At 34.9% G+C, this 144,179-nt stretch overlaps 1 protein-coding gene across 2 annotated transcripts; it reads left to right on the plus strand.

The window, feature by feature from the left end:
* The first annotated feature begins 17,567 nt into the window (after positions 1-17,567).
* On the plus strand, positions 17,568-102,078 carry LOC145680877 (uncharacterized). Of its 2 annotated transcripts, XM_081752018.1 has the most exons (6): positions 17,569-18,235; positions 57,126-57,252; positions 59,725-59,868; positions 77,319-78,521; positions 84,996-85,187; positions 96,424-102,078. In XM_081752018.1, the coding sequence occupies exons 1-6, from the start codon at positions 18,113-18,115 to the stop codon at positions 96,612-96,614; spliced, it is 1,980 nt and encodes a 659-aa protein (XP_081608144.1). In that variant the 5' UTR covers positions 17,569-18,112; the 3' UTR covers positions 96,615-102,078. The 2 variants fall into 2 exon arrangements, with proteins under 2 accessions (XP_081608146.1, XP_081608144.1); XM_081752020.1 differs by lacking the exon at positions 96,424-102,078 and having other exon boundaries at positions 17,568-18,235; positions 77,319-78,508; positions 84,996-85,133.
* The last annotated feature ends 42,101 nt before the right edge of the window (positions 102,079-144,179 follow it).

Here is a 144,179-nt window from a genome sequence, read left to right on the forward strand (position 1 = left end):
AAAGGACTTTCTGATTTCCCGTTGTCCATTTTCCACGTAAACGTAGTGATGAACTAACGATATCTCAGTGGTGTGTATGCAGTCTGTTGTAGTATCACAAAGGATGGAATAACACTTTGCTAGCCGAATTTCCTCTAACATGACTTTTTGTCGGACTAGATATCAATTGATGAGCTTATTTCGAATTTCATGACGCTAATATTTGTTCGTTTCTAGCTCACTAATGTCAGCTTGCAAAACGCTGACGTACTTTGCGAGAAGATTCAGTAAAGAGAAAATCCCCAAAGTTATTGCTTTTATCTCCTTCGTCATGACCCTCAGAGTTTTTGTTTCGCCAAATGTAATATGTCTGCTTGTCGTACGAAAATTGCTTTCGAACTTTTCTCCTTGATGCTGATTTGCTTTCCATCTTAACTTCTCGATATTGATTTGGTGTTGAAGATCTTTGCCTACCGTTTAGGATACCTTCCAAAGTTTCCACTATCACTGATGTCGTGTGAATACGTGACATGGCATGAAAGTGTATTCGATCCGACAAATGTTTCCAGTCGCAAATACCTTTCTCACAAAAGACTGATTGGTGGCCTGTACGTTTTCTCTCGCGAACGAACAGCATGGAGAGTAAAATATAATTCTTAAGTTTCTTGTGATAAAGTTCCGCCTACTTTCACGGATCGGAATACTAATTTAAATCTCGTTTAGTTGACATGGTCCGATTGAGATCTTGAAAAAAGACTTGTTTCTCTATTGCAGAGTTAGAATTAGATTTCTAGTGAAATAATGTTTTATTTCACTTGGCCACATGAAATGATGGGTCTGAATTTGTACTAATAGATTTCTTTTGCTCAAATTCATCTTCTGTTGTCATCATAGCAGCTTCCTATCATGTCCTGGTATTATCTCCGATATTTTCTGCTAAAACGTTAGCTTCATTGATATTTTCTCCAATCTCGGCGTGTTCAGTTGCAGATGTACGCCTGAAGTTTGTATCTCAAGTGTCTAAGTACGGACCTCAATTTTGTCCTATTTACCATTTCATTAAGTTGTAAAAATATTCTGCATTGATTCACGAATCTTCTCATTTTCTCGTGTTTTTCTCCGTTTCTTGCAATTTTCCTAACCAGACGTTTGATACCTTCTTCTCATTTTGAACAGACTCTGAACTGATAATTGTTACACTCAGCGTTTAACCAAACAAACCATATTACATCTTTTTCATAAACTTACTTTTGTTGAAAATAATTATACTACAAATATATATATCTATCAAAATAATCCCTACTTCAAGAAGGCGAATTGTTAGTGATAATTAGCTTAATTAAACTCTGCTCGCCATGAATTATCGCTACTAAATGGTGTCATGGTTTCTCAAACCAGAATTATTAAACATTAGCTACAGGAATAAAGAACAGTGAAACTAAAGAATTTATAACACTCATGGGAACTTAGCAAAGGAAGAATATGTTACTTTTTGAACAAGGGAGAAGAGTTAGGTCTAAATTAAAATTTAAATGTGCACGAATTTAAAAAAATAGATAAGATTAATCTTCTATTAGTGCATTACAACTTCAACTTAGAAGTGCAAAATAGGTAAATTAGTGAGATGTGTCAAGTGTGTGTATTCATAAAAAGAGTTCGTCTATTGTAGCTGGATTCTTCTCCTGGCCGCTTGGTGAGTACCTGATCTATGTAATAATGTCTCAGCATCATGATATCTGACTGACACTTTGAGTAATCTATAAACTGCTTTTGCTATATTTTCGTTTCATTCTGTTCACGTGTAAAATTACAAGTTCGTGATTTATTGTTTGAAATTAAAATTAGGGTATTAAAAGTGTTTCAGCTTTTAAAGGAGAAGCTTAAAACTTTCCTAAATGTTGAAGGAAATCCATCTCGGAAACAGATACAATTAGTAGAAAGAATAGTTTCTATAATCAATTCAATGGACTGCGAGAATAATTCGATTATAAAATGAATGTTCATATACACTGTGCTGATGCTTTCGATACTGATGTAATTTATGAAAACATGGAACCTTCAGAACAATCGCAGACTTCTGTAAATATTTTATACCTTTGGACTACGCACAACCTGCCGTACAGAAGAAGAAGGTCTTCCTGCAATTTTCGTTTTCTACCATCAGGGCATGGTTTCCGAAAATAAAAAGTCGCATTATTTACGTAGATGTCAAAGCTGTTGACCAACAGAGAACACAGCGTGAAAAATATTCGTTGGTGGCCAAATACTGTTAGCAACAGTTCATTTTAGCACAGTAGGTAGTTGGCATCTAGTACACTAACCTTGAATCTATTTTTGTGTACTTTTTTAGTAACTGGCAGAAGTGTCAAATACACCTTGTTGATCATTCAAAGATATATTTTATAATATGTTGTAGTTACATTCACGGGCAGTCGACAGTTTAAATAATTGATGCTTTCTTATTGAGCACATTAAGGATCCACTTACTATATGTAAATGACACAGAAGAAATATGATAATATATGTAGCTATGAATTGCGAAGAGTACTGACGTTTTATCGGGAAAAAGAATGATACGTTTAATAAATGTTTTCTGCTTTCTGTCTTTTGTGAAATACTAATGTGACAAGCAGGATACTAAATGCCTTTAGAAATGAAATATTCAGATCACACATGTATAAGAAGGTAATATATTTTTGTTTTATTTATATGCATGACATTGGGCATTGCAACGGTCGTTGGAAGGGGAAAGAATATTCTAGAATTTTGGTCGTTGGACTGGGGGAAAGAATATTCTGGAAATTAAGAGGTTGCTCTTAAGGTTATTAGAGTTATATAGATACCGATTAATTTGCTGGTAGGTACTAACTTTGTAGTATTTCTATTTTTGGTTTTATACTTGTTCAGCTTTTCTTTTTACATGGGAAGTAACATTCTAAACAAAATACTTGTAAAACACTCGTAATTGTCAGGAGTATAAGGGAAAGGAAGTCTTTGTTTTATCGGGAATTGATTGCAGATTTTCCGACATTGAAAAACATATTATTCGGTGTTCTTATGTGTAATTATAAATTAAGTAAGGTACAGTATAATGTAATAGGTAGGCTACAGGGAATCTAGATTGTTTATTAGACTGGAAATTGAACGAGGATTCTTCCATTCGGAAAACCGTACGCTAAACTTTTTGCTTGCAGTGTGAATTTGTTACTTATACGTAACTATAAATGGTATAAATGTTATTGTGTAAGAACAATCTTATATTGAACAGGAAGTCAGCAGACTCACCAGGAATCGAACGGGAGACTCTTGCGTGGAAATTTTGTGCATTAAACATTTTGCTCAGCAGACTTTAACTTATATGTAGCTGTAACTTGTGTAAGACATATAAAAAGTATTTATAAAGCATATGTTAAGAAGGAAGTTATATTGAACAGGAAGCCATGACTATACCGGAAATCGAAGCAGGGATGTTTCACGTGAAAAACTGTACGCTAACTTTTAATGCTCACACTGAACTTTTCAGTTATATTGAATTATAAATGGTATAAACTTTACTGTGTAAGAACAAACTTATATTGAACACGGAGTCAGCAGACTCACCGGAAATCGAACCAGGGTTCTACCACGTGGAGAACTGTACGCTAAACCTTTTGCTTCCACTACGGCGTTTTCACTTATAAATGGGATAAAATTTACTGCGTAAGAACAAACTTATATTGGACAGTAAGTTAGGAGACTCATCGGGACTCGAACCAGGATTTTCCCACGTGGAGAACCATACGCTAAACCTCTTGCTTGCACTGCGGATTTTTCACTTATAAATGTTAAAAAAATTACTGTGTAAGAAAAAACTTATATTCAACAGGGAGTTAACAAGTTTGCCGGGAATAGAAGCAGGGCTCTCCCACATTGAAAACCTTACGCTTAATATTTTACTTCTTGCAGTGCGATCTTTTTAAATGTAATGGTATACACTATTGTGTAAGGAGAAGTTTATATTGGACAGTAAGTTAGCTGTCTCACCGGGAATCGTACCAATGGTTTCTCATGTGAAGAACCGTGCGCTAATTTTTTATGCTTGCAATGTGGACTATTTGGTTATATGTAATTATAAATGGTATAAGTGTTTCTGTGTAAAAAATTGGAAAGTAAGTTAGAAGACTCACCGGAACTCGAAGCAGAATTCTACCACGTGGAGAACCATATGCTAAACTATTTGTTTGCACTGTGGAGTTTTCGCTTATAAATGCTATAAACGTTACTGTGTAAAAACAAATTTATTTTGAACAGGGAGTTAACAGGTTTACCGGGAAACGAAGCAGGGCTCTCCCACATGGACATACGTACGCTAAATCTTTATTGCTTGCAGTGCGAACTTTTTACTTATATGTAATGGTATAAATTTTATTAAGTAAGAAAAAGCTTATATTGGAAAGTAAGATAGCAGCCTTACCGGGAATCGAACCAATGGTTTCTCACTGGAGAACCGTAACCTAATTCTTTTTGTGCTTGCACTGTGGAATTTTCAGATATATGCAATTATAAATGGTATAAACTTTACTGGGTAAGAACAAACATATATTGAACAGGGAGTTAGCAGAATCCGCACCGGGAAGCGAATTTGTCTTTCACATGCAAAGCTAATGCGTTACATATATGGTTGAGAACGTTAGTGTTACTTTGAGTATTATTTACATATTTTTGTAATTTGGAAAGTAATAATACGGTAACTAACTATTTGCATTTTTGTTTTTTTTTCTTTTCTAGGTCATGAAGCCTATAGAAACTTGTAATTAATATAAACACTGGAGAATAAAACTTATTTTCGTAAATTGTTCGCTGTTGAAATTTAGTGGAGGACATTGTTTATTTTTATATTTATAATGTTTATGAACGAAGAAACAAACTTACAGTAGCAGTTAATGGAGACATATTCTCTTTGAAACTCTTCATACTGTACCGTAAGTCAAAAAATTAAATATTAAGGAAAATAAAAATCTAAGTATATTGTATCAAATCAATAACTAAAATGGAAACTATGAATACGTAAAACAAATTAAATTGTCAAATTAAAGAGTGACATTAAACGAAGGGTTGCAATCTGCTATTGTCATAAATGACAATATTTTATTGATGACTCAATTAGCTTACAATGGTAGTATAGTGTATAGTGGATATTTTTGTAACAATATAATTATTCATCTGTGAACATTCAAAGAGTATTAAGTTCATAACCAGACATAGTATGTTAGCTTAACTATATAACAAATAATTTTTAGATTCACTGAATGCTAAGCCAATTATAACAGAAATAAGTTGAGTACTTAAACATTTAGATATTTTCCTGTCACTTTCAGAGACCACCTAATATCATGTTACATGCAAAATGAACAGTTGAAGTTCTCTGTAGTCATACCTCACCTTAGTGTATATTTCGCTTGGTTTTGACCGAATAATGGTCTCTCTTGCGGCATTTGAAATTTTGTATTAATCTTTCCATTTCGATGCTGGATGCAGGATCCAGAATGCAGAATGCGGAATGAATTTTAGTTGCAAATTTGGTCTTTTTAGATGGACTATTGTCCTTGTTTGCCTTAATTATTTTTCATTTGTACTTTGCCAAAAGCCAATATACAAATTTACAAAATCTTAGGAAAATCCTAATTACATTTTCGAACAAAATATTGTTGCTATCTAATGATGTAAAAGTAAGAATTTTTGAACTTTAATTTACCTTGAGATTTGCCTTCATCTTTTTTGTGATTTTATCCAAATGTTAATTACTATTTTGAAAAACATTGGTATTTGACTGTAGGTGATTCTTGAATATTTTGCTTCTGCTTCCAACGATTTCTTGATTACGAATATTATCCTTGTGATTTTCAAAACTAATGTTATGCACGTATCCATTAGTTAAGATATTACAAAAGCTTTGTTCCATTTTCGCCTACCAAATTGCCATTTTTATGAATAAAAATGATTTTTTAAATTTTTAGTTCATGATTTCATTACATTACCCCACCAACTGGAAAAAATTCCCGAACAGTACCTTTAGTATATGTCATTATTTTTTAAAAATTCTTAGTTCGTATAAACACTGAATAAACTGACAAACACTAAACACTGTATGGTTCTCTTCTTGATATGTACTCGGGACCGTAGTGAAGGATGATGAACAGCTACGCATTTGATGTGGCATCTGGGCGTCATCTTTTGCTGGAAGCTGCAAATTAACGATGTCCTGGCCAAACCAAGGACCCTTGATGACAGATGAAAACAGCTTGGTTTCTAGATGTCCGTTGTGTGGAGTGGAGGCGAGCTAGAAAATGAAATGAAATCTTTGAGTTTTACGTCCCACGGTTATGCCGGTTAGGCTAAAGGAGACGGTGATAATGAGAGATGAGTGAAATGGTGGAATGAAGAAAGTTGGAGGAAACGGGAGAACCCCGAGAAAACCCACGAGCACGGTGTTTGTCCACCACAAAGTTCACTTGGCGGGGGCTGGGATCGAACCCGGTACCCCAAGCACCAGAGGTGAACGCTCTACCACTGAGCCACCGCGCCCCCTGGAGGCGAGCTAGAGCTGCAGTGATTGGTTTTCCAATTTCTGAATTGAACCCTGAACCTTTATGATGATGGGACAGCTGTAGCACTGGAACATTTCAGCAACAACTGGAGCCGAGGGCTGTCAGACTTTGGAGCAAACTGTGGTGCTCAATGATGAAAGTGGCGATGTATCCATGGTAAAATAGGAACGGGAGAAGATGCTGGCGGTTGTGGTGGTGATTCTGGAACAGCTGACGTAGAAGCTCGGCATAACTGCAAGGACTAGTTGACCATTAGGTGTTCAGGCTCTGTAGAAAGATGGCTGGTTCTGCATGTGAGAGGCGCTGGAGAAACAGAAGCGGGTAGGCTAATGCTGGTACAGGAACGTCTGGAAGATGACCCTTGTGGAAGCTGGACGTAGCATCTGGAACTGGACCATCTCGAAGAAGGATGTGTCCATGGTGGTGGACTACATTTTACTGGAGAAGGAACTGGCCTATTGAAGTGACATCTCGTTGCAGTTGCATAATGAGAAAAGAAATTGCATTAGTTTTTTAATATTTATTATTATTATTTAACTTTTCGTGTGTTTGTCGTACTGCAATGTAAGGTAAGGTCAAACAATATCGAAATTTTTGATGGAAATGTGTGTATAATATTTATATTAGTATTATTATTAAAAATTTCTTTCTGCAAATATTATATAATAGGAAAAAGGAAATTTTCTTAGCAACTGTGTTTGGTTACTTGTGGTTAATGACCCAGAAACGAGAGAATGACACTCCACCCGTTATCAGATGGAATGTTATGATAAGAATTGTAGCGAAAAAAAGTTTATTTTCTGAAAAGTGAAATGTGTCCTGTGATGTGTCCTCGTGAGAATTCGATAGCCTGTGCGTAAATGCTATTGTTAGTGATTTAACTTATGCTGATGTAGAGATTTCCTGTGTTGTTGTTTTGTGCCTGTAATATTATGATTGTGATGTCTTAGGTAAGTCCCATAAAAATGAAATTGACGTAGATATTGGCTTTATCATCTGAACATAGGATTTGAATATTAGTCTTCCGGTTTGGATACAAAACCTCGCGGTGACAACCTCGCGGACCAAAAACTCGCCGCCTAAAATCTCGCGGCCCAAAATCTCGCCAGGCCGAAACCTCGCGTTCTAAAACCTCGCGTGCGAAAACCTTGCGGTCCTGATCTCTGGACACAGAATCTCTCCTGGTCTAAACTACGCGGGACGTAATCTTGCCTGGGAAGAAATGTCGTCAGTATAAAACCTCGTCACGACGATTTCTTCGATGTAGAATGCTCTATATATTGCTATATGAATATATCTTGTAATAACACATAATTGTGTTAAAATAATGACAAGAAAATATTCTAACGCGTGCTTTGAAAATCTGTATAAATAAAAATGAAAATTACTATTGTTGTGACATCATACTTCTTGAGCCACCCGACCAATCTCGATCAAATTTTCAACATATATGAGGTTCGGGGCTGGGATGTCTTTTCTAATTTCACTTTGACGGCATAATGAAGTAGAGGGGGAGATATATAAAAATAAATAAAACTTAATAACTCTTGAACCAAGAGAATAATCTCGATCGAATTTGCCAGACAGATCAGGTTATCGCCTGGGATGGTCTTTATCATTTCATTTTGACGGGAAGGCGGAGGGAAAGGGGAAAAACATAGAAATACATAACAATTAAATTGGCTGCGTTTGTGACTTAATAACTCTTGAACCACCCGACCTGTCTCGATCAAATTTTCAATATAGATGAAGTTGGTTTTTGTTTCACTTTGACGGTGACCTTAGGAAATTCTAACAAAATCGAATAATATTTATGAAAGTATGATATAATATGTAAGTTTTTACGTCCCACGATAATGTCCTGTAGGTTACAGGAAACGTAGATGATGATCAGGATCAAGAAAATGATGGAATGAAGAAAGTGGGAAAAAACGGAAATACCCCAAGAAATCCCCCACACACGATGTTTTATATTTTATTATTATTATTATTATTATTATTATTATTATTATTATTATTATTTGTAATATGGAATTGCATATTAAGAAACTCATTGGGTAAATTTTAAGGAAAGGTTTCATTCCGCAAATTTTTGGCCAAGCGAGGTTTTGGGCGGCGAGGTTTTAGTCACGCGAGATTTTGGGAGGCGAGGTTTTGGGCGCCGATGTTTCGGCCGCGAGGTCTTGTCCGTATCCCATATTATAGAGGTATTATTCTGGTCTCATCCGCGGAGGGGCAGTCACAGAGCTCGGGAGAACTTCTCTGCCTCTTTAAAAACGTGTCTGGAAGACACACTATAAGCTTATGTTAGAGAAAAATGCCAACTGAGGAACAGAAAAAAAACGTGAACTGATTTGCCTTGGTTGCTCTTTATGTCCAAGAATATTATCCTAAACGTAATCAGTGCACGATTTACGAAGTTTGGGGCTTTCAGGCTGAATCCCACCCAAATTGCATGATTTCTTTTTAAAAAATCTATTGTGAATGATTTCTATGCGTACAAGGTTCAAGCCCGCCCAAAATTTAGTGATTTAAAAAATAAAGAATCCCCCTGTTAAATTATTTTTCTGGATCGGTTCGTAATTTATTTTCCAAGAAGAAAACCGTTCCAACACCTATCTAAATAGGAAATTTACTTAAGATTAGAAGGCATTAGATACCATCAGTAATAATTTCCTATCTAACGGGTTTTTGGACTGGTGCAAAGTAACCCTAATTAGGGCTGAAACCGCCTTCTCCCAGTTTTATTTATGACTAAAACGTTTCACACTTCAATTTCAACTATTGCTTCAAATGCCCATTATACACAGTAGTATTCTGCGAAACTGACTTAACGTTGATGGATATTCTTGTGAGTGATATCCTGCAGATTTTGTCGGCCTTTACAGTGAATGCTTGGCATACCTATACAACAACAAATTCTCCCGGTAATTAGAATTGATGTTAACCACCAAAATTATAGCGAAAAGGCAGTTGGATGTTCTATTTTACGGTGGCAGTTGAAACTTTCTTTTTACATTTTACGATTTTACCGACAGATGAGTATGCAACTCTTTTCATATTTTGTGCAAAGTTACCCCTGAAGTGCAAAGTAACCCTGCCTTACGGTATATTTTAAGTGAGTGTATTGAAGTTAGGAAATATTATGGTTACTTTATTGTTAAATCCTATTTGCAATAAATTGAGCTATGTTTCTTATTTTTATTTTAACAAATTTCTTTATACAGGTTGCGATGCCGATTTCCTTGGAATAGTAAAGAATCTATAACAATTCGAAAGAAAGTAGAAGAAAGCTATAAAATATATTTAAAAGTACTACCCTGGGATTCGCCGAGTGGCCCTGAAGAAAACCTGTCATAATGACTGGCTACTGGATTCGAAGCCGGGACCTCCCGATTACGAAACCAAAGCTAACGACTAGACTATGCATGCCCATTTTAGCACGATTCTGTGACTTATATAACTACCTTGTAAAGGTTTCTCTTTCGTTATTGTTGACTATATAACGAATATTCATATTTTCCACATACTATGAGTGTCAGCATGTAGAGAACTAGGAATCACCAAAGTGACTACCACTACCACTCCTCTTCTTAAGAAGTTACAATAATAAACCACTATTTATGGGGTACTTTTATAGCTAATGGTTTCTCTTTTATATAATATTTTTTCTGTATCATTAGTGTTGTGAACATAAAAAATATTATGCAAATCACTTAGAATTTATAGATTATATTTAATACATCCATTTTCTTTGTCAAAATGAATATTTCCCACCAGAATTCTGAAAAGAGCGTCATTGTATTTTCTGTGCTCAGAGAAACGATACGGCAAATGGCAGATTCAGCGTTTCTGTCATCTAGTGACCATAAAATAACTACTGACAGCAATAAATATTTCACTATTATAGATAATGATGATCGTTTACTGAAAAGATCTGATTTGTTCCTGCTATTATTATATTTGGGCTGTACTTGGGAAATATTGTATTGTTTCAAATACAGTTATTATCACTATAAGCTATATTGATCGTTAAAAGTGTAACGAGTCAGAGAAAATTAAATTTTGTTGAATAAATTTCCTATACCAACTTGATGATATTTTCATTCCAATTCCTGATTGGCTAAACTCAGTCCCCATAAGGAAAGTCTACTGCGTTTTCAAAACTCGCGGACTGCACAAACGGATAAAGCAGTCATATATGTAACTTAACCTTCCTGACTTTACTTAACCTCCACTAATTTAAGATAATCTACAAAAATCCAAGAAAGCAGTTATTAATTGAAATGCAAACATATAGAAATGTATTTTCAACGGAACAAGAAAAAAGTACCTGCCCAGATTTGAACACGGATTGATTCACTCAGCAAGCAGACGTCTTACCGACTTATCCACGGCAGAACTTGCGACTTTTGGTTTTGAAGCTTTATTTATACTGCGTGTGTTACGTAACAACGCTACGAGATGACATTACTGTTGTGACCACCTACTTCAACACCCGTTTCGTAAATTTACGAAATCACTCTTTTAATCGTCAATCAATCCGATATACATATATAAATAGATAAACAGATATGTTGGTGCACCAGTAAGCTCCCAAGAGTACAGATTAATTCATTCTTGATTTTAATCTACAGAACAAATGCTTTTTATGAAAGCAAGGGGCCTGTTAGCCATAGATGGCTAAAGGCCATACATAAAATTTAAACTTCAAATGGAAGTGGGGTAACACGCAGACAATGGCTGATTTAACAACACGTTTGATAATAGCGAGTGTAATGGCTGATTTAAGAACGCACATGTTATGGTCTGTGTAGCTAAGTGGGCAGCGTGTGTGACTGTCATTCTAAGGGTCCTGTCTTCGAATCCTAGCCTCGATTAAGAGTAATTTTTTTTAAATGAACTAAAAATTGTAAATGATTTTCGCGATTGATACTGAAATAGATTTATCCCATAAAGGGAGAAAACCCAAGACAGACACAAGGGGCAGGGGAAAAGACGCTGATTGTAAATCCTTAACCCTTACGATACCAAGGGGGGTTCGTCGAACCTATAGTCAATTATATTGTGAATTGTGCTTCTCTGCGTGGACAAAAGAATCCGATAAAAATTAACATTCTGTAATGTAATGTTAAGAAAAAATCTTGCTTGATTTTGCTCTAAACGGGTTCTCGTTTATTTTGTATAGGACAATAATGCGAACAAGCTCCTTCCTTGGTAGTGCGTGTTACTTTTCGTTCTGACTTAAGATATCGTTTATATATATATGTGTGGTGTTTTTGTTTTTTGCTACAAATAAACACTGGCATGTCTCGGACTGGCAATACAAACATTTTGCAACACTGATGGGCTTGGCAACACTGATAATCGTCACTTTGTTTGTTATTGTCAAACGTGGTCGGTGATTTTGCAGTACTGAAAAGAGAACTAATATTTTGAACATCCTGCGAGTTAGATGTTTTGTTTTATAGCATTGCAGTGTTTTCGTAGCTTCAGTGCTAATAATCTGAGGTCGAATATTGTTCATTTTGTGTGTCGTATCGCGTAATAATATCAGTGAATGTAACCTATTTGTAAAACCTACATGTATAATTTCATTTATAATGATGATGTGGTGTTCTACCCGAATGTCCCTGGGCGAGACGAACCCATGGTGGTTTGCCATTTCCTTCGATGGGATAAATACGACGTCCAAAGGACGGGACTTACAGTTTAACGTGAGATCCAAATCACTTATGTTCCCGCTTGTGGAATCGAACCCAGGACCCCTTGATCGCAAGGCTACGACCTTAATCACTCATCCACCCGGGACACTATTTCATTTATAACTGATTATTTAATAAAACATCTGAGAATTTAATTTGAAAATGAACTTTTCCCTATGGGTTCAACGAGCCCCGCCTTAGTATGCTACGTTATAGAAAGCACCTTGGTATCGTAAGGGTTAAGCGTTAAAATTTCGTTTATTCCCGTGTAGTTTGCTCTTTTCCTTCCCTATTTCCTTCTTTTCTCATTTTGTTTTGCTTTCCATACTTTTTCGGTCTCTTCTGCATGATGCATAGTATTATTTTTCTATTCTTTATATTAATTTCTATCTCTTAGAACTTAACGTGCATGGAGTTTCTGAATATTTATCTCGTGATTGTTTCTCTAAGTGATGCTTTTACCAGCAAATACTTTCTTACTCCAAGTGAAGTAATATCCTGGCATGTTATGTTTTCGGGCATGTATTTACTGTCATATTGGTTGTCCAACTATCAGGCATACAGTGAAACTTTTCTGCTACTGAAAAGGCTCTCATTTCTTATATATCCAACCTCCACTTTCTAAAGTTCGTGACTGTACATGCATTTCCACGTTGTTTTAGATAAAGACGCAACATAGTAATTTGGTATACATATGTTCTCTTGTAGTACCATCAACCTTTTTATGAACTTAACGAAGAATTTTTCTATATGTATAACCACTTATTCAGAAAAACAGAAAATAGAATGTTCGGTTTTTGTAGTATAATGAACCTTATATAAAGTTAACGAGGAAAACGTAAATCTTGCGATTCATGCATAGAGACTTTGCTCAGAGAAGGAAGTAACGTAATAGTGTGGTATGTCTATGTACTTTTTCTAGTAATATGAATCCTTTTATGAAATTAACGAAGAAACATGTAGTGTGGCATGTACTAGATAGACACTCAACACGAACTACACCTATATATACCAAGAATTTTATCAAATATGTTACAGCCATGTCATATGTATCCATGTATTACATACGTATAGATAGTACTTATTACCACTCGTACCTATTCGCTCTCGGAATTTGAATCCTGAGTTACTGCTTCAGGCTCAGACAGAAAGGGATCTAACAATAATTTTCTTAATCTGGTGAAAGAGGCTCTCTATGACTGCGATAGATAACAGTAGTTTGTGAGATTTAAGAAATTACGGGATCTGAAGAATATAACAATGTATACAACAGGTCCCGTAAACTTTGTTCACGGGACATTTTGCGTGTGTGAAATTCCCTATAGTTGAAATAGCCCCCGACGTTTCATCGCCATATTTGCCGCAAAAATTAATAAAAAATTAATAGGCAGATCCTTGCAGCTAGTTTTCTCACTAATAACTCTTTATAGTGTGTAAATCATAACAAAATAAAAATGTAGACACCATCTCCCTACATCAGTTACTAACCGTTTCTACACATTATGTAAGCTATACCGATAAGAGTAAAATAAAGTGAAATTCCTAATCAAGTCAGCAGTAACACTGAATTCATGATTGTTTCTCTGCTGAGAGTATAGATTTGTCTGCTCGGCAATATGTTCAAATACTTTATCGGTCATACACAAAGAAAATATTTCATAGGGTGAAAGATTTTCAGGTTCAGGTTCAGTACTAATAACCCAAATCATTTCAGATACATGTTTATCTTCCTTTCGCTTATTTGAATCAGAGCAGGTGTTGGCGAGCTGGGAAAGTACATAGCATTTCTCTCCATATTCCCGCTTTGATTTGCTGTTATCTCTTGCTCTCTAACGGGGACCAATTCCAACCTTTAATGTCCTTCAGTTTACAGGCACAAATAATAGATTATCGATAGCAGCAAACTGATTATCTTCAGAAGTGTGAGTAGAAGTGAGGTGTGTAACATTTTCTTTTTGAAGACTTTTACTTTTGTTCGTTTTTTCTAAACTCATTTTTGATTTCGTTGAAGTGAAATTGATCATAAAGTTAAAAATATATATTGCATTAAAAGTGAAATTACTTTTAGTTATATATGATTCTTTCATTGATGTTTTGTAGGGTAGATAGTACTACGGCTTGAATTGATCACATATCATATACATACATACACACACAAACATTTTATATATATATATATATATATACTCCTTTTCTCTTATATATATATATACTATATAAGAGAAGGAGGGTGAGAGATGAAATTCCAGGAATAATTCTTTAGAGACTTTTCAACCAAAATTAGAGTCATTTCTTCTCCTACTTAGCGACTTTTTGTATCAACTTGTTGGCAAAGCTGCCATATATCCTGCAGTAAGTGGCGTACTTAAAAGATAGGTTACATGAGTAATTCCTGTAGTTTTTGGACTTAACATACAGCAGATGTATAACTGAAAACTCATGTTTTATAATATTTTCCGTATAAGTGTTCCATCTATACATACTTTTCGTGTGAAACAATATAGGCGGTCAGGATCTCACATACAAATGGACATATATAACATACAGCTGAGGAATGTAACATAAGTATATGCATGTGATATACAGAAAACTGTTAGATGTCAGACATCCTGCAACGGTATGATGAAACATCTAAGGGCAGTGTGCCCATGTATCTTATGCATAACGTATGCTCCGTACTTAATTCTGTAGTAAGCAAGAGGATACCGTATATTTGTATAATATACCGCTATCCGGAGAACGAATTTTTCTCAGTGTGTGTAATCCATACATTTCCCTAGGGTGAATTATTCCACGTAACAAACGCATAAATACAATTCAAGTTATATTACTTTTAATGTTACTATTAGTAGCGTAACTAAGATTGCGTGCCCCCACCCCACGCAATATTCGCAAATGGGCCCCTATTAATATTCTTGCACTATTGTTAGGTATACCGAAACCCCATTTTGCTATCCGCTTCCTCTTTATCGACTCGAATTTTTTTTTTTAAAAAAAGAAAAAACTATGCATCAGCAATGGAGACCTCCTTCTATCCGAGTAAAAAAAAACGTAAGTTAAAAAATAAAGATTTGCAAGAAAGGAGTTGTGCGTTTCCATTGGGGTTCACTATTTCCCGTGTTCTTTATATATATGATAAAAAGAAATTGTCCCAATCTAATGCCGATAATGCCTTGTTAATTCCCACAGCTTCGTAATGTCTTTGTTACTATTAGATAAGAACATGGAGAATATTCCATGAAAATCCTCCAACAGTAAGGAAACCGTGCTAGATATGGATTTGGAAACGAGATTTGTGTCGTTGGAAAGAACCGGGTCCCTTGAGCACAGCAGTGATGTTAGAAATCGGTCCCGTGGTCTGAAACCCAAGAATTTGGGCCCCGCATGTTTGGACTCAGGTCCCTTCTATTCGATATCAAGTATATTGCGCTGTCCCTTACTCACATGCAATATCAAACTATTGTCTTGTAACGTTCGGTTGAGTACGAGTAACATTCAGGGAGGATAATACGGAAACTTAATTTTGTGAGCAAAATGCATGGAGAATATGGCATGAACAGATTTATGACATCATCTGTGTGATCAGGGAAAACAGACTCTTTCCAATCCAACCACCCACGTCCAAAAACACCATGCTTCATTGGTGAATAGAAGGGACCCGACCCCATACTTTCGGGGCCCGATGTCTAGGGACATCAGGCTCCGGGATCGATTTGTGACTGCCTTGCTCAGAGGACCACGACCTTTCCATTGCCACCTCCCCGTCCAAGAACAACTTATTTCATTGGTGAATGGAAGGGACGCAAGCTCGAAACTTTGGGGCCCGATTTCTGTGGCTTTGTGTCCGTTTTCTGACATTCCCGCTCTGCTCAGAGGACAATTCTTTATCGCCCCCACTCGCGTCCAACAACTCATGTCTAACTCGGTTTTCTTACTGTATGAGAATCAGCTCCATGCTCTTTTTGTATTATCGATTGCACATCACATTATTGAATACATAAATTATAGATGAGATTACATTTTCGAGTTAATAACTTACATGCGTTTTTTATATCTTTTTATTGTCTTATTGATATTTCAACAAACAAGGTTGGGCAGGGTCTCCCTTTTCCTAGTGTCTCCCCCACTTAGCTAGCACTGCAAACTCGTTAGTTATCCCACTGATTACTATGAACGAGAACGGAGTTTTGAATTAGTTATAACTAATCGAACAATAACTTAAGTGATTTCGCAGAGGGCAGGGCCCACCCGGAAATTTCCGGGTATCCGGGCGGCCCAGTCCGCTTCTGCATATCAACACCCTGTCCAGAAATGGCTCCTTCCTCAGAAAAGACAGCAAAGAAACACAAGTGTCTGCTCGCGTTGCCTTCTGGCCCGGAGTCAAATCATGGGGTACCCACCGACCCAACTCATAGTGCTTCCCAAGTTGATGGAGGTGCTGCCGAATGGTTTCTCCACTCACACTGAATTGTAGTCCCAGTTCTTCACATGTCTGGCCACTGTTCGCTTCAATTACTGCCTGAAGATCTTCATTTTGTACAGGTAGCATGTCGGATATACCCACATCAACAACTGACCTTAGCCGTATCTCCATTAGCATTCAACTCACGGTGTGAGGGCCATTGAACACAGACCTCCACAAAAAAGCGACAGAACTTTCTTCGTTACCTTTGTATATGCTGTGGTGTCACTCACCCAGTTTCCTATGAAAAAAAAAAAACTAATTCTATAATACTATTTGAGAAACTACATATTTCTCCCTGTCCAGTTTCTGCGTTTGTTTGACGTAAACCGATATGAAATGGAACTCTTTAATGTCGGATTAAGAAGAAAGCAATCCTCAAGTATTCTAGCTTCGTGGCCTCTTCTTTAGTCCTAGGCTTATCTCAACTTTTGCGGAGTTTTGCCAACAAAGTATCGATATAAGCATGCTGCGTAATTTAATCCTGATTACTTTTAATATTATCATTGGAATAAATATTAATACTAGCTGAACTTATTAAAATGATTTGAATGACAATAGTATATCTATGTGCAGATCGTGTTTAAAATGTGGAGTGACTGCTTTTTGTACTCTATCGCTCCCTCTACATCATTTTTTAAAAATGTTATTGTTTTCCTGTAGCTACTGACCTTGAAGTAAATTGTGTAAACTGGTAAACTAAGTTAGAATACAGGTTCATTTTAAATAATCAATTAAGTAGAATCGTTTCCCCGGAACATAGTACTACACAAACATGTACTGTACTGTTTATACAAACCTTAGATAAGATACCATTATCGAGTGCGATTAGTCTTTTCCCTGCCTTTCATGTGACAAACGGAGGTAGTCTGTGTTTTATGATACTTCTATCATCATGGGAGTTGAATAATGTATGTAAATTCGTGAATAATGGCCAGCGATATACATACATATATGCGAAAATGTATTGGATAAATTTATTGAACATGGAAACACCTAGGAATTGCATGAGGATATAACAAAAACCTACATAGAGTTTATAGTTTATTAGTGTGACGTATTGAGTGTTTATCAATCAAAATGGCGATTTCTATTTGTGGCCACAGCAATTTGTTTCCTGCAAGAAGAAGAAATGGATTTACTGAAAAAATATTTGGAATCACTCTATAAAACTTAAATTCACACACTCCCAGGAAGTATGTTATACGTTTAGAATGTTAGTGTATAATTTTATGCTAAGTACTTGACATTCTTGTTACACTACGGGAAAAATAACACTAATTGCTGTTAACTGATCATATATTAGTAATTCAGCCGGGAAGTGGCACTAAATTAGCTGATGTATCATTCATACTTACGGGAAAGAAATAAGGTTTAAAATGCCATTAAACAGCAACGGCAATGTATTGGAAAATGGAATATTGCCCTCAGCAACATCTTCTGCAAGTGGGAGTAAGGAAGGGAAGGCGTGGGTTGTATTGTTTGCTATCTTCCTTATGCAGGTAAGTTAGATTTATTACTTTACTGCTTTACAACTTATGCATATGTTTGACTTAATACAGTATTTTGTTATCTATGAACTTGAACTTGATTATACAGAGTTAGATGTTTCACCACTTGAAATCAACAAATAAGAATATAGTAATTGAAGAACTCAATTCCAAATGAGCCTAAGTAAAAAAAAAAAAAAAGTGAGTTTTTCAGGAGACGATTTCTTTTTTGTGTGTGTTTCCATCATTCTATTTCTGTGAAATGAAAGTAAGCTACATAAAAGAAAACTGTAATTACCTATTTTTCGTAAGATAACGGTGAAATTATCTGTTGCAAGAGTTTTATAAGTGTTTTTAGGCGCGACAGAAAATAACTTCAGAAAGTACTGTTGACTAAGGACATTTTGGAAAACAACGCTGTTTTCTTTTGTCTACAGTTAATTTGATTTATGGAGTTTTGGCATGGAACCCAGTTCAGTATACGGAGATACTAAAATGGAACTTAACAAAACCGCTATCTCAAAATTAACAAAAATTGACTTAGGCTCTTTTGGAATCCATCCGTTCAATTGTTTCTGTAAGTAAGAAACTCAACATCATATCCCTTTACATACAAGGTTGAGGTAACCATGTTACTTCTAAACTAAGAGTGAAAAAACACTGAAATTTTGTACGAAGCAGATATCAACAAGGCCAAATCGTTTGACATATTCTGCAATACCAACAGATAAACAATGTCACAAACCCAACATAAATATGTATTTTTTCAAATAGCACTACGTTGCGTAGGGGAGTCTGGAGGCAGAGCCCGTTATTTTATATCAATCCATGTAGTTTTATACATAGTAAGGACTATCCTTTGGCTAGCTGGGTGCTCTGCCCCCAGACCCCCGCGTTTGCTCCGATACGGCCTCGCACCTGTTAAACACACAATTCTACCGAATTTCAAGTTTCGAATTTCGAATTTCTTCATCCTAACATTTGGCCTCCCTCTAACACAAAATATATTCACTTTTGGCAATTTTCTTGTGGGTTAGTCCTAGAAAGCTACAATCATGCTAAATTTCATCATCCTAATTCTGCCGAAAGTGCCTAAACATTTTTGAGTGTAGAAGATTGTAATTAACAGGGGAAAGATTTTTCAATTGCCCATAAAACCACTCTAAATTGCAAATTTTAATTTTTAGTGAACTTGTTAAATAGTTTTAAAAAAAACGTACAAGCATGCCGAATTTGAACTTTTTATTCCAATTTCAAGTACCTAAAATATGAGATGATAGATCCAAAAAAAAAGACCCATTTAAATAACATGGGGAATTTCTTCATTTCCCTTTAGACCCATAAAAATTTAAAACATTCACTTTTAGAAATTTTCCTGTAGGTTAGTCCAAAAAAGCTACGATAATACCAAATTTGATGATTGTAGCCCTACAGGAAGTGCCCAATAATTTTGGGGTGTAGATGTCCCATATAAATAACATGGGGAAGATTTTTCAATTGCTCATAAAACCTCACTAAAATTAGCAATTTCTTGGTGATCTAATTAGGTAGTGCTAAGAAAAACGTACAATTATACCGAATTTCAAGTTATTATTCCAATTCTAAGTACCTAAAACATGAGATTATAGGTAAAAAAAAAAGGCCTATTTAAATAACAGGAAGAATTTCTTCATCTCTCCATTAGACCCCCTAAATATTAGAAATGTTTATTTTTGGCAATTTTCGTGTGGGCTGGTCCCGAAAAGCTACAATCATGCCAAATTTCAACTTTGCACGTCATATATATATACTAGCCTTTCGCTAGCTGGGGTCTCCAATCACAGATCACCGCATTTACTTGGCCTACGGCCATGTCCCTGTTAAACCCACAATTCTACGAAATTTCAACTTTCTTTTCGTATTTCAACTAGGCCTATCTAAAAGATAAGATTTTGTATAACATGAAAACGCCCATTTAAATAACATGGGAATTTCTTCATTCCCCTTTAGACCCCTTAAAACTAAAAATATTCACTTTTGGTAATTTTCCTGTGGGTTAGTCCAGAAAGGCTACAGTCATGCCAAATTTCATATTTTAATCCTGCTGGAAGTGCATAAACATTTTGGGTTGTAGAAGGTGTTCTATATAAATAACATGGGGAAGATTTTTGAGTTCCCCATAAACCACTATAAAGTTGGAATTTTTTTATTTTTGATGATTTACTCAAGTAACGTTAATGAAAACGTAGAAGCACGCCGAATTTCAGGTTTTTATTCCAATTCCAAATACCTAAATTATGAGATTATAGGTCTAAAGAAAGGTCTACTTAAATAACATCGGAAATTTCTTCATCCTATCTTTAGACTCCCTAAAAATTTAAAAAAAAAATCACTTTTGGCAATTTTCCTCTGGGTTACTCCCGAAAAGTTATAATCACGTCAAATTTAATCATTGTAACTCTACAAGAAGCGCTCAATAATTTTGGAGCGTAAAAGGTGTCCCATATAAATAACATGGGGAAGATCTTTCAGTTCCCCATAAAACCACTCTAAACTTGGAAATTTTTATTTTTAGTGATTTACTTAGGAAACGCTAACGAAAACATATAAGCATACCAAATTTCATGTTTTTATTCTAATTCCAATTTTTTATTCTATTCTAATTCTAAAATATGAGATTATAGGTCCAAAAAAGGTCCATTTAAATAACATGGAGCATTTCTTCATCGCCCCTTTAGACCCCCTAAAAATTGAAAATATTCACTTTTGGCAATTTTTCTGTCGGTTAGGCCCAGAAAGCTACAATCATGCCGAATTTCAACTTGTCATATCAACCAAAAGAACCCCTTTATTTTATGTCAGTTCATAGGATAACATATATATATTGGTACTTGTAATTACAGCAAGTTCTCACAATCACATAATTTTAAGCAGTATTGCAAACTTTAGCAATGAAAAGAGAGGCACATTGGTTCAGTGGTAGAGTGCTTACCTCTGGTGCGAGGAATTCGTGGTTCAATCCCTGACCAAATAAGTTTGTGGTGGACAACATTGAGTCCGTGAGTTTTCTTGGGATACTTTCATTTTCTCATTCCATAAATTCTTCCATCATTCACTTGCCTAAATCATCCTCCCTTAGCCTAACAGGCATAATCGTAGGACGTTAAACCGAAAGAAAAAGAGTTTAGCAATGCATAACATATCTCCGGAATAGTTTGAGAAATCAAAGTACTATAAATGGCAAAATGATTTCTTTGTCCATTGCAAACCATACGAATACGAATACTAAGTTTTGATACTTACTCGTATCTAGGCATTTTTTTGTTTCGAAATAAAGCCTCTTGAAAATATTCAAATTTTCAACCCCCTGTAATTGCTTTTCCATTTATTTGGAACACGGTATATCATGACCACAGTGTCCAATGCTAAGGTATTTTAATGTGCATTGCTCTGTCCGTTGTCAGTTGTGCTGTTAATCTAATATAGACTTCCAAACTTTGGATGTTTGTGATACTGTGGCGTTCTTAGTTTACAACACTGAGTAATAAGTGTATAGTGAGTTTTCGTTTAGCATGTAGATTTGAAGTATGAAATAATCTGGCACAGCGCTGTTTGAAAAAATATAACTTTATATTGGTTTGGCAACACTATTAATCTGTTAATATTGAAGAGTATGCCAGAACACGATTCAAAATTATGTGAACGATTACAACTCCTTATAACTTTTTTATTAATCATCCAGATAGCTTCAAATATTACAGTTAAATGCTAAAACTCTCCAAGTTTTTATGATAGAAAAAATGAAAATAGTACATCACAAATGTTCTATGTGGATCCTCTTTGTTACCCTGCATACATCTATTCGGTATTCCAATTTCGCCCAGACCCGTTTTAACATGTTTGCATCAACAGTTTGCACTGCAGCAGTGATGCGCTCTTTCAGTTCATTTACATCTTGGGGTAGAGGGGGTTTGTAGACAATGTCTATTAGATGTCCCCACAGAAAAAATCGCAGATGGTTAAGTCCGGTGATCTTGGTGGCCAACGTAGAAGCTGATGATCATTTTTACCTGACCGCCTAATCCAGCGGTGTGGCAGCCTGTTGTTGAGGGAATTTCTGACATTGTGATCAAAGTGACATGGAGCTTCATCCAATTGATAGAAGAAACCAAGAGTGAATAATTTACTAGGGATGCGCGCGAGACGAGTAGAGACAGAATTTTCCTGACAAAATTCGAGTCGAGACACGGCTCTTCCAATAGAAAAATATACATTTTTTGAGCCGAGACATCACTTTTACAGCGCATTTTCGAGACGAGACAGCCACAAATGTTGTCTCGTGCGCATCCCTATAATTTACATCTTTCATTTCGAAATACGCTAGCTTTAAAATTACATAAAAGGAAAACAAGCAGTGGCATTTGATAATAACTTTTTATCACTAATAATGGTTTTGGGTTGCATAAGCATCTCTGGTATTTTTGATAGTGTTGGAGGGATCAAAATAAGATTGAGAGGAAAGATCCTCTTCATCCCCTGGTAATTCGCACCCCGGCTGTTTCCAAAACCTTACGAGTATCTTACAAGAATTACGCAAATCTAAAAGCATTCATTGAAAGAACATATTTCAAATTAAAATTGATAATTTTAGGTTTGGAATATACTTTGGCCTTTACCTCATTAATCACGGTGTGAAGTGTTCTTTTACCAATCTCATAATGAAAGCTTCCTGGGGTATGTTTTAATATAAGTCTTCACTTAAAAGGCAGCGTATTGTTGGTTAAGAATGACATTTTTAGTGCTATAAAGTTTGCTTTTGTCGATTGTCTTGAAACCTAAGCATGAAGATTTTCACTTTACACACAAACACACACACACACATGGCATTTTGTTCAGGTCAATAGGATCGATCGATCGTTATATGTCTCAACTTTAGATTTTTTTCATTGATTTTTGAAGTTTTGCAACATTTCATACAACATCATTAGTATTTTCATTGTAGACTAATACAATTGTACAAAAAGTTTTGTATTTAAGAGCTTGAAAGGTCGGGTAGGAGCATAATTTGCCCAATACTAGACGGAAATATTTTGTAAATTTATAGATTTTACCATTTTCGTTCATATTTACATAGGTATATAAGAATAGAAGGTTATATTTACAAAACAAGGCAAGAAAATAAAATAATTATTACGTAAGTATCTTAGGAAGATATATTTCCATTTACAGTACATTAGAAAACTTCCAAGTTGGGAGTAAATTTACTTCTTTTGTGCCCCTTATCCTCAGTTGACATCAAGCGTAAGTTATTATGATTGGAAAGCCCTAATGAAAATATAAACCTCATGCTGTATCAAAATTAGAACATTTTTATGCAAGTTACACTGAAGCAGGGGCGCACTTACGGGAGATCCACCGGGTCTGGACCCCCAAAATTTGTTAACTTAACATACGTGTGTACACTTTCTCAATAATAAAACTAAACGTTTAATAGGGAAATGATTGATATAATATGAAAATTTGATCGTATACTTAATCTGTACTCTTTGTATTAATAGAAACAATCTAGTTCTATCATATTTTCCTGAAAGAATCTTACAACTGCTTAGCGTCTGTACAGATTCCGTGCAGAATAATACCCGTTCAATACTACATAGACGTAGTGGCTTGTAATATTGGACACCTCCCAAAGTTTAGACCCCTCCCAACAAAAATGTCTGGGTGTGCGCCTCCACTGAATAATAATTTTGTTGCCATACTATTTACCTTTGCTTCATATTGTATATTGTAAATGGATTGAAAATTTGAGGTTGCTTGGGGCACTATTCAATATTATTCAATTGAACTCATTTTTCTCATGAGTTACTTTGGCCTGAAGTGGAATTATTTTAGGGGTTGAGACTCAAAACAACTCATAAATCAAAACTGAAAAGCACTGTAGAATGGCTCAAAAGATTTATACGCTGAGGGTTTTTTTTTTTTTTTTCGAACTGCTGCACGAACTACTGACTACGATGTGCTAAGTTCGACATCTCAACAGACCTTCCATTGCTGCTCGTAAATCATGCAATGTACGAGGCTTTTGTCCATAAGCAAAATTGCTGACAGTTCCCCATAAGTAATATTCTAGAGGAGTGAGGTTTTGGGAACATGAGAGATATTCGACAAACCCTCCTCGACCTACCCTTCGTTCGGCAGTTTCATTGAGAATCTCCCTGTAGAGATTATGGTAATAAGGTGAGGCGGTTTGGGTACAAAACCTCGCGGACCAAAACCTCGCGGCCCAAAATCTCGCAGGGCCGAAACCTCACCTGGCCAAAACCTCGCCGCCCAAAACCTCGCGGGACAAAATCTCGCCTGGCCAAAACTTCGCCGCCCAAAACGTCGCGATCCAAAACCTCGCGGGGCCAAAACCTCGCCACCCAAAATCTCGCGGGCCAAAATCTCGCCGGGCCAAAACCTCGTCTTCCAAAACCTCTCGCCCCAAAATATCGCCATACCCAAAATCTCGCCTGACCAAAATGTAAATGTTCCAACAGATGATAAGGATGACGGTATAAAAGACGCTAGTATCATGGGTATTTGACCAAGTCCCGCTTTACCATATGAAAATTTTATTTCTGTATTAGAGGATTTCAATGTGAAGGTAGGGCGACAGAATGTTTTTAAACTGGTTATAGGGAAAGAAAGTCTGCGTAAGGAAAGTAATGACAACTAACGGGGTTAGTTCCGTGAACTTTGGAACATCCAAAAACTTAAAATTTTAACAAAAATCTAATAATACTTATGAAAGTATGAAATAATACATGAGTTTTTACGACGTCCCTTGATTATGTCCTGTAGCTTAAAGGAGACGTAGATGACCAAGATGAAGGAAATGATCGAATAAAAAAAGTGGGAGGAAACGGGAATAACCCGAGAAAGCCCACGCACACGATGTTTTGTATCTTATTATTATTATTATTATTATTATTATTATTTTTATTATTATTATTATTATTTGTAATGTGAAATGGCATATTAAGAAACTCATTGGGTAAATTTTAAAGAAAAGTTTCATTCGCGGCGAGGTTTTGGGTGGCGAGGTTTTGGCCCGGCGAGATTTTGGGCGGCGAGGTTTTGGCCACGCGAGGTTTTGGCCCGGCGAGATTTTGTCCCGCGAGGTTTTGGGCGGCGATGTTTCGGCCGCGAGATTTTGTCCGTATCCCAGGTGAGTCACCATTTTATTGGAGATAAAACCTCTCGTCCCGGTTAAGGTATCTGATGGCAGGTAAAATACATAATGTAGCATCTGCAGGTACTCCTGACTGGTAATTGTGCCGTCAAAGAACCGTCGTCAAGAGTTAGCAGGACTTGCTGCTATGACAGGTCGTCCAGAACTGTTTTTGTGCTCATCTCCAACACAACCGTAGACTTCAAATTTATAACGAATTTGGACAACTGTTAAACTTGTCGGCGGTTGTGTTCCAAATTCATTTCACCATTATCATTGCACCTCTCTGATGATTTCGTACTTCATGTACCACCTCAAGACCGCCTTGCTTGCTTCAATTGTCAGCCATCTTGCTTCACTCACGTCACTACACACACACACACACACAAATGAAACAATTATTGGGTGCAACGTAATAACATAACATCAAACATTAAATTATACCACTACAAAAAATTATGAGACGTTTCAATCTATTTCAGAGTTATTCACAACTACACAATTCACATGCATTTTTAAGCCATCTGTGTATATATACATGAAGTTTTATTGTGTGTATTTAGAGCATATTTTTACTCTTAATCTATACAAACCTTTAACTTTATTTATAAATACAGTCTGTCAGTCTAAGAATTATATTTTAGAAAATTCCATCTCTTTTATGAGAATTTCTAAAGATTGATTGAAGTAGTTAGATTTACTGTGACGAACATGATCAGATGCAGAAGATTGAAGTGGATTCTCATGGAGGTCAGGATCGTTAGTTGGAAAGTTGTATTTCTAAAGAAATAAGAAGGAGTAGTGTAGGTTGAAGAGACTGTAATGTATTGCCTCACAGGTGTTCATAAAAGAAGTGAATATTTATTCTAGAAACGTCAATTAATATTTACGTACATGGTCCAAAGCGATTCAGGGTCGCAAAGAATGCAAGAAAAGTGATATGTTGAGCAATGTCCTTTGTAGAATTATAAAGTTTGGTGTGATGGGTGATACCACAGTGATGGTAGCAGAGGCACATTTCTTCGAGAATCACTAGTTTTTCGTAGTTAGCCTGTGAAGCAGACTAATTAGGTCTGAGAAATAATTTGTACTAGGGTTGCCTAAAAGATAAGATTTGAGGCTGTCTCGTCTCTTGATGCCATGAAATTGATGCCTTGTCTTGGAAGGTGTATCTGTTTCTATTGGGAAACCTTTGTTTCGTCTTTTCTCATGGGCAACCCTAATTAGCATATGTTAAAAATAGTTTTGTATTTGAGCTTTCCAGACCATCTCAGTAAGGCACAGTCCTACAACGAGTGGGTGGTTAGGGGGGCCTGGTCCCCTAAACTTTTCGTGGCCCCTCCAGACATCAACACAAAATGCTATTATTAATACAAAAACACAATTTAGATATTTGTAAGAGAATTTTTAATGACTTGACTCCCCTAACATATTCATGGCCCTCCAAACCTCTGTGGCTGGTTTCGGGTCTAGTAACGCATTTGAAAAGAGTAAACTTTTGCTATAGTTCCGTATAAGATCTAAAGGAACGAAAGTGACAGAAAATGTTGTTGCAACGTAATATATAAAAGAACGACTATAGCACATGCAAATCTAAATACATAATATTCATAGCTATTCAGATTATACGTAAAACTGGAAACTTTCTTAAGTCTTAAGAACTTGTCTTCAATTCTTATTTTTTTGTTCTGAGATGCTTACTAGCGAGAATGAGCTGTTTCTGCGTTTTTTTTTCCCTTCTGCGTCCCACACACACGTGTCCGCAGAAAATTTCGCTAGGGGGGTCAAGATGATTAGATTCTTTCTACATAATTTTGGCTTGTTGGAATTCAGATTAAACAAACTCCAAGACCTATAAAGATTAGTATGTTGCATACATTCTAGTATATTATTATTATTATTATTATTATTATTATTATTATTATTATTATTATTATTAGTAGTAGTAGTAGTAGTAGTAGTAGTAGTAGTAGTAGTAGTAGTAGTAGTAGTAGTAGTAGTAGTAAGATAAAAGCTTAAGTATTTGTGCTCTGGAGGATTGAAAAAGATATTTAACCATTTAAAGTGCTCCTCTAATTTTCGAGCAAGAAATGTGTCTTCCATTTAATAGTATTTTCCTCTTCTATTTCTACAAAACATGAAAATATTTATTTTGATGGTACTATTGTTATTGTAAAGCTCTACGATAGCCAAAAAATACGAAATGAAATTCAATGACGAAATGGATTGCATAAAATTAATATATATACAGCACAACATCGTTTATCTCGCCCAACTGGGACCAAAGGCAATCCGGAAAATTGAAAATCCGGATAATCCGGGTTGTGTGCATAATAAGCAAAACAAATCCTTAAATAATCAGACTTACCGTTTATTACGATAACTTTTTACATCACTTCTTAATAAAGAATTGGTCCGCTGTCTTCTCTTTCAAACACGTGTGGCGTTTGAATGAAACACTGAGGTGCTTTCTTAAACTCGACTAAAAGTATTTTATGTACAATATTACGATAATTTATTGTACAATTTATGCAGGAAATGCACATTTAATCAAAATAAAAAGCGAATGTTTGGTGTACTTATAGTTACATTTTTAGTATCATAGTTAAAAATTAACTATGTGAACAATAAGTTTTAAAAAATGTCTACAAATCTGATCCGGATTATCCGGAGATCCGGATCAACGAGGGCCGTATAAACGAGTTTATATTGTATACTTACATTGTACATCAAGATTATAGAGAATATCCCATTTTTTATTATTACACAAGCTTTTCTGGAGTCATCTTCTAAAATATAGTTATCCTTTCCCCCTCTGTTATTTAAAAGTCAATATGACAAATAAACTTCTAGACAAATAAAAACACATTTTATTCATATAAGAAAAATATGAACTTTTATGAACACTGAACGGAATATTTAAAATAAAAAGTAGTATATTACTACTATAGCAAGAGAAACAGCATTTAGGATTATCACAATAAAAGATCACTATCAGTCTGCCAACGACCTCACGTTTCTGGTAGCTAATATAACACATTTCAATATCTCACTACTCACACAACTAGATTGTTTACTAAAGTTGATTGAAAGTACGAATTTGTAGTATTTATCAGTCATTATGCGAACCACAATTAATGAAGAACTAATGCATAAATTTGGCGTATCTTGCAAGTTTGTTTGATATTAACTGTTTTCAAATTCATGTGATTCATTAAAGAAAACACTAAGTCTGCTTCATATAAATTACTTTAACAAATATTACCCCCACCGAAAGGGAAAAAAACATAGCACACTAACAACCCATTATGATTTTATATGCGTTACTTTTTGAACAAAAATTACATACTCTCTTGGTTCTATACCAAAGATATCCAACACATCAGATGTAAATTTTGTTTTGTTCTTTTGTACAATTTCTCGGTGAATAAAATTCTCATCATGCATAATCCTGTCGATCTTTCTTCAGACATGGTAGATCTTATCCAAGTTTAACACGTCTTAATGTACTGAAACTTCTTTTAACAGTTCACGTTGTAACAAGAAGTGCAATAGAAATTTGTATTGCCTCATTTATTCCAGAGTAAAATGTATATTAGTCCATCAAGTCAAAAAGAATGAGTGTTAGGTAAGGGTCGCTTATCATGAACCGTGAACCGTGTTTAAAAACGACGTCGAGAATTTTGGAAGCCAAAATGCAGCAACGATACTCCATTAAATTTTCCTCCAAGCTTGAAAAACTGCTTCAGAGACGTTCAACATGGTTGAGAAGACCTACCGGTACCAAGCCCTATCAGCATGGCATTGAAGTGTGCATTGGCATATAGATTTCAGGAACGGACAAGAAATACGGAGGAGGATGAACGCTCTGGACGCCCTTCGACGAGTCGTGTAGATGAAAATTTCGTCAAACCGAAGGAACACTTTAACCAAGACAGTCATTTGAGTGTGAAAATGATAGCCGACGAACTGAATCTACCCAAGAATTGGTGCATGAAATTGTTAGTGAAAATTTGAACATACAAAACATTTGTGCGAATTTGGTGCCAAAATTGCTGGATGACAGAGAAAAGGAATTTCAGCCTCAAGGGATGACTATCAACGCGGCTTACTACATGGAAGTCCTCAAGCGCCTGTGAGATATTGTCAATCAGGTCCGACTGGAGATTGCCAAATGCTGGAAGCGGGATACGGACAAAATCTCGCGGCCGAAATATCGCCGCTCAAAATCTCGCTGGCCAAAACCTCGCGTGAGCAAAACCTCGTCGCCCAAAATCTCGCGTGGCCAAAACCTCGCCGCCCAAAATCTCGCGTGGCCAAAACCTCGCGGGACAAAATCTCGCCGGGCCAAAACCTCGCGTGGCCAAAACCTGGCCGCCCAAAACCTCGCGGGACAAAATCTCGCCGGGCCAAAACCTCACGTTGCCACAACCTCGCCGCCCAAAATCTCGCCGGGCCAAAACCTCGCCACCCAAAACATCGCGTGGCCAAAGCCTCGCCGCCAAAACCTCGTGGGCGAAAATCTTGCCTGCAGCTTAATAAAAATTCAGTGTAGTATAACAATATATGCTGCTTTTCTTATAAGTAAAAAGAAAAACAGGACGGAAGAGCTTGGTGTGGTGAGAATAGGGGCGCCGAAATCTCTAGCTACGGCTCTCTCTCTCTCTCTCTCTCTCTCTCTCTCTATATATATATATATATATATATATATCCCACTCCCCTCCGTTTTGTTGTGCCTACAAAGTGAAATTATAAAAGACATCCTACGCTCGAACCTCATCTGTGTTTTATTTATTTATTTTTATTTTATTTATTTATTTATTGTCAACACAACAGGCTATAGCCCAATTACAGTGTTGTAAATTACGCAATTACATGTTCGTAACTCTTGATAACATAACTTGAGTTCACAACTCTTGATAACTCATGATAATGGCATTCCGAAATTTCTCAGGCGACATATCACATATATCAAATTCATTGTTATTTGTACACATTCTATTATACAAAGCTGTTGTCCTCCAGATTGGTGATTTCATCATTATATTAGTTCTTGATTTTCTGCAATAATAAAGACCAGTGTTTCTACGTACTTTTAATGTGGAGACATGAAAATTCAATAAAGAAACTAAATCAGGACAATCCAAAATATTTTGCGTTACTTTTTGAATGAATAATAAAGCCATCATATGTCGCCTTTGTTCTAGTGTAGGAAGATTAAAGTTAGCAAGTATGGTTTTACAGCTGTCAAATGTAGGATAAATGTGAGTTTCTTTATATGTTAGAAATTTAAAAAATTTTGTTTGTATTCTTTCTAATTGCTTACGATGTTTTATGTGAGTCGGATTCCAAATAGTAGAGCCATACTCTAACTTTGAGCGAACATATGCATTGTACAACGTCTGTAATGTTGAACAGTTCTTAAATTCTTTTCCCGTTCTAATTATGAATCCTAACAGCTTGAATGCTTCGCTTGTTATATTTACAATATGATTGTCAAACGTTAACTTAGAATCAAATGTAACACCAAGATCTTTAACTGAGTCATTAATAAATATTTACTATATATTTATTAATTTCATAATTAAAGTGACGAGGTGATTTGCACCTAGTGAATGATAATACTTTGCAATTGCTTTCATTGACTCCAAGTTGATTCGAAGAGCACCAGTTACCAATATGATCTAGACCTTGCTGCAGCTTTATGTTGTCGTCCACAGAATTGATTTTAGCATATATTTTTAGATCATCGGCATATAGTAATTTTTCATTGTCAGGAATACAGTCAGGTAAATCATTAATAAACAAGAGAAATAATAATGGTCCTAAATTTGAACCCTGAGGGATTCCTGAGGATGTAATATATTCTTTAGATTTGTATGCATAAAAAAAACAGATTGTTTACGATTAGATAGGTATGATGAGAAGAATTTAATCAGGGACGGAGAAAAGTGGAAAAGCTTTAATTTTTCTAGTAATATGTTATGATTAACTTTATCAAAAGCTTTTTCAAAGTCAATATAAATCACATCTACTTGGCTGTCTACATCTAATTGAAAATTTGATTGAGATCGGTAGGATGGCTCAAGAGGTATAATGTAACAAACACAGTCATTTAATTTTTATATGTATAGATTTCCAAAGCATGCATTAGGATTTTTCTTGTCATTATTTTAATGTAATTATGTGTTTTTACTAAATATATACATATAGATATATATATAACATTCTACATTGAAGAAATCGTCATGAAGAGGTTTTATCCTGACGACATTTCTTCCCAGGCGACACTACGTCTCGCTTAATTTAGACCAGGTGAGATTCCGTGTCGCGAGATCATTACAACGAGGTTTTGGTCAGGCAAGATTTTGGGTATGGCGATATTTTGGGGCGCGAGGTTTTGGAAGACGAGGTTTTGGCAAGGCGAGGTTTTGACCCGGCGAGATTTTGGCCCGCGGGATTTTGGGTGACGAGGTTTTGGCCCCGCGAGATTTTGGCCCGCGGAATTTTGGGTGACGAGGTTTTGCCCAGGCGAGATTTTGTCCCGCGAGGTTTTGGGCGGCGAGTTTTGGCCAGGCGAGGTTTCGGCATGGCGAGATTTTGGACCGCGAGGTTTTGGGAGGCGAGGTTTTGGTCCGAGAGGTTGTCGCCGCAATGTTCTGGCCGCGAAGTTTTGTACCCAAACCCTGGAAGCTCCATCACGATAATGTGCCGAGTCCCAATGCGTTCATTGTGACGTCATTACTGGCTAGGATTTGCGTTGTCACGTTGCTACAACCATCGTACAATCCCGACATGAGCCCAGCGCACTCTTTTTCTATTCCCCAAGCTCAAAAGAAGCTTGAAAGTTCGCCGTTTTGACGATGTTTGGGTTGAATGTTGTTTTGAGGGGGTTATCGGAAGCTGACACTGCTTGGAAATCACGTTGGCAGTGGTGTATCGATTGCCAAGGAGAGTACTTGGAAGTATTTTAACATGTTATACCAAATGGATCAATAAATTTTATTTCTTCGACCCAGTCTTATTATTTCTCGGACAAAATCTGTACACGCGCCTGTAGTTTGGGCTGGGAAACATTGCGAGACTTATGACTTATACTCGTAGAAATATTTCTCTGTTTGTAGGACAGAACAATATTTCTTATTTAAACAAAATGTGAAACAATGTTTTTATTATATTAAATAACGCATCCAAATTTCCGAGAACTGCCAATAATACAGCATTTTAATTGAATTAATAGAAAAATGGGGGGAGAGCATTGAGTTTACTTAACTCACGTGAGCCAGATAAGATTAGAGAGAGATTCTTTTAATATGATAAAAGAATAAATCATGTTTCAATATAAATTTATAGGATTTGCTTATTTTAAAATAAGATATATTGTTTAACCCTCTTGCGCTATTGTCCCACCACTGACAAAACCAATAATTTTAATTAAATCCCTGACAAAATGTATTATTTTCTAATTTTTGTGCACAGAGTTGTAATGTACTTAGAGAGGTAGAAACAAGTATTCATTCGTGTTTTGAATGTTAATTTTTTCTTTGTGCAGATATTTTGTGTAGGCGTGTAAGCCTATTTTGCACTTTACAAGGCATTGCGATAAGCACTATGGTTTCGTTATTTTAAAAGATATTGATTTCAAACAAACAAAAAACATTTGAAATTTATACATTTAAGGTTGCCAAAATACAAATACATCTTTTACAACTGTTGAAAGTTGAAGTTTGAAAAATATTAATTCCCGTTTTGGAACTAAAAATTTCGAAGAAAAAAGTAAGACCCACCGTTAATCTTCTTTTTCTTTCATTTTTTAAGGTATACGTAGGTTTTGTGACATACTATTTTCTAAAAGAGTTTGATACCTGAAACTTTAGTCCTTTTCTTGTTATGGACCATCAAAGGTTGCAATTTTTTGAAAATCGGTAAAGTTTAATCTAAAAAATCTCAAAACGAATATACTTCAAAAATCCCAAATATTTATAAAACAATCATTAATTTACGTGGTAACAAGTGAGATACCCTTGGGAATAGCTCAAGATTACCCTTTTATAGTTCAGAGGGGTACTTTAATGGGAACCATAGACGCACACACTTGCATGACCAACATACATGAAAGATTTGATTCATCGTGCATGGTGGAAGAACTTTTTGCCCACACACGTACCAACTTGCTGTCCAACTTACTAGAAGAATGAATCGGAGGAAAGAGTCATGTGATTTCTCTCGCTGTCGTGATTGGCGGACCAAAATATAAAACAACCAACTTACATGAATGAGCACATACACGGTAAACATGCATGAAGAACGGTAAAACCATCATGCATACTTTCAGAAGATTTTGAAAACTTTCAACATGGATGAACGAGGCCATACACGATCAACTTGCCTATGGTTTTACCATTTTTCATGCATGTTGGAAGGTTTCTTCATGCATGTGTCTGCGTGTATGGGTCCCTAAAGGCAATGCAAGCCTTATAGGTCATAACATTACGCCGCTGGTGTAAAGCCACTCACACACTCTTAATCGATTTCAACTCACTTGGTTGATTGGGAAGTCAGAAAGAAAATATTCGTTATATTGCATCAAAATCGAATAATTCTTATGATAGCTATCGTGGAAAATTACTTTTGTCATTTTAATTACATGAGAAAACTTCCAATTTAAAAGTGAATTTATTCCCTTCTACTTCATATTCTTGACAGGCTACAACCCCCAAACAATATACTTATTTCTTAACCCGCTCTTATGTTGGCTGTAAGCAGATTCTGTAAACTTTACAATTTGAGATTTTGCACGTAGGCTATTCCGATGGCCGACATTGGAATATTCTCCATGTAGTTCTCGTTTCCACAACAGGTGGCAAGAATATTTGCAAAATAGTTCTAATGTTGGCTCTATTTTTTCTGTCAAAAGGAAAATAGCTAGGGTTCCCAACTAGAGGTTGACCCTGTCCCGGACAAATGTTTGACGATAGGACTGGGTATCCTAGTTTATCTGTGAATCACTTAAGAATCAAGGAACACACTTATTACAATTATCAGACATGTTTGTTCTATATAAAGCTACATTTCTAAACATTTCATACTTAGTTAAGTTGCTTTTGATATCTTTGTAAGATTTAATTCTGAGATTTTAACCATCCCGTCGTAATAAAAATTCCTCTAGGACAAGATGTAGAATTCCCGATTAATACTGCCGAAACCAGGACAATTGGGAACCCTAAACCTAACACGTTTCTTTCTCGTCTGTTTTTACGATGGTGGGAAGAAAAATGCTCAAGAGTGATTAGATACTTTATCTTTTAGCTCTAAGTAATTGTGATAAAAACATTTCAGTAAGAAAGGTAACAGTTAAGAAGTTAATTAAGTGATTCGAGCAATAGTAGGGAAAAGGAAGTAAACCAAAAGAAAACAATAAATTATAGTAGTGTTGCATAGTTAGCAATTAGTGATAGGAAAGGATATTTTGTAATAATTCCTGAAATTCTTCCATTTCTTTTCATTATTTCAAGGCCAGATTTAAAATTAAGCAAAGAATACGCAAGAAATGAGTTAAAACAGAAGTTTTAGTTTCATAGTGGAAATTTCCGAAAATAATCTTTGAGAACTATTTCCATTGCATAAAAATGAAGTTGAAGAAAAAATCAGATAAATTAACAAAAATTATCATGGAACATGAAGACACAAATACCAATTGAGTCGAATAGTAGAAATTCATTTACACTCGCCTCAGTAATAAAATTTTCTTTAGTTACGTCTTTCTTAAGACTGAAACATACATGTAAGATTTATTTTGTCTAGACTTCTTTCAATTATGAACTTTGTTCGTGTGTATGTATACGTATGTGCCCGAAAATGGTGTAAAACCTGTGCGTCTGTTCACAGCATTTGACGGACACGTTTTACTATCGCTTCTATTTAAAAATGTCACATATCACTAGGAATTATTCAGCTTCATCTACATGAAATGATCTGATTACGAGATTTGAACAGCATAATACTACTTCTATTGGAAGTTGACCTTCTATCTCAGCAGATCAAGTTATTACTCCAGAAGCTTTGCGTATTGCATACGCATAAGCTCGTCGAAAGAAAGATAAATCAACCATGATCAAAATAATCTCCCTTACTACACCATGATATCTTGAACGCGGATGTTCAGCGAAACCTTTTACCATTACCTGGAAATCAAGCGGACCTTCATTACTTCAAGACTACTGAAAAAAATTTAAAAAAAAAACAAAAAAAAAAACAGAATGACCTACATAGACTCATACTTGGATTTACATTTACGGCTGTCCTCTTAATCGAGGAACTCAAACAATTAATCATTGAACAGTGCCAGGCGACACCTACATTTCTTTTTAAGAAAGAATATCCCAAAATCAAGTGTACGCTTCAGGTTCATTACGAAGTGGTACATGATATTTGTAACAAGAACAAACTGCAATACACTACCGCACTAAAAACAAAGTGGAAGCCATCAGAGCTGTCACTCGCAACCTTTCTATCGTTACCAGCATTTAAGATATTACCACTGCTCTAAAGGCAAAGGACTACCCAGCAGTGGTGAAGCATACTATGAGGCTCCGAGGCCGGGCCTACCCTGTTTTTTTACCTAAATTTTCTTGGAGACCCTTCTGTCTGAGCCTCACCAGCTTGATAGGCAGGCTTATTGGCTATGCTGCTCAGGGAGCGAATCTGCCGTTACACAAACATTGATGACAAATCTTAGCGGGCTACTTATTTGGTTTCACGTGTTTAGTTTAGATATCAAAGATAGCCAATATCGATACCTAGTTCTCAAAACTGTCAATACTAACTTCATATTCATTTTTCATATGAAATCTTCATGAAGTTTATCACTTCAGGAAATCAATCTTTCTTTGTCTTTGTTATTGTTATTTCATCGTAGGAAACGAAACTATCTTATCTAATTTCGCAAGAGTCCTTACACAATTAACATTAAATTCTCTACATTTTGTGATGAGTTGAAACATTTTAGATCAATTGTACCAACTAACGACTAGTATCCCCCAGCCTCAAAATCCAAACAGTTACAACCATGGGTTTCCATTTGCAGCGTCGCCTATACAATGTATTCAACAACTTCTCATACATTCTTGTATCTTCTTGTATCTTGATTGTAAGTCAGTTACCCAATTTCATTAACTAGTCAACAACTTGTTAAAATAATAGAAATATGAAATGTTTTCCTTGCAATTTATCCATTTCTGTAGCACATAAGGGCCTATCTCAGCGTTTCCCGACCTTTTTCAACTTGCGGCACACTACGAGTGTAACTTGAATTCTCGCGGCACACTCATAGATATTATTATTTGTAAATATGAAATACTATGGTATTTTTTTTCTGTGATTACTGATCTCACAGAGAAGAAAGCTCGATCACTGGTTTTCCCCCCATGGTAAATCATTACGCTTTTTTTACATTCTAATTTAAAAATAGAAAACAATTGCACTGAAATATTGGACTCAGGTTTTTAAAACTATGCTTTCTTTTTAGAAAAAACCTTCACTAACAAGAAAGATCACTAAATAACGAACCAACAAACAAATCTCTGTTAGTTTTAAAACACAAATGTAGATAATTTGTATGCACGTTTGCTTTGTCGAAATAATTGAATTCGATATTTTAAAATTTCAAGTTACGAAATAGCCTGCAACAATAAAGAAGCAATAATAGTCATAACAATGATAACAAATACTTTTTTCAACATTAAAAATATACAGAAAAGTAACACGATACGAAACTTAAAGTTGTAGATTCATAGTAGAGGTTCATAGTAAATGTGAAATACAAATATACATTTTTCCTATGTCTTGCAATTTGATTCCTACAGAATTAATAATTTGTTTCGATTTCCTCGCGGCACACCAGCGGCCCATTCACGGCACACCGGTTGGGAAACGCTGACCTATTCGGTTTGCCATAAGAACCAGATTATGTCACGGGATCAGGTCAAAGTGTCATGTTATGTGTTAAATCGAGTCTGGAGATTCCACATCCAGATGTGTGATATTTCAAGCATGTAACCTCTGCGTGGGGCGCCCTGGGTAATTCGCACAAGATGCATATATTTATCATTATTATTGATTTTACTCAAACAACTTGACTTTTGACCTTAAGTGGTAAATATCCATATTCACCTTAAGTGCTATACTTCGTTTTTAAGCTCTTTATTATGCCTGCTCTTCATTATATATTTTTTATTTGATTTTCCATTGACTTTAATGTTCATGTTCCGTGATCTTTTACTATGTTCCATCCATTTTAGGACAATGTGTTTTCGGAATATAGAATTTATATGGTCTATTCTACATTTGAGCAGAATTTCAGCCATCTCCCTCTTTCGGTTTTTGAGATAAATGGAGGAAATATTTGTTTTCCATTGATTTTCTATTGATATTAATGTTAATATTTTGTCCTTTTCGATTGTGTTCCACCCATTTTAGGACAATTTGATTCTGGAATATAGAATCTACATAATCTCCTCTACATTTGAGCTGAATTTCAGCCATCTCTCTCTTTCGGATTTTGAGATAAGTGGAGGAATTATTTGTTTTTCAATGATTTTCCATTGACATTAATGTTAATGTTTTGTCCTTTTTTATTGTGTTCCGTCCATTTTAGGACAACTTGGATTTAGAATATAGAATCTACATAATCTCCTCTACATTTAAGCTGAATTTCAGAAATCTCCCTGTTTTGGTTTTTGAGATAAGTAGAGGAACTGTTTGTTTTTCATTGATTTTCCATTGACATTAATGTTAATCTTTTGTCCTTTTTGATTGTGTTCCATTTGTTTTAGGACAACTTGATTTTGGAATATAGAATCTACATAAATCTCCTCTACATTTGAGCTGAATTTCTGCCATCTCCCCTGAAGTCTATTCACATCATTGCAACCAGATAGACCCTTTTCCTTCATATTATACGTATTCACTTTAGTTCATTTTTGATTTCGTGAAAACGCGAGGTAGTTCGTTGAAGATTTCTTTTCAGCATCAAAACTGTTAGCCGTGAAACTACTGTTTAATATCTATAGTCTGTGCGCTTTGAGCACTTACGAAAAAAATGAAATGAAATCCTTAAGTTTTACGTCCCACGGTTATGCCGGTTAGGCGAAAGGAGACGGTGATGATGAGAGATGAGTGAAATGGTGGAATGAAGAAAGTGGGAGGAAACGGGAGAACCCCGAGAAAACCCACGAGCACGGTGTTTGTCCACCACAAAGTTCATTTGGCGGAGGCTGGGATCGAACCCGGGACTCCAAGCACCAGAGGTGAACGCTCTACCACTGAGCCACCGCCCCCCCCCCCTTCTTGAGCACTTACGAGTGAACACATGCTTGCAAGTAAACCACATTAGAATGAGCGAGAAAAAAATGAAAATAAAATGAAATTTCTACTTTTACGTTCCACACTTATATCCTTTAGATTAAAGGATACGGATGATTAATGAAAGTAAATGACTATGAAAAAAATGATGGAATGAGAATGTGGGAGAAAAACGAAAAACCCACGGACACAATGAGTTTTGAGAAACCGTAGGTACAAAGGAAGTCTTTAATTGTTTTAATATATTTATATCAATATTAGTCTTCCTGGTTGTTTCTAACACTATGCTTGATGAAAGGTTTTATAACTAATAGGATACTATCTTTCTCAGTTAAAATACCGTATATTGTATTTCATATTTTATTAAGTAAATTGACAAGAGCAACGGAAGTAGGTACTAGCCTTTTGTGCTCTTAAACAACGAAAGTGTAAGAAGAGATTTCATTCCTGGATCATGAACATCTTAAAATTCTGTCTGAAAAATTGTGCGATCAGGTTATTTAATAACAAATTTGTAAAACAAATAAATAGAAAGGATAATATTAATAATAGTAATGAATAATGAGGCTTGTTTTGCAAAAAATATAGAGAAACTGGGGATTAATGAACAACTTATATTTTTAATTCCACACATGTCATTAAATGCATGTTATTACTCTTAGGAAATGAAAGACAGTAAATACTACTGGCACATGCTGCTACATTTAAAGAAATACGCAATTGCAATATTAATTGTTTTGAATTGCAATTAAAATACAATTGCTGTAGCTTTCTCCACAAGAACTCAAATAATCAAAACGTACTCACACAACGGCAAATATTATATGAAACCATTATTTTTCTATGAACCAGTAATACATACAAAAACTTTACATTTCCAAACAAAACTATATACAATAAGGGGTCACTTCAAAAAAAGTGGGGGGCATTTGCTCCCTTTTGCCTCCACCCAATCGCAATATCACTGAACTTCAGTGACAAGTTTACACTTTCTTTAGCCATCAAAGAATTAACCAAATATTTTTGAATTTAGCAGAGCTTCGCATATTTAGTATTTACCTTAAAGCTTCGGTTATGGTTATAGTGTATGTAGTATTTCTCATTACCAGTTTCGATCACTATATCGTATAATTTATCCAAGAAAGTTTGACTCGTAATCGAAATCGTCGTCCACGTCGAATTCCGCCACCGAACATACTAACTGAAGGTTTTCCAGGACTTTTTCTCGTCCTTCCTTCCTACGAAGTGTTAAACGGAATTCATTCCAAAATTACTTCATTATTAATAGTTAAAGGTGTACTAGCCAGAACCAAAAACCAGGTGTACCAGCCAAAAACTAATGTGCGTGGAGAAAAGGAGATACACACCGCAGAACCGTATATTCCAGAACCCAATCGAATAGAAGTGGAAGCCGCTATAAAGAAATTGAAGAAACACAAATCTCCGGGTGTAGATGAAATTCCGGCTGAGTTAATTTTAGCTGGAGGCGAAAAATTGTGGAACAAGATACACAAACTCATTCTCCTTATCTGGAACAAGGAAGAATTGCCACAAGAGTGGAAAGAATCAATCATTGTTCCAATTCACAAGAAAGGCGACAAAACTGACTGTAATAATTATCGAGGCATTTCTCTTCTGTCAACATCCTATAAAATCCTTTCAAATATTCTGTTAGCAAGATTGACTCCATACGCAGATGAAATTATTGGAGATTATCAGTGCGGATTTAGACGAAATCGATCAACTATCGACCAAATATTTACCATTCGCCAAATACTCGAAAAGAAGTGGGAATACAATACCCCGGTACATCAACTATTTATTGATTTTAGAAAGGCTTACGACTCCGTTAGGAGAGAAACATTATACAACGTTCTTACAGAACTTGGAATACCGAGAAAGCTAATTAGATTAATTAAGATATGTTTAAGTGAATCCCAAAGTAAAGTCCGGGTAGGAAAATTTTTGTCCACGAGCTTCCACGTCGAAAATGGCCTGAAACAAGGAGATGCGTTGTCGCCATTATTATTTAACTTTGTGCTGGAATACGCCATAAGGAAAATCAAAGATAGCAACCAGGGCCTAGAGTTGAACGGCATTCACCAGGTTATGGCATATGCTGATGATGTAAATTTAATAGGGGATGATAGGAGAACAGTAGAAATAAATGCAGAGATCTTATTAAACGCTTGCAGGGACATGGGTTTAGAAGTAAATGCAGAGAAAACTAAATACATGGAAGTGCGTCGGGACCGTAATACGGCAAATTGTGGAGGCGTTAAAATATTAAATAATACTTTTGATAAAGTGGATACTTTCAAATATTTAGGATCAATATTAACAGACGAAAATCATATTCACGAAGAAATTAAATGTCGACTAAAAGCAGGGAATTCGTGTTACTATTCGGTTCAAAATCTCTTGTCGTCGCGAATTCTGTCGAGGAATTTGAAGCTTAAAATATATAAAACGATAATCATGCCTGTTGTTCTGTATGGTTGTGAAACATGGTCGCTTACTCTGAGGGAAGAACATGGACTGAAAGTATTTGAGAACAGGATCCTGAGAAGAATATTCGGACCCAAGAGGAACGAGAATGGGGAATGGCGGAAGCTTCATAACGAGGAACTACATAGTTTATACGGTTTACCCAACATTGTTAGGGTCGTCAAGTCTAGGAGGCTTAGGTGGGCAGGTCATGTAGCTAGAATGGAAGAAAGTAGAAACGCTTTTAAAGTCTTGACTGGTAGACCCATAGGAAAACGACCATTAGGAAGACCTAGGCGCAGATGGGAGGACAATATTAAGATGGATCTCGCAGAGATAGGAATACAAAGTAGAAACTGGATGCAATTAGCTAAGGATAGAAGTCAGTGGAGAGCTTTTGTGAACGCGGCACTGAACCTCCGGGTTCCATAGGCCATAGAGTTAGTTAGTTAGTTAGTTAAAGGTGTAAACATGACTAAATACTTGTACCTGGAGAAACAATACCACCAAAATTCGGGACGTGATTTCTGTTTACAAAATGGCGTTTTTAAGTAGCACTAATAAGCGTTGTTCGAAAACTGTTCTTTCCTAGCTCTAGTGCTTTGAGAAACTGTAGAGGAAACAGTATAAGACCGTATTTGCGAATCGTGCCACACATTTCAGAAGATAAGGCTAAGCATCAGAAGAATTTTCAGCAGCTACTTATTTAAGTTTTCAAAATGCGATGCTTGAAAAACTTATTTTTTCCAACTTATACTCGAAAGTGTTTTTCGACCAGTGTTTATTGCATGTCCAGTGGTCGAAGTGAGACGGTGTCTGGTAGTATGCCATACCGCCTCTGGTTTCTCAGTGATGAAAGCATACCGCATCTGGTTTCTCAGTAATCAAGACATACTGTCACTGGAGAGTAGATGCTTCATTATTGTACACAGTAAATGATGAATAGCTTTTCACATAAAAAGATGTTATTTCTTATGTAGGAATAACATCTTTTTCCATGTTGTTTTTAAAATGAGGTATCTTCAAAGAAGTTCATCTAATTTATATTTTGATGTGTCATACTGAATTATTTCTTTCGTGTGTATGTATGTGTATTCTTGTCTTAATGCATACAAATGTCGTGTTTTAAGGATGGGCGGATTTAGGGGTTGTCTTCTGAGAGGGGCGGATCTTCCGGGGCTTTGGAATATTCCTCAGTCGACTGGAGGGTCCGAGAATTTTCCCATAGGAAATTGTTCACATAAGAACTCCATTTTTGAGCACTTTCGTGTATAATTCTCTATAGGGCCTATACAACATAAGGGGATATTTTTTAAAAATGTTTTTTCTTTAGAAAGTTGTTTTGGGAATCAAAGTCTCTCCATGTCCCCACCCCCACCCTTCCGTAACTACAGAGAAGCACTCCAGTGGCCTTCAGTCATTATTTAAATATTAATGCAATGTTTTAGGCAACATATCCTTATTGTATTTCAACATTTAGATAGCCGGTATGTCGAGTCAAAATCGTAATAAAACATATGACCTCTGTTTTTTCCACTTCCAACGCTGTTTATTAGTATTACTTTTTCTTTTGTTTAGTATATGAAATCATTTCCTAAAGTTGGGTGATGTTTCTACTCTGTGTATGTTATACTGCATTGAGGGAGAAACAAAGAAAAACATCAACCCACAACACAAGGGCATCCTGTATAAGATGATAGAACATTCTAATTTCACGCCAGAAAATTCAAAGGATATTCAGTGGCTGTTCACATGCTCTTAGTAGTCCTTCGGAACTTAGGTATAGTTTGATGTATTCGAATTTAACGTCTGTTTTCAGCATTGTGGTATATGATATGAAACCTACTTTTTAAAGTGGGATCCGAACCACTACCACGAGTTTATATCAGGTGCAAATATCTCCATTGGTAATCGAACCAACTCACAACTACACGTGTTTGCCACTCGGTCATGAAGAGATATGTCCCGTGAAACAGGTTCAAGAAGATTTTCCTGGATATTTGTGGACCTTACTAACTCAATTATTGGGCTTTCATTAACTTTATAGAACTCGAGCTCCAAAATTTGAATGTACCTGACATCTCCTTGCATTCAATTAGGGCGCGATCGCGACTACTGCAGACTAAGCTCCAAAAGCACAATGACCCTACCGCTACAGTCAGTTGCCTTTTATACTCAATCCTTAGTTGCTTTTTTTTCTTCACATAAAGTAGCTATCCTGCTTGTTGTCTTGAAAATAAACTTGCCTTCACAAATAAAGTGAAAGGTAAGTTTTCTTTTCAACATATTAAATCAATATAGAAATTTAAATTTTAAACTTTTTACACACTTTTAAGAGAAAAATAAAATAACACAACAGTAGAGACGTGTTCGAGACTTGTTCAAGATTTCCATCAGATCAATTTTTGATTTTGACTTACTTATTATCTCAACAGGACATATTTAAAACTATTTCAGGTTTTCATCAATTCCATCCGCAATCTACTTAAGATTCATTTAAAAAACTAAGTGAAGCAATTTTAGGGTTTGCTGTTGGTTTTCGTAGATTGGTTTCCTACACAATTTGTTCTGTCTTTTTCTGTATTTTCTTCGAAATTTCAGTTGCCTTAACAGTTCCTATTATTCGTTCGTTTCTTATCTGATTCATATATACATCTAATATTTTGAACATTGATGTATAAGCATATCCATATAAAAACATACTGCATGCGCTTTTCTTTCTCACTTCGAACAATAGTTGTGTTGGTTATTAGTTCCCAGGGTACAGTGATTAACTGTTATTATCTCTCCTTGAGTGATTGTAAACATTTTACCTTATCTGTTTGTACGATGATAATGATGGTATATGTTTATTTGTTAGTGGTTTAAACTTTACTTTAGGCAGTTTATTGATTTACTAAGAATTTAAGAGAAAAAACGGAGAGGAACAAAATATAGTTATTAATTTCTGTATAATGATCCATCCAAACTTCAATTTAACTTTTGTTTACATTTCGAAATCAATTTAGTTTCATGACTGGAGTTTAGCGCCTCTTTCCAGCACTGAGGCTACATGAAACATGAACCTACAGTTTAAGATGAAATCCAAACCACCAGGCTCGGACTGGCCAGGGCAGGAGAGCAGGGATTCCTCCTCGAAATATATATAGTAATGAATATTGAATAACATGGAAATTAAGATAAAACATGTGTGCTGTGTTGCAGTATAGATACTCGTTGTAGTTTGTTCTGTTTCCAGAGTTCGGTGGCCCCCAGCATTGAATGTAGTCTTGGGGTCCCATTATTGGAATGAAACTAACAGTATTATAAAGTCCTGCTTGGGGCCCTTTCTTAGTGGCCTAGTAAGAATATATTTAAACAATATGAAGAACGGGACCCCAGCATCATATTGATTAAATGTGTATTGGGGCCCCATGAATGCTCCTACATGCTACATAGAAAGGGAAGATGGGGCTCTCAAAGTGAGTCTCCTGCCGGGGCCCTATACCCCCCAGCCCGAGACTGCAAACCGCCATAATAAGTGCAAATTTCAAGGTTCTCTTATCATGGTACCAAAAGTGTGCGCGCTATCCATCCGACCGGCATGCCGCGGCAGAGAGATAGTTGCGCATTTTCGCCCTGTTTACAATTTCATCGCCGAGCCCTATTACGAAAGTCTGATAAATGATTTAATCAAACAACGGTAGTGCTTAGTCAGGGAGTGGATGCTACATACATTGAAACACCTGGACAAGGAGAAGGCGTAAATAGAAATGAAGGGCAGTCATTGTCAGTTGTTGTGGCACTGATTCAATATTCTGTGTTAAAAATTCTTACAATTGTGATGCATGTTGTAACTTCGTCTGTAACGTACCTAAAGCGTTATCAAAGTCTAAAACATTCTGCACACAAAACTGTAAACAATTAGATAGGCTCGCATTTGTTTCTAGTGTTTTCACATGATGGTAGTTGCATAATATTTTCTATGTAATTTAGACGTGACGGAAACATAATGGCGAAATTTATATCAAGATGTTCTATTGTATTTTTGTTCTTATTTTTGTTTTTGAAGGAGAAACTTTTGCAATTAAAAAACCATGGGAAATTATGTGAAATTATCTCATGGTTTTTGAGTAGAGGCAATTGACATAATAGTATTGTTGAGCAGTTTGAACCAGTGTTTAAAGCAGTGTTATATGATCACTAGAGATTTAAAAAAAAAAATTGAGAATTCGTAGATATTTACAAAAGAAATGCTCAAATAATACGGAGTTTGACAAGTTCTTCAATTTTAAAATGACTTTTTTCCGCTTCAACGGTTTTGGGCTTTCATGTTTTTCATCCTCGACTCTCCAACTGACTCAAGTTGTTTCGTACCTATTTTCCTGTTTTAGTACAGCGCGTTCAATTTAAAACTGGCTCCGAGGTAAATATATTGTATATATAAGATAAAAGAATGTTCTCTCCTCCTTCTACGCATTCTTTCATATCTATCCGTTAGCAGTAGATTATCTATCTGCCAGCCTACTTACAAGACTGGTAGAGCAATGAAACAAATGCAAAACATTTTTAACTGAGGTTGTTTCAGACGTGAGCCCATTTTAAGGGAAATCCGAACCACCGCAATACAAATGAAAATGAAACGTTTTTTTAGTTTAACGTCCCACGATTGTTCCCTTTATACTAAAGGAGACGGATGATTTATATAAGTGAATGATTGTGAAATTAAATTGTATTCTCCTACCGGGAATCGAACCCAGAAACACGTGCGCCAAAAGCACATACGCTAGCCACTAGACCAGTGGGAATGTAGTTGTGCAATTTTGAAATTTTTGCAATTTCGCCACTGACTATTATTCGGTTTTATGAGAGATACCTTGTATTGCACCATATTGGATATCACGCAAAATTTAAACGGAAAGGGGCGTGTTTTTCACACTGGTTGATTGTTCCCACAAGTGAGAATCTGAAGTCATGTTTTACTTATCACCATTCGTTTACGAGGTAGGTGTGCTATGTTCTACTTTATGTGTAGCAGATAAAAGTATCGGGACATGCCGGTAATAACAATACACGTGGGCGGAGGAAAAGGAAATATTGAAAGTGGATGTTGGTACAAAAACTAGATTGAATGCGGGGGGGGGGGGTGAATATCATAGCAGCCATCTTTAATTCCGCCGCATTGGATATCACACAATATTCTTTAAATGAAAAGAAAATGTGTGAGATATCAATCCGAAATGAGAATCTGAAATTACGTTTGACCCATCATTAATACTTTACGAGACAGAGTGTACTACGTTTGATATTGAAGAGTTGATAATTATCAGAAAAATGTTTATTATATTCCTGTGGGTAACTGCACACTGCATGTTGCAAAGAGCATGAACAAGAAAGTATGGCATTTACTTACAGAATGCGTCGGTTATTTGACAATAGGCCATTTGGTCATAAAAATTGGAAATTACACGATGTAACATATCACAAGAAAGTCTTCTTGTTTGTTTCACAGTGCAATACTGTAAGTCATTCAGGGTTGTGGTTCGCTGTGATACAGCTTTCGTTAATGTACCCCTATAGACGGTAATTTAGGAGTGATAAATTTAGAGAAATCTCGCAGACTATTTGATCAAACCTCGTATTCCAATCCATCGTTATGGACCGGCGGGAGCTCATGTGGTTCTGATTCTACGTTAATCAGTAGTTCCACGTCTCATATAGCATCGCTGCTGAACGGGACGTTAAACTCAAAAGCAACTCAACTCAACCATCGTTATGGAAAGGTTTCATGTAGGTATTGTCAAAACTTCCGCCCATACTGTGGCGGCGCTAATCCTGTTGGAGCAAAACGCAATTAAAATTATGTGTGGATAGTTGGATGGTAGGAAGAATCTGTTCACGAAGCACTGTGAAATACTGTTCACCTTGCCATCAGATTGCCATTAGGGAAAAAAAGGTCAATAATGATGTTTTCTATCATCCTACAGAATCATTCAATGTAAGTTCCATCATTCAATGCATGTTCCATCATTCAATGTAAATTTTCGTCGCTCTAATAGTGACAGTTCTATCGGTTCACTGAACCGTTTAACGTAAATGTCACTCCATCAGAGAATACAAGATCATTTATGTTAATATTTTTCTCATCGCTATTTCGCATCATTACTTCACAAAATTCGGTGCGGTGATCGGTGCGTCATTTGCCGTCAGCTTGTGTTTTGAACGCACTTTGTAAGGTTTAAACTTATTGTGAATTAGAATTCATTGCATTGAACTCTGAGAAATGACCATCGTGTTGGGAACGCTGGTTTTGATGTTTGTGGAATTTACAAAATATTCTAATATATCCAAAGAAACTATCTCATTCCTACACGATTTCGGTCTCCCTGGTCACACACGGTTTGTATCACTTCCAAAAAGTCGAATTGTTCTTACGATCAGGGAAAAATTAAATGAAATCTTTCAGTTTAACGTTCCATGATTATGCCCTTTAGGCTAAGGGAAATAATGATTAAAGAAAGAGAATAATGATGGAAGAATTAGTGGAATGAGAAAGTGGGAGGATATAAGAGTACATCGAGCAAACCCACGGACACGGTGTTGATTACGTTCAAGAAAAGTAGCATTAAATTATTGTCCCATTTGGATATACAATCACTTGCGATATCTATAGCCACACATCATTAGTAACATAATTTCTCGTTCACTTTGCTAAGTTTTAACTACTGATGCAGATCCAATTCTCCTTCCTTCGGCATAACACTCTATAACAGTAGCATCTACATGAAAAGCGTTCGTAAACAAGGTAACAATTCCAGCTTGCTGTTCTATCTAAGCTTATGTAAAGTTGCAGTCGTTATGAGCTGGTTGATCTAATAAATAACTATACTTGTCGTCTACTACTAAAAACTTTTGATCCGTAAACAGAAAGTGGTTCTGATTGCACTTTTCTTTTATTTTACTTCTTCCTTAAGCCTATACAAACCCACAAAGAATCAATAAGGTTCCTTTACACTAATACTTCAATAACTTCCAACTGAATCATTACTCACTAGGAGTACTTATCATCAAATATCTTCTCAGTGTTGAACAAGAAATAATTCACACAGCATAGACCATATAGGCCCTAGCAACTCATCATCTCAGGATATGTATTAACATTCTCAAAGTAGTTGTAACTACCACTTCCAACACTGACTTTCGTCCATTAGCAGCTGGTACGTGGGCTGTAAGACACAGTGTCTCACATTAATATTCGGAGCTTTTGAAGTTATATATGTATATATACCCTGTTTCAAAAAGAATATACGTGCATATATTTATTAAATTTTTAGAATACGAATATAAAATTTTACACACATATTTACGAACCTCTCAAGTTCAAATTACAGTTCAAAGTTCAAATTACATGTTCAATATGTCCTCCATCAGCGACATGAACAATATCACATCGATACTCAAATTCCTCCCATACTTGGGCAAGCATCTCCTGCGTCACTGATGTTATGGCAGTGCGGATCCGGTTCTTCAACTCTTCCAGGTTCTGTGGGAGTGGTGGTACATAAACGTTGTCTTTAACGAAACCCCACAGTAAGAAGTCACAGGGTTCAAATCCGGTGACCGTGGAGGCCAGCTGAGACATGCTAAGTCGCCAGCTCTTTGACAACCAATCCAACGGTTCAGTAGAGTTTCATTCAGATATTCACACACTTGGCGACTCCAGTGAGGGGGTGCCCCGTCTTATTGAAAAATGAAGTTGTCTTCGTGCAGCCTCGGAAACAACCAGTTTTGTAACATAGCGAGATACTGCGATGTAGCGATCCTGTATCTACAAACTGTCGATCAATTTGGTACCTCAACCTGAAATATCTTTGCACTGTAATCACGGAATTGCACTTCGCAAACTCGAGAACACAAAATGATTTCTGCTGCGGAGTAGCCATTTTAAACATATGACGGTTACCAAGCAAAACAGACAACTGACATCTAGCGGCTATTAATATAAACTAGACTATGTATTCGTTTCTCCAATAGCCGAACCGAGGCGCAGTGATCGATAGTTTGGACAAAATAATATATATAACTGAAATGCGTATTTGCTACACTTTATCTTATCTATATTATAAAATTGAAAGTGACTATGGGTGGTATGAATAAAACGGAGCCTAGACTCTGCTCACTTGAGGTGAGCATGCTCTATTCGTGAGCAAACTCTAAAAATTTCGTATGAATAAAAACTATCAATAGTTTTGAGAGTTTACTCTTGCAGAAGCCGAGCATGCTCATAGAGGTTGCTCCACTCCGCGCTGGGACGATGAAGCAAGCAGTCTGCAACTGCACTTATTTCTGCTATATTATTTTTAAAAGAATAGCATGTATTGTCATTTATTTTAAGAAGTGTCAACAGACATAAATGAAACGAAAAAAAAAGAGAGAGAGAGAGAGAGATTTATTTCAAGAAATTTGTGTTGGACTTTTCTATAAAACCTCTTAGATGCTATAAGATTTATAAGGATTACTAGGTCTGTAGTATAACATGAATATTTTATATCAAGTATTTGACAAACTACTACTGTAAATAAACTGTACTCTTCATGAAAGTTCTTATATTTTAATGACCAACTATCATCCTGGCAATTTCATTTCTCCTTTGTTGCCCACGTTGTCTCACGCGCGGGATGCCCTCGTTATCCTCTTCATGTCGTCATAGTCTTCAAACGCTCTATCAACAATGTAAAACTCGCCGTCTTTCAGATATTTAGCCACATTATGAAGGACAAAACAGGCTAGAATTACCGAAGGCACTTTTGTTGGTCGCCAATCGTATTTTATTTTCCAGTATAGGGAATCGCTGACCCCATACGCAGATGAAATTATTGGAGATTATCAGTGCGGATTTAGACGAAATCGATCAACTATCGACCAAATATTTACCATTCGCCAAATACTCGAAAAGAAGTGGGAATACAATACCCCGGTACATTAACTATTTATTGATTTTAGAAAGGCTTACGACTCGGTTAGGAGAGAAACATTATACAACATTCTTACAGAGCTTGGAATACCGAGAAAGCTAATTAGATTAATTAAGATATGTTTAAGTGAATCCCAAAGTAAAGTCCGGGTAGGAAAATTTTTGTCCACGAGCTTCCACGTCGAAAATGGCCTGAAACAAGGAGATGCGTTGTCGCCATTATTATTTAACTTTGTGTTGGAATATGCCATAAGGAAAATCAAAGATAGCAACCAGGGCCTGGAGTTGAACGGCATTCATCAGGTTATGGCATATGCTGATGATGTAAATTTAATAGGGGATGATAGGAGAACAGTAGAAATAAATGCAGAGATCTTATTAAACGCTTGCAGGGACATGGGTTTAGAAGTAAATGCAGAGAAAACTAAATACATGGAAGTGCGTCGGGACCGTAATACGGCAAATTGTGGAGGCGTTAAAATATTAAATAATACTTTTGATAAAGTGGATACTTTCAAATATTTAGGATCAATATTAACAGACGAAAATCATATTCACGAAGAAATTAAATGTCGACTAAAAGCAGGGAATTCGTGTTACTATTCGGTTCAAAATCTCTTGTCGTCGCGAATTCTGTCGAGGAATTTGAAGCTTAAAATTTATAAAACGATAATCATGCCTGTTGTTCTGTATGGTTGCGAAACATGGTCGCTTACTCTGAGGGAAGAACATAGACTGAAAGTATTTGAGAACAGGGTCCTGAGAAGAATATTCGGACCCAAGAGGAACGAGAATGGGAAATGGCGGAAGCTTCATAACGAGGAACTACATAGTTTATACGGTTTACCCAACATTGTTAGGGTCATCAAGTCTAGGAGGGTTAGGTGGGCAGGTCATGTATCTAGAATGGAAGAAAGTAGAAACGCTTTCAAAGTCTTGACTGGTAGACCCATAGGAAAACGACCATTAGGAAGACCTAGGCGCAGATGGGAGGATAATATTAAGATGGATCTCGCAGAGATAGGAATACAAAGTAGAAACTGGATCCAATTAGCTAAGGATAGAAGTCAGTGGAGAGCTTTTGTGAACGCGGTACTGAACCTCCGGGTTCCATAGGCCATAGAGTTAGTTAGTTATAGGGAATCGCTGCTTGACTTGACCGAAGCATCTTTCTATTATAACTCGTTCTCCTTTGAAGCAGTTGTTGAATTCTCTTTCTCCTTCTGTAAGCCAAGGAGCAATGGCGTATCCAGAATCGCCCAGAAGCATGGCTCCTGATCTGTTTTCTGTCATGACCACACGAACAGCTGAATTCATCCATATTCGGGAGTCGTGCACCGAACCTGGCCAGGAAGCATCAACGCTCGTGAATTCCTCGTTACAATTACAAGTGGCTTGAACATTCAAGGTGAAACGTCCTTTGCGATTTATGTACTCCTCCGCGTGTACATGAGGTCGTTTAATTTCCACATGTGTGCAATCGATGACCCCGATGGCAAAGGGAAAATTGTATATTTGGCGCCACTTATTCATTTCTGCCTGCTGTTCAGCAACAGTTGTTGGGAACTTTATCCACAGGGGAGCCTTTTCGATTATTTTGTCTAGAACATTTGCAAATGTCACGGACACCGTACTCTGATCCACACCTATATTCTCCCCTAACCCACTTTGAAACCCTGGATCACTCAAATATCTAAAAAAAAAAAAAAAAAAAAAAATCGCATTCTCTGTTCGTTAGTAAGTACCTCGCCGCTAGTTTCATTTGTTGCACCTAGGAAAACCACTTCACGTTCTTTTTATCAAAGCGATACAGAGTTTTATAGTCCACTTCCCACGTGTTTCTGCGCTCCTTGTATATTTTACGTCGTTGTAAATTCATGAATGCAGCCATTTTCACAACACACCTTCACTGCACGGCTTGAGTCAGCTAATGAGGTGACTCCAGATTTTTATGGGTCATATGAATAAAGTGGAGCAAGGTGAGCATGCTCCAGTATTTGTGGAGTTTACTCCTTTTGGTATGAATAAAGAGGAGCAAAGAGAGCATGCTCAGGGAGAGGTTACTCAGTGCTGGAGCATGGTCTGAAAACTATCGAGCATGCTCACATTTCATATGAATAAAAAACGAGTTCGTGCTCGCACTTCGGAGTACTGTCGCCAAAAATCTGGAGTCACCTCATTAGCTGACTCAAACCGTGCAGTGAAGGTGTGTTGTGAAAATGGCTGCATTCATGAATTTACAACGACGTAAAATATACAAGGAGCGCAGAAACACGTGGGAAGTGGACTATAAAACTCTGTATCGCTTTGATCAAGAAAACGTGGAGTGGTTAAGTGATTATTTCCTGGGTGCAACAAATGAAACTAGAGGCGGGGCACTTACTAACGAACAGAGAATGCGAATTTTTTTTTAGATATTTGAGTGATCCAGGGTTTCAAAGTGGGGTAGGGGAGGATATAGGTGTGGATCAGAGTACGGTGTCCGTGACGTTTGCAAATGTTCTAACTAACTAACTAACTAACTAACTCTATGGCCTATGGAACCCGGAGGTTCAATGCCGCGTTCACAAAAGCTCTCCACTGACTTCTATCCTTAGCTAACTGCAAATGTTCTAGACAAAATAATCGAAAAGGCTCCCCTTTGGATAAAGTTCCCAACAACTGTTGCTGAACAGCAGGCAGAAATGAATAAGTGGCGCCAAAAATACAATTTTCCCTTTGCCATCGGGGTCATCGATTGCACACATGTGAAAATTAAACGACCTCATGTACACGCGGAGGAGTACATAAATCGTAAAGGATTTTTCACCTTGAGTGTTCAAGCCACTTGTAATTGTAACGAAGAATTCACGAGCGTTGATGCTTCCTGTTCGGTGCACGACTCCCGAATATGGATGAATTCAGCTGTTCGTGTGGTCATGACAGAAAACAGGTCAGGAGCCTTGCTTCTGGGAGATTCTGGATACGCCATTGCTCCTTGGCTTATGACTCCTTTCCAAAATCCAGCTACAGAAGGAGAAAGAGAATTCAACAACTATTTCAAAGGAGACGAGTTATAATAGAAAGATGCTTCGGTCAAGTCAAGCAGCGATTCCCTATACTGGAAAATTGACTGACAGACTGCTTGCTTCGTCGTCCCAGCGCGGAGTGGAGCAACCTCTATGAGCATGCTCGGCTTCTGCAAGAGTAAGCTCTCAAAACTATTGATAGTTTTTATTCATACGAAATTTTTAGAGTTTGCTCACGAATAGAGCATGCTCATCTCAAGTGAGCAGAGTCTAGGCTCCATTTTATTCATACCACCCTATGTTTGTGACTCTTAATCTCTTGAACCAACCGACCGAGAACTTGAACGTAGATGCAATTCTGGCCTGAGAGTGTTTTTAGCTATTTACTTTGACGGTACAACTTAGGGGAGGGGGAGGGGGGACAGAAAAAATAAATAAAACTTCATAACTCTTGAACCACCCGACCGTTCTTGATCAAACTTTCAATGTAGATGAAGTTAGGGACTGGGATGACTTTCATTATTTCACTTTGATGGAGCAACGTAGAGGAGGGGGAGGGGGAGATGTACAAAAATCAATGAATATAAAAATAAAAGTGACTGTTCGTGAATTAATTACTTTTGAACCACCCGATGGATCTAAAAAATAAATAAAACTAATATTTTCCAATTTTCAACATATATGAAGTTCAAACCTGGGAAGATTTTTGTCATTTCATTTTGACAGTAATCTTAGGGGAGGCGGAGGGAAGGAGGGGAAATATTTGAAAATGAATAAAACTTAACAAAGCTTGAACCACCCGACCGATCTCGATCAAACTTTCAACATAGATAAGGTTTGGGCCTGGGGTGTTTTCTTCATTTCACTTTTACAATGCAACGAATGGGAGGTTGAGGGGAGATATATGTCAAAAAATAAATAAAAATAAACGTAACTGTCTTTGTGACTTCATCACGCTTAAACCACCCGACCGATCTTCACCAAATTTTCAACATGGATGAGGTTCAGATATGAGGTGGCTTTTGTCATATCACTTTAACAGTAGAACTTAGAGGAGAGGGAGGGGAGGGGAGAAATCTATAAAAATGAATAAAACTTAATAACTCTTGAACTATCCGACCGATCTCGATCAAACTTTGAACATATATAAGGTTCGGGCCTGTGATGTTTTTAGTGATGAGCAAATGCAAGACTAAGACCAAGACCTGGGTGGTCTTGGTCTTGGTCTTAGTCTTGCATACCCAGTCTTGGTCTTGGTCTTGGTCTTGCTTGCAAGAGTCTTGCAAGTCTTGCGTTTAAGAAATCTTGCTTTTCATAGGTGAATTTTATTCTGGATATAAGGGATAGTAATTTCTACAATGCGCCAATAGTAACGTAAAAACAGTGCATGTTTCTAAGTGTATGATGATAATGTACAACATAGGTGATGACGTTTATTTTTCTTTTCAATGGATGCTCACGCTTCACTACTTACATGATAAACCACAACGTTTCGTAATCTTTTTTACATTTTTTAATAGATCCAATACTCTACTTTTTCCTAAACTGGGGAGGCTACTCCTGAGACGCATGAAAGAAAGTCAAGACGGTATAGGTTACTGAAATACCATAAATTACAGAATTATTTTTACACTCTAAAGGAGTTAGATTTTTCTTCTTTTCAACCACGATTAGCAAATCTTTGTATTGAACAAACTTCCAATTAAATATAGAGATTTTGTTTTGCTGATTTCAATATGTACTCTATGGGGCAGAGACATGGACATTACGCAAAAGTGATGAAAAAATTGAGGCTTTCGAAACGTGGGCATGAGTATATAAGGAGAGAATTAGCTCGGTTGAACGGAAAACGAATGAAAAGGTGTTAGAAATAGTAGCAGTAGGAAAGAAAAGAAGAATTTTAGATGTAATTAAGAGGAGGAAGAGAAATTGGTTGAGACATTAGCTGAGGAGGAACTGTATTATGAGAGACGTGTTAATGGGTATAGTGGAAGGAAAGAGAGGGAGGGGGCGAAGGAAATTGTAATTGAAGGAAAGTATTAAAACAGAAAATTGCTACGTCAAGACGAAGAGACTAGCTGAGGACCACCGTACATCGAAGCTTCTCAGTTGCAGCAAGTGACATGCCAATAATGGCAGAATAGCTATGATGATGATATGTTTAGCTATATTGGCCAAAAAAGAGAGAGAAATAATTAAAATAATAAGGATTATAGTCAAACCTCTTAATATTTTAGAATAATGTGAAAACTGAAAATGACTCAACTGTCTATGTCTTTTGTTTAAACTCAATTTATATAAATACTCTTGACCTATATTAGAAATAGAAAATAATGGCATCAAACTCCAAGTTATTTGAAATAACTGTACAAAGTCACTCTCACTTGTAAATATGGATTATTTATTGTCGTATGATGTTATATCGCTCAATCCTCGATGTGCCGTATACCTAAAGAGGCTAAAAGTTATATTGATAAACAATTTATTCAACGTATAAGCATTCGCCCGTGAAATCAAACTTGCGGTCACATGCGCTAAGTTTTTTGTGAATGTCATGAAAATGTTATTTTGATATATATATTATGAGCACACATTAAAAGTTTCGAACGGATGCTTGAGTCTCGGAGCCAAGGCTATACACATGTAATCGGCACCTATGGTGTACGGAATTATCGAAGTTCAATACTACATTTTTCTTTAGTTTTGGAAGAGCACCACTAATGGTTTTGAAATAAAATGACATATCAAGTTTAACGCTCTACGATTATGCACCGAGGCTAAAGAAGACGGGAAATGATGAGAAATTAATGAAATAGTGGAATGAAGAAGTTAGGAGGAAACAGGAAAACCCCAGAAAACCCACGGACACTGTGGTTGTTCACCAAGAAAGCTCACATGGTGCAAGCTGGGGTCGAACCAGGGACTCCATGCACCAGAGGTGAACGCTCTACCACTGAACCACCACGGCCATAGCGTGGTTTACTTATGTTTTAGTTTACTTATCATTTATCCACTTCTAATGGACATAACTATACTTCGTATGATTTCTCAAAATCCAATCATGGGCTGTTGTAAATGAATCAAATAATAACGGAAGTAAATCAGACACTGAAGTTCTTATACCTTGTAACAATTCATGGAATTATGCTCTCGGTCGTCTCGTGAACAATCGATTCAGAAAACGACATATTGTAGTCATATGCTACAGGGGAAGATCGACTCACATGGCTTGCATAAACTACCGAAAACACATTCACTTCAGTGGCACTTTTACTGAAGCCAAGAAATTCAAGTGAAAGATGTAATGATTTTTTCCTCTTCATTTCTACTACTGCTTTGATCTCAATCTATTGCACCATGGGTCCTGCGGAACCCTTTTGTTACGGGGCCTTTTTGACCCTGGCCTTTGTGTCGTGAGCCCTTTTGGTGCTGGGCTGTTTTGACTCGGGTCTTCATGTTCTCGCCCTTTTACCCGGGCTCTTCTGACATGGAATCTGTAGTGTTCAACGGACTGAAGACTCGAGTGGAACTTGAGTTATTTGTATAACGTCCTATAAATATTAATCAATATAAACCCGAAGAAAGGGCACAAAACATTGAACGACAACAAAAAAATCTTTATAAATAACTAACAGCAAGTAAGTACAAGATATATATATATATATATAAGACAAATATTATATAGGTAATTAATTAGGTCATGTAACATTTAATGCCTTACATTTAGTTCGTTAACCTAATGCCATAGAACGTATTTCGCACCTGTGTGCTCCAGATGCCACCCAGAATTCTGGCAACTTTAACTTCATTTGCTTGTTTTTATCAGTAAAGAAGAAAAATTAAACTCTTTACGTTTACGATTTTATAATACTAACTAATACCTAAAATATTCTTTTACAGATTACAATTCCAAGCATTGTATCATCTTACGGTGTTCTACTCATTAAGTTAGTTGAAATGAAGAGCCTTACTTTTCAATCTGGTGTGTGGATACCTACCATATTTTCTGCTACTTGGGCTTTATTAGGTAAATTATCTTATAATATATGTATTACTCACAAATGAATTTCCACATGTTGTACATGTTCATTTCTGTTAATTTACTAATTCCAGTTTTTAAATTACAATTATTATAATCAGCTTTGTACGCGTATATATGACAGTTCAGTATCTGAATGCATAAGGAAAGATTATAAAAAATAATCAGATAAAAGCAATGTTTAGAATTAGTTTGTCTTAAATAATTTAAATTAAATTTGTGTAAAATTTGATCATTTTCATGTAATCAAAATATATATTCAACATTTCAATATATTTTAATAGTTTAATAATCAGTAATACTCATTTTTCTAACAATTCGGTCAATGTAAAGTAAAATGGCTTTTCCAAGTCTGTATATTTTTAAATTTGAATGTAATGTATTGGAATCCCGTATAATAGTATAAAATGAACAAAATTATAAAATTCCTAAATATATTATAATATATTACATAAAAAGATAATTTGGAATAGTAGTCTGAAAAAGTAAGTGATATACTTCCGAAACTGTAACATTTCTAATTAATTTATAATAAAGATTATAGACAGCCTTGTAAGAAAGTTGTATTTAGTTTGTGATAAAGATAAAATATTAAAAACAAACAAAAGTGTAATGTTGTAATTAACCTATATGCATTAAAGTTTCATATATTCTCAAAACACATGACATTCTCGAATTAATGTCACACAGTCTAAGGAAACAATAGTGCATTTTGAAAGCAATTGCTACTAAAGAATTATTCAGATATTCAGCTAAAACCTAAATACCATTTGCATAGACATTCAGAATACTAATGCTGAAGTATAAAATATTACCATTTGAGAATTTGTTTCTATCTTTAAGTATAATACAAAGTTATCTAGTGTTAAGTTCTGTGTGAATGTTTGTATACATGAAATATAAACAAAGAATATGTCTCCTGTCTAATACTGATTACTCGGAAAAGTTATTCGTATTTCATTAATAAGATAGTGTATTGTTTTAAATATAATTTTCTTGTCAAAATTCACGTGTAGAACTGATGTTAAAGTTAATAACGAACGTATAATAAACTCCCATATCCATCAGTAGTAGATGACTTCAATATTGATTATTTTGACTTCTCTTCTACACAACTTTTGGAACATTAAACAATAAAAATTAGTTTAATGATTATATAAAATTAGTTTAATAATTAACATAAGATATCCCCATTATTAGGGGCATGAGTTTTAAACTAAGAATTTGAAAATTTCGCGTTTCGTTTTTTATATTCATGTTTTGTCGCATTTTGTAGTTCTTGTGGGCAAAATATTCCCTGACATATTTATAATTGTACCTTTTATTCATAGATCACTACAGAAATAAACCATTAATTACCTAAACACAAAATACACTGAATATTTCACTTGACATTGTAAATATCACTTATAGAAAATTACATTTTTTAAATCAAACTAAAGGAAAATCAGTAATTCAACTTACTATGAATGGGAAAGTTTTGCTGTTTTCTGAAAACACACAGGCACAAGTTACATTTAAGCATTAAACCTAAGCATGTTACATGTTTCCACATTTTCCTCCTTCATTGTTGTACGTTTGTCACTTATCACCAGTCCATACTTGAAAAAAAAAAAAAAAAAAACTCTCACAATTGACATTGCTTGTTGGAACCCACACATATGTAAGTGTATTTACAACAAACTTCAAACAATCATCACTTCGTAAATCTCCATCCAGCTTGGTGATAGCTAACGCGCAACATGTTCTCTATAGCCGTGTCCAAATCACCGAAAATGCACCGTTCATCTCACGTTCTACCATTCCGTTAGCAGAAAACTAGTTTTTTTAAATTAATGAAAACATATTTTTAAAATTTAGCGTTATTTCGCGTGTTGTTAGAAATATCGCGCAACGGAAACCAATGAAAATACACACAGAATATCATAAAACGTCAAGAAACTGAAAATTACTTAATTCTGACGCATTTCGTTTTATCGTGCATTGCGAAAAACTCGTGCCTCTACCCATTATTATCATCAGCCGCCCTCGAAATCCTAATAGATAAGAATAAAAGCAAAAAATAAAATGTTTAATATTTTAAAATCATTTATTAAAGATATAAAATTCCGAACATTTCTTTCTGGAAGCTCAACTTCGTAATATAAATATTGCTGTTCTTTCATCTGCCTGCACGAGTAGATTGTGCTTGTTTGTAATATTTTCCTAGTCGAAAATAAGATTACTTCCATTACCATATCATCCTAGTATTCATCTACTTTAACTGGAGAAAATTACATTCATAATAACTTGCAACGGAAATATAATTAATAATTCTAGAAAGTATATGTAACTACCAACATTCATAACTATTTAACCATATTACAAGTTGCACTTTTTCAAATGAATGTTTTTTTTTCTTTCTTTCACAAAAATTGAAGAATATGTCAATTTATATTAGGACTTCATTTTATTTTTCAGATCCATGGAGCCGAACACTTAGTATTTTGTTAAGTCCTCGTCTTCTTGCTATTATTGGTATTTGCACCATAATACTGGGACAAGTTCTTACCAGTTTCATCCATTTTCCATCATTTTATCTTTTAACATACGGTTTCATTGGTGGTAAGTAAATATGATTGTATAGTTTTAGTGTAACAGAATTACGTTCAGAAAAATATAAACAAGATTTTCTTTTTCGTTTTGAAGTATATTGAGTCCTATACTTTGTCGGTAATTTGCTAATGTTACACAGCGCTATGTATTAAAAGTACAAATAGAAACATTTAATCATCGTAATCATAATACATAAGATGGTTTGATTTTTGAAGCTAAATGACCTATATCAGTTTCTATATATACTGCACCTACTGCACATTCTTCTAACGTTAAACAGTGTTCACTTAACTTGGTATTGTTAAATGGTGTGTGTTAGCATCAAGTATCCTTTAAAATTCTCTAGTTTAGTACCTTTAAATCTTAAATTTATTTTAAACTGTGCCTATTCATATAATTATTTTACTAGTTCTTTGCTATAATATTACTACAGTATTATGCAGAATACATTATTGTTATACAGAATGTTTGTGTCATTTTTTTAAATTAAAATCAGGATTGAGACAAGATAAAAACAAACGTGAAATGTGTAAGTTAAAACCGAAGTGATGTATATCATATTTTATTTGTTTCGAGAAACATGTTCTATTAAATATTTCTAAAATTTCTATTGTTCATTTCCCTAGAGAAGTAAACACAATCATCTCTGAAGTCACACATAAAGTTAGATTTTTTTTTTTTTGTATTTTTATTAGAAACTTAAGTTTGTAGTTTAATATCTGAAAACTTATTCCATCATTTCTGCTTTAACTTATTCAAATCTTGAACATATCTCCTATGAGAATGTAGGAATAAACGCATATATCCATAATATTCGTAGTTGTTTATGGACAGCTCTTAATTCTAACTTTGAGTTTATGGGAGACAATGTTTTATTTAATTTGTATTACTTATGACTCAGTAAACAGAATTTTGAACAAGAACACTCAATAAAGAAATGAAAGTGAATGTTTAGTTTTGCGTCTGGTGGATATGTATTGTAGACTAAAGGAAACTTATGATAAATACAAATAATTAATTGTGAAAAGTGATGGTGGAATGAAGAATAGTAAAGGAGAAGTACGATGGAGCCACGAAACGCGGTACTGTCACCATAACCTGACAGTTTGAGATGGCATTCCTTAGCATCAGAGGTGAACACTTTGCCACTGAGTCACTATATTTTGTTGAAAATGAAGAGATACAATTGAAAGAAATTTAACATTATTTAGAAATTTTAAAAATGAAATGAAATATTTGAGTTTTACGTCCCACGGTTATGCCGGTTAGACTAAAGGAGACGGTGATGATGAGTAATGAATGAAATGGTGGAATGAAGGAAGTGGGAGGAAACGGGAGAACCCCGAGGAAACCCACGCACACGGTGTTTGCCCACCACAAAGTTCACTTGGCGGGGGCTGGGATCGAACCCGGGACCCCAAGCACAAGAGGCTCTTGGGGTCCCGAGCTCCGAAGCTCCGGGACCCGAAGCTCTTCCACTGAGCCACCGCGGCCTCCTAGAAATTTTAAAATGCACTATATAAATCACGTGACCAAGAGATGGTCAAACTCTAGAATACTGTATCAAAAAAACAACATTATTCAATATTTTTTTCGACTGTTGTGTGTTTTTATAGTCTTCTTTTCTTCAGAAAAACAACAAAATAATTATTAATAAGTCACTAGTAATAACTTTCTTTATCATACCTTAGAGGAGGACACAGTCTACATATGAAAGTCACTGGGAGAAATGCATGCGTATCTGTTCTTTTATCAATAACTTTGGAACGGATGAATCCACTTGAATATATAATTTAAGGCGTATTTCCTGTATGTTACACAAAACCATTAGCAGGTTTGTTCTGGAGTTATTAAGAAATCAAGTTTTGTGCGTATATATAAGGAAAACATACACTCGTCGTACCAATGGCAATATAATATCTGACAAATGTTTTTTTTTTTTTTTTCTCGTGAAAGAATGAGACATGTCCCAATATTTTTTGCAGAAACTAGATATTACACCAACAACAACCAGCTTTAATTTCTTGGGAGGCAAGCAGAGGGGCATATACATTTGGGGGAGTAGCTTCTTTACTTCTTTTTGATCAAAAATAATTTTATATTACTTAACCAACATTACAATACAATAAGCCTTGCGGAGCACCTGCCTGTTGGCTCAACTCCAGAGTTGTCACTGTGTTATACATTGTACTACGTAAATATTTGTCTTAATGTTTGATTAGTTATAATTGCTGTATGTATATTATTTCTAAAAGCCTTTTATAGCAAACAAAATTGCCGTACTTTTCTCATAGATATGTTCTAAACCTTATGATGCATGCCTGAAGGGATCACCTTCTAACCTCATTTTCTGTCTTGTAAATTTATAAATATAAAAAAAAATTAATTAAAAAACATATTATAATGCTTATCAAAAGTAATAAACATTATTCCAGCATACTTTAACACAGATAAAATGTGGCAAATTTTGTTAAGATTAACTAACACACATCTCTTATGTGTCCTGAGAATCCTAGTTGGATTTTTATGAGTATATTTTTTAGTATGATTTCGGGAACCAATCGTTTTGCTTTCGACAGTTAGACATTAATGAAGATCTTCGAATTCACAAGTATTTTTATATTATATTCAGCTCAGTTCTTTTCCACAGAAAACACTTAAATTTTAGTGTTTTCTTTGAAGAAGCCGAATAGAACCTTCAGCTTGTCGCGTCTGATCTGTGGGCCGTAATCTCTTCGTCATTGATTTAGGTATGTGAAGATAAATTACTATATTACAGAAGAATTATTTGGTTCTTCATTTCTTAAATAATATTTTCCTATAGAAAAGTTAAAACTAATTATGCTCTATACAAAGTCTAAAGTAATGGTGTAATATGATTGATTTCTCACGCAGATACTTCGTTTCCCCTTAAAATGATCCTATATTTTAATCGTCATATCAGGAGGGATGACTATATGTATTATCTCAAGAGTGCATTATACATACAGATAACGTCAAGTGAGGTTAGCCTATATTTGTTGTCATTAACAACAGCGAAAGTTTCTTCTTTACATAACTATTATGAATGGATTTATTTTTTTATACATATTTCTGGGCATTACCAGCGTCTATGGCCTTAAGCCTGTCACATATGAGGGATGACGTCCTTCGGCGAGCACGTTATCCATGGAAAAAGAAGGAAGAAAGAAATACAGAAGAAAGTGGCCTGGAACCTGTATGTTAGGTATCTGGGATGTGAATGAGGAAATCCCACGAAAAACCTCACTCAAGATGGCTGGACTGAAAAAACTGCCACAGCTTTACGGCCGAAAGTCCATACCTAGAATCGAACCCGGTACCGCTCGTACCACCATTATAAATGGAAATTTAAACTTTTTAAAGTCGGTTAAGATATAAGGCAAGACATAAATTATTAACAGACTGTATATTGTAAGTGTTTTAGGTTAAAACAATTATTCAGTTTGACTTTTCAAGGTCACGAATAGAAAGGTATTCAATAATTTGATATGCATTTCTCGTTACTGAGCTTGATGAGTACTGAGCTTAACTACTTTTTTTATAGTAGTTAACTGAACAAAACCTACCCAAATTTTTTGCCGGCATTCAACACTACATGCATATATACTGTATAAGCCCTGTTGTCGGCTTTTATCCGTTGTGAATCAATGACGTACGATATCACGTTTTGAAATATTTCATTTGTGTCATTCTTTCATATTTTATCGATTTTCAACTATGGAAAATCTGAGAAATTATATAATATAATTAATCATGTGTAGGATTATAATTACATTACTACATGTCTCTCTGCAAACAACTACATTTCAAACTTACACAGGGTTTTGAAGGAGTAAAGAAAAAAACAGAAATGTAAATTAATTTTCTTTTTAAAAAAATACGTACATCTGTCCCATTTATAGATAATTTTAGAAAAGTAAATTTCTTCGAAGACTTTGTCTTCATGTTCTTCTATGGTTGTGTTATCTAGCTTCAGAGTTGATAACACGCATCGTACATTCCGAAAATACGTCTAAATGGTAGTTGTGCTCTGGTCGAACTTTTGATCCCTGTTCAAATTTAGTCTCGGATTTTAAATTTTAATAAACAAATGAACCAACAACAAATCCCACTATATTATTGTTGGGTTTAAATACAATTTTGTTTCTTTAAAGTTATGTAACTTATTGTGTTTTAGATGTTTCTCTAAACCTTTTTTTAGTTAGATATTATGTTCTTGTAATCGGGAAGAAAATGCTATAAACTTATTTACGAAATGATTAGAAGAACTAGGAGTCGTAACCTTCACAAAATAAAGAATATGACAGAAATAGAAAGATTGACTTATCGAAAAAGAAAACATTGTAGAAAAAATATGACCATCTTCATCTCCTCATAACCTCAGGTCAGCAATCTCTTGATTGGTTTGGTGTAACTCTCTATCCTTCCTATCCTGATTCAGTCTTTTCATTTATTGGTAGTTTTTCTTCCCTATATCTTGTATTATTTGCTCCATATACTTTAATCGTGGCCTTTTTCTAGGTATCTTTCCTTCTGTGATTCCTTCTATAGTTACTAGCGTGATTCCTCCATGTCTCATAATGTGTCCAATCATCCTATCTTGTCTTTTCGAAATATTCTTTAGTGTACTCTTTTTTCTCCAATTTCCAGTACTCTCTCATTTGATACCATGTCCACTCACCCAGCTAATTTTCAATTCTTCTATTGCATCACATTTCAAAAGCATTCATTCTCCGTCTTTCCTCTTCTCCTAATGTCTATGCCACACATAAATATACTTCACATATATGCTTTCATTAGCCTTGTGTTCAATATTATGCCATGCTTCCAGCTAGGAATTCTGTTTTTCTTAAATTCCTTCTTCGCCTAATCTACTGTTGGTTTTACACCTTGTTTGCATCTCGTTATTTTGCTCCCTAAGTAACAGTATTCTTGCTCTTCTTCCCTCAGATTACCTTCTATTTTGATCATTACCTGTCTTTAAGGTTTTTTTTTTTTTTTTTTTTTTTTTTTAACTGTCTGCCAACATTACGATATCGTCCGCATATCTAAGTATGTGTATTTTCTGCCCTTGAATAGTTGTTTCTAGGATATGAGTGTCTCTGAGAAGCAATATCATAAAAAAGACTAAACAAAACACAAATAAGATTCTAGCATATTCTATATTCTATCAGATCTTTCAATATAAACAATTAACCCTAGAGAGGATTAAAGGATCGGTTTTAATAGGTTGTAAAACCAAACAAAAACTTTTAAGGGAATATAGAAGTTATTTTGAGATAATTTACAAACCAAAATAGTTTATCAAGATTTCTGTGAGGGAAGGAAAATAAACAAAAAAAGAAAAAAAGAAAGAAAAAAGAGCGCACTCAATATTTGGAACTCAGTAATTCACAATACACTGAAGAATCAAAAATTTTAAGTCTTACAATAACACAGAGAAGTTAGTTGCTAAGTCTTACCTTTTGTTTTTAATTCGGCGTAATAAAAAAAAAAAAAAAAAAAAAAAATTCGAGATTATATTTCGACGAGAGCCAACTGAACCAAGGCTGGATCAAATTTCTTGTTGTGCTGTCAACTTTGAAGCCAGATACCGTATTACCTAAGGAGGTTAACAGGAAGTCGAAATTTCCGTGGAAATTTATTTTTCTAAAAGCACTTGCATTTGAACGTATTTATTCAATTTTATGTTTAATTTTAGTTAGTTTTTCTGCTTTATTTCTAGCTTCCTCCCTGAACTAGTGATTAGCGCGTGTATCTTTGTTTCATGAGATCCAGAGTTCGATTTTCAATAGAAATGAAATTAAATTGAATGAATCACAACAGTGGTTCTGATCTCACTTTAAAATGTAGTTCCCATCTTATACAGTCTTGCTGCTGAAAAAGAACCGAAATACAAATCGATCGATTAATTATCCCTTCCAATAACTGATAATAAACGTTGCATAGGTTCGAAATGTATTTGTTGTTGGCAGAGAGGCACGGGTAGCAGTAACGTATAGCCCTGTATTTAATTCTGAAACATGAGTTGTAAGTAATAAGTAAAATTTACAATCATATTCTGTAAACCTTCCGCACTTTCACTTTGGATTTTTTTTTTCTTTTTGGTCAAAGTGTTATATTACTCACATGCTTTTTCATTAGATACTATAAAATACATTATTAGAGATCTACTGGAATATATACAGTACTTCAAGCCTTTATGAAGTTATGTACTAATTTAGTTTTATTTTTTTATTTGTTATATCTTGTTCTACTCACCCTCCTTACTATATTGTAAAGCAAATTACTTTGTATTAATTGTGGCAACGTTCAAGAATATTAAATCAACTAATAAATCTATTTATTCAACCATATTAATTAGATGTAAATTTATTTTCTTTAAATTTTGTTTCATTTGCCTATTTTCCACTAATTTGGCAAGCTGGTCGATAATATGGCACCATTTCCCTTCAAAATATCTGGGTATAGCAAGTAAGATAATAGTGTGTCTATCGGTCACGAAAGTCACGAATGTCACGAAAAAGTCATGAAATCAGAAAACGGTCATGAAAGTCACGAAAAAGTCACGGAATTTAGCTTTTGGGTCACGATTTTTTTTTAATTGTGCAAATGTATGTACAGATTGGAATATTTTGTTTTATAAAACATCGAAATTCAACACCAAAAATGTCTATGGTCGGCTTTAGACGCTACCAAATCGCAAGCAAAGTACGTTTGTATCTCATGGATGAAATTTCGGCCTAATTCGCTCTTGAAAATGTTGGGAAAATTTATGATTTGATAAAGAAAAGGTCACGAAAAAGTCACGAAATTTCATTGTGGAATTTTAGTAGACACTTTGGATAATCTTTACAATGAAGATAAGATATCAATTTTTGTCCGAGTATTTTTTTGTAAAAATTTTCTTTCTTCGAAAAACACACATTGTTTCGTAAACTTGTATCGTGGCGGACATAAGTCTTTGACCAGGTAATGGCGACCGCTTTGAAACAAATGCAGAGTTTGAGAATGAAATCTGTCATATCTGTAGTTTCGTGTGGAGAAGAAACAAACTTGTGAACTAAAGGTTTAAGAACAACCCAAGTTATTAATATAAACTTCGCCGAATATTATTCACTTATAGCATCATAAAAGAAATACGAAAAACGTTTCGAATCAAAGAAATATAACATACAACTTTGCAAACGGAGGCAAAGAAACCTAACATAACCAGACTAAAGACGAATCGTTTCGCGCGTAGTGATCGCAGTTCAGTGGTCAAGGCGCTTGACCAATAATCTGGAGATTCTTGGTTCGAATCCATGTCGGGCATTTTTTTTTTTACTTTAGGATTTTTGATGGCGATTGACCGGCGATGACATATGTTTTATTATATCAGATATTTGAATACTCGGATGTTTCAATACTTGAAATATCAAATCTCTAGGAATAATAGTAATAATAATAATTATTATTATTATTGTTATCTCGTAGAAGATTAAAAGTTAGAAGCTAATTATCACTCAAATCATACCATTACAAGCAGAAACGTGACATTTGGAAAGAATATTTCGGTTTTGTTAATGTTGCCCATGAGAAGAGGAATTTCTCATCTCGCTTTTAAAACAAACAAAATAACATGAGAATTAACATTTTACATTCGAAACGGGACAAGACTAACTCAAATTATCGTGTCGCTTTGGAGATGAGAATCGAGACGAGACAAAAAGTATCGTAAACATTTCTCGTCTTATCTCCATTCTCGAAATAGCGTATGCCACTCTTTAAGTAACAATGGCTCTGTATACTGAATCTTATACGTTATTTTGTTACTTTGTATTTTAGAGCTCACTGAATTATGGTCTGTGTATATATTTTTGTAGCAAAGCTTTTATAATTACATCTGCATATTCTACAAGTTGCCTTACTGTTCAATGATATTCAGTTCTTTTTATTACAGTTATTTTACTTAAAACGTTTCTACTTTTGTTTTCTTCTCATGGGCAACATTAAACAAAACCGAAATATTCTTTCCAAATGTCACGTTTCTGCTTGTAAAGGTATGACTTGAGTGATAATTAGCTTCTAGCTTTTAATCTTCTACGAGATAATAATAATAATTATTATTATTACTATTATTCCTAAAGATTTGATATTTCAAGTATTGAAACATCCGAGTATTCAAATATCTGAATATAATAAAACGTATGTCATCGCCGATCAATCGCCATCAAAAATCCTAAAGTAAAAAAAGCCCGACATGGATTCGAACCAAGAATCTCCAGATTACTGATCAAGCGCCTTGACCACTGAACCGCGATCACAACGCGTAAACGATTCATCTTTAGTCTTGTTACGTTAGGTTTCTTTGCCTCCGCTTGGAAAGTTGTATGTTATATTTCTTCGATTCAAAATGTCTTTCTTATTTCTTTTATGATGATATAAGTGAATAATCTTCGGTAAAGTTTATATTAATAACTTGGGTTGTTCTTAAACCTTTAGTTCACAAGTTTGTTTCTTCTCCACACGAAACTACAGATATGACAGATTTAATCCTCATACTGCATTTGTTTCAAAACGAAATGAAATGAAATTTTGAGTTTTACGTCCCACGGTTATGCCGGTTAGGCTAAAGGAGACGGTGATAATGAGTAATGAATGAAGTGGTGGAATGAAGAAAGTGGGAGGAAACGGGAGAACCCCGAGAAAACCCAGCAACACGGTGTTTGTCCACCACAAAGTTCACTTGGCGGGAGCAGGGTTTGAACCCGAGACCCCTAGCACCAGAGGTGAACGCTCTACCACTGAGCCACCGCGGCCTGTTTCAAAGCGGTCGGCATTACCTGGTCAAAGACTTATGTCAGCCACGATACAAGGTTTCTCTTGGTATTTCGGAAAAGTCTTCTGGTAAGGACTAAAGTAAGCTAAGATAAGATTATGAGATAAAATACGAAGCTAAAATAAAAAGAAGAAGAAATATCCTCACTGCCCATCCATTAGAATTTATTCGATCACTATGTACACTTTTGTTCACAAAACTTTGTCCCATCTCTCTTTAAACTAAAAGGCTATTCTCTCGCAAATGTATGTACAAATTTTTAATTTTTTGTTGACTTGGGAAAAGATGGCAAACAGCCAAAGAAGATTTTCATTTGTTTTGATTTAATTCCATCAAATCAATATTATTCAAAGTGACTATGTTCCTATATTAGCAATGCCAACAATCACATTTCAGCTGACTATGTTTCTTTGTTACCTCGATTCTCATCGATTAACTTACGCAGAAATTGACAAGAAGCGAATACGCAAGTACTTGGTATTTAATATAGACCTCTGTATAACTCTATAAACATTTATAAACTTCTGAAATAAGATTTTTACTTCTGGTGTCTCTCTAAACACAACGTCAATTTTTTTTCCTTATTTATATAACAGGGAATGGTTTTCATTTCACGTTAATACAATGTTGCCTGTTTCTGATTATTTTTTTATACTTATCCGCAGTTATTTCTTGTACTTTCCTTTTTTAAAAAGAAAAAGATATAAACGAAAGATTCAACATAATTCAACTATACAAGCAGAAGAATATTTTAATCTATGCTCCATCAGGAAGAGTGGGCACAAGCTGAAAACATTGGCATGATTGAACAATGTTCAACCTGTTTTCTATGAAGGGGAAAAATTCAGGGAATAACAAGAACATTCATAGAAAACTGTATCTATCAATAATAATAATAATAATAATAATAATAATAATAATAATAATAATAATAATAATAATAATAATAATAATAATAATAATAATAATAATAATAATAATAATAATAATAAAGTTGGTGAACAGCATGAACATTAATGTAGTTAGCTAGTAAACCAGTCAGACACAATGAAAAACACTGAATAGCTTATACAAGTTAGTTTACTAGTGCTACATAAATTAGAGGCATATATGAAATAACATTCATTTTTCAAATAGGTTCATATTGTAAGTACGGAAATGAATATTCATGTTAGAAGTGAAAATGTTATTTCCTTAATTTCTAAATGGTTCCAAAAGTATACTCACAAATGTCGTAAACATATTACATAAAACGAATAACAATATAGACAGACTGATTAACAAATATTCATATACAGGGTGTTTCAGATAAAACGTCCAGTGCTTATAAATCCGAAATGGCTGAGAATAAAAAGATGAAACAAAAACTGAGATAGGAAAATGTCATAGGGCGCATCACATGATGTTGTTGTGGTGACCCTCAGGGCCCTCCTTCAAGGGGGCCCAGGGGCCAACTTCAAATTTTCAAATAAAAACATGTATTGAATCATACCTCATCCAATAGTATTGAAAAACGAAACAACTTTTGTAGGAAACAATTTTCGATTTGGGGCACCGTTTTTAAATGGCCGCAAAAAGTAGGTCCTATATCAGATAAAACGTCCAGTGCTTATAAATCCGAAATGGCTGAGAATAAAAAGATGAAACAAAAACTGAGATAGGAAAATGTCATAGGGCACATCACATGGTGTTGTTGTGAATACCCCCAGGGCCCTCCTTCAAGGGGGCCCAGGGGCCAACTTCAAATTTTCAAATGGGAACACGTATTGAATCATACCTCATTCAATAGTATTTGAAAAACGAAACAACTTTTGTAGGAACCAATTTTCGATTTGGGCCACCGTTTTCAAAAGGGCCGCAAAAAGTGGGTCCTGTATCAGATAAAACGTCCAGTGCTTATAGGCCTAAATCAGAAACGGCTGAGAATAGAGAGATGAAACAAAAACTGAGATAGAAACGATGATAAAGCATATCAAGTGGTGTTGTTGTGGTGACCCTCAGGAAACTCCGTGAAGGGGGCCCAGGTGCCAACTTCAAACTGATACAGGACTTTTTGCGGCCATTTTGAAAACGGTGCCCCAAATCAAAAATTGTTTCCTACAAAAGTTGTTTCGTATTTCAAGGACTATTGAATGAGGTATGATTCAATACATGTTTCCATTTGAAAATTTGAAGTTGGCCCCTGGGCTCCCTTGAAGGAGGGCCCTGCGGGTCACCATGACAACACCATGTGATGCGCCCTATGACATTTATCTATCTCAGTTTTTGTTTCATCTTTTTATTCTCAGCCATTTCGGATTTATAAGCACTGGACGTTTCATCTGATATAGGACCCACTTTTTGCGGCCATTTTGAAAACGGTGCCCCAAATCGAAAATTGTTTCCTACAAAAGTTGTTTCGTTTTTCAAGTACTATTGAATGAGGTATGATTCAATACATGTTCCTATTTGAAAATTTGAAGTTGGGCCCTGGCCCCCTTGAAGGAGGGCCCTGGGGGTCACCACAACAACATCATGTGATGCGTCCTATGACATTTTCCTATCTCAGTTTTTGTTTCATCTTTTTATTCTCAGCCGTTTCGGATTTATAAGCACTGGACGTTTTATCTGAAACACCCTGTATATATATGAGCTGAAAGGGCGAACATAATGATAAGCACCACTTCTAGTAAAATTGAGTTATTATGTGGAATGGGTTGGGGTTTAACCATAGAACAGTATGTTGGTAATATTATTTTGGAAATGTATCGCAGATGGCACGGGAAATTTGTTTGGTATGTGTCACTGCATTGAATTGCGTGGGAATCTTGAACCTTTCTTTTCCAGTTTACTCCAAATTTACAAAATGTGACATACCATGTTTTCTCGAGTCACTAATAACTCACTCTCTATTATTATTATTATTATTATTAAGTATTCTGCCTTTTGGCAGGTCTTGAGGGTTTTTTTTTTTTTTTTTTTTTTTTTTTTTTTTTTTTTTTTTTTTTTTTTAAGGTTTGGACCTGGAAATGTTTCTTCTACGTTTCTCGATCTTTAGCTTCCCCTTTTAACTCTCAATGTTTTCTTCTGTTTCTCAAATCATCGATCAGCTGTGTTCTTCTCCTTCCTATTTCTTGCTTTAATTCCATCTTCCCTTCTATGGCACTATGAAAAAGACAATTTCTTTTCAAGGTATGTCGAATTTAATTGGCCTTCCGACGAAGGATGCTGGCTAAAAGCGTTCTCTTCTCTCCTATCCGTTTTAAAACATCTTCGTTTGTTACTCTCTCTCTGTGTCCATTTTATTTTATCCACCTTCCTCCAACACCACATTTCGAAGCTCTCTAAATATTTCTTCTCTAACTTCCGTAATGTCCAAGTCTCTGATTCATACAGTCCAGTGCTCCATATATAGCACTTGACCAACTTCTTCCTTAGTCCAACCTGCTAGTTAAGAGTGATCTTTTCTTGTTAAATACTTCTTTGGCTATGGCAATTCTTGACCTTGGTACAGTAAACGTTTCTCTTCAAAATATTTCGCAGATACTTGAAGTGATCGACCTCTTCAAGTTCTCTTTATTCTACTTTGACCCGTAACGGCGCGTTTCCACATGGCATTCTCAAGACTTTTGATTTTCGTATATATATATATATATATATTGTTATATATATATATATTGTTTTCTGCTTTCTAGCGCTTTTATTATTTTCCATATATTGAAGCTGTTATTAAAGTCGGGTAACATTGATTCTTCTTTAGAAAAGTTTTGATTTTCTACTTTTTAGTGCGTTTTGGAAGTCGGTTATTTTCGTTTAAAATTTATTTAGTTTTCCACCATTTCGTTAACCCAGTAGTTTAGATAAACACCTAAACTAAAAGTAGTATACTGATTTTCTATAAAATGGGTCGGGCTGTCTAACATGCATCATCATATATATATTAAAATGGGACTACACATTACGGAATTATACGTGAACGGACTCACGGTATTAACACTATCAGCTATTGAGGAGTTCCATAGTCCAATTACTGTTATCAGATCCTGACAACATTTGTATGAGATCTGCGAGAAAGTATACAGGGAGTCCATAAAGTCCTGCAGGAAAGTAAAACTCTATAACTTGGAAACAGTTACGTTTAAGTGTATAAATTTTTGGGGTTGGAATAAGGGAAGTTTTAAGTTTTGTTCTGGCCACAATGCTCGATGACGTTTGCGCTGGTAATCACGTGACTTAAGATGGCGTCTATTGAAGAAAAGTCACAATGTGTTTTATGGTTTGCGGAATTAAAATCTTGCGTTTAGTGCGGAGAAAGTTCCAAACAACGTATAGGAAAACAGCCTTAGCAGAAATAAGTATCAAGAGGTGGTACGAGAAGTTCAAAGAAACGCGAAGTATGTCAGATTTACCACGCAGTGGAAGGCCAGGAACGAGTGACGATGTGATTCATACGTCGCAGGACAGCTTAGCCAGGAGTCCAATGAAAACGCTTAAACGTAGGTCATTGGAACTGGGAATACCGAAGTCAACGTTACACAAGATCGTATGCAAGAATTTGAATGTCCGGCCCTATATGTTAAAATTTGTGCACTAGCTGATAGAGGATGACTGTGAGATGAGAATGGAATTCTGTGAGTCAATGCTTACCCGCTTACAAGAAGATGTGACCTTCTGTCTCGATTTCTGTTTTCAGATGAAGCCACATTTCATGTGTGGGAAAAGTGAACAGGCACAACTGCCGAATTTGGGGGGGGTGGAAAATCCACGTGAATTCGAGGAGCACAAGCGGGGTAGTCCCAAAGTAGTAATGTGGTGTGCTGTTTCAGTGGACCACATTATCGGCCCTTTTTCTTCGAGGAAGAGACAGTAAATGGTAAAAATTATCTGAACATGGTACAAACATTCCTTTTGCCAGAACTTACTAGGTTAGGCATCCTTAATGAGGTCCACATGCAACAGGATGGGGCACCGCCGCACTACGCCTTTCAAGTTCGATAGTTTCTTAACGAAGAATTTAAGGAGAGATGGATTGGCCGAAGAGGACCCACACCTTGGCCTGCAAGATTAACATATTTGTCGCCTTCTGATTACTGGCTGTGAGGACACGTGAAGACCAAGGTGAATTCGCAGAAGCCAGCTACTCTGCACGATCTCAAGAACAAAATAACTGATGTGATTTTGAACATTCCAGACGAGCACCGCCAACATGTAATTCTTGGTTTTCCAAAAAGACTGCAAGAGTGTTTGGACGTGAATGGTGCACAATTGAAGGTTTGGTGATGAACCTTAACTAGCTGAAACAAAACTTTGAACCTTTCTGTAAGTACACCAAAAAGTATTTGTTAATACATTACGTAATTTCCAAGTTGTAGAGTTTTATATTCCTGCAGGACTTTATGGACTCCCTGTATTCTATAAAGCTAAAAGTTAATAATCAGGATCGGTACATCTATGTTGAGGTTACGCGTGAACATGTAAACTGTGAAAGCAGTTAATTTCGATATTAACAGTATCAAATGTTGAAGAGTTTCATGCTTTAGCTGCAAAGTCTACCGTCAGATCCTAATAAAATTTATGCGAAACTACCGTGAAAGCATACTCATTCAAATAAAAAGAAGATGAACAAAATTAGTGCATTTGTTCTGAAGTTATGAGTGATCATACACACAATTATGGTATGAAAACTGTCAGCCGTCACACACACACACACACAAACACACAAACACACATTGGGAGGTGATTCCTGACACCAAGATATGACGAAAAGTATAGACCAACTGGGTGCACAAATGCTTCCTTTCGGAGTTATAGGCTGACGAAAACATGAAAAAATGAACTTTAAAGGTCAATAGCTCCAAAACTATGGGACCTACTGTAGTCGGGTAAGATTTTACTTAGGAACTAATATGTGCTCTATCCAAAAGTACATTTTTCAGAATCCTAAGGTACTCACGCAACAATTTTTGTAGAGGTTGTTTGGGTACGAGCATATAATTTGAAGTACTCACCAACTACCTCTATAAAAATTGTTGCTGCACTACCGCAGGATTGTGAAACATGGATATTTGGATAGGGCACATACCAATTCCTAAGTGAAGTCTTGATCCAACTATGATAGGTCCCACAGTATTGGAACTATTACACTTTAAAGTTCATTTTTTCATGTTTTCGGCAGCCTATAACTCCAAAAGGAAGTATTTGTGCACCCAGGTTGGTCTCTACTTTTCGTCTTATCTTGGTGTCAGGAATCACCTCCCAAACGTTGTCGGTGTTGTTTTGAAACACCCTATATATACATATAAAACCAAACATTCTCCCAGGTACTAGCCAAAATAGATTAATGCACAGTTGCAGTCTTACATCTTAACAACATTGAAGTAACTAATCCTTCTTCTCTATGAAGATGTATCTTCTCTTACACACTCAAAAGCAGATATTAAATTCATAATAGTCCTACCTCCCTTTTACAAGTCATCACCAGAAAGAAGATTAAAACATGGGGATAACAAACACATCACACGTAGTGAATATAACTTTTAATAATAGGAACCTCACTATCGAGGAAAATTTGAGAGAACTGACTCAAATATAACTGAATAACAGTTTACTTTTGTAACGGAAGGATGAGTGATTGACTGATAGGTTAACCTGAAAATGAAAATAAATGAGATAAGTTGTTTAACATGCAGAGAATTAATGCCGCTTGCAAACCAAGAAGCATTTAACAGGTAGGGTGCTTATAAAAATATTCATAGTTACAACTGAAAAAGGTTATTTGTAAATGGTAATTACAAATTTTAATGGATGAAGTGGGCTGTGGTGGAGTTTTCGTTTCAATCTTGTCTTTTACCTCATAATCTGCATTTTTAACTCACTTTTGTCCTTACGAGAATGGACCATGGCTTTGTCTCAAGTATTAATAGAAACCTTCCAGAAGACTATTGAGCGATGAGTATGTTTATTGTTCAATTATCTGTAAAAACGATCAGCGCAGACTTGTCAATATCCTTGAGATGATATTATTATTATTATTATTATTATTATTATTATTATTATTATTATTATTATTATTATTATTATTATTATTATTATTATTATTATTATTATTAACACTATCATACATATCATACACTAACAAAACCCAATACTACGTGAGCAAATATGTAGTTAATGAAGTTACATTGCATAAAGCCGAACAGATTAAAGATTTGAGTATAGTTTTTGACAGAAATGTGAAATTTACCTATCACATAAATGATATAATTCAAGGGACGAGAAAGATAAAAGGATTTCATATGCATATTTATACAAGATGTGTGGGCCGCGGTGGCTCAGTGGTAGAGCGTTCACCTCTGGTGCTAGGGGTCTCGGGTTCAAACCCTGCTCTTGCCACGTAAACTTTGTGGTGGACAAACACCGTGTGCGTGGTTTTCTCGGGGTTCTCCCGTTTCCTCCCACTTTCTTCATTCCACCATTTCATTCATTACTCCTCATCACCGTCTCCCTTAGCCTACCCGGCATAACCGTGGGACGTAAAACTCAAAATTTCATTTCGTTTCATTTATACAAGATGCTTGCAAGATCAAGGTTAGAGTTGGTGTAGTTATTTGGAATAATATAGGTATAACATTGGCAAACAAAACTGAGTCAGTACAAAAATGTTTTATTAGCTTACTATGTCATAAAATGAATAGACATTACTACTCACGTATTTATGAATACTGGAATTAATTTTGGGGACTACAGGCATTGAGGGACAAAAGAAAACTTATAGAGAGATTTTATTGAGAAAATACTAGACAATACAGAATAGTGAATATTGCTTGCATAATATAGGTATAAGAGTACCAATGTATAATACGAGAAATAGACCAACATTAGTTCCTTTGAATCCAAAATCTGTAATTTTAAGAAGGTTGACCAATTCTTTTAATTTAGTTTAATGTATTTTTTATCAGTATAGAAACATGAATTTTAGAGTTTGACAAATATTATTTTTAGTATTTTTGACGAAGTATCTATTTTGAGACTAACAATATTTGGTATTAAGTTTGACAAGGAATTATTAATCCGATATTGTTTTATTTTGTCATTATGTTTTATTGTTTTAGTAGGTAGCTTACATTGTACGCAAGTATGTGTTAATTTTGTCTGATAAAGTGTTGTATTTTTGCGGTTAGGCTGTTCATGCCACAGAAATAAACATTATTATTATTATTATTATTATTATTATTATTATTATTATTATTATTATTATTATTATTATTATTATTATTATTATTATTATTATTATTATTATTAGTTTATTGTAAACTGTCGGGAATCTAAGTTTCGTAATTACATTTTTTATTGAGAATTGTTCTTCGTATACCTTGTTAGTTATGTCAAGTTAGATATAATACAATACTTAAATCATTTTATGTCCAAATACTTTCTTAATACCAACATATGCTTATATACAGTGTTATATAGTTAATCTGTGTTGTGTAGTGCTAAATTTTGATATGTGAGATAGCTAATCAGTTTTATACGTTTTTGATACATATTTATACTAGTAATATTCTGTTTTTCATTTTGCATTTTAAAACGAATCCATTGAGATAATGTTTGAACTGATGATTGCTTTCTGTACTTCTAGGATTGGGTGCGAGTATAGTCATGACGCAAGCTGAAATTATGGTCGACACTCATTTCATCAACAAAAGAGGTATTGTGCGTGCAATATGCCATGCTGGAGCAGCTTTAGGACAATTTGTGACCCCCCTAATTTTATTAGCTATTATTAAAGGTTTCACATACAGTGAAGCTCCTGTTTTACATGCGTGTGTTGTGCTTCAAACTCTCATCGGTGCTATGTTCTTTAAGAGAAAACCATGTGTTCGTGAAGAAGTTTTAATTCAAGGACGGCCGAGAACATATACAATGATCAGTGATGACACTGACACACTCACAGATGAAACTCCAAATGGACTGTTGAAATGGAGAACAAGTGCTTTTAAAATGAATGATCTACAATGTAGTGTTTGGAGAAATCCAGCTCGAAATCCATTTACAGATATTTCTTCACCTAATTCTCGTCGAAAAAATCATGCAGGTGTAGAAATCTTGCCGCGAATTATTGAGGAAGATGAAGATCTTGAAGAAGATGAAGAATACGAAAGCAAAGACATGAACAGTGATAAAGAAGAAGAAGAGTTGTTAACACCAGAAGCGTGTTCTGCGCTTAGTTCAGATGAAGACTTCTATACTGTGAGAAGCTCTTTTTATGTTGAGGATGATCCGTTTACTGAAGGATATGTAGACTCAGATGGTGACTGGATAGATTGTAGTCAAGAAACAGTTAATGCTTTCCAAAGTTTCAATGAAAAGTATCTGAGACCTCCAGATAGCTACGACGATGGTTGCATTTCCGAACATGGATCAGTGACATCTAGGGATCGTTTAGTATCTGTAACCTCTGATACAGGTGAAAGTGATATAAGTGATATAAACTATTGGTCAAAACGCAGATCAACATTTTCTTTTTTATCTTTATGGAATTCAGTAAGTACTTTATTCTCTGAAGTTATTCCATTGTCAGTGGCTAAACAAAGGCGCTTCTATCCCGTTTTACTAATTTACGTGGCGAGAAAGCTCTCCCTTTTGGGATTTACTGTCTTGATGCCAGCCAAGGGTAGACAAATTAACTGCAATGAACAAGAATCTGCATTTTTGATCTCTGTGGCTGGATTTTCGTGGCTGTGCTTTATGGTAATTTCGCCTTGGTTTTCAAAGTTATTAAGAAAAAGAAGAAAATATTTGTATACTCTTGGAAGCCTCATTACTTCAGTAAGTTTTTACTGTAAGTATTTGTAGGAAGTAAGTTATTATTACTGTGGTTGAATTTTATAAATTCAATATACGCGTGTGTTAATTTCAATACAGATAGTTACTATAAGTTGGAATATAAAGAAATTCACTAATTTATATCACTAGAGTTACGATTTACATAAAGGATATTTTCATAAAACATGAAATCAAGACTAATAAAATACGAATAAAATAAAAAGTATTTCTATCACATACACAAGGGTTTTCAAAACCGTGAACTATCTACATTATTATAAAAGAAAGTATAATTCTAATACAGCAAGACAAACTAACACATATTTCTAAGGTTCAAACACAATAACAATTTAAAGTTTTATTTCTACTGAAATGGACCGAATAAGAATCTAATTGATTTACAAAGTATTTTATTAAAGTAATTTATTAAAAAATCCTAACTATAAACGAACAAATAAACAAATAAATAAAAATAAATTGGACAACCATGCGATCTAAGGCGACAAGCTGCGCCTGTTGAATGTTATCTTTTATCAATACTATACCTAGTATACGCTCTTTAATCCTGGATTCTACGGTTCGGAGCATTCTGTAACCCAGCATCGATCGAACTACTCACGTTCCAATTTGTGTGTGTGTGTGTGTGTGTGTGTGTGTGTGTGAATTCAGACGTTTCCTTACTTAGACCGTTAGGTCTCACTACTGCGTTGCAAGTGTTTTTAGTTCCCTCAGTGTCTATCTTGACTGTCAGTTTTTGCTCTAGCACAGTGTTTTACATTTTCTAGCGAGTTACTTATCACATTTGCACAATATTACAATTATATGCATACAGTGTGCTGTACTCTAAAATGTTCTCGAAGCCCAACATGAGCTCCTCAAATACTAATAAATCTAATAAGCCTAATCATGTGACCTTCACTATACAACAAAAACTAGAGATAATTAATCGTCTTTAAAAAAAAAAAGCGATAGCAGAAACTTTACAATGAATGATTTCAATGTTGGTCCTTCGGTAACTTATGATATAAAAAATGACAAAATACTTTGAGCAGTAGGATATTTATATCATCTGCATAGATTCATAATCTGCTTAAACAAATAACAAACATGTTTTAATCGTTTGCATTTTTATTTAGAGTGATTTATCGTGGATATTTCCGTCGAATTCTTTAAGTTTTACGTCTCATGGTTATGCCGGCTAGGCTAAAGGAGATGGTGATGATGAGAAATGAACGAAATGGTGGAATGAGGAAAGTGGGAGGAAACGGGAGAACCCCAAGAAAACCCACGCACACGGTGTTTGTCCACCACGAAGTTCACTTGGCGCGAGCTGGGATCGTACCCAGGACCCCATGCACCAGAGGTGAACGCATGTGGGACGTCGGCTGTGGAGATTCATATGTAACAATGTACAATGAACTGTGTACGCAGACACATTGATGCCTTGTGCACTGTTAAAGTATGTTGTTAATTGTGCCACAATTTGCACCCTGTCTTGTAACAACCTCGACATTTATGACGTCCGACATTTTTAATGAGATATGGCCGCCCCACGCCTTGGCATTTGATGCTGATTTCGCCTTCCTTTTCACACTTTTGGAAGGCACAAATCACAGAACTTCACGAATACCCGACAAATGGCGCTGTTTCCGAGATGCTCGGTTGCAACTCTCGCCCATCACAATCTGGCTTTTATCACATTCTAATATATCGCCGGCCTTTCAAATTCTGCGCATAAGCGTCGCACTGACCGATCAAGTAAGATCTCTGTCACCGCTAGGCGGGCGATTCTGTTATGTGTGGGATCTTTTACTCAGCTCAACGACTTCATTTAAAAAGTAGTAAGCAGTCACAATGTTTTGGCTGGGCAGTGTATATTCAAGTACTAAAAGGTTATTACTTTGCGTAATAACTAACAAAAGGATTCATAGTCATAGAGAAAAGAAGTTTATTTTGTCCCATATCAATCCAGTTGGGATGGATCCACTTTACTTCCTTAAAGGCCTGTTTTATATAATCTCCCCACCATTTTAAGGCCTATTCATGGAACTCTTACCTAAAAGGCTTTCCAAATGGAGTTCTAGTACGAGGGAAAATTCGCTGTACGAGCAACATAGTAACATGTCCCACCTATCTTTAACGTTTCAAGCTAACAACTTCAATAATGTTAGGTGATATTTATATATTAGAAGTTTCGCGCTACATAATTTTCTATAATAATCCACCTGCTATTGTGATCAATTCACTATTTATTTTAAACACTACACTTACTCAATAGCTAACTAAAATATTCCTCTATCTTATCTTACATTGTACCTTTGTAACATCCTTGGAGCTCCACATATTATCTGTTATTTTCCTATGTTTCTCATGCAAATTGTAGTTTTTTTTTTTATTTTCTCCATTTTTATTTATTTTACTTTTAATTTTCTCTTCTTTTTGATTCTTTTTGTTTGATATACCGGTATATCAGGGTGGACTATTTATCTTAATACACCCTTGTAACTTTTAAACTAATAGATACAAAGCACTGAAATTTCGTACCATGCAAATATTAAGAGGAGTTGTTTATATGTATGACGCCAACCAGTTGAGCGGCACATTACACAATGCATGCGATAGTAATACAAATACAAATGCGAAGTATCATGGTCAGACCGTATTTATATATTGTGCGCCCCTGTGCCATAAATAATTGCTCCCCCCCCCCCCCCCCCGCGTAGAAACTTATGTTTCAAACAAGGAAACAAGCCGTGGTTTTGCAAACATACCAGCTCTTGTTGACTAGCAGTTTAGGTATTACAAGTTACAAAAGTTACAACGTAATTTTAAATGGTCTAATCTCTCGATGATGATTATGATGTGGTGTTGTGTCTGAAGGTAGGTGACCATTGGTGGACGTCACTGTGGAACACCAATAATTACTGGTGATAACTGATAGAAAAAAAATTTGTTTACATTATTCATCGTCAATAATGATTTAATAACATCTATATTAATAATACAATAAGCTGTTTGTCTGCATGTATGTAGCGATTTTCAATTCGAGAACCATAATACAGAGAAACATGAAATTTTAATATGTTTTAAAGTTCTCAGAGAAATGATCTGTTCCAGCTATGAACTGAGATATGGGGGTGCAAAGTTCCCATAAGAATAACATGAAGGCATATTAAAAATAATCGAAAACGACCAATATTAGAGTTGAATTCATAGATTTTGGATCGTTGAGATGAATAGTGACAGTTACAATCTAATTCGAATTCAAGGTCATACTCCACTTCCCAGGGAGGGGGGCGAGATTTTAAAAATAATCGACAACGACAGATATTAGTGTTGAATTCATAGTTTTCGAGGTCGCTGAGTTTAACGGTATCAGTTTTCATGATGTTCAAGTTCATCCTCACCTCCTGGGCTGGAGATGGGAGAGGATAACTTTTTAAAATAATCACAAAAGCTCTAATTAGTAACTACTGTAATTAGAGCGAATTAAACGCATTAACACATTTTATCGCACTTGCGCGGAACTCTGCGGATTGCTAGTTTTAAAGGTCAATACTACTTTTTTTGTGAATCTTAAAAAATCCAAAATTTTGCCACCCCCTAAATTCTGCCGCCTTGTGCTAGAGGACAGAATAGCACTTACCTAAATATGGGCCTGATCATGGTGTACAGATATGTAGTAGTCTACATATACCGTTAGCCTCTGGTATTCTTGCATTGAATGTTGAGTACAGTACACATTCAGAGCATTATCTAAACCATTTTGTTGCATTTCCAGCACCATCTGAAAAACATACTTTTGAACAGGACAGTGCCTGCTCACCCATCATGAGTGTTGCCCAACATGCTTTACAAGTCATGGGATGTCTCTCTTGTCCCCACGATCATTAGATCAGTTCCCAATTGAACATGTATGGAATTCGATTGGATACTATCCACCTAGATCAGGGTTTCTCAACCTGGGGGTCGCGGCCCCTAAAAGGGTCACGAGAGGGTTTCATGAGGGTCGCGAAGATAAATGGAAGAGATAAATACAATTAGAGTCTACTGCCGGAAAATATTTTTAAACATTAATTTGAATGTTGTTCTGATAGGCATATTTTTATTTTTATACATAAACGCTACTGTGAAGAACAACAAAAAATAGATCTACTAAACGTTTTCAACGGGATCAGAGTTGTTTAAAAATCAATTTAAATGAAAGAGATACGGTATGAAACTAATGAGAACTGCATATTGAAATACCAGAAAAATACAAGTGCAACAAAACCTGCAAATTGAAAAACAATTAAAATTGAAAGCTAATGAGATACCTAAACATGGTGTGATATCACTAGTCTAGCAATGTCTGGTTTAATCTTCGTGATGCAGATTGTCAAGTCATTTTCAACTGATAAGCGATTTCTTGTCTTTGTTTAAATTCTTACCATGGAAGAAAAACCACTTTCTCACAGGTACGATGTAGCAAATGGGAATCCGGGACCGGAAATCCTGTAATTAGTGTATGAACAATGAGCTGTAATAACAGCTTCAAGCAAGTTACCATACCAACCTCTCTGATTTAATACCAAGCAAGCCAATAGACTAGCAGCGCAGAGTTGCAGTTATCCATTAACAATCAAGGGATCTGCAAGCTCTGATAAAGTGCATGAGCTGATCTGTCGATAATACATCACAAGTGAAGTGTTCCAATTTTGTATCAACAAGAATGCCTAAACTGAAAGGCACGTATTCTTTCAATTTGAAGGAAAAGTACCATTTTCTGAAAGCAACGAAGTTGAACTCTGAAGTTGACTGCAAAATTTGCAATGTTACTTTTTCCATTGCACGTGGTGGGAACTCGGTCACTTTCCAACACCAAAAAAGAAGCAAACATTGAGTGCTTCTCAGTGGCGTAGGGAAGGGGGGCCCGGAGGGCCAGGCCCCCCCCCAAAGAGGTCCGACAATGTACTTTGGTACTTTGATGTTTGTATTTTTTTATATATTTTTATGTTTATATATTCTTTGTTTGTAATTTTTCTATATGTACCTATAACAGCACTTGCCCCCCCCCCCCCAAACACACATCCTGGCTACACTACTGGTGCTTCTACAACTACAAGCACAGGGAACACGAGTGGCTTTTACTCCAGCAAGACATTAGTTAAGTTAAAAAGAATTATAAATAATCTTTTTGAGAGGATGGGAGCACAGAATTGTGCTTTAGTCTAGTCCTTAGAAATATGTAAATCGAGCACACATACAAACACGACGCAAGAAGAAAAATCAGCTAAGTTTTCATCAGATTAAACTGACAAACGTAATTTTGGCAAATACAGTCATGTAAATAAATATTGCTAAACTCGCAAAGAATATTGAAGGTAGATTTTATCACTGATTTCAATAAAACGAGATTATTTGCATATTGTTTTCAAGTAAAGCATTTTGATAAGACGTCACTTGATATTTTTAAGGTGATTCTTTTGTAGCTGGATTGTAAATATCTTCACTCCGTATAATTAATTGCAGGGAACGAAGAGAGAAAAGTATCTGCAGCTTAGGAAACTTTCGCTTATTATAATGTTGTTCATAACCAGCGCTACAGTTCAATGGCTTGTGTAGGAAAGTTTGTGCTGGGGAAGATCGAAGGTGCCCTGTATTCTCATGAAAAAAATATGGCAGGTTTACCTTTTCTGTATAGAGAGTGTATGATCCTGTGAGCATGATAATTGACAGTGTATTTAAATATGAATGTGAAGAGTGTTTCATATAACGTTGGGATCTCAAATATTTTTGAAACGGAACAAAATACGGAAAACCTACTTCCACTTGAATTTACCGACATTAAGTCCTCACAAGATGAGAGAATGTGTACAATGCAGCATTTTTTTAAATCTTTTAGTTGAAGAAATGTGAAATGTTGTATGATCTTTACACAGATGAAAGTTATGCCGTACGTAGTGCATAAAATATGAGTTCTATTTCTTCTTCTTTTACCTTTCTGTTGTTTACGTACCAAATTCTTTTTTATTTCACTATTATCTCTCTCTTTCTCTCTCTGTAGTTATCGATTTAGTGGTTTTTGTTAATATATATTGCAGAACTTTAAAGAGAATATGCGAATTCTTCTTTTTACCTGTTGTACATGTTTAAAGTTTGTTTTTTTTTTTGTTTGTTTTGTTTTTTTTTTTGTAAATCTAGAATAAAATATCTCGAAAACATACTTATCGATTCTTTTTTTCTCTCTCTCTCTTTGATAAGTTCTCCCAGGAAGAAGAAAATAGTAAATCTCCTACTATGTAAAAAATAGTAAATCTTTATCATATTTCCAATTTTTATGCTTACTGAATCAAGAACGGTCTCTCTACAAAGAATGAAGTACGTTGACACCTTCCTAATTAAAGCATTGTAATTTTAGTTTACATTATTAGATTTGTTGAAAAATATAGTACTAGATGTTCACAAAATAATATTAGAAATTGTTAATCAAATCTCAAATTTCTTCTAGTGATGTCTATGGCACAATCTCAAGAGTGGTTGACATTTGGTTCTGCCCTGTTTGGTCTGGGTGAAGGTGCCGTGGAGGCTACATGCAAAAGTGCTGCAAAAGAATCATTAGGAGATCATTACTTTGGTAAATGTGAAGGACTTATTAAAACAATTACAGCAGTTTTTCTTCTTTTGGAAGGTGCAATTTTAGGTAGGTGACAGATGTAATTTTATTTGCTAATCTCTTATTGCTTATTTTGATAATATATTGTAGGCCGCAGTTATGCTTCGAAAGTTAACATTAACTGGATTGACTACCAGGGGGCGCGGTAGCTCAGTGGTAGAGCGTTCACCTCCTGTGCTTGGGGTCCCTGGTTCGATCCCAGCTCGCGCCGTGTGGACACCGTGCTCGTGGGTTTTCTCGGGGTTCTCCCGTTTCCTCCCACTTTCATCATACCACCATTTCACTCATTTCTCATTATCACCGTCTCCTTTAGCCTAACCGGCATAACCGTGGGACGTTAAACTTGAAGATTTCATTTTTTCATGGATTGACTCCCATCGAACATAGAACCGAGTACTAAATGCATTTATGTAGTCAGTGCAAATTATTTAGCTTATCAGGCACTTCATTAATCTTATTACTAGTTGAAATATTACTTACTGTTTAATTAAAGACAGCAAAGGTATACATTTCAGAATTTACATAATTGTTTACTAAATCTTGAATTAGGTGTATTATTTTCTACGAAATTTGGAGAACATAAACGCCTTTAAATGCACATTGTTTTGTGTTTATAACGAAATTTAAGCCTAAGAGTGACCAAAAAATCGCTAACAAGCTATGTTATTTCCTTTCTGAAGAATTTCTGAGGAACTCCATGGCAGCAAAATAGTTGGGGGAGAGGGCATGATTGTCAGGGTTCATATGGTTTGTATGTTCTGTTCAGCTGCAGGCTCTTTTCTCACATTGACTTGGTACTAAAAAAGAGACTCTTAACTCCAAAGCAACCAACTAACCAACTAAAAGTTACCGGTTAATGGCAGTTTGATGTAAGTATTCCATTTATATTATAGCGTATTCCCTTTATATTACGAAATAGCTTCTCAAATTGTTTCAATCATTCAAAGCTATTAAGAAAATTAATTGAATGTGAATTATCAAGGTTTACTAACGACTGTTCTTTGGTAAACCATTTCTTTTCGTATCAAAAGATATGAATAATTAATTTTCAAAAGAATTTGATTTACACTACTCGCTGAGCAAAACAACACACATTTATTGTAAAAAGTTATTAACGTGTGACAGTTTTGCCATCTAACCACTTCGGCTTCATCGGATACTATGAAACCAAAGTGGTAGTAGGCGAAACTTACACGTTAATATTTTTTACGATAAACATACTGTTCTGCTCACTGAGTATTTGAATCAAATTTACGAATACTAAAAGCAAAGCTTGAACGATGGAAAACATTTTCAAAAGAATATACTTCAAATTAAAAATAACGCGCTTTTTGGTTCTTTCTTTTTCTTTTTTTAATATAAAATTCAACAAAAAGAGAAAAATGCTTATTTTATTTTCATCACTTGTATACAACTAGTGCTTTACTATTCTTAGTGAATTCAACGCATTTTTGCACATAGAAAATATCAATGCTCAAGTAAACATCCATAAATGTATTTACTTGACTCACTTCATATCCACTTAAAATTACTAATAGATACAAGATAACAATGGAATAACACCGAAAATCTGACCAATGGACTTACAGTAATTCGAATCCCCACTGCACTGTCCTCAAATGTGCTTATTTATTTATTTATTTATTCTCCCAAATATAAATGGGTGAGACTCTTTTATAATGAAAACATTAATAACAATTATAAAAGGAAAGAAAGTATCAGAAGAAAAGTCTAGCAAGTCATATACATATTTACAAGTACTATCCTAACATTCATCTAGAAGCTATGAGGAAACATGCTAGAAAATCCTCTCTTGGTCTCAAGATTAAAATTTAGTACTTTCTGATTACGAAAGAGAATGTTAACCGTTTACATCAACCAGATCGACAACGAGTTTTTGATATTCATATTGCTTGTGGAAAGTGCAAATCTTTATTTTCAAAGCAAAATTTATGTCTGAAATAAAGATATAGTCTTTATCTTTCGTTTTACATTTGTGTTTGTAGGTAAATATTGTATTACTGACATATGGCTTCACAATATTATGTGAATTTTTGGTATATTGACAAGTAATAAACGAGGTTATGTAGCTTACGTAAATACTAATTTGCTCCCTATTAAAATTGCTCGTGACCAGGCCTTTGTTGCGGACCAGGACTTGATGGAAATCTGCCTTACGATTTTTATGATTTGTGTACAAAGAAATTATTACTAAATACAATTGAAAATCAAAATGTTGCAATACAGGAAAACCTTTCAAAATCTTGTTTCATGTTATTCAGTAGTGACTAATTTTGTGTTCCATTTGTGGCCAAATGTCTTTCTGTGTGCGTTACTCGGTGATGGTACTTGCTTCGGATGCAGATTCGAGTAGCGGCTTAGATTCCATCTTAAGCAACAGCTTCCGTCTCATATAACCACGGCGCTGGAAAGGAACACTAAGCTTCATTAATTAATTGTGTAACTACTTTTTTAATTGAACATAATTGAAGTACAATGTAAAGAAAATAAAAAATTTCAATGATTCAAATATAAGAAAAATAATGAAACATTTCGGTTAGAGATTCCGTTCTATAAGAACATGTGTTCTTCGTACTTTATTAGGTCTTTTATAGCCAGAACAAGTTATGACTCAATCTTGTTATATTTATTGTGTTGCCTTCGTTGCTCTGCCAAACGAGTATTGAACTTTTCTCTTAATACAGCAACATATCACATACCGTAACATAGAAGTCTTGAGAGCACGTAAAAATTAGTTTAAGTTTTTCATACAAATTACATATAAATTACAAGAAAATGAGTATGGAAAGTGACTCCCCCCCCCGAAAAAAAAAAACAAGTTCGAACTCCTTCCATTGTTAGTTTTTACTCCTTTTCTATAGTGAAGGACTATATATGGTATATCTATATTTATTTACTGTTTAGCGACCTAAGAACTATCAACTGACACAGGCTACTAAGACTACAGACTGTTCTTCTTCTTCATTAATCAGCCAATACTGTTTACAGTTGTTAACAAACAACTTACACATCATAAATATATGTCCTCACTTAAGTATACAGTCAGCTTATACTCCAACACTTCCTGCTAAGCACATTGTATACTTACTTTAAAAAAAATAATCTGTTATATACAAACTTTTGCGAAAGTACTGAAATTTCACTCGCTCAAGAGGCTTTGTGAATATATCTGCTATTTGTTCTTGCCCAGGAATATGATCTACACTTATCTTCCCCTCCTGATAGCATTCACGTAGAAATTGATGATACACTTTCATGTGTCTTGAGCCTTGCGACATTATGGGTTTCTTGCTAACTTAACTGCTCTGGCATTTTATCTAATAACCCTCGTTTCTCATCATATTTAAAACTAATTTCTAGTAGAACATGATTTAACTACATTAGTTCGTTCGCGCCTTCACTAATTGCAATAAACTTTGCTTCTGTAGTTGAAAGTGACACTAATTTCTGCAGATTATTAGACCACGCAACTGCACTTCCTTATACGTTGCGACCACCCTACTTGTTGATCTTCTTGTTTTGAGATCATCTGCAAAACCTGCATCACTGGAAGTTTTGCTTGTTGTGTCTTTTTCACGGGTGTGCAGTGATCCTAAATTTGGAGTATCTTAATACTTGAAGATCCTCTTCACATTTATCCAATCTGCCTCTGTTGGATTCTGCATAGCTCATGCTGTTTGTGATACTGTATATGCAATATCAGATCATGTCACTTGAGCTAAATATGACGAGCTTCCCACTGCTTCGCGATAAGGTACTTTAATTCATCCAAATCGCCGTTACTTTTACCACTAGATGTCACCTCTGAGTTTGCATCTTCCATTCTGAACTGATTCAGAATATTTTTTATATACACATACTGACATAAAAAATCCTTCTTTCCATCTCTCTATTTGCATTCCTAGAAAGTTACTAACTTCTCCACTTGTTATTTTAAATTCAAACTGAAGTTGCTATAGGAATTGCTCTATTTCTTTGTCACTGTTATAACACAAGACCATCGTTGACAAAGAGTTGAGTTGAGTTGATTTTAGTTTAGCGTCCCTTTCAGCAGCGAGGCTATATGAGACGTGGACCTACTGATTAACGTGGAATCCGAACCACATGAGCTCTCGCCGGGAATCGAACCCGAGTCTTCCACACCAAAGGCGCATACGCTAACCGCTTAGCCACGGAGGAGCTCCATCGTTGACAAAGATTGTCACTAGTAATTTCTTTCCTTTTTGCTGTTTCACAAACAAATACTGGTCTGCTTTACTTGTTTTGAAACCTTAACGGTTCATGAAATTCATTAGCCTTTGATTCCAACACCTTGATCCCTGTTTCAGTCCATATAATCTTCTTTTCAGTTTACACATTCGTTGACTGTCGTCATCGAATTCTTCCGGTCGACGCATCGAATTCTTCGTCAAACTTGACATTTAGAAATGCTGTCTTAACCAGTGGTTAAAAAAAAATAGGGAAAACGCAGGAGGACGGGGTTCCCACACTTCCAAAAATATATACGGCGTCCTTCCACTTCCTAAAATATTACAATGGACAAAGATAGGCACGGGGAACGGCATGACTTCATCCGTCTTCCTATTTTTCTAGATCCACTTTTACCCCTGGTCTTAACATTAAACTGTTTCATCAATAGGTTTTCTTTCGTCGCTACAGCTAACACTGCTCTTACTGTATGGTAACGTGCTACTGGACTAAACGTTTCACTGTAATCTATTCCTGCCTTTTGCGAATAGTTTTTTGCTACTAATCTTATCTTGTAGTCACGAAACCAGAAGTAGTGGACAGTCTTTCCCTAATACAACTAATAGGTTGCATATAGTACACTGTACAAATCATTTTAGCAGTATGCCGTAACAATCACAGAAGTAGTGTTGAAACGGCAGCTAAATCTAACAATTAGAGGACGTCGAAGCAGGCAGAAAGGGAAACTATTGGGAAGGCAGTTTGATATTTAACGTGCTCATTTAACAACTTTGTGCTACTTTTTAATAACAAATAACTCTTTTCCTTTATTTTCATGTCTCTAGGGAGTGACATCTCACAGTGTCACTACCTACCAGCCGCCATGCATTTCTCAAAGTAATATCTCCAACTTTGATTTTTTTTTTCGTGGTATTTTCCGGAGGATAGATTATCTAAAGTATAATCTGTAGGAGTCTTATTTCTGCGTATTCACAATAATGACTAAAAATGATAAGAGCTGTAATATTACACTATCTAGAAAATGTATTTATATGCAAGTGCATATTTTATGAAAAGAAGTGTGTGTTGGTTTTACTATCTATTTGCGTGATAATGACTATATTTTGATAATTTATAGTTTACATTTAGGCTAAAAGCATATGTGTTAACTTATTTTTCACGCAAGTTGAGTATTAGCCGTATTGTTGTAGAAATTGCATTTTACAAGCCTAATAATTACATGGTGGATAGCAAACGTGAAACACAAGGTCAAAATAATGGATGTAAAAAGCAATGGTACTTAGTTTTGCTCCTAAAAATTTTTATAGATCGTTCAAGAAATTATACTAAACGTCGAATTTTCCTTGACAACTATCAGCATTTTCAGGTGAGAAACATGCGAATAACATCAAGTTGGAACAAATTCCACTCCAAGGTTTACCGGAAGGATACAACAGGCACCCAATGCGTACACGCTAAGTTGGCAAACTCAAAGAAAGCAGAAGCTAATATTTGAAAATATATATATATATATATATATATCGGGTGTTGCAAAATAAGTGTTACAACTCTTGGGAGGTGAATCCTGCCACTGAGACAAGAAAAAAAGTTCTCTTGAACTTTCGGCTATCGGACATAGTTTCAGATCTACAAGGTGCCGAAAGCGTGGGAAATTGACTTTTGGACGCCAATAGTTCGGAAACTATCCAACATAAAGAGGGCGGGTAAAAAATTCACTGAAGAAGTCATACCTGTTCTATTGAATTTTGCATGTTTCACAACACTACCATGCACGCGCAAGGGATTCCCCAAAGGAACGTAGGGAGTCCCGGATAATCTTCCAAATGAAACTTGGTCTAAATGGATATGAACTGATAGGCTTTCTACCAGGTAACAATAATTCGTTTGTCTTAAGTCGATATCTGGAACAAATACAAAATGGCGGACACCTTTATGCCCGTTGTGTGTGGTTGCATAATCGCCAGGTACGGATGCTGTCCAACAGTGACGTTCTGAGTATTAATTGTAGCGAATTTGTACTCAAATGCTCTAGAAAGACATCTGGAGTGTCGGTAGAGCACAACAGATGGAGCAGGGTGATGCACATGTGTGGAAACACTTAACTGAAAATGCCCAGAAATGCACTCATACTCAGTAAACGTGAGTTCAAAGCGTCGGAAATGTAAGGATTAGCGTCAAGAACATGAAAGTCAATTCACCAATAATATTCCCTCAAACCGACGCAATATGATGTGCACGGTTGCATACCAATAAGGATGCAACAACTGAGGCCAAGTTGAAATTGTGCAAGAGGACTCACTAAGAAACTGGGTAAACTAAATGAATGTCTAGTGGGATCACATGATCGATATTGAAATGCGGACAATTTGTGTGTTGATATCGATATGTAGCTAGTGGAGAAATGGCAACATGTGCCACTACTGCTGGGACACCGTCCCACGTGGGAAAAATAGGAAATAACTACTCGGGTCTTGAATCTGAGGCCGTGGGCTCCCAGTAGGAATGGAAACTGCGACCACGCGAGCGAAAGCGAGCGCTCTAGCCCTGAGGCTCGAGGGAGCCTGACTTTCTCTGTATACATTTCTTTGAGGAGTACCCACTTTGTTTGGCAAGCGCTCTTGTACAGCCTCCCGACATGCTTGTGTGTTTCATTTTGTTACTCCTACTGCACAGTTGTAAACAATCAGAGCATTAAGACGTTTCTTCTTATTTCTCATGTTTTATTTTCCATATGTATGGTGTTCCAGCTGTAGTGTTACATGTGCCAAATTAGTTCATTTTCGTCTTTGTCTTGGCATGTGTACTGTGTGAAAGATACAAATTTTTGGAGGTATTTTGATATCGAGTACGTCATATGTCCCAGAAGACGTGAGACATGATACAAGTTTGTTATTTTCACGCTCTATCACAATTTGAACCATGCATTAAGATATTTCTTTTCATATGTGTCGACTTTGGGACAATGTCCCAAACAAAGAGGGACATTGATACAATCGTGTCCTAGTTACGTTCTACCAAAAGGTGCACCAGATGTAATAGCAGAATGTACAACGTTATTTTCCTAGTTTTCGCACGTGAGATGGTGTCCCAGCAGTAGTGCGACATGTTGACATTTGTCCATTAGCTACATGTTGATATCAACACACATTGGCTACATTTCAATATCGATCATGCGATCCCACTAGTGACATTCCTTTAGTTTACCCACTTTCTTACTGAGTCCATTGCACAATTTCAACTTGGCCTCAGTTGTTGCATCCTTATTGGTATGCAACCGTGCACATCACATTGCATCGGTTTGAGGGAATATTATTGGTGAATTGGCAATGGCTTTCATGTTCTTGACGCTAATCCTTACATTTCCGACGCTTTGAACTCACGTTTACTGAGTATGAGTGCATTTCTGGGCATTTTCCGTTAAGTGTTTCCACACATGTGAATCGCTCTGCTTCATCTGTTATGCTCTACCGACACTCCGGATGTCTTTCTAGAGCATTTGAGTACACATTCGCTACAATTAATACTCAGAACGTCACTGTTGGACAGCATCCGTACCTGGCGATTATGCAACCACACACAACGGGCATAAAGGTGTCCGCCATTTTGTATTTGTTCCAGATATCGACTTAAGACAAACGAATTATTGTTACCTGGTAGAAAGCCTATCAGTTCATGTCCATTTAGACCAAGTTTCATTTGGAAGATTATCCGGGACTCCCTACGTTCCTTTGGGGAATCCCTTGCGCGTGCATGGTAGTGTTGTGAAACATGCAAAATTCAATAGAACAGGTATGACTTCTTCAGTGAATTTTTTACCCGCCCTCTTTATGTTGGACAGTTTCCGAACTATTGGCGTCCAAAAGTCAATTTCCCACGCTTTCGGCACCTTGTAGATCTGAAACTATGTACGATAGCCGAAAGTTCAAGAGAACTTTTTTTCTTGTCTCAGTGGCAGGATTCACCTCCCAAGAGTTGTAACACTTATTTTGCAACACCCGATATATATATATATATATTTCGTGGATCCTTAATTCTTTGTTGCAATGATAACGATATAGCAACTAAAATCAACATTTTGTTAAATATTGGAAAGGAAAATAGTTACAGACAGGATCGTATTTATGCATGAGCTAACATGGGCCATGACTCAGGGCGGCAAATTTTATAGGGCCAGATATTATCCTAGAATGTATTTTTTTCTATTATTATTAATAATATTATTATCTATATAATATTATTTATGTATTATTTTATTTATTTCTTATATTTCTTTTTTCCACTTCCGCTTAAATATTGATTATTATTCTCTGTCTCAAATTTTGGACATCGGTATTTATTGATATTGAAGAGACGGTATTCTTTTTAATAGTCCAATGCGGCAAAAATGTTACATATGGCCCTGGTTACAGGATTGATACTATCCAAAAATGGTTATATCAGTGAATAAGCATGCATACCTTTCGTTTCATGTGGTTTCAAATATAATACGGAAGTTAACAGGACGCATGACTTTAATACAGCTTTATTGCCCCCAAATAACTTAGGAAAAAAATTAAGAAGATCATAAAAATTTCTTTGCTCATCCGTTTAAGTGCGCATATGTCTATTAAATTTAATGTACGAGCCAAGGTACTAGTATAGGCATGAGAAATAAGAACACACTCTCTAAGCTAAAAGAACATATCATCGTTCTGATAGAAGTCCAAAGTATTAGCTTTCAGATACAGCTTTTTCCAAATTAGAAAACTATTGCAAAAATCGATTTGGAAATATTAATTAAAGTCAATATGCGTTTTGTGCTTCTAGTTTTATGTTTTTTTCTTACTACTACACCTAATCTCACTATTCTCTTGCAGTTTAGTTTGCTGCACCATTAACGTACAAAATCTCAGATTCAGGAAGTTAGTAACCACTCTTAGAGCGATGACGATATCTGTGATGCCACATATAAGTATGTCCCAACATTAAACCTTTTGAAACACCTGAAATACACGAAACATAATGTCGATAAAGTGTAATTCATTAAAAAAAAAAAAAAAAAAAAAAATCTTTCATAAAAACATAGGCTTATGAGACTTCTTTCCATTCAAATGAGGGAACTAAAATTAAATTTCGACATGGGTACTCTAAACAGAAGTTGGAACAACCCCATTGACACCTTCAGTTACCATCAACTACTGAAGAAAAAAAGAGAAAGAGAAATTTGGGATGTGTATTCTGTGCAGCAATAAGATGTTTTTATTTATGAGGGGAAACATTTAATGTTCATACTCCTTATCCCGATCAAAATACTGTTCGTTACCTAAATCTTGAAGCTGACAGCTATCAGCGAAAATTGGACGTTTAATGTCTTGAACCATCTATAAAAATTGATGACGTAAATTTAATAGGGGATGATAGGAGAACAATAGAATAAAATGCAGAGGTCTTATTAAACGCTTGCAGACATGGGCTTAGAAGTAAATGCAACGAAAACTAAATACATGGAAATTCGTCGGAATCGTATACGGCAAATTATGGATGCGTTAAAATATCAAATAATACTTTTGGTAAAGTGGGTATTTTCAAATATCTAGGATCAATATTAACAGATGAAAATCATATTCACGAAGAAATTAGATGTCGACTAAAATCAGGGAATTCGTGTTATTAGACAGTTCAAAATCTTTTGTCATCGCGAATTCTGTCGAGGAATATGAAGCTTAAAATATATAAAACGTTAATCATGCCTGTTGTTTTGTATGGTTGCGAAACATGGTCGCTTACTCTGAGGGAAGAACATAGACTGAAAGTATTTGAGAACAAGATCCTGAGACGAATATTCGGACCCAAGAAAAACGGGAATGGGAAATGGCGGAAACTTCATAACGAGGAACTACATAATTTATACGGTTTACCAAATATTGTCTAGGTAGGCTCAGGTGGGCAGGTGTCATGTAGCTAGAATGGAAAAAAGTAGAAACGCTTTTAAAGTCTTAACTGGAATAACAATCGGAAAACGACCATTAGGAAGACCTACGCGCAGATGGGAGGACAATATTAAGATTTATCTCGCAGAAATAGGAATGTAAAGTAGAAACTGGATCCAGTTGGTTAAGGGTAGAAGTCAGTGGAGAGCTTTCGTGAATGCGACATTGAACCTCCGGGTTCCACAGGCCATAGAGTTAGTTAGTTAATCTATAAGAATTTAGAGGAGCAAAAGTGAGTACCTTTGAGCATATTGATAAGATTGCTCTTCAAGCTGGTAACTTTACAATACATGGAAAAAATCAGTTTGAGTCTTTTCTATAAATTAAAATATAAATTAAAGGGTAATATTTATGGAAACAAAGAATTAGCAATAAGAAATTTTACTTAAGTTCAATTTCATCCACTGACAGTTCCTTATTTTGTATCTACTAGATGTGGGAAAACTTTAATTTGTAGCCTTTTCACGACAATCAGTTTCTGATTTTATTATTATTATTATTATTATTATTATTATTATTATTATTATTATTATTATTATTATTATTATTATCATTATTGCATGTTTTAGTATTTGAAGTATGTATTTGTATGAATATTTTGACAGCTTTAGTGCGAGCAAATCAGCTATCTATGAACAGTATTTGGAGATTTTGCTTGAAACACATTTCATTTAGAAAGGTAGGTTATATGCTTATAAATTATGTTGTACATAGGATTAAACTAAAACATAACAAATAAAGTCCTAAAAGGTCGACGCTTCGATAGTTAGTTTTCAGCTTAGTGACGTGAAGTCTTCCTTGCTTCCCATCACTAGTCCATTCTGGTTTTCTGTTACTTCTTAATTCTAATAGCTCTCCAAATTGATCATGTACACTAAGAATATCCGCACTAATACCTGAATATATGAGAGTACAAACTAAAACATACTAACACTCAAATTGTTTCAATTTAAATAAAATAATTTTGCTTTCACTTATATATTTGTATTACAGTATTACTGATATATTAACATTAACAAGTATGGCTAATTTATAAAGATAATTTTGTTTCTATATATTTTCAGGCACTATTTCACAAGATGCAAACGGTTACAGTTCCTGTTTTATGGTGCTTTGCATTGTGCAACTTACAACATCACTAGTCTGGTTTTTAATTCCTTTTTTTAAGAAAATGTATGAGAAACAACGACAACATACACATTGGGGAAGAGTATTGTCTTCAAGCCCTCATGCTACAAGTTCAACTCCATTTTAACATTTCTTTTTGTATGAAAAGGAAAATAAAAAGTCATTTTCCATTGTACTTCTTCACAACATACTTAAATTATTGACAGTGAAATTATATTTCCCCATAAGTAAGAACTGTTTAAAAGTGTATTTTATGTGTGAATTCACTTGTAGTGTTAAAACTTGGCGTGTTGGGTTCATACAGAAAAGTGTATTATGGAAGTGAAGAATGAAGAACAGAAAAAGATCACAAAAATTAAGAAAAGGACTTAATTTAGCTTTCGAGCTTTGAGTAACTTCTACTGATATGACATAAATGCCAACTACGGCCGTCGATTACTGTTTTCTTATTGATTAGACAAGATTTTTTAAAAATTTTTTTCAAAATTAACAACTTTATTTTTCTTAACTGAAATACAACAAAAGTTTACCTTTCTTGTTAAAAGAAGATGCTTCATTCCTTGTCTAAGTTAAACTAGGCAGGCCATAAAACTATCAAGAAGTTAATTTCTGGCAGACTCCCTGCGATAAATTTTACATATAAATTGAAATAGCTGTTTGTTCCTTTCGTACATCAAATCGCATATGACGCGGTAAATAATAAGTAATGAAAACACTTTTTAATTTACTCTGTTAAATTTCTCGAACAACTGTTCATGAGGGGGCGCGGTGGCTCAGTGGTAGAGCGTTCACCTCTGGTGCTTGGGGTCCCGGGATCGATCCCAGCCCCCGCCAACTGAACTTTGTGGTGGACAAACACCGTGCTCGTGGGTTTTCTCGGGGTTCTCCCGTTTCCTCCCACTTTCTTCATTCCACCATTTCACTCATCTCTCATAATCACCGTCTCCTTTAGCCTAACCGGCATAACCGTGGGACGTAAAACTCAAAGATTTCATTTCATTTTCAACTGTTCATGAATTCTAATTTCATGCAAGAGTTGTTGATAGTTATGGTAACATCAGTACGTAATTAACACAGCAGGTCAAGAATATAGGAGTGATGTGGTAGTAGGTTCATATTTAAAACTCATGCACAAAAGCGAGTTAAACTATCTTTTCTTAGCTAAGACGCTAAGTAACTCAATACACATTGGTCAAAACTATTGAGAAGATTACCAAACTTTCGATTCATGCTTACATCGAAAAAAAGGCATCGTACTACAATGTTTAAAACAAGAACTCAAACAAAACTGTAGTGAAGTTTATTGCTGCATTTGTTACATTGTTTAAAAATAAATAAATTGCAGATCTATATATCAACTGTCATGGCAACTTATTTGAAACGTAGGAGATTGATTGCTTCTATGGTTTTATTTATTTATTTTAATGTTACTGAATTATATTCTTAAGATTCTAATATCTGCATGAATACTAATATATTATATGCAGGACTAACTAGAAAAGGTAAGTTCCTAATATTCTATAGTACAAATATCTTATAGTGTATTCAGAATAAGTTTGAAGCAATGACAGCGCAGATGGCGAATATGAATTTGAATCGGTACGCAGTGCACTGTTTATTTCCTTTCTTTGCTACTTTTTACCTTCCGTAGTTCTAGTTGTTAATACCTTAGGATGCCGAAAATTTAATCTCAGAACAATATTGATAATTTATTAGCTGAAATGGTTGCATAATAACAAGACCTATAACCAGAACACTAGGACGGAGACAAGATGATTTTGAGGGGATTAATTTGAGTTTACCTTAAGTAGATGCAATATAATAATACTGGATGAAACCCATTTTAAAGCAAATTTATATATAAAATTAAATAAACACATTTTACAAAAATACTTCGCTATTTTAATTATTAAATAGATTAAATTATGAATGATTATAAGATTTCAAGAGTACATATTTTCTATTTAAAATTCTTAATTTTGTTATTTTGAATGGATGAGTTTAAATGTTGCACATGATATAACGGCAACGATTATACCGCACATTACATAAAACTTTATGACATTTAATAATAAAGAATTTAAATCTAGAAATATTACAAATAAATACCTATATACATACTACTACATTTATTTTTCTTCTATCTTATAATGATCCTACGACAAAGTGTCTACACCAGTTTACGAGGGAGAACCGCAAAAGTCCCATTAAATACCTGTTACTTTAGGCGTGTGGAAATTTGCAGACGAAGTCCTTGACGTCTTTCCGAACTAGTAGTACGAAGCAGTGCCGGTAGATGAGATTGCAGCTAAGTAACAGCTGATTCAGTATGGTGGCACCACTACGCAGTTGCACCAAGGAGGAACAGCGTGGAGACATTCGACTTGTATGGAGTGAAGATATTAAACCGGTTAATATTTATCGGAGAATGAAGATGTACGGGGACGCATGTCTGTCACAACGGCAAGTCTACGAGTGGTGCAAGAAATTCATAGAAGTTGCGACTTGTTCGACTGATGCTTGCCTTTTGGGTCAGGCTCATCGACGTGTAACAGAGAAGTCCATAGCTTATTCAGGAAAAGCCAATCCATAACGATTGGCTTATTCAGGAAAACCGACGTGTTACTTGGCTGAAATGGCTTCCTTGTTGAATATGAGCTTGGGTTCAGTACAACATATATTACATGATGAACTGAGCTATAAGAAAAGTGTCCACCACGTAAACTCCTTGACAGCTGACGTAGGAACTGAAGGTTCGTAGGTTTGATGCATGTCAAGAGCTGCTGAAGCATTATGAAGAGGAGGGTGAGAATTTTCTAGCTGGGGGATGAAAGTTGGGTGCATCATTTTCAACCGGAGACGAAATGTGCAAGCAAAGAATGGCGAGTTACTTCTTCGCTGAAACCAAAAAGATTCACAGCCAGGCCTCTGCAGGGAAAGTCATATTGACTTTATTTTAGAATAAGATGAGTCCTATTATGAAACACTACATGTCCTCATGCACAAAGTGAGTAGTACCACTTATACCAATCTTTTCAAAAATCATTTAAAGTCAGCAATATGCACAAAGGGAAAGCTATTGATGAGTACAGACATTTTGCTTCAACATGATAACGTCCATTCTCATTCTGCTCGTGCAACCATGAAAACCATCGACGACCTACGCTTCAAGTGCCTCTCACATCCTCTGCACTTGCTACATTTGGGACCATCAGATTTTTACATCTTTCGTCCATTAAAGTAGCACTTTAGTTCGAAAAAGTTCAAGTCTGATGTAGACGTCCATTCTGTGGTGCACGAGTAGCTACAACGTCAACCAAAAGAATTTTGTCTTATGCAGTATTGAAGCACTTCCTGTGCAATGGCGTAAGTGTATTGAACTGGGAGGGGACTATGTAGAAAAATAATCTACAGCAAACATTCTCCCTACAGTAAAATGTGGAAAATTTACTTGCGGTTCTCATTTGATTCTTCCTAAGCTTCCTTTTCAACAAAGTCTTTATATTCATTAATTGTGAGCTCTTTTTATATACAATATTATTCGTAACATCTTTCGCTTTGTTGCAACATTTTTGTCTATTGAATTTATTTTTAAATTCTTTATTATTAAATCGATCTGTGGTGTTTTAACCGAGCACATTTTTATCTTAATCCGACAAAATCTTCTATAATTGTTCTTTCATTATAGCAAGTATTATCTTGTTTATTTGGGGTAGTTCGTAACTGTCATTTTACAGATAATCGCTCGTATTGAGGTAGTCAATGAAACTTCTCATAATTTCGTGAACATCTTTCGTTTGAATATGATAAATATAACTATCCGTATCTGTATGGCATATTTCTTTTTTGTTTTTATATTTGGTTTCATCACATTATAATAGAAATCGAATATTAAATATTTTGACAAATTTAAAATCGACATACCCACATAGCTTGATTCATTAGATAATAGTTTGATCTTGTTCATATGACCAGCTACTAAGTTTTCTGTATACACGGTAGTGCTTTTATTATATGGTTTCGTTGGAAGCTTCTCATATTTCTTTTCATTTCTTACTAGTTTAATGTTAACTCCTTTTCTAATATTTTTTCATTGTTTTTTCAAATACTGAGTTGGTCATCAACTTACAAAAATCTTTCACAAAATCATTTGTTGCTTTTGTTCTCATCTGTGTCTTTAGATCAATATAGTACTTTAAGCAATCTGACTGTTTGAACTCTATTACCCGAAGTATTTTCTTTAATTTTAATTCAAGTGGCAGACATTGTTTTAAGTTTCGATAGTGAATCACATAATTTTCTTTATCATATAGAGTGTACGTCTGATGAGGATCTTGGCCAGAAGATCGAAACGTCACGTGTAAATGTGTTTTTATATTAAATAAGTACAGTCTTGTTCAACAGTGTTTTTTTCTGATTTTATTCGCAAGACGAATGACTATGATTGTGTGTCATATAGAGTTCTAATAGCTTAGATTGTTGTGAGCCACATGGACATATATTTTGAGGAGATAAGGGATAGTCTTTGTTTTGATCATGTATTTTTCTTTATGGATATTCAAGATCTACTTTTAATATATAACCTGTATCGTTATTTTCAGGTAAATTTGTGATATTTATTTCTACTTTTTCTTCATCTAACAATTGGTAAACATTGACTCATCGCTCATTCATACAGATTATTGGCATCAAATACGTACATTATATAAGAATTTTCTTTATGTTCATTATAATCTTTCATATTTTCATTATTTTACTTAACATATTTTTGAACATTGACTAATTTCTTCTCTTATACTTTTTTCAATCATTAATATGATATCATAATAATCTCTTAACAGCTCTAATTCTATATTTGACATTTTTAATATTACGTTATAAGGTAAAACAGGGGCAAGCATAATGAAGTTTATACGCATTCATACATATTGTTTTAACATTTTCAAACAATCTGCTAGTAATAACAGAACTGTTTTTAAATATAGGCACGACATTGTACAAACTTTTTATATTAAATTTATAACAAATTATCTTTGCATACCAATAGTCTTTATCACTAAGTTCTCTGTTATTAAGCTTGTTGGAGAATGCTTCATTTGGTGGTAATTGTTTTTTCTAAACTAACCGCAATCATCAACATCATCGTATGAATAAACACTTTTCCTTATTACGAGTTTAAATTGTTCTTGATCAGGATAGAAGTGTTGCGTATGAACCATTTGTTCTGTTAAGTTTGATGATAATTTGCCTAAAATAAAAAATTAATCTAAATAAATCTATAAATTTTAATTTGATAGTTTCTACATTTTACTGAATGATATATATATAGTTCTTCATTATTAGATAGTAGATCTATTTCTTTTTCGTCACATCCAAACTGTTTTATAAATAAGCGTGAGTCACATCCTGTCAAATTATGTATCATGACTTGTATAAACTTTGAGACTTAAACATTTTAACTTGCAATTATTACAGAGGAGCAACACGCTCTACTCTAATATGATCATAATGTTACATTTACGATTTTTTTTTCAGTATACTTTTCATTACAATAAGAACATGTTGATTCATTGAACTATTTCTTTTGTTTTTGTATTAAAGGTAATAAAATATGTTTGATACTTGTTTAGTTTCTTTCTTTAACATTCATATGAATGTTGTAGCTGCATTTTTACCTTTATATATGACGAGATTTGATACAGTTCCACTGCTTTTTTACAGCACAACAGAATACTAATGGTTTGTGCTTTATATATATATATATATATATATATATATATATATATATATATATATATATATATATATATATATATATATATGAATCGCTTTTTGGATAACACTCTCTACAACTCATTACCCTGTGTAATAAATATTCAAACTCAGCCTAAGTCACAAATGAAATTTTCATCGTATATTTGTAGTTCTTAAATTTAACATAAGTATCTTCTGGTATTATAATTTTTACTGCTTCATTTGAGGAGCAATATAACAAACAGCTATCACATAAGTATCTTTTCCTCTCTGTTTACTTTATTGAGAGAAAAATAATCTGATCAAACTTCTAATCTAATAGTAATGTGATTTATTATCTTCTTTTATATATAATAAATTAACATGTTTTGTCTTTTGTATTGTGTATGATATAATATATAGATCGAATAGTATTTCTCATTGGTGGATATATCAAGTATCCTTTTAGTGTTTGGAATATCACATAATTTTACAGGAAAGTGAATATCTTTCAATTTATGTTCTAATTTTTTCAGTTTCTCATCGTTTTTGGATACTCGACAGGCATGAGATTTTACAGGTTAGTAGGTTCTATACAGTGTGTTTCAAAACAACACCGACAACGTTTGGGAGGTGATTCTTGACACCAAGATAAGACAAAAAGTATAGACCAACCTGGGTGCACAAATGCTTCCTTTCGGAGTTATAGGCTGCCGAAAACATTAAAAAATGAAATTTAATGGTCCATAGCTCCAAAACTATGGGACCTATCGCAGTCGGGTCAAGATTTTATTTAGAAACTAATATGTGGACTATCCAAAAATACATGTTTCAGAATTCTAAGGTACTCGTGCAACAATTTTTGTAGAGGTTGTTTGGGTACGAGCATATAATTTGAAGTACTCACCAACTACCTCTATAAAATTTGTTGCTACACTACCGCAGGATTCTGAAGCATGGATATTTGGATAGGGCACATACTAGTTCCTAAGTGAAGTCTTGATCCAACTATGATAGCTCCCATAGTTTTGGAGCTATGTACCTTTAAAGTTCATTTTTTCATGTTTTCGTCAGCCTATAACTCCGAAAGGAAGCATTTGTGCACCCAGGTTGGTCTATACTTTTTTTGTCTTATCTTAGTGTCAAGAATCACCTCCCAAATGTTGTCGGTGTTGTTTTGAAACACCCTGTATATTGTATATAAGAAGAATCTTTCATATTCTTACTTTACATTAAAAACAGCTTATTTATTCTTAATTTGTTTTGGTAGTCTATATATCATAATCCTTCATATGGCGTATATTTAACAATTGCTGGTTGTAAGATATTAATATTCATAAGAACCCAGCCAGAACTTCCAGCCAGAACCCAGCCAGAAACTCATCCATTCTTGTTCTTTATGCTTGTTTCATATTAGTTATTAATTCTTTTAAATCAGTTGATAGATATATTTCTCGGTTTTTGTATTAAAGTGAAAGGTTTGAATTCCTTTTCAATTCTTACATTGACAACTCATCCAAAGATTAGGTTTTAACAAACTCTCTTTCTTGAAACCAAGTTGTAATCTGTTGAAAATTGATTTTGATCTGTTAATGTTGTGTTCTAACGAATCTTCTGATTTATTATGCCTTTTTGTGAATCTCCATGTTATTAATTTTGATTTAAATTCTATATCTTGCCGTTTTACTTCGATTGATGGTGTTTCAATTTTCACTTTGGGTTCTTAAAAATCTTTTGTTTAAATGGAAATATTTGTCTAAGTAATAACCTGTTTCTTTCATCTTCATATTGTTTAATACGTTCAATCAGATCAGCTTTTCTTAATCTGTAATGACCTCTTTCCCCTGCTTTTTAAATTCAACTACAGTATGTTAATGTAAACTTCTCATTATATTCTTGTTTTCCACTGTAATCACTGATCTGATTTCATTTTTTCATTTCTTTCTTACCATTATTACTAATATAACTCATCTCTTTTTATTATGCATTTCATTTTTTAACACAACAGTTAATATCCTTATAACTGTCTAAATCGATACGTTTATTAACACGTTGAACTAGCAATAATACTTTCATAGAAACGTCCCTTCAAAGTTATAAATAATATAAATCTAATTAATTTATAATCATACATGCAGTTAAGAAACTACCTCATCATGACCGTCATTGTCCTTAACTGATTTGTTTTGATTTTTACTATCCCAATTTGACTCTGTGTCTATCTTCCTTTTACCATCGTTCTTTTAAAACTATTTATTTTTCGTTTGATAGCATTTCTTTTTCTTCTAATAGTATTTCTCTCTCTATTAATGCTGCTAGTATTTTAAGATTTTTGTAAATTCGTTTAATTCGATCATGTATTAAATCATAATGTTTTTCCATATTTACTAAATAGAAAATCTTCGTTCACAATTTCAATTTTATAAGTCTTCGTTGAAAATTTCAATTTTCTAAAATTATCTATAAAACCAACACTACACAAAACAAATTTACAATATTTATAATATTTAATTTTTAAATATATTACAATTTTTAATAATAACTTTTATATAAATCTACGTAACAGGTAAAACTTTACAACACTTTTCTTATCCAACTAACCCATTTATCAAACTTAAAACCCATTTAACATACACTTTTGTCACTTTTCTTTCTTAGTAATTTTTCAACAAGATATTCATCTTTATATTCAGTTCTTAATAATTCCGGTTAATAAAAATCCTTTAATTTCTTCGTTATTTAAATCTTTTATTATATATATTGGTGTATTCGAAGGTATAATCTCATTAATAACAAACTCTTCCGTTGACCAGTTGAACGTACATCCTTTCTCAAACAAACCTTTGAATTTGCTTATACGAACATAATCACTACTGTTATACTTTTGTTTAACACATATTTTTATATATATTTTTCCAATACCATTTGCTTTCCTTTTATTAACATCTAGAAGTTTCGTATTAATTGTTTTATGAGTTTGATTATTCATCAATTAGTTTTGGTATGTCTAACTAATTATTATTTTCTTCAGAAGTGAAATTTTCCACATTTCTGTTAAAATGTTTTACGGTAAGATTTTATCACTATAAGTTGAGTAATGACTAATGTTACATTTTTATCAATTCTTTAAAACTTTTGTTAACTTTTTCTTTGGTCTGTTTTAAATTATTAGGTTTCCTAATTTTTAATGCTGATTCAAACGCTTTTGCAACATTAACACTAGTATTATCTTAAACGTAAATTTAGGAAACACATCAATCCTCGTTAGTAAATACTTATAACATTTACTTGTTTTCGAAGTTCCTTTTAATGCTCCACTATCCATTTTATACAAGATAAATTATCAATTCCTTTTGTAGCAACGTTTAATTTTCCAAAAATTCTCCTTGTTTTTTATGGTTTTTTTTGAGCATTTTTCTCCAACAACTTTATCTTCATATAGTCAATCCTTCTTTATAAATTGCGCTCAGCAATACCATATATATCGCATATACCTTTCTTTCTTTCTTTATGTATATGTATATATATCTTCCGTTTCGTTTGTTCTATTCTAATGGTATCATTTTTCTATTCGTATGCTTTTTACACTTAACACATTTTCATTACTATTTAACAGAAAATTATAAAAGTTCTCTTTCTATATACATAATAACAAATAATTGCCCTTCTTCCATAGCAGACATTTTATCTATTTGAAACGTAATTATATCGTTGTTTTAAAGGCGAAACCAAATTTTTAATTAGAGTATTGGTGAAAAATATATTTAGAAAGTATTTTTAAGGCTTAATTTTATATCCATTATTTTTCCATTATACAGAAATTTGTAGCCATTAGATATATTAAATATGCTGCAATTTGGATCTTAACATTTTTAATTCTCAATTGACACAACAAATTTATAGTTTCTTTGTGAATAATTAACTTAAAAGTATCTTTCTTTATCATTCGAAAATCTTATTTTGTAACGAATATCTCATAATGAATATCGCCTTTCTTTATATGTGTATCTTGTAAGGCTCTTAATGCATCTTGAAAATTTCTATCACTTCCTAATTGTTTACTAATATTATTATTTATTGATTCAGCTTGTTCTAATGTCACAGCATCTTGTTGATCAATTTTAGTGATTATATTAAGAAGTCTGTAGTTTTTAAAATGAACCCATGATTTATTATTTGTTGTGAAGGTATTAGAAATGTAAATGAGCGAACTTTTCAGGCGAACTTTCATTTTCGAAAGTTCGTTTCCGAACTTTTCATAAGCAACTTTTCCCGAACTTTCGCTTTCTTTTATTTACTAATTAGCGACAGTCATTTTTATAATATCTTATTCTGAACATTGTGTGATGACTGTGAGCTAGCTATGTGTTATACAGTATAGTTATTTGCACCATAATGATACAAGATGGACTGACACACATTGACATTATACATTATATGGATAAACACGTAAAACACATTAGTGTAACTGAATCAGTGCTTTCCACAAAGAAAAAAATATTAAATAAAATGTTTAATTTTGCATTGGTAATGCGTGAGTTTATGATAAAAACTTGTTTGTGGAAGTCAAATTTAAGTTTTCGGTGGTCAGCATCATGTAAAATTGAAGGTTTCTGCCGAAAACATACTGTTTTATGATATAGGCTTGGAATTTGAAATACACGCTTGTAACGCTCCGTAACGTCTTTTGAAAAAATGTGAAAATCATCTACTATTAGAAAGAGAAAAAAGAGAAACTAAAATAAATTTACTTCGATTTTTAACATAGCCATGTTATATACCAAAATGTTTGTAATTTTACAGGTATTTTTTAATGGACAACTTAAAAAAATGAGCCGAACTTTCGCGCGAACTTTTCATGTTTAAACTTTTCATGAAATTTTCCAACACTAGAAGGTATCTACTAGTTCAGATATAAAGGCATGATGATCCAAAAAAGTTGAATTATGACAGTTATTGCTTTTATATTAGTCAAACTCTTTTAACATTGCCTAATTCCTTAATAGTTTTAATAGTTCCTAACTAATGTTGGTATTTAGAACATCACTTTTCCTATATTTAACATTACCAAATATATCCTTCTTTAGTATATAGCAAATAATAACTTCCAACTTCTCAAATAATGTTTTAACTATGTTTTTGTGGATCCTTAAAATCAATATCTATGTTCTTCGAAATATTTAAAGATCTTATTGTGTATATTTTTCATGTTTGAAAGCAAAAATTTTTGTGAATAATTACCATAAAATATATTAAATCCATGTTTTTCATTTTTCATTTTTAATTCTTACATCACACTTAGAATTTATTTGTTCATCCTTCATTTGTAATTGTTTATGAAGGTTTGATACAAGTTTTAGTATTTCATTAAGATCAGAAATGACATATTGTCCACTTTTTCTTATTGTTGAAAGAAATTCTGGTAACTCCAACGTTTGGGTTGTTTAGAGTAAATTATCAAACAGTACGAACCAGATTTGTTAATAAAATTTGATTTAAGATTTACATTATGTACGTCGTGCTTTACGACGTCTGAAAAAGATTAACTTTTTCTTATCATCTTCAATATGCTTTCCAGTAGCACCTCTTTATTTTTAGATTCAAGAATTTTTGCAACATCGTTACGTTTAAACCAAATATTTCCATTTCTCATCAGTAATTGTAAAAACATATTGATGTTTTTAAATAAACCTATTGTTTATCTTTATGTAGAATTTTTCTTCCTTATCGTTTATTCTCAGCTTTATTGTTATATAAATTCAGTATTTGTTTTAAGAACAAAAGTTTTACGAAAACCATCCATAAAAATAATTGTAACTTTCTGTTTTTTATTTAGTTAGAAGCAATCGCTAATCTAAAGATATAAGAGGAATTTAATAACTTAATAATTTAATTCAGTTATTAGTTGCGATTTTTACTATAAAGCAGGGATGCAAATAAGCACTCGTCTATTCGCCCGGGGCGAGTGATTCATCGGTGCGGGCGAGTATTTAATATCATAACGAAAGCATGTAAAAGATTTCTATTGTGGAATGTGGGCTAGTAGCTTGTTTCTTGGGCTAGTAAAATTGTGTTGCTTATTTGCATTCCTGCTATAAAGTATTCTCTTTGAACTGTTTTCTTATTCCACACATTGTTACCTTGATATTCAACAACTATATACTTCTTTTAAATCTAATTTTTGGAAATCTTAAAATAAGATCTAATATTTCACGAGGATCAGAAAGTTTATATTGTTCTGCATTTTTTAACGTGGGTAATATCTTCGGTATCACCCAGCATTTAAACGCTTTTGTCCTTGATTTTTAGAGTAAAAGATTTACGAGTATAAACCAGATTCGTTAATATTTTCCTCTTTTCATTATGACTCAGACCCACCGAATCAGCGGGTCTCTTTCCGTGGTTATCTTTTTCTACATCACCAATATGTTCTTGTATTGCTTTATCTCTGTCTTTATGTTCTAATATTTCTGCAACATCTTTATCTTTCAACATCTTTATCAAATATTTCCATCATTTTCAATAATAGAAAGTAAATTTTGATCTTGATACTTAAATAAACTCGTCTTTGTATCTTTTGTAAATCTCTTCATTTAAGCGCTCATTTGTAAGTTCCGTATTCATTAGAAACAAAATTTTTAAAGATAATTACCATAAAATATTAAACATATAAATCTTTATAATTTTTAATTCATACATTACATTCCTAAAAGTATAACAGTCACTCAACAATTTTAAGACTTTAATACAAAGACGTTCACATATGACCGAAGAAGTCTTGTTTGTGATTATCATTATAAAAAGGTTTTCAATTTCGAGATATTTCTGCAATTGTTTAGGTAGTATACCAGTATATGAACCAAACATATATTAACATTTTTTTTTCAATAATAGATTCAATGCGTTCATATGTTTCATGATTTATCTAAATTTACTATACCACACTCTGGGTCTTGATTTTTTTGGATAACTCATTGCTCATAAATACTCCTCTAAAATAATTTATCGTAAATATTTTCACCAAACTCCCTATGTCGAAGTTCGCTAATGGTTTTATTTTCTTAGGATACCTCTAACATTTCCACCTTTCCTTTTTTCCGTCACTGAATTATGTCTTGTTTGCTTTTCCAATTCTTGGTTATTCTTTTTCATATAAATTATGGTTTTAGTGATAGCGCATGCTTCTGCTGCTGAAGAACAAACAGCTTTTCACTCTGCGAGAATAGTGAACATCGTAAAATAAACCAACAATATATTCTTTTGATGATTTTTTTTTTATCTTTCTCGCTTTTGTTGTATTTAAAAATGAATTCATTCATTTTCCTCATTTAATTCTCTTATCTTTATCGTTAAATTGTTTCCTTGTAGGTATATGATCTATTTTAAAGTAATTAATTTGTTTTATTAGAAAACATAGCTTCTTTAACTGAACACATCTTATATATTATGGAGAAAATCTTTATAAAAATGTTCATAAAATTGCAACAAAATTAATAAAATATAAACAAATTTACATTTTCTGGTGTTTAACCTAATCCTGCACTCGCTTTGGTTTCATAGCTAAAATTGCTCCTAGAGCAAGTAATTTTTCAGTAACGAATGACCCATCTTTAGCAAATACTCTTCCTCATACCTTATTTTTTAATTCTTTGTCCGCGATATGTATAAAAGCTGCCTCTTTATTATCTCTGTAGTATATATATATATATATATAATGTTCTTTACAAGCTTCATATACTGAATGCCTTTATCTTCTCTTTCCAATCTTTCTTGTATCTTAGAACCCAGACGACAGTATGAAAATAATGAAATATTTAATTCAAATAGAAGTTTATTAAGAAAATAGTTTACAAACCCTTTACCTTATTCCTCCTTGTTAAAAAAGGTTGATGGTAATATGTTCAACATTTTAATTCACTAACCTATACCGGAATAAATTGTGAGAGTTTAGAATTGATCATGTCCTTTATACCCATTTTCTCATAAACACCTTGTACCAGCTCGTTGTACAATATGTCTCCTTTGTACTGCTGTGCCAGCTTTTTCCTCTCCATCAATAACAATCAGTCTATCTATTCAATTTTCGAATATACAGCCAAATATACTCCTTTGGGAATTCTGTGTATTGCTTTATTCCTTTTCGAGATTTTGGTGATTTTTTATTTTTTTTTTAGAATTGGTTGATTTATTTCGTTCTTCCATAATTTGTTTATCATATATTTCTTTCTTTTCGAAGCTTTTGTTTTCCATGTTTTTGGTTTGAAAAATAGCATTAAGTTCCATTAATATACCATAATACTTGTTTTTATCCTCTGTGTAATCTTGTGGTATTTTTCTCACCAATAACTCTAATAATCCTATTGTTTCTTTATACATTTCACATCCAATTATAAGATCGTCGCCTTCAAAACTCAGTTCTAAATTACCAATTTTAGCTTTTATCTTTGTGATCAGCGATGTTTTCGAATGTTGCATCTTTATAGTCTCCTGAAATTTATGTGGAAGTTCCTAAAGTTCTTACTACTGATATTTGAGATTGAAATCTTTTCTAATTAATTCTATTCCTACAAAATTATCTACAATTTGTTTTATCCATTTTAGGACTATAATAACTTATCATTTTAAACATAGGGGTGTTTTTAATAAACTAGAAGTTACTCTCGTATTTTATATGCAAGAGGAAAAAGTTCTGTTATTAGAATTTTGTTCCTTTCTGATACTTTAATTTCATTTCCTAAAGCGTGGATAGCATTTATTAGGTTTGTTCTTGGCTTTTGTATTTATCATAAATTCTTTGTTCTATTTTTAAAATATTTTATGAGGAATTCATTCAACTTAATATTCCTATAAATTTCTTTCATCCAGTTATTATAAAGAAAATCTTGGAACGTTAAATGTCTGGAAGTTGTAAGTGGAACGTTGAACATTATATGTTCAGAGTATGAACGTTATATGTTGAAGGTTCAACTTTTTAATTTTAGACGTTTCAACGTTTGGATATTGAACGTTGAACCTTTGAAAGTTGGATGCTGACGACTATATATTACACATTAATGCTTACACATTTGAATGTTGATCAAAACTTTTTATGGAAATACCATAAAAATTTGAAACATATATTTTAGTGTTTAAAGTTTTGATTTCAGTTTTATTGTTAAATGTTTATTAAATTCTTAATCTTATTCTTATACTTTGTATCGTTCTTTTTCTTGTCATATCAATTGCTAAGAAAACAAAATTAACTTGGTATATCTCTTTAAATTTATCGTAAGATACATCTCCCCTAACAAACTCATTATATCCATGTTTAAGACCATTGTAAACTTGAAGAATTGTGCGTAAGAAATTAACGTCATCACCTATTAATTGTTTTTTACATTTGAATATGCTTGTGCAAGATAAAAAGAATCTAAATATTTATTTCCCTCTTGTAAAATAACCTCATATGTGATTTTCTAAAATAAAATCATCAAACACAACAATTGAATAATTTTTACATTCGTTAAATGAATCATTACTGGATAAGTTATTTGACCTTTAAGTTTATTTCTGTTTCTTCAAATCGTTTTTGTATGTGTTGATATTTAGGCTATTTTTACTGTTGGAATATATAAAGAAATAATTGTTTTTTAACCAGCCTAGTTGTAATAAATAGTTATATAAGATAAAAGTTCTACAACACCCAGATGGGCCTCTAACAAGACGGGTACCATAAGGTAATAATTCTCCATTTTTCGTTTTGGATAATATTTCCTTAATTACCTCATTCACATTCAAATTTAAATGTATAGAATTGAAAATACTCAAGAGTTGTGAATTGCGGTTTTCCACCAAACAAGTGAACATTTAACAATTTGAATAAAACTAATGAAAATATTGATATGACGTAGAAGTAGGAAATGCGTTTATTCATCCTTTTAAAGCAAATTATTTTATAAAATTTTAAGTTGTAGGTGCACATGCCGAAGAAACATGGCGTAAATTATACGATACGTATAGATTATTTCTTTCCATCACAAATAGAAATAAAAAGGATGGAGATGTTATAGGAATTGAATTGCCAGGAATAATTTCAACTGTAATTTGAACTTTAAGAATTTCTAAACCTGAAGTTTTATGTTTAAAACAAACTGAGATAAAATGTTAGGTTTTGAAGGAGATAAAACTTTAGGATTGAGAAAGGATTTTACTATTGTATTTATATAAAGACATATCCGGCTTTCTAAGCAAGTGTATAGATATAATGTGGAAAGGAGAATTTTAAATACAATTTACTAAAATGAATAGGAAGAATGATGTTTCGTATAAATGAACTGGAACAGGAACCGGCGCAACTGCATTTCATAATGAAAGAATAACAATAAGTAATATGAAAATAAGGGTGCCAATAGTTGAACACGAGCCTAATTACGAAATTAAGTTAAAACTATTAAAAGAATAGAAAACTATGTACTCGCTTAATATGTATCAATATTTTAAAAATCAGTAAGTCTCATTCTCCGAGTTCAATGTAACTACACAATTTAACTGAAGATAATTCGATATCCATAATTTTCTAACAGAAACATTCCAAACTGATAGAAGTCAAGATCAGACTAAAAAATCTTGTAGACTAGTAAATTTGATCCTAATAAAATATAAAACATTAATTTGAAAAAATGGCCGGAATGAAGTGTTACCTAAAGAAAATAGAAATTTAGATGTTCCTAATAGTGATTATTTTAAGATGTGTGAATATTATACCACATTTAAGTGAATAACGTATAGAAGCATAGAATGTATTACGATCCAGATGAATTAATTTAAAACCAACATATCTAATTAATTATAGTAGATAAAAAGTGTATTTATAAATAAAAGAGCAAATATAGATCGTTGCAGATTTTGTAGAAGCTTTAGCTGATAGTACAACTAGTTGTGCGATTTTAATCCATCAGAACTTTATCAATAATTCAAAGAATGAGAAAGTGATCGAAGAATTTTAATTATCTTATAATGTGGTATGTATTGACTTTTATGGATATATTCCATAAAAATCGTAAATGAAAATTTCCAATATAATATATAATGGGAAAACATATGGACTTCTTAAATAAAATTGGAAATATTTAAAGAAAACAATTATTGAATACATGCAGATTAAATCAGAATATAAAATTGAGAAAGTGGAGAGAATAAAAACTAAGTTTGGGAAAAGTATTTTAAACGAATGTCATCGGATGTTAAGAATTTAAAATATTTATTCCCCCTTGATTTACTGAACAAATGACAGATAAAATTTTAGATGAGATAATTAAAGATAGGTTGTCTATTAAATAAAATGATTGGAAGATTATCCAAGTTTAGAAATTTGTATTAATAAAAAAATTAAGAATTTTCTATATAATAAATAAGAAATGGCACCACAGTTTAACAAGAAAATCTATATTAAAGCCTTAAGTATATTTAATTTACAAGATCTAGAGAAAGGTAAACCATATGAGTTAAAGGCACTTGTTGGTATGGACAATTAAAAAATATTCTTATTAATAGTTTCAATTTCTTCTGAAAAATGTTCAAAATAACACAATTGGTATTCGAAATTAATGGATGTTTCTTCGTATCAAACTTTAACCAATGGACTGAGTTTTGAAAATCAGTATTTCCAATTGAGGACGAATACTGGATTCCACTATCTACATAGTCTCTTATAATGCAATTCATAATGTAACTGTCAATGTTTTTATGGTTACAAAAGCCACAAAAACTAAAATAATAGATTTTTGTAATTCCATTCTCATATCTATGCTCGCATCAACAAACTCAGAAAATTGCTGTATTTTTATTTTATATTAATTTTTGTTTAAATTTTTCAATTTTGTCTATTGTAGAATATGAAAAACAAAAATTTCGAAATTTTTATTGGATTATTTTTGAATTTTCGATAAAATGTTACTCTTTGTAAAAGTTTTGGTATTTTATGACAATAATCCTAATGCTTTTTATAATTCCGTTATAAATGAAAATATTTAAGTTTTGTAATTTTATCCTCAGCCATATGCATCCATTCATACACTTAAAATTGTGATTTTAATAAACTTTCGAAATTCGTTTGAGTTTTAAAAGTCGGTTTGTAAATAACGACTGTTGAAGATGTAATTCATCTACAGTGTTACTAACTGAGAATTTTATGCGAAAACCGCAATAATGTTTATTTATGAATATAGCACATCGAAAAAATTCATCCCATAAAATTACCACTCTAAAAGTTTAGGGTTAAATATGATTGAATTTGTTAAGTAGGTTGGCAGCACTGTAAGTTTTTCATATTTTTTTATTATGAAGTATTTTGGGCAGGTTGAAATTTATTAGTGTAACGTAAGCTATGACGAAACCTCCCCAAATGAGGTGACCTCATAGATGAGAGCAATCATAGCAAGTGGATGCGATTTTGTAACACAGTTCTCCTTATTTTCAAATAGTTACCCGCTTACTCAACAGATATCACTAACCATCCTTTATCTGATTATTTTGCAGATAGATGGCGTTTCTTGTGTAAGTGCTTGTTCATATATGAGGATTGGTTTTCATAACATTAATTGCTTTCGTTACCTAGTTTAGTTGGCTAATGCACTAATGTATAAAATTTGGTTTCATATCTGAGAACACAGGATCGAACCCAAGGAATGGATTGTAAATTTATATCTGACTGTTAGGGTATAAATTTGTATTTCTGCATCGTTTGTAAAATGTACTGAGCTCTTCAGTCGTCTCCATGTCAACAGAGGGTACAGTGTCTATATCTCTGACTCATATAAAAAGTCTGGGCGTTCCTGATACTTGGAGCGACAAAAGAGGATGAAACCTAGCAAACCTGGCGCCAGCGGTAAATCGGGAAGATTAAGATTGTGTGCTATGTAAGTGGACGTTGTAGCTCGTATTCAGATACAGAGAGTGAAGCTGGGTGGAAAGCTATAAATATATTTGCAGATCCTGATGGTTTGAAATAGAAAGTAGAAAACAAATTGAAAGTGAATTTACAAATCCTGTAATTCATCTAGAGGTAAAACAAGAACAAAACCAGGGGTACTTCCACATATGTATATCAGGATATCTCCTACAGGAGTTTTGCAGGAATTTATAAAATGTTGGACTTAGAAAACTTTCAAAAAAAGGTTACTTATCTATAGAGATATGCAGTTTTCCCTGGAATGGAGTTTTTGTTTAATTTTATGTTTGGTGTAGGACTTAAATGTTTTTGAAAAATATTATTATATGTCATAATATTCATTATGATATTGTGGCGTATTATTTTGGTAAGAATGTGTTTCTGTAATTTTTATGTGTAAAATAGTTTAAAAATTAGATTTCGGGAAGTTTGGCTCAGTATCACATATTGTATCTATTGCCTTACATTTATAGTTTCTTATACATAAATCTCGGGTGCTTATGTAGGGGGTGTTAAGCCACAAAACTCCATTTTCCAGTCACTTTCAGAAAAATATCATTGAAAAAATTCTCTACACCTATGCATAGATTAAATCAAATTTTACCGAAGTTATGAATTTGTATATTCCGAAGTATCTAAAAAAAAGTTATCATATGATAAAATTATCGATTCAATTTTCCCAAAAACGTATTTTTTGACTTGACATCCTTTCCACAAACACCTGAGAAATGCTATTACTATGAAACCTGGTATCTGAATCAGGCACATAGAAACAAAAATATTTGAGATGTATTAAAGAATTACTAGAGTTTAGTGTGATTTCAACAGCTTCTAAAATTTGAAAATTGATCACAAGATCAATAAGTAATTCCATCAAGTTAATATGCTGCTTGGAGAACACAAAACCATCTCGAACTCTCATGAAGAAGAAAAAGGAACACAAGAACATCCTGACTGACAAAATAAATGAAACTCCGCTTTCTTCAAAATGCTTGAATTTCTGAAAATAAGAAGTGAGTCAATCATCCCTCCTTCAGCGATGCAAGGAATCATTTTCAAGTCAATAAAGACAGAAATCTCCGTAATAATAGAGTCGTCAAGTTGAAATAAATAAATAAAAAATATTACCTTCTCTTTGAGAAACAATAGGTTTGAAATACTAAAATTAAAATTGGAGTTTCTAAATGGCTCCTCAACCAAAATTGCGTTCCTTGTTTGTTTTTTAGAACAAATAAGCTATAATAATTTCTTGACTAATTATTTCGTGAACGTATATTTATCTAAACAAACAACTGAAACTTTGAATTAGACCGAGACCCCTGGCTACCTCTATCTACGAGGCTGTTGATCCCATCCATGTTGTGATTTGATTAAAATTACGTAAGTAATTATGCAATTTAGCTAGTGAGTGCGTATATTTCAAAACCGATAATGCCATTTCTCAGTTTATCACTGCAAAATCATAGAAGACATTAAGTATGAACTTAGGTGCGATAAGGAGAAATCGAGTGTTTATTGTGATTGCGTTGTTTGATCAAACATTGATTATTCAAATTAAATCATTTTATTTCCTCGCTCGACTTATATCTTTATGATTTCTGATATCAAAATAAAAAATCGCTCTAAAACGACAAAGATTTTCTAAGTAGCAATATGATAAATGTAAGACTATCCATTTTATATCTTTTGTTAAAACGATAACTGTACTCAAAGCCACAGAAAAGGCGTTCCAGTTCAGTTTCTAGAACTGTTGTAAGAAAAATTTATAATGGAACAGGGATCTACTTACGGAAGTTGGCTGCCCGTTACTCGTAGAGAGTATTTTATAACATCGTTACGGGAATTGAATTGTCGTATCTCATCTCTTACATGATTTTTTGCTTAGAATCACTCATACTACCAGCAACTACTGCCGCTCCCTCCCATATAGACAGGGGTAAAAGTGGATCTGAAAAGATAGGGGGACGGTTGGTAGTAGCGCCATGATGTCTCGCCGTTCCCCCTGCCTATCTTTGCCCATTGTATTTTTTTAGGAACTATGGGAACGCCGCACATATTTTTCGAAGTGGGGAACGGCGTTCTCCTGCGTTCTCCCTCACTTTTACCCCTATATATATAGGTGTGTGTGTGTGTGTGTGTGTGTGTGTATGTGTGAGCTTTACATCTTTAAATAGTAGCGAAGTCATCATAAAAGAAGTCTCCTATAAAGATGAGGTCTGAAGCATTACTGAAGTTTATACCCATCTAAGACATTATATTGTCAGCAGAGTTTGAATCTGATCACGTTCACTTATAGTAGGAGATTCTTGATTTTTCTTTACAGATAGGGAGATTCTCTACAAAATTTTGTTGTATGAGATGCCTAACATACAACGCATACACGCCTTCAGTTTCAGTTTCTATATTGATAGAAACAAATATAGTAGTTTCCAAAAATATCTCATCACTTGAAATGGAAATGAATACTGCATTATAATCAAAGACGATGAATCCATCATTAATGAAATTATTGCTATATCTTTGAAAAGTGATTGTTTTTCTCTAAAGATCTTTAGCTTCAGTGAATGTTTCTTCAATTTTGGTAGTTCGTGAATTTGAGTAAATGAGAGAAGTATAAATCAATGAAAGCAGTCGGACAATAGCTTGATCCCAAATATTTGTGTGTATGCTGTTTTGGCCTACAGTAGAAATGTAACTACTAAAAAAATTTACCTTTAGATGCTTCTTCAATTTTGCGGGACAAACTCCTGGCTGTTGATAAATATTTTCCGACGGGGTACTTCAGACACTTTACTTTTAAATTTTGTCCAAATTCATCCTCAGCTATCAGGAGAAGGTATTTTTTCAAATGTTTGAACAAATTTCTGTTCTCCATCTTTATAAAAACAATAGCAACCAAAGTAAACTAAACTACCATTGCACTCACAGCTCACTCACTGAATGTATTGACTTGGGGCTATCAAAATCTATGACAAAAAATCTTCCAGATGTTTTGCAATCAGTACACGTGACTTTCCTAAGACTGTACTCATCTTCCAAAAACAGCAACTGGCACTAAGATCTTATCTGTTTCTCTGTGTGTCGGTGACTGTCGGTCACTGATATAGTTGATGCTCTATTGCTTCATTCTGAAAAGTTCACTTACAGGAAAGAAACATTTGTTTCCGAAAAAACAAAATACATACTGTATATTGTAGTTGCTCATCCGAAATGTAACACAAATTAGGTGCGTTACTTAAAAATTTATAGCACGTTACCGCTACAGTTACTTTGGAAAAAATGTAACGCATTACAAGTAACGTGTTACTTCCGTTATGTTACTTTCCAAAACTGTATAAAAGTAATTACAGAAATGTAAACTCGATTGTCAACATTAGTTTCCATTGTTATTTACGCTTCAATTGACCGGTTATTGAAAACTTTTACAATTAATCTTGGCCGATTGCAAAGATCAAATAATGAATTAAGTTTTCTTGACAACAAAAAATAAAGCCAAGCGAACGTAAAGTGAGAGCCTAAAAAATAAATAGAAAAATACGTCGGTATTCAGTCATTACTATCAATATTAAACAAATTAATTCAAACAACACGATTTAAGTTATAATCAATCGTCACAATATGCTAGTGTAAATTAATTTGCACTCTCGTCCAGGCCCGTATTTATATATTGTGCGACCCTGTGCTCTAAATAATTTTCCGCCCTCCGAAAACGACCAATATTAGAGTTGAATTCATAGTTTTTGGGGTCGCTGAGATGAATAGTGGCAGCTTTAATCCAATTCAACTTCAAGGTCATACTCCATTCCCCAAGGAGGGAAGGAGATCTTAAAAGTAATCGAAAACGACAGAATTCATAGTTCTCGAGGTCACTGAGTTTAACGGTATTAGTTTTCATGATGTTCAAGTTCATCCTTATCCCTTGGGGTGGAGTGGGAGAGGATGACTTTTTAAAAATAATCAGATAAGCTAGCTAATTAGTAGCTAATGTAATTAGAGCGAATTAAACACACTAATATATTTTCTCGCGCTTGCGCAGGATTCTGTGGGTTGCTGGTTTTAAATGTTATTTTATTGTGAATGTTTAAAAAAATCCAAAATTTTGCCGCTCCCTAAATTCTGCCACCCTGTAATCGAGCACAGAATAGCACTTATCTAAATACGAGCCTGCTATCGTCACATTATGTTATTTTAGATTACGTTATATCGTCACTAGTCTATATGTTACTGTAGATTAAGTTGTACTTTAATCGACACATGTTAATGTATTTTAAGTTGTACTTACCTCGTCACTACATGTTACTGTAGACTACGTTGTACTCAAATTGTCACAATATCTTACTGTAGATTAAGTTGTACTTTAATCGTCACTGATGTTACTCGTAGATTACATTGTACTTAAATCATCATACTATGTCATAAAAGATATAATAATCCATCATCAAAAAGCGATACATCAAAATAGGTGTGAGCCTAGAAAATACTTTAAAAATTACTTTGGCCCTACATCCATTAGTAAAATGATAGTGCTTAGCGCAACTAAACCATATCTGTACCAGACACACGCAATTAGATTAATGCACATGGCTAAGCATGAGATTACTGCACAAATATTAATGCCCAAATCTAAACATGGTTACAGTCCTTATTTTGAAATAATTAAATTGCAACAATATATTTTTAAGTTACAATTAAATCATTACAATTACACTCATAAAATAAGAGATGCTCTATATTTCACTACAGAATTATTCTATATTGAAAGTAGAGGAAAGTCGGGTATTGTGGAATACTGTTTTTATTTTCAACGATATAAGAGAGGTGAATGAACTTACAATAATGGGTTTTATGCTAAAATATGCTGTGATGTATGCTTTTTAAGAAAACAATACTGCAGAAGCTATACACGTTACATTCTCTGAGTTTGACAAGCATTTTCAAAAAAATGACAGAATCATGCAAAAGTGAAGGGTAATGTGGAATAGTATTCCACATTATCCTCTACCTGTTCCTAATAACATATTGATTTTACAATTTATATTTTCATGACTACTGGAATAGAAAATCGACAAAGAAAGTATGGGACGTCAACTGGTACGCTTGTTCAACTTAAGGAGTACATATGAATATACCATGTAAAAAGCGAGCTTAAAAAAAGAAGCAAACAATATCCAAAACAATAAACAAATTGTGGAGAAGAACACGTACAATACTGCACGTGTGTAAAATTTACGAGCAGTCATCACAAATGAAGTCTACTCTGTATCCTTCAGTGAACTCAGTATGACTCCATTGATAACACGAGAAACACCAAATCCATTGTTCACCTGAATTGTCTTTGGAAATTTTCCCATTGTAGTTGCACTGAGCATTTGACCTTTAGGTAGCATCACTGTCATGACAGTCATCGGATTGTTCATTCTGAGTTGCAAATGAGACTTCTTGCTGTTCGGATGTAGATAACAGACGTTTGCTCCTCAACGGACGTTTGTAGGCTTAAGACTCGTCTGTAGTTTCTTCCTGAAAGGTGATTATGTTATCACTGCTGCTGCTGACTTGGGTCTCCCTCGAGTTGAGCTGCGTTTTCTTAATGAGGGTATGGTGAAACAACTTGTGGTGAAACTGAGAGAACTCGCTTGGATGTATCTGTGTGTGTTGATGCAGAGGAACTTATGAAATGACAGGATGATTTGTTCGTGACGTAGATGGAATGGCAGAAGAAGCTATTCCTGAGGTAGATGGAATGGCCCCAGAAACTATTGTCGGAAGCTGGCGTGAATCTTCGACGGCTGTTTTGCCACACTTTCAAGGGTCATCTGAGTTATTTGTGATGGTGCCGCCATTAATAAACTATTACCAGACAAATCACAAATTCATGGATTTTACTTTATTTACTTAAAGAACAATAAAATAAATCATGTACACATTGAAAATGCCAAAACATTCGGTTCCGGTGCTGAAAGGAATAATTAACGGGTAATGTGGAATAGTATTCCACATTATCCTCCGTACAGGTATTCCACTATACCCGCCCGTCGCCATTTTGGTATTTTAACCCCTCACTTTCAACTGGTTGGCAGAATCCACATCAAACATTATTCGTTTCTTACGTCACACTTTCCTTACTAAGTACCATAATTATGACGTCCACTCACGCATAAGAAATTACATTACATAAGTAAAATATACATACCTTCAAAGTTTAGTATTTCTGACAAATTACTTTTGCTTCTCGTACTATGACGCTTGCAACAACAGCAAGCTCATATTTTCATGGCAGCCTACATTACCCTTGGCAGGGTAGTACAGGACATTTTCGCTAGACGTCACCCACTACCACCGCTGCAACACTGGTATTCCACATTACCCGACGCATTCCACAATACCCGACTTTCCTCTATATTCTTACACTTGGTTTATATCTCATGCGGTGACTCTAGTATAAGCATGTTAAACTTACGGGTGGTGTACCACATGAGCCCCTTGACTCATTTTTCTGAGACCCTTGGTTCACCTAAAAAAATAATAAAAGATATACATACTTATCTACTTATATACTTACATAATTTACTTATTTATAAAACTGTTTTAAATTGATTAACGTCGAAAATCTTACGAAATCATTTTCATAAATCAACTTAAAAGAATAATCAACTGAAAGAGAGAAAGTGGAAGTTTGATGAAGATATACTTAGTATATTGAAACTGTTACGTACTTGGGCTTTATCTTCCATTGCATTTATGCACTTGCATTAATCATAATCACCATTAGCGTAATGGGCATAATTATGGCAAGTTAAACTCAAAAACTTCATTTACATAACGGTTTGCGAGACACAGGTTGTTAACCATTTTGGACACTTCCTCACAGAAAAGTATACTTGACATGTAATTGCGGATAAAGAACTGCTTTAGCGTGTTGGAAAGATAAGGTAGTGATCTGTCGAATGGAGTATATTGTACTATAATGCACATGATAGGGAAATTATATAGGAAACCAAGAAAGTTCTGTTACTTTTTCACCCATCACCTTCGAACATCGATATGTCACCTAAGACGTAGCTGGAAGATCAAAAATAGTCCCCACCAGCATCGACGACCTTCTGCCAATGTTCTGGAAGCCCATGGATTCCATCGCTGTAGAATTTCGTGGGCCGTGAAACGAAGAAGGTATTAAGTGTATTTTGCACCTCTACTAGGGATTTGAACTGGCGTTTCCTCTAAGGTGATTGTCCAAGGAATAGAACAGGTGATAATCGGACGGTGAAATGTCCAAAGAGTATGGCGGATGCAATAGTGTTTCCCATCCAAGGCATAGAATGGTATTCCGGATCATCCTTGTCACGTAGAGGTTAGCATTGTCCTGTAACAGGAGGACACCTTTCCGATTCAGAAGTGCTGGCTACAGAATTTTGAGTTTTTCTTGAACACCGCTCAACTCCTCACAGTGGACAATTGCATTGATGTTCTAACCAACTGGTAGCAGTTTCCGATGCACGATGCCGCGAGCAGTCCACCAAACACATAAGAGGATCTTCTTCTGGTGAAGTGCTGCTTTCGGCTCTTTTGGAACCGGTTCATGGAATGCTAACCAATGATGACGACGCCGTGGAGCTTTGTACAGAACCCAGTTCTCACCACATGTCAACACCTTGTTCAGAAATGGCTCCTTCCTTAGACGAGAGAAGCAAAGAAACACAGGTGTCTGCTCGCATTGCCTTCTGGCCCGGAGTCAAATCAATGGGACGACCCATCGAGCCAACTTGTAGTGCTTCCAAAGTTGATGGAGCTACTGCCGAATGGTTTCTCCACTCATACTGAATTGTAGTCTACTCGTCACATGTCTGGCCACTGTTCGCCTCAATTGCTGCCTGAAGATCTTCATTTTGTACACGTGTTGGTCTTCCGACAAGTGGTGCGTCTTCGAGTGTTTCGTCGCCGTCCTTAAGCTTGTTGAACCACCGCTGCACTGTCCGCAAAACCATCACCAAAGGCCTGGCACATCTTCTGACCTACTGCAGTGGCGTTTGATTCCAGTTTGAACTCGTACAGCATACACACCCTTATGACGCTCTGTGGAAGTCCCATGTTCACTCTGTCCTTACACAAGTTCACGGTGTAACTGAACTACCACAACCAGGCACTATGCTGGATATACCCATACCAACAAATGACCCTTGCTTTATCTCCATTCGCATTCAAATCACGGTGTGAGGGCCAATTGAACACAGACCTCCACAAAAAGCAACAAAACTTTCTTGGTTACCTTTATATAAAGAGACATTTCCAGAATTGTCTGAAGAAGTCCATTTTATTGAATAATTGGATGGCAACACCGTCGCCGAGTTAGATAAAAAAAATAGCATAAGGTAACCCTTTGTATGCCAATCATTGTTGAAAATTTTTAAGCCGTTAGCTTTTATAATGAATGAGAAAAAAATAACGTTGAATACTTGTAATTTAAAAAAATCGTCCACTAAAAATTCTAAAAACCAATGGATAGTGAGATCAACAAATACGGAAATGAATAATCATAATAAAATGGAAGACAAGAGGTAAGCTTTATAAAAGAATCATAAAACAGAAAAAGGTGGCACACAAAAATTTCGTGGAATTTAATGGAAAAATAATAAAACGAAATAAAAAATATGTTTCATCTAAAGAGTAAGTAATAACTACAAAATACATACCATTCAATTTCGCAAAGACGAGAAATAATCTCGAAAATTTCTGTTTCCTCTAGACGTATCTCACAGCAAATGTATTGGGTCGATGCATAAGTTCGTGCAGTATTCTTTTGGGTTGGCAACAATGCGGCGTTATCCGTTGGTTATCGTTTTTCCGTTGTTTTACCGTAGTTTGGTGTTTGTTTGTTGTGAAACACAGTTTTTCTTTCTTTCTTTCTTTTCTTTTCTTTCTTTTTTTTATTATTGTGTATACGATTTCAGATTGAGACAAACTAATATGGAATGTCAAGTTGAGAAAAGTGATAATTTCCGTCACATTTTACTCTTCGAGTTTAACTGAGGATCCAGTGTAGCAGAAGCCGCGATAACAATTTGTGCAGTGTACGAGAATGAAGCAATTGCTGAAAGAATAGCACAGAAATGGTTTTCCCGCTTTCGAGCAGGACGGTTTGACCTGTCTGATGATCCGCGTTTAGGAAGACCTTCAGATTTTGATGAAAATCGCTTGAATGAGTTGCTTTATGAGAATCCTCGTCAAACAACGCGAGAAATGGCGCAAGTTTTTGAATGTGATCAGTCAACTATTGTACGCCATTTGCATTCGATGAGTAAGGTACAGAAATTGGTTACATAAGTACCACCTGTATTAAGTGACAGTAACAAAAATCAACATGGATATACATAAGCGCAGGAACTTATGCATCAACCCAATACATAGATACCACCACTAGTCTCAATGCCTTTGTCAACTCTGTTGAGGGTACTTTGGGTGGAACGTCTTAGTGAATGAACTGCTGGTAAATGGTATCCCTAATCTTATACGTTAATAGTTATAGATAGGGATCTGAACTTTACGTTTAAACAATAACCATGGAAGGTTGCTGAAAGGAAAATAAGCCTTACAAATTCATCTAAACACATTGAAGGGGAAGCTATTTTTGTTGTTGTTGTTGTAATAGAATTGTGAGATAACGCGAATATGGGCGATTTTTCATAACTTCAAATTTTACCTCATACATGAATAAAATCGCGACACATCATTGCTCTGCTAAAAATTGAATGTTACAAAAGCAGAAAAATGTAAGGGAAATTGAGAAAACCCCACCTCAAGAGCTAAGCCTATGTGTCTCTAAAATGCATTATGTAGGGATTGTTTGAGAACAGAGAAAACGTGAACCTTGTGAACTTATGTATTTACTTGAAATTGTGCCCAAAGAGTTTGTTAGGAATATAATTAACCTGCCTTGAACGTAAACTCTTTTTTTTTTTTTTTTCGGAATACAATATTGTAGTAGCAGTGACAAGGCAAAATCAACCTTAAGAAAATTAGAATAATTTTGTTCTTCGATAAATGAGAGAAAAAAGAAAGCATGTTCAGTACAATGTGATGGACATAAAAATGCGTTTATCTGAAGCAAATAATTTAGTTTTTTGGATCAAAGATCAAATTTATTTCAATCAAAAATTTTCTTGTATGCTTTATATCTGGAGAACTACATATAGTGTAGCCAACCCAAATTATCACTTAACTCAGTATCATGTGCTTATTCCGCAGAAAATAAGGAAACTCGATTTAGGGACAGTTCAAAACTTTTGTGGCGCCTGATCCAAGATCCAATAATTTCAATCAAAAATTTTATTTTACGCCTGATATCTATAGAACTACACATAGTGTAGCCAAACCCAAACTATTACTTAACTCAGTATGATGTGTTTATTTCGTAGAAAATTCGAAAGCCCGATTTAGGAGCCGTTCAAAAATTTTGTGGCCCCTGATCCAAAAACTAATTATTGCTCAAGATCGCAATCTTTTGATGCATTTTTGGATCATTCCTAAAATTCGTGGTCAAGATCGCAATAGTTTGATCCATTTTTGGATCATTCCTAAAATTCTTGTTATTTATTTTATTTTATTTTTGTAAGTGAATGTTACTTTGTGGAGTTGTAAATGAGGGAGAGAATGCAATATTTTCTATGTGTAAGTGAACTGCACAAAATATTAAATTACAATATTTTCTGTGTACATGAAACGTTTAAAATGATTTCGTACAAAGTGTTTATCAACACATTTATTCAAAATTCATGTGAGAATTGTAACGAAGTTTGTACGTTTTCAATTAGATCGAATACCTGTGTTGCTTGGTTAAGGTAAGTATATATGAGAACCATGGAAAATTATTTCGCGAAAAATAACACCGAATTCGGGTTTTAAAAAATATAGCCGAATTTAAGGGGAAAATAAAACGAAAAATACAGGTCACTAATTATGGATATTCAATTATTGTCGAAACATTCCAGTACAAAGAGTTTTTTTCACACTTCTGTCCCCTCACTTTTCCCCTACTTGGTTATTATTACGTAGTCTGGGAAAAAGTGTGGTCTATTGAATATTCTGAATAATAAAACTGATTTCCTCTTGAAAAAAGTTTGAGAAACGCAGATCTTTGTTGTTCAAACTAATTCCACTCAAATCCTTAGTTACTTCAAATATGAACATCTCAATCAATAGCTCAAGTTTTTATATTCTAATTTTTAATATTTTCTCGTATGTTCTGCATATCTCGCGTACATAAGATAACAAAATCATTGACTGTGATATCTTTTCTAAAAAACTACTTGCAAAAGCAATAACATGAGTATAAAGAACCTTCAATCACCTGCTGAATCATTTTTTATCTTTGTTTTACGTGATTATCAGCACGTATGTTGTTCAGCTTGGCCTAGACCAAGTATTTACTTCAACCTGGCAAGTTCACGCGTTTAAACAAAGTGCTAACTCATTATCGCACATCTTATTACCTAGCACGACTATAACAGAATACTTGCGTGACCCGGAAATATAGAAATCAGGATTACAAATATCATTATGTCTCCGTAGAATCTTAATTTAACGTTCTATGGATATGACTTAAAGCCTAGAAAAGACGAAGAACATTCGAGCATACAATAAATACTATAATCATGAAATATACTGTAGGTAGAGCTGACCTCATGATTTCAGATTTCTCTCCAGGGGTACTTTGAATACATAGGGAGTGAAGTTCGTACTGCCAAAATATTGGTAATTGGATTTGAGCACGACCACGGGGTATCGCAGTTCCGAGGGAATTTCCTCCCGAGCCCATAGGCGGAACTAGCGGGGAGGAAAGAGGGCAGGCCTTCCCAGGAGCAATGCTGACACCCGTAGTATTTTTTACTTGACGAAAACAATTTGGTAACTTTATCTCAATTTACTCAAAACCTTTTTGGTCGCATTTGTATTCAACACCAAGTCTACTTCGTCCATATGGATAGCACAGCAGCCTCTTAAAATGCGCTACATACACTTTTCATTTGAATAAATTCATTAATACACATTATTTTTTATTGTTTCCAGTATTTAATAGTGGACTGGCGTTTTCACTATATACATATTAGGATTAGTAGTATATTTATGGTATTGGAAATTTTTGAATAGTTAAGATATTTGTTCGTTTGCAAAACAACAGACAAAAAGAAAATCCGAATGCTTTCGCTACTAATCCAATGCAATTGTTCGACCTATTCACCACTTAGTCACTAGTCTCTATTCAATGTTGTTTGTTGTTTTTCTTTTTCCTATTTTTTATTTTAGTGGCTAGCCAACTCTAAGAGCTACTTTCCAGCCAGCAGGTAAGTTAAAAATTATCCGCAATTTTGACATAACTCTTTTGCAGGTGAAATCTTCCGATTTCATTGAATGCATATTGTTTCAAATGTGACCATCACTTTTCACCCATTTCTAGTTTCTTTTTAATCTAAGTTTATTCAAAATATAAATAAACAGAGCATCCTTTATATGCACCGGGTGTCTCAGATGAAACTTCCAGTGGATTATAAACCACAAACGGACGAAGATCCTAGAATAAAACAAAACGTGAGATAGGGAAATGTCGAAGGGTGCATCAAATTGAGTGCTCCATTTGTTCTACAGCACTTCTTATCATGGGATCCCGGGGCCACTCTAAAATTTTATATTGTAAAGTAGGTAATTTGATACTTCAATAGGGAAACAAACAACTATTATAGGAAGAAGTTCTTTGTGTTGGGCACCGTTTATGAAATAGTTACAATTTAACTGTGAGTTTTATTTGATTATAAAACAATTCAGAATTCAATAGACTTCGTAAACTGTTTCCCATACGACAGAATATTTCCTAAAATTGTTCAATTTCCCATAATTCTTTCAATTATATATCAAATTATATACCCTACAATTTAATATTTTGGATGACCTCGAGGATCCATGATAGATAACCCTGTGGTACAAACATAGCACTCTATTCAATGTAGTTTTTCTTTTTTCCTTTTCTACGTTGTGAGGGTTGTAAACCACGGGTACTTCTTTAAGAGAACTAATATAAATTTTGTCTTTATCTATGTAAGAGATATAGATTTGATTTTTTTAATTGCATTGAAACTTAGCAAATAGAAATGTCTATTTGCTACCAAACTTAGAGATGCATTTGATAAACGTGATTTTATTTTTACTACAAAGTTAACTGTTATTGATGTCCCCAAGTCCGTCTACGAGCCCTCTCTTCCCGTATCATTGGCCTGCTTCTCTTCTGTCTATTTCTAGGTTTTTAGTTTGAGTCTTGGGAGTTTTATTTATCCAAATCGGTCATGTTTACATATCATTGCTTTTTTCAATAAAAAATTATTGTGTGTTTCCTTTCTCCTTGTTACCAAAGGCTTGTGTAATTAAGCTGCAACACCAGTAAACATCATCTATTTATTATAAAATTTAAAATTTAAAGATTTTATGATTTATTTTAAACATAAAAATGAATAAATATTAACCCATGACTATTGTTTAATATCTTACAGTAATAAAGTATAACATGGTATTGCATGTAAATTTATGTACGTACGTTCACGAATACCTTGCTTTCAATCAGAAAGGCACGAGTAAATTATGTGTAAAACTGTAATAGGAAATCATTATTTTTCATAAGAGTAATAGATTTGTAGGTAGTTATTTAGTAGCAACAGAACATAGAAATACAAAACATATGATTTAAAATAGATTTCAGATATAATAAATTTCCACTGATCTGTATTACATGACAGTGTCGGGTTAAAACACACAAAACTTGTAATTTTAAAAACATAGAAGGAAAAATGGAAATAAAAGAATTAATAAAAGGGATCAATCTAGAAATAACTCTCTGTAAAAGAGCACAGAAGAAAGAGAGAGAGAGAGAACTAACGAATCTATTTTTATCCTCCTCGTTCATACGAGGAATTATTTCCAGGACATTTGTAATTGGAACTCGCGCAATGTTCATGTTGTCATAGAAATCAGCGATGACAGGCCTCACAAGTCTTAAGTTTTTGTATGGGATAAGCCGAGTATGGGTATCGTTTCTATGATCCGTTGACTTCCTCTCAAAATCTTAACTTTTCTGTAGTCTAATTTTAGGGATGATTTTACAAATTTTAATGTACCTAACTTATTCTCATATTGAATTTTGACCCCCTGAAAAGCTTTGAACCCCTGCCGAAATAAATTCCTGCGCATGTGTCTGCCAATGGAAGTTCGATTCGAAGTTCATATATTGTTAGCTAATACGAACTGTAAAGAGTACATTCATTTTAAATCTGTACTAAATATTTCTATTGCCTTTGTTCGGTTTTCATATACAGTACGTATAAATATACAGGATCAAAGCTGAACAAATTCAATAGAAATATTTACTACAGATTTAGTTACATATATATTTCTATTGTCATTCTGGATATGTTTTTCACATGCACACAACAAGATCACATACTGTACTTGTATAATATTAATCCTTCAAATACAGAAAATGTTAGCTTTGACAGGTCTATTATAAATCTACTCTTCAATATTTATCTTTTATATCCACGGAGATTATGTCATGGTGATAATTTATTTTGCAGCATTGTATAGCGTAATCCACTATAACATGTAGTATCAGTAATATAATTGTTGTGTAAGGAACGTTATTTTCTTTAAAATAATAAAGATTTAACTTCCATTGCGTGGGGTCTCTGGTTCGATCCCAGCTAACATCAAGCAGCTTCTGGTGGACAAACATCATGTACGTGTGTTTCCCCTGGGTTCTTCCGTTTTTCTCACATAATTTATTCCACCACTATCACCCATTTCGTTAGTAGTGTCTCCTTTAGCCTCGAAGCATAAAAGTTGGACGTTAAAAAGCAATAATGTTAATAAGTAATAACACAAATTACAATATACGTAATATAATAAAATTAATTGTACTATATAACATAAATTAAAATATAAAGATTGTTATAAGCGCAGGTCATGTACTAGGCCTAATATTTGTTTCAAACAAAAGAGATAAATAAATAAATGACTTTGGAAAGCTACAACGACACAACTTCACAACAGCTACAAGCCATAGAATATTATAGACGTTCAAGTAGAGATTCGTCACAATTATGAGCAATTGCAGTTTTTTGAATTAGGCCTACACTTCTGGCCATTTGAACAATTACTGAAATTCAACGTTACGATTTGTCTTATTGGTTTTATTCTCAAAATATTTCCACACACAATGCTAATTTTTGTCCAAAAAAACTCGGTTTTATTCTCAAAATATTTCCACACACAATGCTAATTTTTGTACAAAAAAAACTCATTTTCTCTATCATTCTTACCTCAAAAAATATACTTGATCAAAGTTTGGGTTGCATTTCTTTTGGGACACTCTGTATAATATAAAATTTATATTTTAATATATCAAATTTTATATATATAATTTCCTTTTAATTATATCATACAAATTAATTATCTTCTATTCTAGGAATTAACTACAGCATCGGTACGGTTTGCACAGAACAAAATCCTCTTAAATATATGAACTCAATTTTGGCGAAGCAACAGACATCGTAAGTCTGTTGCGAATAAAAGATTGAATAGAATATAAAACACACAAACATATATATATATACTGGTACGCCTCACGCACGGGATTCAAGTAACACTTTAACAGCAACAATGAACTGACTAACAATGAATAGATTATACTAACGTTAAACAATTACCTCTTTATACCTATGTAAGAGATGTTGAAAGTGGCATCCAAGTATCGCTGACCTCGTTTGATGACATTACCAGCAACACACTTTAATTCTGTAGGCGTGATGTTAATTTCTTTAGTAATGTTCGTTTAACATTGTCTATTGTGTGAGGATTGTCAGCAAACACTTTGCTTTTTCAGTGTGCCCCATAAATAAAAATTACACTATGTTAAATCCGGAGACCTTGGGGGCCAAAGGTCTCAACTGACAAGTCTGTCTTCAGGGATCACGTTGCTGATGTGGGCCATACTTTGGTTGAGTGTGTGGGAGGTTGCTCCATCTTGTTGGAATACTACATACAGCTTCTCTGCATCTGTTAATTGGGCATAGACAACGTCGCAGATCTCTAGATATCTGGCACTGTTTAAAGTATCATTGAAAAATATGAGGCCAATAATGCGCATGTCGGACAACACACACCAGGCACCTATCATCTCTGAGTGGAGAGGTTCTTCGTGCAGAATATGTGGGTTGTCTTGCCAATAGCGTACGCAGGAATTTTATTTGGGGGGCGTCCAAACTCAATATGGGGGTATTTTATATTAAAATTCCTAAAATTGCCCCTAGGCTAAATTTACACAAAAGTCGAAATTTCGCGGGGAGGGAGGGTCCGAACACCCAGGACCCACCCTCTGTGTACGTTCCTGTGTCCTCCGACTATTATCTGCAATTCTGGAAGTTTACATAACCTATCAAGGGAAACCAGGCCCCATCTGACATGAAGTAAAGCAAGGGGTTTAACTAACCATTAGCAATTGATATTAACAGCCAGTTGCAATAATGGATCATTTTTCCTGATCTTTATGTTTCAACTTTTGCACCACACTCAAACAATAGGCTTTTAATCTCATTTCTTTTATACTCAATTATATGATGTAGGAGATACACCAACGTGCTGCGATAACCTCCTTACCGACTTGCGGGAGCTTCTCATAGTGTCCCTGCGAATTCTGTCTATAGTTTCGGTGGTCCTCACTGACGGTCGCTTATTTCTCTGCACATTCTGAACGGATTCTGCAGCCCTCCATTTCCTGTACAGGTTTTGAAAAGTTCTGATCTTGGGAAGTTTCCTACCAGGATACTGCGCTTGAAACATGTTGTTACATTCCTTGATGGAGCATGTCCTTATGTAAAATTCCACAATATCAATGCGTTAGTCTAATGTAAACTGCCCCATTTCACAAATGTTTCTTGTTACTACAGGCACTGATATTCAACACAGAACACATTGTACAAGTCAACAATACGAGCTTCTCTACTGACGCACGAACACACTGATGTACTCAACTTCCCGATATAATGCAGTGTAGCCACACACACACGCACACGCATATATATATATATATATATATATATATATATATATATATATATATATATATATATATATATATATATATATATAGATAGATAGATAGATAGATAGATAGATAGATATAGGGTATAACAAAATGTACGGCAAAATTTCAACGGTGAGTTCCTTATGTGTAGACAAATAAAAAAAAAGTTCATATGGCCATATGTCGGAAAATGCATCGTTACACAGATACGGTCATTAAGCCGCCTAACGGTGTGAAATAGTCACATTCTGGACGCCCCTCAATGTGTCTCAATTTAAACCTCAATAGCTCAGCTCCTAGTTAAAACTAGGAAGATAATTTTGGTATCAATGTCATTCTGAAGAATGAAGCTTTCCACTGATATGCATTTTCATGGGTGGATTTTGCCAAGGGCAAGTTATCCAACCCATCCGGTATGTGGGTTTCCACGAAATCTTTGATAGGTGTTTCCCGTCAGCCTCTGTGGGGTATATGTGGGCCAAGTAAAGTGTCACCGACAATACCACACCACACACTCGAGCAACCTGTTGTTGATGACTGATCGCATGAAGATTATTGTCCGCTCAAACATGTACATTATGGTAATTGAAGATGCCTTCTCGTGTGAACTGAGCCTCATTTATAAACACTATTGCGGATAGGAAAATGAGATTAACGGCACATTGTTGGAGGTATCACTCACAGAAGCATAGTCGCGGCAGATAGTCGTCAGTTAACAAAGACTGCACTCGCTGCAGGTGATATGGATACAGGCTCGCTGTATGACATACCCGCCATATCTGCATGTGGTTTCACGTAGTTCATACTTCAGGAAGACATTGATACCAAAATTATCTTCCAAGTTTAATTAGGAGCCGAGCTATTGAGGTTTAAATAGAGTCGTATTGAGAGGTGTCCAGAATGTGACTATTTCACACCGTCAAGAGGCTTAATGGTCGTGTAGCTCTGTAACGATGCATTTCCCGATTTATGGTCTATGAAGTTTTTTTTACTTGTCTACCCATAAGGAATACACCTCTGAAATTTTGCCGTACCTTTGTTACACTATATATATATATATATACACACCAAATCAACCAAACCACTTGGCGTAACTGCCCGATTTGTGGACCTGAGCCGCTCCACGCCATCTGTTAGTGAGTAGTGGAACCAAGTCCAGCCTACTGACGAACGCGTGGTCAGCGCGCCGCGTCGCCCTATCGCTAACCGACGTATTGGGGACAGGGCCGGATTTCCCAATAGGCGCGGGCCTATGGGCGCAAGTTCCCAGGAGGCGCACGGCCGAGAGAAAAAATTAAAATAAATAGCCATAACATATTTTTTTGAATTGATTAAAAAAATCAGGCTAATAAAGCATTCTGATTTTCAAGTTCATTGGAACAAATAATTGTTGGTAAAGTTCACCAATCTTTTGTTAATACATTAACGGTATTTTGTTAAGCCCAGAACCAAGTAAATTCCTCAAAAAACTTGCAATGATAAAATTGCATCGTGGAGTGGTGTTTAAGCAATTAACATATAGGCCTCATATAATTTTTAATAAAGGTTTTTAGGAAAGTAACTTTAACCAGACTAGCGGGCGGAAAAATTTATTGGGCCTAGGGGCGCCAAAATGCTAAATCCGGCCCTGATTGGGGGCTTTCTAGACCTAGTAGCCATTACGTCTTTTATTTACGTGACTTCCCAGTTTGCTTCACGACGCTAGGTGGACGCCGAAAATTGGGGAATTCGAACCCATGACCACGCGGACATGAATCCAGCGCTCTCACCACTAGACTATGGTTACGGTACGTCTAGGTGAGTTCAGTGCATTATTTGGCTTGCCTTTACTTGAATACACGTAATTTATAATTTGAAATGACCCAGAAAACTATGTGAATTCATTGATTTGAAAACATGGAATTTGGATGACATGTACTTGTTTATATATCTTTCCCAACCTAAAGCCTCTTAATGATTCATTGCACGTTTTCTTATTTATCACAAAATTATTTCCTATCGTCTAACGTTAGGGTTACCGTATTATTGTTGAATTCTCCTTGTCCGTCAGAAGTGGAATACTACTTGACCAAAAAAGCATATCTAAAATGTAGATACCGCTTATTTCCTATTCTTATAATGCATTAACTTCGTTTCTTACTTTTAGATCGCCTGCCAATTGCGATAAAATCATAGAAGTTTTTTCAATTGTTTTGCTTCTTTCTTTTCTGCTCGGATATATTCTAAGATACAGACAAAATATTTTGTAACCTACATTATTTAAACTTCATAATTTCAAACCAAACTTTAAGCGATCAACTGATAAAATATCAACAAATAAATAGAAATATAGGGTGTTTATAAAAGAACTCCGGGGTTTTAAAAATTCATATCTTATTAACGATAAAAGAGAGCAAAATTTAGTTAATTTCTCTGAAACGACTAGCTCAAAAAGTTTTGGTCATACTAATTGGAAATGTTTTTATCAACAGATGGCAGCGCTGCGGAGCGTTGACCTTGAGACAGTACCGTGCCATGTGGATTGTTGCGCTTTGCGCTATGGTGACGCCACAACAAAAGGCTCAATGTGTTATTTGGCTCATAGAAACTAAGTCTGTTGTGTGCCGTGCCACTCACGGGGCTCATATTGAACTTTATTAAATTGTTAAAACAAACGTGAAAATGTAAGCTTTCCAATCATGTATAACACATGTATGTACGTTTTTTACTTATTTTGCCTCAAAACCCTGGAGTTCTTTTATAGACACACTGTATAGTCAAATGCCGTTAAATGGATGATGTGTAGTCAGAGCATCATGTTGCTTAAAAAATATTGAGGATTGGAAGACAAAAGTGAGAAGACATTTATTGTAATTTAAAAATGACATTATAAGATCACATACGAACCACATTCTGTATTTGACAACCTTCTGCCATTTTCGGCAAAACCATAATCACATCGGTATAACTTCTGTGGTTTCTGCTCAAAAAATTGTGATACGTGGTTTTCAAGGCAATTTTCAAACAAACTTAACACCATTCAGGGAGTTCTGTAAAGAATGAAACAAATAATAGACTGTTAGACTATATGATGAATACATTAAAACCTTCCAGCCAAGTTCTCTCAATTTCTGATAGGTATGCGGTCTAGCGCAGCGTTTCCCAACCGGTGTGCCCCGGCACACTGGTGTGCCGCGAATGGACCGCTGGTGTGCCGCGAGGAAATCAAAACAAAATTATTAATTCTATAGCAACCAAATTGCAAGACATAGGAAAAAATGTATGTTTTTGTATTTCACATTACTATGAATTTCTACCATGGAAAAAATTACTGTAATTGTAATATATTATTCTACATCTATTACTGTATAGCAGACAGTATTTCGGCTCGTACATATTTCCACGGTTAGCTGCTATGTTACGCTTAAATTGAGAGTCATACTAACACCGAGAAATGGAAGCACTTGTACGGTACGCGTCAAATGAACGTTCGTAGAACACTCATTCGCACGTGAGTGACAGGACAACACTTTGTTCAACAGCTGTGTTTTGACTTCGACGCATCGCAAGCTGTGTGATTGCAATAGTATGCACCGGTTTTGGTTAAAACAGCAAAGTTAAAAGTACAAGTCATTTGTTTGTTCGTTCGTTATTTAGTGATCTTCGTTCTTAGTGAAAGGTTGGGTACAGTTTTCGAAAAAGAAAGCGTATTTTTAAAAATCTGAGTCCTATATTTCATTGCAATTTTTTCTATTTTAAAATTAGAATAAAAATAAGCATAATGAATTAGCATAGGGGAAACTAGTGTTCGAGCTTTCATCTCTATGAGAAGGAGATCAGCAATCACAGAAAAAAATACCATATTTTACATTTGCAAATAATAATAATATATATAAGTGTGCCGCGAGAATTCAACTTACATCCGTAGTGTGCCGCAAGTTGAGAAAGGTTGGGAAACGCTGGTCTAGCGTTATCAGCGTGATATACAGCACCCTTTTCTTTGACTAATTCCATCGACAGTGCGGATCCGAGTTTATTGTTCTGCCTGGCAGTAAGACCTCCTGATGCACGATGACCTTCCAATCCAATCAAATACACAGAATCAAACAATCCAATCAAACCTTTCTGGGCGTTAGAGTGAGCTTTGCCACAGACTGTGGAACTTATTCTCGCTTCGGCCATGATCTTTTTTAGCATACTGTTGTTGTAGGTTAACATCTTTTCATCATTCGTAATCAACTGCTTCAGAAATGGCTCAAATTCTTTAAGTTTCAGTTGAAATTCGCTCGAGTAAATGTTTCTGAGTCAGATCACGTGGCAACCAAACGCCGAATTTCTTTTTATTGGAGATTTCTTCAACTGGTTTAACATTATGAATGTTTAGGTTATTTTCGATGTTATGACTGCTTACATGACGGTTGAACGGTTTTTGCCAGAATAACATCTAAATTTGTTGAGATTGGCCGCCCACTGTGTGCAGTATTTTGGACATCAACATTTCCAGAACAAAAGCAACTGAAGCATTATCTGGACTATTGCAGACTATGTTGCCCTGTTACTCTTGTGGGCTTTTTTTAGTTTCTTTAATTTAGACATATCTAGAAGTGATCTTACACCTACATCAATTTCATTATGTAAGAAAGTTATATTTTAATCGTCTACAATGATAGAATTGTACTTTGTTTTACGTGATCTAATACTATCTCTAACGTTTTAGAAAATACAGTACGTATATCAATTTTACCCAGACAGCACAATGCACGTACAATATCCGTATAATACATGTACAATTGCACGGATGCAACATGTGCATCATCTGTATAAATGCACGCCTGTACATGTGATGCACATATACATGCCAGGTTCTATTCAACATCTTCACGTGCACAGAACATGTGCAATGCACACGTACACGTCACGCACAAGTGATTTACACCTACCGCGCAGGTGATTTACAAGTAGCACGTATTCGATTTACATGTAGTTCACAGGTGATTTACATGTAGGACAGCGGTGATTTACACGTAGTAACCAGGTGATTTACATGTAGGACAGATATGATTTACATGCAACACACAGGTGATTTACACGCAGTACCCAGGTGATTTACATGTAGGACAGAGGTGATTTACACGTAGCACATAGGTGATTTACACGCAGTACCCAGATGATTTACATGTAGGACAGAGATGATTTACACGTAACACACAGGTGATTTACATGTAGGACAGAGGTGGTTTACACGCATTACCTAGATGATTTACATGTACGATAGAGGTGATTTGAAGCAGTACCCAGATGATTTACATGTACTGCACAGGTGATTTCCTCGTAGTACAGAGGTGATGTAAAAGCAAATTCGAGATGCAACGAAAAAAGGAGTTTATATATTAGGTGTCTTACGCAGTAACACCATCTATAACTGCACGGTCACGGTCACGGTCACGGTAATGTTGTAGTTTTGTACAGAGTATCGGGCCAAAGCCCCTGACTCCATGAGTAGGACTGTATAAAAATATATAAAGATATGTTGGTAGTTAGTTGGAAATTACTATTGTTTTGTTATGGATGGAAGTCTACATCTGCAACTGTCGCAGAGTAGCTGATTATGAGTGCATTACGAGTTCTGGAAAGATATTAAAGACGTGGCGTGCGATGGACGTTCCGGAGAGTGCATTCAGTGCCGATGTTAGCTATGGCGGGATTAATATGTCTGGGTAAAGTACGCCAGAACTTACTGTGCGAATGCCGTAGAACTTCTCTAACAGTGGGTAGCTCTAAATCTTCCAGAATCTGACTGTTTCGTGTGTATCTGTCGTGACCAGTGATTATACGACCAGCTCGAGTTTGTACAGTTTCGAGTGTTTGTATATGACTGGGTGAAGCATGTTGCCAGGCAGGGCATGCATAAGAGATTGTAGACAGGACTATCATCTTGAAGATGTGAGCTCGAACCTCATGGGAAAGTGAACTGCAGCGAAAGATGGGGTATAACGCTGAAATTTTTCGTAAGGCCCTTTGTTTTATGTCCCTGATGTGAGCGGCGAACGTTAAACCACGGTCTAAGGTTACACCCAAATATTTGGCGTGAATAGCATGAGGAATACGAGCGTTCTCATAGGTTAAATTTCGTGGAGCACGGATGCGTCTCTTACTGTGAATGACAGCACAGCTTTTGTCTGGATTGATTTTAATCCTCCAACGCCTTGCCCATTCCTGAAAACCGTTTAGTTGTCGTTGCATGTAGATGTAACACTGTGCAAGTGAGCTACTGGTCGTGAAAAAGGCAGTATCATCAGCATATGTTGCGAAAAAGCAATGCGGTAAGGTTGGGAGATCTGCCGTGTAGAGATTATATAAGAGTGGTGAAAGTACAGCACCCTGTGGAACACCTGCTTTGATAGATCTAGACGTGGATTTGACACCGTCAACAGACACATGAAATTTTCTGTGAATGAGGTATGAACGAAGTAAATGTAGAAGACGATCCGGAAAACCTTGGGTGTATAACTTATATAATAGTCCTGCTAACCAGACTTTATCAAAGGCTTTTGAGACATCTAGGTAGACTCCAAGAGTGTGTTGTTTCCTGTTAAAAGCCGCTGTTAAGTGATCCACTACGCGGACGAGTTGTGTAGTAGTGCTATGTTGTGCACGAAACCCAAACTGATGGAAAGGTAGGAGATCTCTATTAACTACATGTTCTTTCAGCCTCGAGAGTAACACACGTTCAAAGAGTTTACTCAAGTGCGACAGAAGACTTATCGGTCTATAGTTTTCCGGGAGCAGTGGATTCTTTCCAGGTTTGGGGATGGTGATGACACGAGCTTCCTTCCAGGTCTTGGGGTAGTAGCATAATTGAAATATGGCGTTAAATAAATAGGTTAAAAAGACCAGTAGTTTTCTAGTTGGATGTTTAAGGATCTCAGATCGAATCCCATCGGGCCCAGATGCTGTCTTTCCTGGCAGACATTTGATATGTTTTTCTATTTCCCGAGGTGTTACTATGGTGATGTCATGTGTTGGGTTTTGTGTCCTTATGCTATATAGTGTGGTTCGGATGTGTTGTTTGAGGTAGGGATCGAGGCGTGCTCTGTTAGGCTGAAACTGTTCTTCTAGAGAGTCAGCAAAAATGTTCGCTTGCGTCTGAGGATCTTGTGTCAGACCTTGAGGTCCTTGTATGACTCTAGCTTTGGAAGCATTTGTAGCTCGTTGGAATGATTTGGAGTATGCCCAAATTTTACGGTCATTTACTGTGACATTTTGAAAAGTGTCTTCCCAGTATTGTTGATTTTGTCGCGTTGTCAGCAACTTGAGCTTTGCACGCAGTTTGTTCCACAGCGTTTTATATGCTGGATGTAGTGTGTGCTGCCATCGACGTCTAGCCCAACGTTTTAGATGAATATAGAGTTGTAGGTGGAAACTGTCACATTGCCCGGTTTGCGTTGGAGAGATTATGGAGATGGAGCTCGCTGCCTCTGCTGTGCGAAGTGCTAACGTGATGTGAGAGACCGCTTGGTCGATGTCCTCAATGGTGGCGGGCCGATCTCGTAGATCGATCATAGTGTTCAGTTCTTGTTTGAAAAGATGCCAGTCAGTTTCTATTTGCTTGAAGATAGGGGCAGAATGAGCGATGCTGCGGTGCGAGACGTGAAAAATGACTGGATCGTGGTCAGAATCTAAATCCGAAATGACGTAAGGATGAACACTAAATGATACATCTTTGCAAAGAGCGACGTCAAGAACATCGGGTTGTCCGCCGAATTTTGGATAATGAGTTGGGTCAGGTGGAGCACTGATGATGAAGTTGGAGGTAAGTAGATATTCATGTAAATCATCTCCAGCAGTGTTTGGAGTAATCGAGTTCCATTCTCCATGTTTAGCATTGAGATCTCCAGCTAAGATGACTTTTGGCCCTAGGTTAGCAATGACATCGAAGTCTGTGGGCTCTAGTTGTGTGGCCGGGGACCTGTACCCGGTAACCAATATTAATGGAACACCTGGAGTTATTAATTGAACAGCAAGTGCCTCCAAAGTAAGTAGGGGTGGTATTGGAATCAACTTGACTGGGAATGCCTTTTTGATGATAAGTAGTAATCCTCCTTTCTGTCTGCCCACTCTATCCTGTCGGTACACAATGTAATTTGGTAGTCTCCAAGTAGTGATCCGAGCTGTAAAGTGTGTTTCTTGTATAAACATGACATCAACTCTGTGTTGTGTGAGAAATCTAATCAGCATTTGTTTCTGCCCCTCTAGACCATCTGCATTCCACGTAGCGAGGACAAGTGTGTGTTGTAGGACGCTGGATTTAGAAACAGCCATCGTCAACCATTTCCGCTATTGTTTCGATGACTGCTGCAGCCTTGGAAGCTGAGTCTGCAGCTTGTCGGAAACGTGTAATACCACGTTTTATGTGTGTATATAACTGCAAAGACATCACCTTCAAAGTATATAACAAGTAACTAATAATTGTCAGTGAGAATTTAGGTTTGGAGTTTATTATTTGCAACGAGCAAAGCTTTAGGTAGTATCTTTGACATGTTTGCCAAGTAACAAATAACGCAACATATTCTGCTTTAATCGGTCATGAAAATAATTTTGTAAACCTATGAACTGCCTGACTGTAGTTACATCAGTACAATGCTGCCACCTGTTTATCTTGTATCCTAGCTCAGTGGACGTTATGGAGTTTTTACAATCATTCAGCTGTTATTCGTCGAAAAGTCTCTATAACACCGCCTGGAGGAAAAACGACACCTACTAAAAATGGAGGTTACTTTCTGTTGATGAGAATGAGAGTAAAAGAATGAAAGTAAAAGTATACACTTGCACGGTATTATGGACGTCTCATACACACGTGCAGTAGCCGTGCAAATACCCATGTGCACACAACGGTTTAAGCACCGGTAATTTAAATGTGCTTCATCCACGCAAATGCACATGTGCACATGCACGGCTCAAGCATGGGTTATGTACCTGCGCTGCATCCACGCAATAGCACATGTATACATAACGGCTACAGCACGGGTTATATAAATGTGTGCTTCATCCATGCAAATGCACATGTGCACATAACGGCTTAAGCACGGGTTCTGTACGTGCGCTGCATCCACGCAAATGCACATGTGTACATAACGGCTTAAGCACGGGTTACGTACGTGCGCTGCATCCACACAAATGCACATGTGTATATAACGACTACAGCACGGGTTATATAAATGTGTACTTCATCCATGCAAATGCACATGTGCACATAGCGGCTTTAAGCACGGGTTCTGTACTTGTGCTTCATCCACGCAAATGCACATGTGTATGTAACGGCTTAGGCACGGGTTATGTAAATGTGTACTTTATCCATGCAAATGCACATGTTCACATGCACGACTTAGTCACTGGTTATGTACCTGTGCATAACCCACGTAAATGCACACGTGCACATACACGGGTTATGTATGTGTGCTTCATCCACGCAAATTCACGTGTATGGCTTATGCACGGGTTATGTATGTGTTCATCATCCACACAAATGCACATGTGCAAATGTACGGCTTATGCATGGATAGTGCACATGTGTCGTACACGTACGTGTTGTCTGGGTTACTAGCAAGATTCCTGTATACACAAATAATAACAACTTTTAATTCAGGAATTTCTAAAATGCAACACTCAAGATATTTTTCTTCGTTTAAATACCCAAACGTTTTAATTTCGACTGTATCTAATTCAGACCTCGAAAATATACAGAATACCTTCTTACCTTTTCCGTCCTACAATAACTACTAGCACATATAAAACCAGACAATTTTACCAATTCTATACTGTCGCGTGTTTTCCGTGTTCTGAGAAACATAATACATCAGTTGTTTAGAGAATATCATTTCTGACTGTTGCGTTTGGTAACGTATCTTGCCCGTAAACAGCACTTTCTTCACCGGTCTGCTCAACATTTGCGTCTTTATCCGAATAAAATTGTACCATGTAGCGCAGTTTTGCGAAAAATCCAATTATCTTCAAAACCTAATACCTTACGCAGGGCTGGATAATTCCATCTGAAGGCCCAGGGCTAGAAATATATGTGGCCCTTTCTGACTTCACCTAATATATTTCTGTGAAAGTGCAGTAGGAAAATTAAGGGAATATGTTTCATATTTTTTTGTCATATTACATTTTATGATCATGATTCTTTTTAGATAGCCAGTTGAGATTTGATCAGAGTGGAGGTCTTTGTCCACCTGGAGGTCTGGGTCCGGCCCTGACCTTACGTCTGATTATAACAATTCCATCACTTTTCGAACACTTACTAGCTCACTTTTAGCGGTCAAATGACGCTAGGCCTGACCCGTTGCGACTAATATACCTGAGCTGTGGGACATTAACGCCACCTTGTGCGCAAAGGCTCAATTATATATATATATATATATATATATATATATATATATATATATATATATATATATATATATATATATATATGTGTGTGTGTGTGTGTGTGTGTGTGTGTGTGTGTGTTGTAATTTATTCTTCGGAAAGTATTGTCCAGATCTGATCAGAGCCGTAGCTAGAGATTTCGGCGCCCGGGGCGAAGAAGAATTCGGCGCCTCCTACACTTACTTTACCATACCAAGCTTTTCCTTCATCGTTTTTTTTTTTTTTCAAATAAGAGAAGCCGTTTTTGTTGTTATGCTATGTTGATTTTTCTTATCAAGCTGCTTCGACAGACCATTGCAACAGCCAAAAGCGATCATTACGTATTCTTTTATAAATAAGAGCTGTTTCAAGAGACATATTTCGGAGTTTTTGTCAAAACTTGACAAAACTACCTTTTGTTGGTATACAGATCCACTTGGAGATCAGTAGAACTATTGGTAACATTTCATACTATCGATAAGAAATGAAATTTCAATACATTAGAAACTATTTCCTTTTAAAATGTTTGAAATGGGTGATAGCATTACTTTCCAGTAATAATTGTAAACATTTGGAATTTTATTCTGTATGTGACCAAACAAATAACATTTTAATTTCGATCCTTTTAATATCAGCAATTAAATTAGTTGAATTTTTAATGATAGACTTTCTTTTATTACTGTTAAGGGTCGTGTGATATTATTGTTTTAAATGTACGTTCCCCAACAGAAGATAAAGATGGCAATATAAAATACACTTTTTGAGAAGAATTATCACGGGTATTCGACAAGTCCCGCAATACTATATGAAAATGTTATAGGGAAAGAAAGTCTGCATAAGGAAAGTAATGACAACGGTGTTAGTTTTGTGAACTTTGGAACATCCACAAACCTTACTGTGAAGAGTACAAAATTCTCACATTGTGGCATTCATAAATACACATGGACCTCGCCAAAGGGATGAACACACAATCAAATTGATCACGTTTTAGTAGACAGAAGAGGACAGTCTAGCATAATGGATGTTAGCTCGTTCAGAGGACCTGACTGTGACACTGATCATTATCTGGTAGCAGCGGTAACAAGAGAAAGAGAGAGGTTATCGTTGAATAAAGAGAATATTCAACATCTGAAAACGGAGAGGTTTAGTTTAAAGAAATTAGAAGAGAACCAGGCGAGAAAGGAATGCCAGATTGAAGTGTAATAGGAACTCGTTTTTAGAAGGTTTTGAGAGCACTAATGCTGAGGATACTTGGGTTCAAATTAGGAACAGCATTAAAATTTCAGCAAGGTAAAAATTTGGGCACGCAGAAATACGTAGGAACAAATCATGGTTCAACCAGGAATTACCAAACTAACGGAGAAGACAAATTAGGTGAAACTGCGTTGGCTACAAAATCCAAACCGTATAACTATAGTATACACTAAATTTCGTTGACATCCGACGGGAAACTTCCAAAATGTTTAGAAGAGAGAAACGCGATTTTTTGAAAGCTTAAATTAGTGAACTTAAAGATAATAGTAGGTCTA

This window comes from Thermobia domestica, chromosome 3 (assembly GCF_964235325.1).
Source record: "Thermobia domestica chromosome 3, izTheDome1.hap1.1, whole genome shotgun sequence".
NCBI classification, from domain to species: Eukaryota; Metazoa; Arthropoda; class Insecta; order Zygentoma; family Lepismatidae; genus Thermobia; species Thermobia domestica.

Coding starts and splice junctions, on each gene's coding strand:
- LOC145680877 (XM_081752018.1), top strand. CDS start 18,113: ATGCCATTAAACAGCAACGGCAATGTATTGGAAAATGGAATATTGCCC. Junction 59,869..77,318: donor AACATACGGTTTCATTGGTG/GTAAGTAAATAT, acceptor CTGTACTTCTAG/GATTGGGTGCGAGTATAGTC. Junction 78,522..84,995: donor TACTTCAGTAAGTTTTTACT/GTAAGTATTTGT, acceptor AATTTCTTCTAG/TGATGTCTATGGCACAATCT.